The sequence below is a fragment of the Oncorhynchus masou genome, unplaced genomic scaffold (assembly GCF_036934945.1).
Source record: "Oncorhynchus masou masou isolate Uvic2021 unplaced genomic scaffold, UVic_Omas_1.1 unplaced_scaffold_952, whole genome shotgun sequence".
Taxonomy (NCBI): domain Eukaryota; kingdom Metazoa; phylum Chordata; class Actinopteri; order Salmoniformes; family Salmonidae; genus Oncorhynchus; species Oncorhynchus masou.
In genome coordinates this window covers 135,001-265,525 of record NW_027016018.1, presented here as the reverse complement: position 1 = coordinate 265,525, position 130,525 = coordinate 135,001, and the positions used below count along the sequence as shown (strand labels likewise).

At 44.3% G+C, this 130,525-nt stretch overlaps 4 protein-coding genes and 1 pseudogene across 7 annotated transcripts in view; 3 read left to right on the top strand and 2 right to left on the bottom strand.

Moving 5' to 3' along the window:
- Positions 1-1,985: 1,985 nt before the first annotated feature.
- LOC135538404 (myosin heavy chain, fast skeletal muscle-like) lies at positions 1,986-12,070 on the bottom strand (annotated as a pseudogene).
- A 21,599-nt stretch (positions 12,071-33,669) lies between these two features.
- LOC135538400 (myosin heavy chain, fast skeletal muscle-like) lies at positions 33,670-52,378 on the top strand. The gene is made up of 39 exons (XM_064964300.1): positions 33,670-33,885; positions 34,217-34,351; positions 34,540-34,696; positions 34,936-34,963; positions 35,220-35,328; positions 35,430-35,522; positions 35,698-35,758; positions 35,886-35,984; positions 36,255-36,358; positions 37,411-37,549; positions 37,967-38,085; positions 38,254-38,403; positions 38,501-38,671; positions 38,886-39,189; positions 39,735-39,799; positions 39,882-39,969; positions 40,086-40,203; positions 40,327-40,450; positions 40,608-40,744; positions 42,119-42,374; positions 42,588-42,830; positions 43,260-43,436; positions 43,535-43,680; positions 43,872-43,962; positions 44,415-44,804; positions 44,898-45,024; positions 45,196-45,314; positions 45,456-45,652; positions 45,802-45,985; positions 46,122-46,287; positions 46,615-46,739; positions 46,916-47,224; positions 48,483-48,686; positions 48,826-48,951; positions 49,091-49,261; positions 51,241-51,345; positions 51,434-51,529; positions 51,853-51,984; positions 52,290-52,378. Exons 1-39 carry the CDS (start codon positions 33,670-33,672, stop codon positions 52,305-52,307), a joined length of 5,799 nt encoding a protein of 1,932 aa, XP_064820372.1. The 3' UTR covers positions 52,308-52,378.
- A 4,769-nt stretch (positions 52,379-57,147) lies between these two features.
- LOC135538402 (cytochrome P450 4F3-like) lies at positions 57,148-105,581 on the top strand. 3 transcript variants are annotated; one of them, XM_064964304.1, is made up of 13 exons: positions 57,148-57,218; positions 58,958-59,195; positions 64,329-64,473; positions 67,687-67,740; positions 69,273-69,400; positions 70,409-70,530; positions 94,710-94,856; positions 95,020-95,231; positions 95,888-96,017; positions 97,659-97,792; positions 101,680-101,744; positions 101,860-101,942; positions 102,124-105,581. In XM_064964304.1, the coding sequence occupies exons 2-13, from the start codon at positions 58,959-58,961 to the stop codon at positions 102,299-102,301; spliced, it is 1,635 nt and encodes a 544-aa protein (XP_064820376.1). In that variant the 5' UTR covers positions 57,148-57,218; position 58,958; the 3' UTR covers positions 102,302-105,581. The 3 variants fall into 3 exon arrangements, with proteins under 3 accessions (XP_064820376.1, XP_064820374.1, XP_064820375.1); XM_064964302.1 differs by lacking the exon at positions 57,148-57,218 and adding an exon at positions 57,245-57,311; XM_064964303.1 differs by lacking the exon at positions 57,148-57,218 and adding an exon at positions 57,933-58,030.
- A 2,312-nt stretch (positions 105,582-107,893) lies between these two features.
- LOC135538399 (E3 ubiquitin-protein ligase TRIM39-like) lies at positions 107,894-115,441 on the top strand. The gene is made up of 7 exons (XM_064964298.1): positions 107,894-108,390; positions 109,445-109,540; positions 112,338-112,571; positions 112,673-112,695; positions 113,643-113,761; positions 114,123-114,383; positions 114,780-115,441. Exons 1-7 carry the CDS (start codon positions 107,977-107,979, stop codon positions 115,052-115,054), a joined length of 1,422 nt encoding a protein of 473 aa, XP_064820370.1. The 5' UTR covers positions 107,894-107,976; the 3' UTR covers positions 115,055-115,441.
- Positions 115,442-122,928: 7,487 nt separating this feature from the next.
- LOC135538403 (dihydropyrimidinase-related protein 2-like) overlaps positions 122,929-130,525 on the bottom strand; it is a 40,305-nt gene continuing 32,708 nt past the window's right edge. Inside the window, exons 13-14 of one of the 2 annotated variants that reach the window (XM_064964305.1) lie at positions 126,649-126,826; positions 122,929-126,072 (exon numbers count right to left, since the gene is read on the bottom strand). In XM_064964305.1, the coding sequence (XP_064820377.1) occupies positions 125,981-126,072; positions 126,649-126,826 (270 nt within the window). In that variant the 3' untranslated portion in view covers positions 122,929-125,980. The remainder of the gene's footprint in view (positions 126,073-126,648; positions 126,827-130,525) is intronic. The other variant, XM_064964306.1, reaches the window with a different exon arrangement.

Below are 130,525 nucleotides of genomic sequence, written 5' to 3'. Positions count from 1 at the left end.
GATAATAGACATTATAAACACGGTAATTCACATTATAAACAGGGTAACAGACATAAACAGGGTACCAGACATTAAAAACACGGTAATTCACATTATAAACACGGTACCAGACATTATAAACAGGGTAATTGACATTATAAACAGGGTGACAGACATTATAAACAGGGTGACAGACATTATAAACAGGGTGACAGACATTATAAACACGGTAATTCACATTATAAACACGGTAAGACATTATAAACAGGGTAACAGACATTATAAACAGGGTACCAGACATTATAAACACGGTAACAGACATTATAAACACGGTACCAGACATTATAAACAGGGTGACAGACATTATAAACAGGGTAACAGACATTATAAGTCAGACTGTTTTCTCTGCTACCGCCCGCCAAGCGGTACCAGAGTGCCAAGTTTCGGTCCAAAATGTACCTTTTATGGGGGCAATAATGCCCTTTATTTAATGTATAATTGGACACTATTGGAATTAAGCCACAGCAGTTTGTAAAAGAAAAAGCACTGACATATTTGATCCCATTTCTGTAGAGGTGTGGGCAGAATGTTTGGGCAGAATGTTTGGGCAGAAGGTTTTAATATTTTCCAGTGACTTGCATGCTGCCTATAGTGAGTGCCTGTCTGCGCATTCTGCAAGATTGATCGAATGTTGTCTACACAGTCCAGATTTACGAACTGGACTGTGGAGGTCTGGTGTGTAAAGCTGACACAACCCGTCCTGGCTGGATGTTTATTCTCGCCCTGCAAATGCGGGGCGGTGGCACAGGACTTACTGGGCTGTGTAGACTCACCGGAAACACAGTACGCAAAGCCGGCGCAGGATATCCTGGGCCAAGGCGGTACACTGGAGACCAGGAGCGCTGAGCCGGCACCCTCCTTCCTGGCTGGATGCCCATTCTAGCCCGGCCAATCCGAGGAGCTGGAATAGAGCGCACCGGGCTAGAATAGCGCACTGGAGCCGTGTACCTTCATATCGTCGCTGTTCCTCTATTCTCCGGTATTTTTCCTCGAAGTATCGCCGTTCCGCTTTCGCTGCCTCTAACTCCTCCTGAGGATGACGATACTCCCCGGCTGTGTCCATGGTCCTGCGCCATCTAATATCTCCTCCCAGGTCCATCTCCCCATTAAGCGCTGTTCCTCCTTTTCACGCTGCTTAGTCCTTGTAGTGTGGGTTGTTCTGTCACGGTCGTCATAATGAGGAGACCAAGGCGCAGCGTGATAAGCGTACATAACTATTTTAATGAACAGAACGACCACTGAACAAAACAACCCGTGAAGCTATATAACTACTGCAAACAGGCAACTAAACATAGAATAACAACCCACAAACTATCCATTGAATATGGCTACATAAATATGGTCCCCAATCAGAGACAACGATAAACAGCTGCCTCTGATTGAGAACCAATCTAGGCAACCATAGACATATAAACACCTCGACTAGCAAAAACCCCATGAACATACAAAAAACCCTAGACAGGACAAAACTACACAAACCACCCTCGTCACACCCTGACCTAACCAAATAATAAAGAAAACAAAGTTAACTGAGGTCAGGGCGTGACACTATCTCAGCTTACTCACTTATATCTCAGCTTACTCACTTACTTATGGAGCTGCCTACTCCTGATGATTCATTTCAAATCATATGAGCAAAAAATATTTAGATTTATCTGGGAGGCTGAACCAGACAAAATAAAGCGTGCCTATCTATATAATGAATATGAATTGGGTGGGTTGACATTATTAAATATAAAAGCACTAAACCTCACTAAATGCTTCACTTATACAACTGGTCTGCCTGTCCAAAACAAAAGATCTCCACTGGAGGAATAAAAATAGCATCAATAGGAAAGTATACCAGTTTTAAACATTGCACTACATATTGAAGTAACATTTTCTCAGATCCCGTACCAGCCTCACCATCCACACCGTTTATTTTAGTCTTTGCTATTGAGTGCAACTCACTTGGCCTCCTCCAGCTCCTCTGTGCGTTGGATGGCATCAGTTTCATACTTAGTCCTCCACTGAGCCACCTCACTGTTGGCCTTGGACATGCCGCGCTGCAGCTCTGCCTTGGCCTCCTGCTCCTCCTCAAACTGCTCTCTCAGGAGATCACAGTCATGGCGGGCAGACTGGACACCATGAGCCAGTGCATTTTTAGCCAGAGAGAGAAAGAAAGACAAAGAGAGATTAGAGAGAGAGAGTAAAACAGATGACAGTAGAAGTCTCTGAGGGAGGCGTAGAAACAGTCTATGTGTAGATAAAGCTCTAAACTGGAAGGTGGTTCCCATTTTGGGTGCCTTACCTTGACCTCCTCCTCAATCAGTCTCTTCAGCTCCTCCACCTGCTGGGTGAAGGCCTGTTTACCTCTGGTCAGCTGAGACACCAGGCCTTCCTTCTCCTCCAGCTGGCGGCCAAACTCACCTGCAGGGAAAGAGGGAAATCTTGTTAATGAGTCATTCTTTCTAGATTGACATTTAATTTTGAGGAATCATAGTGCAGAAACTGTGTGGACTGAATTTACAGCCCCGACACATGTTATTGTGTACTACTGAGGTGAACTATATTGGTTTGTTGTTCATTGTTGACGGTACCATTTTCTGTAAGGAGTCTGGCCCTCTGTCCGCTGATGTCGTTGACCTGGCGAGCATTCTCATCATTCTTCGTCTTGAGCTCGCTCAGCTGGTCCTCAAGAGTACGGCACATCTTCTCCAGATTGCCCTGTTAGTGAAACATGTGGGACTGTCAACTTCAGTTATTGAATAGTAATTTAGTTGACCCTCAACACTGCTTGACCAAAACATCACTACCCACCTTAGCCTTGGCGACGGCCTCCATGTTGCTGGAGAGATCATCAATCTCCATCTTGTACTCGCTCTTCTCCTTCTCCAGCTTCTGCTTGACGTGCTGCAGATTGTCGATCTGCTCCCGGAGCTCAGCCACACTGTCGGCCTGCTTCTTGCGCAGAGCGGCGGCTGTGGCCTCATGCTGCAGGGTGGACTCTTCAAGATCACGATGCAGCTTCTGGAACTCAGCCTCGCGCTTCTTGTTCATCTCAATCTGAGCAGCAGTGGCGCCTCCGGCCTCCTCAAGTCTCTCGCTGATCTCCTCAATTTCCCTGGAGAGATCGGCCCTCTGCTTCTCAACCTTGGCACTGGCAGCACGCTCAGCCTCAATAGCATGTACTGTATATTTAGCGTAAATGTGTTTATACATAGCCAGCTACACATATTTACTATATTCATTAGTCAGCGGCCCATGCAGGAACCAAACTAACAACGGTAAGAAACAACATCTTTACATAGATTAGAAGCACCATCTTCCATCTTACTGAGCCATCAGAATCCACCAGGAAGAATGTGTGCTACCAGAAGAAATGTGTCAGTTATTTTCCTGTACTGGAGCTTAGATCCTCTACTGTACCTGCAGTTCCTTGATCTTCTTCTGCAGCTGAGCTCCCAGAGACTGCTCATCCTCTATCTTGCTGAGGAGCTGGGTGGTCTCAAGCTCCTTCCTAACAAACACAAACACGTTGATTATAAAGTTTGTTTAGGTTAGACAGTGTAAAGTTAGCCTAAGCTAACATTCACTTTGCGTTTAAGAATCACATAAGTCTAATTCATAATTACAAGAATGAGCCAAGAAGAACCATTATGTTGATCAAGATAGCAGGAAAAACTGTAGTCATTTATTTGTGTTTACTTCTTGATTTTCTCATCAGACTGCTGCTTGTCATTCTCCAGGTCCATTATGGACTCCTGGGCCAGTTTCAGATCTCCCTCCAGCTTTCTCTTGGCTCTCTCAAGGTCCATACGGAGCTTCTTCTCTTGCTCCAGAGAACCCTCAAGCTACAAGATATAAACAGACATGTGTTGGTCAAATCTAAACAACTGTAGATAAAATCATCTTGCATAATATCATGGCCAGAATGTCAAACTCCACTCACGTCGTCCACTTGCTGTTCCAGCTTGGTCTTGGCCTTGGTCAGAGTGTTGACTTTGTCCTCCTCTGCCTGCAGGTCGTCCAGTGTCTGCTGGTGGGCCTCTTGGAGGGCTTTCTTCTCCTTGGTCAGCTTGGCAACACTCTCATCCATAGACGCTTATCTCCTCTGTCAGGTTTTTAACCTGAAAACGGCCACAACAAAATTCGTTTTTGGTCACTTCACCATAAGTGGCTAAATGGATAATAGAAATGTGTCAACAAGTACTGTACTATAGATTCAACACTAGATGGCACTGTACTCCATGCCAGTGGACTGAATGGAAATCAGAAACGAGGGGGGAGCAGAACATGTAATGAATGTGGGGAGGACACCACAACTGAATTTACACTATATTGTGTCTTAATTTTTACTGCACTCAAAAAAAGACTTGAATTACATTTCTGTTTTGAGTTGATTATTCTTTGGATTATTGTTTGGTTAGACTGTCTACAAGACCTTGTTTTCAGTGGCGTGCTTCTCCTTCTCCACTTTGGCCAAGGTGAGCTCCAGGTCATCAATGTCCTTCTTCAGCTCAGAGCACTCATCCTCCAGCTTCCTCTTCTTGGCAGTCAACTCAGCATTCATCTCCTCCTCGTCCTCCAGCCTCTCAGTCGTCTCTTTGAGTTTGGCCTCCAGCTGGATCTTGCTCTTGATGAGCCCCTCACACCTTTCCTCAGCATCGTTCAGATTCTCTGAATCCTGGTTTCAGAACAAGAGAAAAAAACTGTGTTTTCACTTGGTGTATCAAAATATATACTTCATTTAGTCAAATAAGTGAGAGCAAATCAATTTAAATGCATGACATATATATCACATGCCAAAAAAGATCATCAAGGACTTCAACCGCCTGTTCACCCCGCTATCATCCAGAAGGTGAGGTCAGTACAGGTGTGTCAAAGCAGGGACAGAGAGACTGAAAAACAGCTTCTATCTCAAGGCCATCAGACTGTTAAACAGCCATCACTAGCCGGTTACTACCCGGTTACTCAACCCTGCACCTTAGAGGCGGCTGCCCTATGTAGATAGACCCGGCATCACTGGCCACTTTAATAATCGAACATTGATCCATCCTTGAAGAGGAGTGCACGTCTTGGGGGGGGGGGGGGCATACTGCTTTACCCACTTCATATATACAGTATATACTGTATTCTAGTCACCTTAGTGGCTGCTGCACTACGTGCATAGACCTGTCATCACTGTCCTATGTACTTCATATGTATATGCTGTATTCTAGTCACCTTAGTGGCTGCTGCACTACGTGCATAGACCTGTCATCACTGTCCTATGTACTTCATATGTATATGCTGTATTCTAGTCACCTTAGTGGCTGCTGCACTACGTGCATAGACCTGTCATCACTGGCCACTTTAATAATCGAACATTGATCCATCCTTGAAGAGGAGTGCACGTCTTGGGGGGGGGGGGGGGGGACATACTGTTTTACCCACTTCATATATACAGTATATACTGTATTCTAGTCACCTTAGTGGCTGCTGCACTACGTGCATAGACCTGTCATCACTGTTCTATGTACTTCATATGTATATACTGTATTCTAGTCAAGGCCATCCTATTCAAGTATTGTTCATACGTATATACTGTATTCTAGACAATACTGTATTCTGCATCCTATTCAATTATTGTTGATACCTGTTGGTATGTGTGCGATTGTGTCTGTGTACTTGTGTGTCTAAATGTGCTCTGATGAGGGTTGTTGCTCACTCACAGATGCGACTTGAAGCGCCAGGTCATTCTTCTCCTGCACCATGGCCACCATCTTCTCCTCCAACTCCTTCTTCTTGGCCAGAGCCTTGGCCAGGTCCGACGTCATCTTCTCATAGTTCTCCTTCATGTTGGCCAGCTCCTTCTCAGTCTCAGCGCTCTGCAGCAGGGGCTTGATCTTGAAGTACAACTTCATCCATGGCCAGGTTTTCACATTCATGAATGAACGGATGTTGTACTGGATGGTGAAGACGGAATCTCTGGTCCACAGAAAGGATAGAGTGACATGGTGAGTGACGTGGTGAGTGACGTGGTGAGTGACGCGGTGAGTGACGCAGTGAGTGACGCGGTGAGTGACGCGGTGAGTGACGCGGTGAGTGACGCGGTGAGTGACATGCTTAAAGATCTCCTCCAGTGTTTTTGTTTTTTACTTTTCCTGTGGAAAACGATATCCCAAGTATAAATACAGTAAAGTACACACACTAAAGGGTAAAAATATATGTTTTGAAGAAAATAGTTTTTTTATACAACTGCAAACTTCAAGGAGTGGCATTCCCAGTATTCCTTAACTGGGAAAGTAAAAAATAAAATCACTGGATGACGTCTTTAAAGCTACATTCTGCGATTCGAAGAATAACAAAAAGGGGACTCCACCACTTTTTGCATACAGCTGAGGAATGAGGCGAGGGAAATGTAAACCCTCTTAAATGTATAGACGGCGCTCGAGATGAAAGAACTGACAGGTGATGTTAAGATCACGAGGCATTTCATATTATTCCAGAATTAATGGGTAAAAATCACTTATTTCAATAACAATTGAACAGCTTGCTAAATCCCAACCTGCTGCTTTAATAGAATATTATGTCACGCCCTGGTCTATATTTATTATGTTATCTTCAATTATTGAGTCAGGCCAGGGTGTGACATGGGCTTATTTGTAGTGTGTTTCGTCTTGGGGTTGTGTGGGGTGTATAGATTAGTCTATGGCTGCCTGAGGCGGTTCTCAATCAGAGTCAGGTGATTATCGTTGTCTCTGATTGGGAACCATATTTAGGTAGCCTGGGTTTCACTGTGTGTTTGTGTGTGATTGTTCCTGTCTCTGTGTTTGTTGTCACCAGACAGGCTGTATAGGTTTTTTCACGTTCTGTTTGTTGTTTTTTGTATTTATAAGTTATTTCATGTATTGTCATTTGTTTCATTAAAGACATGAGTAACCACCACGCTGCATTTTGGTCCGACTCTCTTTCGACAAACTAAGAACGCCGTTACATATTATTACATGTACCTTCTCATCCTGAACAACTCACAGCATATTCAGTACACAATCATTATGCATTACATACAGGAGGCTGACAGAATTGTTTGCCAAGATGTCTACTCTTCCTCACCTCCTCTCCATCATCTTGGTGAACTCTCTCCTCATGAGGAATCCACGGCTGAGAGCCTGGACCATGCCGACCAGAGAGGCCAGCTTCTCATCTCTCATCTCCTCCAGGACACCCAGCAGACCGGCTTTGAAGAACACCTGACACAGGTTGACATGGTCAATTATGGAACCAGTCAGGTGGAAACAGATGGAAAGTATTTTTGCAGTTTTTATTTCTTTACTTAACTTTTCTTCACCTCATACATTGTTTGTTTTACATAGAAATTAGTTTTTGCTGGGGGTTTTTTGACTGACCTTGGTGTGTCCAAACTTGTAGTCATCGTGATTCACATCAATGGACCCAAGCAACTTCTCAGAAGCCTTCTTGTTGTCCATGAACTGGCCCTCGGGGATGACGCTGGCATTCAGTACTTTGTACCTGAATCAGGAGAAATGTGAAGTTGGAATAGGCCGGTTATATTACATCAAATAATAAGGCTATTCTGATGTTGGGAAAACCCTTAGAGAAGATTAGTGTGTGTGCACGCGTGTGTGTGTTTACCTCTGCTTGAAGTCAGCATAGATGATTCTACTGGGGAAGCCCTTCCTGCAGATCCTGATCCCCTCCAGAACACCATTACACCTGAGCTGGTGGATAACCAGGAAGTTCTCCATCAGACCTGGAAACACAAACCAAGTCTCTTTAAATACTCATAAACAGGTTAAAGACTGGTTTGTTAGTGTTACTGATACTGTACTGACAAGATGTCATATTTAACTCAACATCTATTTGTACCTGGAGTCTTTGACTCGTTGGGGATCAGGCAGCGTACAAAGTGAGGATGAGTGCTCCTCAAGTTGGTCATCAGCTTATGTAAGTTCTCCTGTAGGAGGGTTACAAACCATGTTCTCAGAAATCATTTCTGATAATCACTACAGCTGAATATCCACATTTTAAAAGCTCACCCTGAACTGGGAGGACACAGTCTGCATGGAACCACCCTTCTTCTTGCCTCCTTTCTTGGTTGTATCTGTTATAATGGAGAAAAGTTCAATATAATTATAAATGAGAGGGATCTCAGGTTATCTTCACACGTATCTTAATGCAAATGCTGCCAATGAGATTGTGTAAAATAACACCTATTGTATGAGTAAATTAACCCAGTAAATCACCCTGACAAATTGTGATACATTTAAAGCAGCAATCAGCAGTTGAAACAATAACAAAGCATGCTCCCTGCCCCTGTTTTGATAAAAAAAACTGAGAAATGGTCTGGAGAAATATAACCACTCAAATTTATAGACAGATCTATGTATTCAAGGACTGACCATTCATGATATCAAAATGATAGTTTTAATAATGTTTTGAGGCTGTGAAGTGCATGTTTCCCTTTACTTTGCTTACAAGCATACGAGTAAAAGCTGATATTTCGGCTTCTGATGGGGTACAACGGCTGAACTAAGCTGATGTTCTTCAAGAACGAATGGGTACATGTCTTCAGTCCACAAATGGATGTAGCAACTGCAGACTGACCCTTTAAAGAGAATAGGACTGATTTGTAATTAGTTCTTCATGAAATATTTTGATGTTCTGCTCGTCTTACCCTCAGGTGGGGCAGCGACATACAGGGTCGCCATCAGTTTGACTGAGGACTTCCCGTACAGCTGAAGAACTGAGTCGTTCAGGGGGTCCTTGTTCTTCTCCAGCCAGCCAGTGATGTTGTAGTCCACAGTGCCGGCGTAGTGAACCAGGGAGAAGTGGGCCTCTGCCTTGCCTTTGGCTGGCTTGGGCTTCTCAAACGCCTTGGTTTTGCCAAGATGCTGGGAGTACAGCTTGTCCTTGAAGGTAGTGTCTGAAGACTTGGGGAACATGCACTCCTCTTCAAGGATGGAGAAGATGCCCAATGGCTTTACGAAAAGAGATATACATCAAATTAGTGATATTTACATTTAGGATCACATTTTTTCTTTTAGCAAATATGCTATTATCAGAGTATCTTCATTTAGGGGCACAATATGAAACATATTGAGTTCTCAACAGTCAGATGCGTTGTACCATGTGAAAATATCTCCATTTGAACTTTGCTGTTGAGGTCCATTATAATCCTGACAGACAGCTTACCTTCTCAATAAGCTCAATGCAGGCAGCCAAGTCCATGCCGAAGTCAATGAAGGCCCAGACAATTCCCTCCTTCTTGTACTCCTCTTGTTCCAGGACGAACATGGTGTGGTTGAAAAACTGTTGCAGTTTCTCATTGGTGAAGTTGATGCACAGCTGCTCTATGCTGTTGTACTGTTGATGGAATTTCAGAAGGGATCATTTCATCATCATACAAGGCTGTAATCCCTCTCAATCACAACTAATTGTCTTGTTCTGGTCTCAGACTCACGTCAAAGATCTCAAACCCGGCAATGTCGAGCACACCGATGTAGAACTGCCTTGGATTCTTGGTGTCCAACATCTCGTTGATACGGATGACCATCCACAAGAACATCCTCTCATAGATGGACTTGGCCAGAGCTGAGACTGAGTTATTAACCTGCAATAATAATACCTCAAATGAATACATGAGATATTGACCATGTCTAGTGACAAGGTGAAAAGAGCTTGGGGAAAACATCATCACTATTCAAAACAAGCAATTCACTCATCACCAAAAGATGTATGGTGCTCAGAAAATGGTAGAAGCTGTGTTTGGCCACCTTACCTGAGGCACAGTCTGTCCCTTGGTCACATACTCGTTGCCGACCTTCACTTTGGGGTAGCACAGAGCCTTCAGCATCTCAGCTGAGTTCAGGCCCAGCAGGTAGCCGATTTTATCAGCCACTGCAGAGAGAACCAACAACAACAGACTCAGAAACACAACATTACCTGATTCTGATGTCACACCGACAAAATGTCTAGGTTTTGACCGGTCCAGGACTACCTGACATGATGACTCCTTGCTGTCCCCAGTCCACCTGGCCGTGCTGCTGCTCCAGTTTCAACTGTTCTGCCTTATTATTATTCGACCATGCTGGTCATTTCTGAACATTTGAACATCTTGGCCATGTTCTGTTATAATCTCTACCCGGCACAGCCAGAAGAGGACTGGCCACCCCACATAGCCTGGTTCCTCTCTAGGTTTCTTCCTCGGTTTTGGCCTTTCTAGGGAGTTTTTCCTAACCACCGTGCTTCTACACCTGCATTGCTTGCTGTTTGGGGTTTTAGGCTGGGTTTCTGTACAGCACTTTGAGATATCAGCTGATGTACGAAGGGCTATATAAATAAATTTGATTTGATTTGGACCCACAACCATAATTTTAAATCATTTCTTGAGGTTGGAATTTGGTCTCTATAAATGATCTCCTGCCAGACTTTGATGAGGCTCTGTCTGTCTTACACGTTGTATATCTATGAGTGGGAATGGGACTAATGTTTACATATTGAATATCTATGAGTGGGACTGGGACTAATGTTTACATATTGTATATCTATGAGTGGGAATGGGACTAATGTTTACATATTGTATTTCTATGAGTGGGACTGGGACTAATGTTTACATATTGTATATCTATGAGTGGGAATGGGACTAATGTTTACATATTGTATTTCTATGAGTGGAACTGGGACTAATGTTTACATATTGTATATCTATGAGTGGGACTGGGACTAATGTTTACATATTGTATATCTATGAGTGGGACTCACCCTCTGTGCCGTCTGGCTCGGCCTGCTCCTCACGCTGCTTCTGCTTGAATTTCAAGTTGCCATGGTGCAGTACAGCTCCTGTCAGCTTGTAGATGCTATTTTTCTCATCATTAGTGAAGCCCAGGATTGTAATGGCATCCTGGCATTAGACAGGAAGTACAACAGTGATGAACTGAACGGTAGTTTTCTCACATACAGAACACTACAGTTATGTTCTCTCAGCAGAACAAATGGGATGGACATTTGACTGGCTTCTCAGATCCACGTGATGACACTTGACCAACACTGGTAGATGACAGCACAAAATACATTTGACACAGTTCCACAGGGACTTAGTGACACTCTCTTGTGGATGTCTTACATGTACAGTATGGGCCTCAAGATGAAGTGTGAAGGCATGAAGAGTTCCTTGAGACACACGCCTAACTAACAATAAGGCAGAATAAAACAAAATCCATGAAAATTCCCAGCTGCCACCAAGTTGGAATTGCACAGTGCATTCAGTGTGTATGGTGGTCCTACCCATTCCATATATAGAACATGATGAACCCTTTGTTTGACTCACGTCTGTGGCATCCAGCTCTTCCTTGTCGTTGATGCTGGCCACAGTGATCTGTCCCTGACTGCACATGGGGAAGTCGTAGGGGTTGGTGGTGATGAGCGACATTTCTATGGACAACAGAGGATCCTGCACCTCTATCCTGTACCTCTATCCTGTACCTCTATCCTGTACCTCTCTCATTAACAAATATCCCCTCTCATCGACTCATTCCTATGCGTAGCCTAATCCATTCATAATGTAATATATCACATCAAAGTGACACAACATATTGCTGTAGGAACATTTTCTCAAGTGAGATTTTAGTAAAAAACGTACGTAATCAGGACGGACTGGTTCTCCTGGTCTGCAACAAAACAACATATTGATTATCATACTCAAGCAACACTATGGGGACATTATTGAATTCATAGCATCATCATGGTTCCAGCTATATTAATGTTCAATAGGGTGACGTTCAGACAGAAATGTATTGTGTAGAACATATATGACTGTCTGTCAGGTAGAATAGAGAATCACGTCAGCTCTATTCAATACATTTCTATCAGCAATGTTCCGAACATTTCACCTGAATCCCCCCTGTTTGTTCTGTGTCCACCCAGCACATCAGTACAAGAAGCCCCATGGAGGGGAGCTGCTGGATGCACTAGTTGAGCAGATGCCACTGTTATTAGACACAAGATATTTACTTGGCGTGTTTGTGGGTGGAGAGAACATCAACACCATGCAGACTAAGAGTTTATGACATTCAAAGTTATTTTAATGTGCAAAGATCTGGCATGATATTCAACCTGTGTTTTGGTATCCGAGGGACATAGTGCTGGTGTGGAATAAGAATCTGCACAACCATGTGGATGGGGGCTGTCCAGAACAGGATTTGAAGGCTTCTGACACACTCGTTAACTGCCAGATGTCATTCAACCGTTGAGTAAACTGTCATAATAAAACTGTCATTATACATATTTAAAATATTTTGGCAGGACCTTGGGAGGATCAGACAGTACCTCTTGATCCAAGACATTTTAATGGTGCTTTCAACGACTTACACTGTTCTCTCCAAGCAGTTTAATCACCACAGACAGGAGTTTTCCTGAGACACGCAAGAGCTTTGGCACACGGCAGCACTTTATACATGATTCAATCCATTAAAATGTCACAGCCAGTCAAAATACATGACGTCACATGCCGTGGCATGGATCCCTAAAACAACCAAGCTGGACCCCTAAAACAACCAAGCTGGACCCCTAAAACAACCAAGCTGAGTCCCTAAAACAACCAAGCTGGACCCCTAAAACAACCAAGCTGAGTCCCTAAAACAACCAATCTGAGTCCCTAAAACAACCAAGCTGGGCCGCTAAAACAACCAAGCTGGACTTCATTCAGATCTTATTTTTCAGGTCACATATCAATTCAATTCAGTTCAATTCAAAGGGCTTTAATGGCATGGGGAAACATATGTTAACATTGCCAAAGCAGGTGAAATAGATAATAAACAAAAAAGTGAAATAAACAATTAAAACATCAACAGTTAATATTACCCTCATAAAAGTTCCAAAAGAATAAAGACATTACAAATGTCATATTATGTCTATATACAGTGTTGTAATTATGCGCAAATAGTTCAAGTCCAAAAGGGAAAAGAAATAAGCATAAATATGGGTTGTATTTACAATGGTGTTTGTTCTTCACTGGTTGCCCTTTTCTTGAGGTAACAGATCACACATCTTGCTGCTGTGATATCTACTGGGTAAAATTCCACAGTGTGACATGGGAGATAATCAAAACTGGATTTGTTTTCAAATTCATTGTGGGTCTGTGTAATCTCAGGGAGATATGTGCCTCTAATATATCATGACAAGTCTGTTACGGGGGCCAATGTCAGCAATGAGAGGACCTCGTGGTCGACCAATAAGGTCTAAATAATGTGCTGTCCTGAACCGGACCTCTCTGTGGTTCTCATTACAGGTTATGAGGTCTAAATAATGTGCTGTCCTGAACCGGACCTCTCTGTGTTCCACATTACAGGTTATGAGGTCTAAATAATGTGCTGTTCTGACCCGGATCTCTCTGTGGTCCACATTACAGGTTATGAGGTCTAAATAATGTGCTGTTCTGACCCGGATCTCTCTGTGATCCACATTACAGGTTATGAGGTCTAAATAATGTGCTGTTCTGACCCGGACCTCTCTGTGGTCCACATTACAGGTTATGAGGTCTTTTCAGCACACAGTGTGAAGTCAATGGAGGGCTGAATGTAATATTCAACTCGGACATTTACAAGGAGAAACACATGGATCAATTAGCCGTTGTGTTTTTCTATCAAGCTTTACAGATCTTTAGACAAACATACAACATGTTACATACAAGTAGTAGTCCACATGATGACCCCCCCCCCCTGTCAGTGAACTTCTCCAGCCAATGGCCACGTTCTGAAACTGGGTGTCATAATTACATGCAGACTAAAGTTGTTTTGGAATGTTGCCTGCTGACAGAAACGTCAAAGTATCAAACCCCAACTGCTGAGCTGTTGTTGATACTCCAATTTCATCCCATACAGTCGACAGCAGAGTCACAAGAAGTACAGTCTACCAAAGCAACAGATGAGTTACGAGCCCAATATGGCCATGTTCAGTGTCAGAAATACATCCAGCTTCCACAGCAATCTCTAAGGTAATTTAGCATTGCTTCGTTGCTTTGTTGGCAGATCTGCTGCTATTTGAGCCGTGTTCCAGAGGATACGGCCTCCTTCTTTATGGACTGCCTTATTTTTAGACTCACCAACTTGTTCATGGAATTAGGATCAGTCCACACCGTCCCCTCTCTCATCCTCCCAGAGCAGGCCGACCTGTACACAGACTCAGGGAAAATACTGCCCATTTAAAGGTAAAACCCTGTTCGACTCTAACATCTAGCACCCGGAAATAATGACAGTAGGTGACGCATGTCACACAGAGGACATAGATAAAACTGGGAATCCCACACACATACAGTAAGAGTCTGAGGGAGCAGGGGACTCGTCCTGGCCAAGCCTTTAGAAGAGTCTGGGGGAGCAGGGGACTCGTCATGGCCAAGCCTTTAGAAGATTCTGGGGGAGCAGGGGACTCGTCCTGGCCAAGCCTTTAGAAGAGTCTGGGGGAGCAGGGGACTCGTCCTGGCCAAGCCTTTAGAAGAGTCTGAGGGAGCAGGGGACTCGTCCTGGCCAAGCCTTTAGAAGATTCTGGGGGAGCAGGGGACTCGTCCTAGCCAAGCCTTTAGAAGATTCTGGGGGAGCAGGGGACTCGTCCTAGCCAAGCCTTTAGAAGAGTCTGGGGGAGCAGGGGACTCGTCCTGGCCAAGCCTTTAGAAGAGTCTGGGGGAGCAGGGGACTCGTCCTGGCCAAGCCTTTAGAAGAGTCTGGGGAGCAGGGGACTCGGCCCTAGCCAAGCCTTTAGAAGAGTCTGGGGGAGCAGGGGACTCGTCCTGGCCAAGCCTTTAGAAGAGTCTGAGGGAGCAGGGGACTCGTCCTGGCCAAGCCTTTAGAAGAGTCTGGGGGAGCAGGGGACTCGTCCTGGCCAAGCCTTTAGGAGAGTCTGGGGGAGCAGGGGACTCGTCCTGGCCAAGCCTTTAGAAGAGTCTGAGGGAGCAGGGGACTCGTCCTGGCCAAGCCTTTAGAAGATTCTGGGGGAGCAGGGGACTCGTCCTAGCCAAGCCTTTAGAAGAGTCTGGGGGAGTAGGGGACTCGTCCTAGCCAAGCCTTTAGAAGAGTCTGGGGGAGCAGGGGACTCGTCCTGGCCAAGCCTTTAGAAGAGTCTGGGGGAGCAGGGGACTCGTCCTGGCCAAGCCTTTAGAAGAGTCTGGGGGAGCAGGGGACTCGTCCTAGCCAAGCCTTTAGAAGAGTCTGGGGGAGCAGGGGACTCGTCCTGGCCAAGCCTTTAGAAGAGTCTGGGGGAGCAGGGGACTCGTCCTAGCCAAGCCTTTAGAAGAGTCTGGGGGAGCAGGGGACTCGTCCTGGCCAAGCCTTTAGAAGAGTCTGGGGGAGCAGGGGACTCGTCCTGGCCAAGCCTTTAGAAGAGTCTGGGGGAGCAGGGGACTCGTCCTGGCCAAGCCTTTAGAAGAGTCTGGGGGAGCAGGGGACTCGTCCTGGCCAAGCCTTTAGAAGAGTCTGGGGGAGCAGGGGACTCGTCCTGGCCAAGCCTTTAGAAGAGTCTGAGGGAGCAGGGGACTCGTCCTGGCCAAGCCTTTAGAAGAGTCTGAGGGAGCAGGGGACTCGTCCTGGCCAAGCCTTTAGAAGATTCTGGGGGAGCAGGGGACTCGTCCTGGCCAAGCCTTTAGAAGAGTCTGGGGAGCAGGGGACTCGTCCTGGCCAAGCCTTTAGAAGAGTCTGGGGGAGCAGGGGACTCGTCCTGGCCAAGCCTTTAGAAGAGTCTGGGGGAGCAGGGGACTCGTCCTGGCCAAGCCTTTAGAAGAGTCTGGGGGAGCAGGGGACTCGTCCTGGCCAAGCCTTTAGAAGAGTCTGCGGGAGCAGGGGACTCGTCCTGGCCAAGCCTTTAGAAGAGTCTGGGGGAGCAGGGGACTCGTCCTGGCCAAGCCTTTAGAAGAGTCTGAGGGAGCAGGGGACTCGTCCTGGCCAAGCCTTTAGAAGAGTCTGGGGGAGCAGGGGACTCGTCCTGGCCAAGCCTTTAGAAGAGTCTGGGGGAGCAGGGGACTCGTCCTGGCCAAGCCTTTAGAAGAGTCTGGGGGAGCAGGGGACTCGTCCTAGCCAAGCCTTTAGAAGAGTCTGGGGGAGCAGGGGACTCGTCCTGGCCAAGCCTTTAGAAGAGTCTGGGGGAGCAGGGGACTCGTCCTGGCCAAGCCTTTAGAAGAGTCTGGGGGAGCAGGGGACTCGTCCTAGCCAAGCCTTTAGAAGAGTCTGGACAAGTGACAGCACAATCCACTAGATGGCCCGAGGCCAATGATCAACGTTTACAAGTGAAAAAGGAGTTGAATAGAAGGAGTTGAATAGAAGGAGTTGAATAGAAGGAGTTGAACAGAAGGAGTTGAACAGAAGGAGTTGAACAGAAGGAGTTGAACAGAAGGAATTGAACAGAAGGAGTTGAACAGAAGGAGTTGAACAGAAGGAGTTGAACAGAAGGAGTTGAACAGAAGGAGTTGAACAGAAGGAGTTGAACAGAAGGAGTTGAATAGAAGGAGTTGAATAGAAGGAGTTGAATAGAAGGTGTTGAATAGAAAGTGTTGAATAGAAGGAGTTGAACAGAAGGAGTTGAACAGAAGGTGTTGAATAGAAGGAATTGAATAGAAGGAGTTGAATAGAAGGAGTTGAATAGAGGGAGTTGAATAGAGGGAGTTGAATAGAAGGAGTTGAATAGAAGGAGTTGAATAGAGGGAGTTGAATAGAGGGAGTTGAATAGAAGGAGTTGAATAGAAGGAGTTGAATAGAAGGAGTCGAATAGAAGGAGTTGAATAGAGGGAGTTGAATAGAGGGAGTTGAATAGAAGGAGTTGAATAGAAGGAGTTGAATAGAGGGAGTTGAATAGAAGGTTGTCCAGTTGAACTGCTGTTATGGTAATATCCCTGACCTCTATGACCTTTATGGCAGCTGTTATATCTGGGATGACTGATGATAGAAGCCTCTGCTTTATAGTCCAGCAACATATCCCATGGAAAGGGACACATGCTGAGGGATTTGTCAAACTGTCATAATAACAGTCAACTTTAATATCTCAATAATGATCGGAATCAGCGTTCTTGAGTAAGCATATTTTTTTGTAAGAGTTTATATATGTATGTACATACCAGTCAAAGGTTTGGATTGGACACACCTCCTCATTCAAGGGTTTTTCTTTTATTTGTACTATTTTCTACATTGTAGAATAATAGTGAAGACATCAAAACTATGAAATAACACATATGGAATAATGTAGTAACCAAAAAAGTGCGGTCCAACTCATCCCAAACCATCTCAATTGTGTTGAGGTCGGTGATTGTGGAAGTCAGGTCATCTGATGCAGCACTCCATCACTCTCCTTCTTGGTCATATAGCCCTTACACAGCCTGGAGGTGTGTTTTGGGTCATTGTCCTGTTGAAAAACAAATGATAGTCCCAATAAGCGCAAACCAGATGGGATGGCGTATCGCTGCTGAATGCTGTGGTAGCCAGGCTGGTTAAGTGTGCCTTGAATTCTAAATAAATCACAGACAGTGTCACCAGAAAAGCACCCCCACACCATCACACCTCCTCCTCCATGCTTCACGGTGGGAACCACACAAGCGAGATCCTCAGTTCACCTACTCTGCATCTCACAACGACACGCTGGTTGGAACAAAAAATAAAACATTTGGATTCATCAGACCGAAGTCTCTTCTCCTTCTTACAGGTGTCCTTTAGTAGCGGTTTCTTTGCAGCAATTCGATCATGATCATGCACACAATGTATATATCTCAGCCTCCAGTATTTATGCTGCAGTAGTTTATGTGTCGGGGGGCTGGGGTCAGTTTGTTATATCTGGAGTTCTTCTCCTGTCCTATTCGGTGTCCTGTGTGAATCTAAGTGTGCGTTCTCTAATTCTCTCCTTCCCTCTTTCTTTATCTCTCTCGGAGGACCTAAGCCTTAGGACCATGCCCCAGAACTACCTGACATGATGACTCCTTGCTGTCCCCAGTCCACCTGACCGTGCTGCTGCTCCAGTTTCAACTGTTCTGCCTTATTATTATTTGACCATGCTGGTCATTTATGAACATTTGAACATCTTGGCCATGTTCTGTTATAATCTCCACCCGGCACAGCCAGAAGAGGACTGGCCACCCCACATAGCCTGGTTCCTCTCTAGGTTTCTTCCTAGGTTTTGGCCTTTCTAGGGAGTTTTTCCTAGCCACCGTGCTTCTACACCTGCATTGCTTGCTGTTTGGGGTTTTAGGCTGGGTTTCTGTACAGCACTTTGAGATCTCAGCTGATGTATGAAGGGCTATATAAATACATTTGATTTGATTTGAATATAGATTTATATAGATTTGATAGATTTTTCTATTGTGTTATTGACTGTACTTTGTTTATTCCATGTGTAACTCCTTTGTTTGTGTCGTACTGCTTTGCTTTATCTTGGCCAGGTCGCAGTTGTAAATGAGAACCTGTTCTCAAATGGCCTACCTAGTTAATAAAGGTGAAATAAATTGTTTTAAATGAAGGCCTGATTCACACAGTCTCCTCTGAACAGTTGATGTTGAGATGTGTCCGTTACTTGAACTCTGTGAAGCATTTATTTGGGTTGCAATTTCTGAGGCTGGTAACTCTAACGAACGTATCCTCTGCAGCCGAGGTAACTCTGGTTCTTCCTGTGGAGGTCCTCATGAGAGACAGGTTCATCATAGTGATGGATGCTCTTGAAGAAACTTTTAAAGTTCTTGACATTTTCCCGGATTGACTGACCTTCATGTCTTATAGTAATAATGGACTGTCGTTTCTCCTATTGGAGCTGTTCGTGATAATAATATGTACTTAGGGCTATGTTCTGTATACCACCCATACCTTGTCACAACACAACTGATTGCCTCAAACGCACACCTGTTAATAATTGAAATTCATTCCAGGTGACTACCTCATGAATCTGGTTGAGAGAAATGCCAAGAGTATGCAAAGCTGTCATCAAGGCAAAGGATGGCTTTCATAGTTTTGATGCCTTCACTATTATTCTACAATGTTGTCCAAACTTTTGACTGGTACTGTATATCTTAAATGAGCACATTTTCATGAATAAGCCGATATGATCAACAAGCCCATTCAAAGGACCCGGAAGTATGATGCAGGACGACACCCCTTGCACATCGTATTAAGAGCAGCTGTAATGGGGCGTCATGGCGGTGCGGAAGGGACGTCATGAATAGGTCTCGCATCACCATCAGCACCCCCAAGGAAAAATGGGTTTTTCCACACACAAACTCCATGTACTGGAAACACCCCGACGCAACGACTAAGCCCTCAGTTACCCTGCTGCCGCCACTTCCTCACACACTCTCTGATCCTTTTAAAACACCAATGGGAATGTCTAAAAAAATGTTGTCTTACCAAATGTAAATATGCACCGCCTGGTAACCATCATCACGTGTTCCCAGAAGGCGTTGTTTCCATAGCGATCCAGTCTACTGGTGTGAAGACCTGACTGCAGGGTGTTAGCAAAGATATGTATGTTTCCCCTTTTCATCTGTGGTGAATGGTGGAGTCAAGAATCAATATCACGCTAGTTCATTTAACACTGATTCATTCATTTAAACACTGAGTAATGCTATGCATTTCATGAAATATAGAGTTTCTCGTGCTGGTACAAATGTGTACTTCTCATGCTATTTAAGATACAAACATTTTGAAATATTTTTAAATGTGTTTCCTTCTACACACACCTGGGTCTACTGTGGAGATTTCCCCTGTCAGTTTCCTATAGAGCGCGTGCACACACACACACACACACATACACACACACACCACAGTAGTCTAGCCAGCCCATGGAGAAGCCCTTGCTGAGTCCCGCATTGATCCCTGTTTCCTAAAACACTAACACACTTTGTCTACAAATAGACTGGCCAACCACCTGTCAGAGGAAGCATTCCCTACATGTTGACTCACAGAGGTCAGGGTGGAGAGGTTAACTGTGTTGAATAGTTATACTACATGTTGACTCACAGAGGTCAGGGTGGAAAGGTTAACTGTGGTTATTGAACTGTTTGTTTTGAACATTCTTCAGGCTCCTCCCATTTCCCTCCAGAATCTCTTTCAGGGATTCTACTAAACTAACATCTGGAATTGTTTAATAAGATGGTCATACCATGACTAATTTAGCTATTTCATTTTGAATTTTAGGAACCCTTTAGGTATACAAAATATATTTAAAAGTTGTCCTCTACTACAGTACTACAGCCCATAGATGCGAAAGTGCGACATAGTCGGATGTGGAGGATTGAGTCCAAGGCAAAGAACCGGATATTTCTAGATTAAATTGACAGATTTTTATGGGTAGTTTTTGAATTATGCTAATTTAATTTTTAATCGGGGGCAGGGACATCGACCTTAGGGTGTAAACAATCTAGTTTGCTAGCACATTCTCTTGTCAAACTGTCAACTGAGTAGATAGCGTCCCAACATGAAAGAGACAAAAAAATGTTGTTTTTAAAAAAAATCAAGTTTAACCATTCATGACCATGAATTTGATTTGTTTCTGATTTCAAACCACCTATGAATGTGGTTCAAATCTGATTTGAAAATGGTCTGTGATATCCAGCATCCTTGGGATCCCGTTGAAGTTTACATTTAAAATGGTTTAAGTTAAGGGTTAAGGTTAGGGCTAGGTTTAGGGTAAGGATAAGGGTTAGGGTTAGGGTTAGAGTTTAGGGTAAGGATACGGGTTAGGGTTAGGGGTTTGGGTTAGAGTTTAGGGTAAGGATAAGGGTAGGGGTTTGGGTTTGGGTTAGGGTTAGGGGTTTGGGGAAGGCGTTTGGGTTAGAGTAAGGATAAGGGTAGGGGTTAGGGTTAGGGTTAGGGGTTGGGGTTTGGGTTAGGGTTGTAGTTTAGGGTAAGGATAAGGGTAGGGGTTAGGGTTAGAGTGTAGGGTAAGGATAAGGGTAGGGGTTAGGTTTAGGGTAAGGATAAGGTCAGGGGTTTAGGGTAGGGACGTCCCAAGGACCCCAGGTAGCACTGACCATTGAACATGTCAGATTCCATCTGCTTTTGGGCTTTTCAGACTGCAAGAAAAATATCAGATTGGTGTCAGATATGTGAACCAATAGGATTATGGAGTGAGAGGGTTAGGGTTAGGGTTAGATCAGATTGGTGTCAGATATGTGAACCAATAGGATTATGGAGCGAGAGGGTTAGGGTTAGGGTTAGATCAGATTAGTGTCAGATATGTGAACCAATAGGATTATGGAGCGAGAGGGTTAGGGTTAGGGTTAGATCAGATTGGTGTCAGATATGTGAACCAATAGGATTATGGAGCGAGAGGGTTAGGGTTAGGGTTAGATCAGACTAGTGTCAGATATGTGAACCAATAGGATTATGGAGCGAGAGGGTTAGGGTTAGATCAGATTGGTGTCAGATATGTGAACCAATAGGATTATGGAGCGAGAGGGTTAGGGTTAGGGTTAGATCAGATTGGTGTCAGATATGTGAACCAATAGGATTATGGAGCGAGAGGGTTAGGGTTAGGGTTAGATCAGATTGGTGTCAGATATGTGAACCAATAGGATTATGGAGCGAGAGGGTTAGGGTTAGGGTTAGATCAGATTGGTGTCAGATATGTGAACCAATAGGATTATGGAGCGAGAGGGTTAGGGTTAGGGTTAGATCAGACTAGTGTCTGATATGTGAACCAATAGGATTATGGAGCGAGAGGGTTAGGGTTAGGGTTAGATCAGATTGGTGTCAGATATGTGAACCAATAGGATTATGGAGCGAGAGGGTTAGGGTTAGGGTTAGGGTTAGGGTTAGATCAGATTGGTGTCAGATATGTTAACCAATAGGATTATGGAGCGAGAGGGTTAGGGTTAGGGTTAGATCAGATTGGTGTCAGATATGTGAACCAATAGGATTATGGAGGGAGAGGGTTAGGGTTAGGGTTAGGGTTAGATCAGATTGGTGTCAGATATGTGAACCAATAGGATTATGGAGCGAGAGGGTTAGGGTTAGGGTTAGATCAGACTAGTGTCTGATATGTGAACCAATAGGATTATGGAGCGAGAGGGTTAGGGTTAGGGTTAGATCAGATTGGTGTCAGATATGTTAACCAATAGGATTATGGAGCGAGAGGGTTAGGGTTAGGGTTAGATCAGACTAGTGTCTGATATGTGAACCAATAGGATTATGGAGCGAGAGGGTTAGGGTTAGGGTTAGATCAGATTGGTGTCAGATATGTGAACCAATAGGATTATGGAGCGAGAGGGTTAGGGTTAGGGTTAGGGTTAGATCAGATTGGTGTCAGATATGTTAACCAATAGGATTATAGAGCAAGAGGGTTAGGGTTAGGGTTAGATCAGATTGGTGTCAGATATGTTAACCAATAGGATTATGGAGCGAGAGGGTTAGGGTTAGGGTTAGATCAGACTAGTGTCTGATATGTGAACCAATAGGATTATGGAGCGAGAGGGTTAGGGTTAGATCAGACTAGTGTCAGATATGTGAACCAATAGGATTATGGAGCGAGAGGGTTAGGGTTAGATCAGATTAGTGTCAGATATGTGAACAAATAGGATTATGGAGCGAGAGGGTTAGGGTTAGGGTTAGATCAGATTGGTGTCAGATATGTGAACCAATAGGATTATGGAGCGAGAGGGTTAGGGTTAGGGTTAGATCAGACTAGTGTCTGATATGTGAACCAATAGGATTATGGAGCGAGAGGGTTAGGGTTAGGGTTAGGGTTAGATCAGATTGGTGTCAGATATGTTAACCAATAGGATTATGGAGCGAGAGGGTTAGGGTTAGATCAGATTGGTGTCAGATATGTGAACCAATAGGATTATGGAGCGAGAGGGTTAGGGTTAGGGTTAGATCAGATTGGTGTCAGATATGTGAACCAATAGGATTATGGAGCGAGAGGGTTAGGGTTAGGGTTAGATCAGACTAGTGTCTGATATGTGAACCAATAGGATTATGGAGCGAGAGGGTTAGGGTTAGGGTTAGATCAGATTGGTGTCAGATATGTTAACCAATAGGATTATGGAGCGAGAGGGTTAGGGTTAGGGTTAGATCAGATTGGTGTCAGATATGTTAACCAATAGGATTATGGAGCGAGAGGGTTAGGGTTAGGGTTAGATCAGATTGGTGTCAGATATGTGAACCAATAGGATTATGGAGCGAGAGGGTTAGGGTTAGGGTTAGATCAGACTAGTGTCTGATATGTGAACCAATAGGATTATGGAGCGAGAGGGTTAGGGTTAGGGTTAGATCAGATTGGTGTCAGATATGTGAACCAATAGGATTATGGAGCGAGAGGGTTAGGGTTAGGGTTAGGGTTAGATCAGATTGGTGTCAGATATGTTAACCAATAGGATTATGGAGCGAGAGGGTTAGGGTTAGGGTTAGATCAGATTGGTGTCAGATATGTGAACCAATAGGATTATGGAGCGAGAGGGTTAGGGTTAGGGTTAGGGTTAGATCAGATTGGTGTCAGATATGTGAACCAATAGGATTATGGAGCGAGAGGGTTAGGGTTAGGGTTAGATCAGACTAGTGTCTGATATGTGAACCAATAGGATTATGGAGCGAGAGGGTTAGGGTTATGGTTAGATCAGATTGGTGTCAGATATGTGAACCAATAGGATTATGGAGCGAGAGGGTTAGGGTTAGATCAGATTGGTGTCAGATATGTTAACCAATAGGATTATGGAGCGAGAGGGTTAGGGTTAGGGTTAGATCAGATTGGTGTCAGATATGTTAACCAATAGGATTATGGTGCGAGAGGGTTAGGGTTAGGGTTAGATCAGATTGATGTCAGATATGTGAACCAATAGGATTATGGAGCGAGAGGGTTAGGGTTAGGGTTAGGGTTAGGGTTAGATCAGATTGGTGTCAGATATGTGAACCAATAGGATTATGGAGCGAGAGGGTTAGGGTTAGGGTTAGATCAGATTCGTGTCAGATATGTGAACCAATAGGATTATGGAGCGAGATGGTTAGGGTTAGTGTTAGGGATAGATCAGATTGATGTCAGATATGTGAATCAATAGGATTATGGAGCGAGATGGTTAGGGTTAGATCAGATTAGTGTCAGATATGTGAACCAATAGGATTATGGAGCGAGGGCAAGTTGAGCACACACATTGGACTCACATTTAAGCCATTTCCATGTTGTGATTCTTTGATAGTTTCAGATTTAGTGTTAGGATTATGGATTCTGTGGATTAAGTGGATTATGGATTCTGTGGATTCTGTGGATTAAGAAAAGGTTCTGAAAGAGGAAACAACTACCTGAGAGAGGAAGGTTAGCTAGAAAGCCACAGTCTGTATACCACAGTATTGTAGTTATTACAAAGCTCACACACACACACACACACACACACACACACACACACACACACACACACACACACACACACACACACACACACACACACACACACACACACACACACACACACACACACACACACACACACACACACACACACACATATTTTATCAGGTGGAAGAACACATTGGCAGAGATCTTTGACCAATTTTTCCACAACCGGCGTTCAACGCCGTCGGGGGTACGACAAATAAAAACGTCATTCACATTTTTTTTAAATTACAAAATTAATTTTCAATCAGTCCATTTATATTTTCCAACGGGGCTATACATTTGGGGGAGTTTTTTTTCTCTGCTGAGTAACCTCGTTTCACTGCCAAAAATACAATTGCAATCTAGTGTTCAGCAAATATGATGAGAACTCCATTGATTTGGGATTCACTTATATTGGGAGTAGTGCCTTTCCTCAGTCACAGTGTGTTATATGTTCAAAAGTACTATTTCACAACTCAATGAAACCTTCATTCTTGCGCAGACATTTAGAAACAAAATATGGCAATTTGAAAAATAAGCCACAGGAGTTTTTTGAGTGAGAATTAAGACAACTTCAAGTAGTAAGACATGAATAAAAGTAACAGATACCATTAATAAGAAGGGGCTAGAAGAGTCTTATATGGTGAGCTACCGAGTGGCACAGGACAGGCAAGTCCCATACTATTGTGGAGGAGTTCATTCTTCCTGCTGCTGCAGATATGGCTGGGACAATGCTGGGGGAAAAGGCCAGAGAAACTATACAGACAATGCCTTCATCAAACAACACCGTTTAACGATGTATCAGTGACATGGAAGGAGATGTTTTGAAACAATTACTGCTTCGCATCCAAGCCAGTGAATTCTATGCGTTACAGCTGGATGAGTCAACAGACATGGTGGGCCTGGCACAGCTCCTGGTATATGTCTGTTACAGCTGGATGTGTCAACAGACGTGGTGGGCCTGGCACAGCTCCTGGTATATGTCTGTTACAGCTGGATGAGTCAACAGACGTGGTGGGCCTGGCACAGCTCCTGGTATATGTCTGTTACAGCTGGATGAGTCAACAGACGTGGCGGGCCTGGCACAGCTCCTGGTATATGTCTGTTACAGCTGGATGAGTCAACAGACGTGGCTGGCCTGGCACAGCTCCTGGTATATGTCTGCTACAGCTGGATGAGTCAACAGACGTGGCGTGCCTGGCACAGCTCCTGGGATATGTCTGTTACAGCTGGATGAGTCAACAGACGTGGCGGGCCTGGCACAGCTCCTGGGATATGTCTGTTGCAGCTGGATGAGTCAACAGACGTGGCGGGTCTGGCACAGCTCCTGGTATATGTCTGTTACAGCTGGATGAGTCAACAAGCGTGGTGGGCCTGGCACAGCTCCTGGTATATGTCTGTTACAGCTGGATGAGTCAACAGACGTGGTGGGCCTGGCACAGCTCCTGGTATATGTCTGTTAAAGCTGGATGAGTCAACAGACGTGGCGGGCCTAGCACAGCTCCTGGGATATGTCCATTACGTTTACGGGGGGGTTCAATCAAGGAAGACATCCTCTTCTGCAAACCACTCGAAATGAGAACAATATGAGAGGATATTTTTTAAATACTGGGCAGCTTTGTGAAATCAAATGGACTTTGTAGGTCAAGATGTGTTGGTATTTGTACTGATGGAGCAAAATCTGCACCTTGGGTCCACTGCAGCATCTACCAAGAGGCTCTTGGGTCCACTGCAGCATCTACCAAGAGTCTCTTGGGTCCACTGCAGCATCTACCAAGAGGCTCTAGGGTCCACTGCAGCATCTACCAAGAGGCTCTTGGGTCCACTGCAGCATCTACCAAGAGGCTCTTGGGTCCACTGCAGCATCTACCAAGAGGCTCTTGGGTCCACTGCAGCATCTACCAAGAGGCTCTTGGGTCCACTGCAGCATCTACCAAGAGGCTCTTGGGTCCACTGCAGCATCTACCGAGAGGCTCTTGGGTCCACTGCAGCATCTACCAAGAGGCTCTTGCTGCCAAGGGAATGCCTGACAGCTTGAAAGATGTTTTGGACACTACAGTGAAAATAGTTAACTTTGTCAAAGCAAGGCCCCTGAACTCTTGTGTATTTTATGTACTATGCAATGATGTAGGCAGCAACCATGTAACGCTTCTACAACAGACAGAAGTGCTGGTTCTCAAGGGGCAACGTATTGACAGGTTTTATTTAATTGAGAGACGAGCTTAAAGTTTTCTTTACTGACCATAATGTTCACTTGTCTGACCGGTTGCATGATGACGAGTTTCTCACACAACTGGCCTATCTGGGTGATGTTTTTTCTCACCTGAATTATCTGAATCTAGGATTACAGGGACTCTCTGCACTTATATTCAATACGTGGGACAAAATTGAGGCTGTGATTAAGAAGTTGGAGCTCTTGTCTGCATTAACAAGAACAACACACAGCTCTTTCCATCATTGTATGAATTTGTCACACCCTGACCATAGTTTATTTGTATGTTTCTATGTTTTGGTTGGTCAGGGTGTGATCTTAGTGGGCTTTCTATGTTGGATGTCTTGTTTGTCTATTTCTATGTCTGGACTGATATGGTTCTCAATCAGGGGCAGGTGTTAGTATTGTCTCTGATTGGGAACCATATTTAAGTAGCCTGGGTTTCACTGTGTGTTTGTGGGTGATTCTTCCTGTCTCTGTGTTTTGCACCAGATAGGGCTGGTTTCGGTTTTCGTACGTTTGTTATTTTGTTATTTTCATTGTGTATAGTTTCCTTATTAAATACAAATTAATCACAACTGCGCTGCATTTTGGTCCGCTCCTCCTTCCCACAACGAAAGCCGTGACAGATTTTTTGTGTGCAAATGAGCTCAAGTTTACGGACAATGTCAAATGTGATATATAGCGAAGCACCTGAGTGAGTTGGGTGCGATATTACGCAGGTACTTTCCCGAAACGGACGACACAAATAACTGGATTCGTTATCCCTTTCATGCCCTGCCTCAAAATAGAGAATAAAAACCTCTCTATGGCCAGGGTGGGACACGACTGTAAAATATGGTGCTGGGTCTGTGATGTCATTTTGGTTCCACACAGTGTTTGGAGATATTATTTCATGTTATGGAACCAACTTAATATATTCATTAACAAGAAAGTGATTGAATTGCTTGTAACCCAGTTGAATACATGTGTATAGGTCTTTCCAAGGTGAAAAATGTACTTGGTGCAACATGAGAAAAAGTGTGTTGTATATATACACTGAGTATACCAGACATTGGGAACACCTTCCCAATATTGAGTTGTCATCTGGGCATGGACTCTACAAGGTGTTGAAAATGTTCCACAGGGATGCTGGCCCATGTTGACTCCAAAGCTTCCCACAGTTGTGTCAAGTTGGCTGGATGTCCTTTGGGTGGTGGACCATTCTTGTTACACATGGGAAAGCCAGCAGCCATGCAGTTCTTGACGCAAGATGGTGCGCCTGGTACTTACCATATCCTGTTCAAAGACACATGTTTTTTATCTTGTCCATTCACCCTCTGAATGGCACTCGTACACAATCAGTGTCTCAAGGCTTAATAATCCTTCTTTAACCTGTTTCCTCCCCTTCATCTATGCTGATTGTAGTGGATTTAACAGGTGACATCAATAAGGGATAATAGATTCACCTGGATTCACCTGGTCAGTCTGTGTCATAGAAAGAGCAGGTGTTCTTAATGTTTTTTATACTTTACTTTTACCAAAGGGGAAAAGTAATTTATTAGGGTTAACCAAAGGGTAACAGTTATTTATTAGGGTTAACCAAAGGGGAGAAGTTATTTATTAGGGTTAACCAAAGGGTAAAAGTTATTTATTAGGGTTAACCAAAGGGGAGAAGTTATTTATTAGGGTTAACCAAAGGGGAGAAGTTATTTATTAGGGTTAACCAAAGGGTAAAAGTTATTTATTAGGGTTAACCAAAGGGGAGAAGTTATTTATTAGGGTTAACCAAAGGGTAAAAGTTATTTATTAGGCTTAACTAAAGGGGATAAGTTATTTATTAGGGTTAACTAAAGGGGAGAAGTTATATATTAGGGTTAACCAAAGGGTAAAAGTTATTTATTAGGGTTAACCAAAGGGTAAAAGTTATTTATTAGGGTTAATCAAAGGGGAAAAGTTATTTATTAGGGTTAACCAAAGGGGAGAAGTTATTTATTAGGGTTAACCAAAGGGGAGAAGTTATTTATTAGGGTTAACCAAAGGGTAAAAGTTATTTATTAGGGTTAACCAAAGGGGAGAAGTTATTTATTAGGCTTAACTAAAGGGTAGAAGTTATTTACTAGGGTTAACCAAAGGGTAGAAGTTATTTATTAGGGTTAACTAAAGGGGAGAAGTTATTTATTAGGCTTAACTAAAGGGGAGAAGTTATTTATTAGGCTTAACTAAAGGGGAGAAGTTATTTATTAGGCGTAACCAAAGGGTAAAAGGAAGTTGAGTGTTGAAAACCTAATTAATTTACTTCTAACCAGTTGACACCACTTTGAGGTTGATTCAAAGAGTAATTTTTTACATATCCTATTATCCTATCATCAGGTCTTCAGTCTTTACAAATATAACAGCTGATATAGAGGTTCAGGACATTAAACTGGCAGTTAAACTGAACACCCTTCTATTCAACTCCTTCTATTCAACTCCCTCTATTCAACTCCTTCTCTTCAACTCCTTCTATTCAATACCTTCTATTCAACACCTTCTATTCAACTCCTTTTATTCAGCAACTTCTATTCAACTCCTTTTATTCAGCACCTTCTATTCAACTCCTTTTATTCAGCACCTTCTATTCAACTCCTTTTATTCAGCACCTTCTATTCAACTCCTTTTATTCAGCACCTTCTATTCAACTCCTTTTATTCAGCACCTTCTATTCAACTCCTTTTATTCAGCACCTTCTATTCAACTCCTTCTATTCAACTCCTTCTATTCAACACCTTCTAATCAATACCTTCTATTCAACTCATTCTATTCAATACCTTCTATTCAACTCATTCTATTCAACACCTTCTATTCAACTCCTTCGGTGTGGACTGATCCTAATTCCATGAACAAGTTGGTGAGTCTAAAAATATGCCAGTCCATAAAGAAGGAGGCCGTATCCTCTGGAACACGGCTCAAATAGCAGCAGATCTGCCAACAAAGCAACGAAGCAATGCTAAATTACCTTAGAGATTGCTGTGGAAGCTGGATGTATTTCTGACCACTGAACATGGCCATATTGGGCTCGTAACTCATCTGTTGCTTTGGTAGACTGTACTTCTTGTGACTCTGCTGTCGACTGTATGGGATGAAATTGGAGTATCAACAACAGCTCAGCAGTTGGGGTTTGATACTTTGACATTTCTGTCAGCAGGCAACATTCCAAAACAACTTTAGTCTGCATGTAATTATGACACCCAGTTTCAGAACGTGGCCATTGGCTGGAGAAGTTCACTGACAGGGGGGTCATCATGTGGACTACTACTTGTATGTAACATGTTGTATGTTTGTCTAAAGATCTGTAAAGCTTGATAGAAAAACACAACGGCTAATTGATCCATGTGTTTCTCCTTGTAAATGTCCGAGTTGAATATTACATTCAGCCCTCCATTGACTTCACACTGTGTGCTGAAAAGACCTCATAACCTGTAATGTGGACCACAGAGAGGTCCGGTTCAGGACAGCACATTATTTAGACCTCATAACCTGTAATGTGGACCACAGAGAGGTCCGGGTCAGGACAGCACATTATTTAGACCTCATAACCTGTAATGTGGACCACAGAGAGGTCCGGTTCAGGACAGCACATTATTTAGACCTCATAACCTGTAATGTGGACCACAGAGAGGTCTGGGTCAGAACAGCACATTATTTAGACCTCATAACCTGTAATGTGGATCACAGAGAGGTCCGGGTCAGGACAGCACATTATTTAGACCTCATAACCTGTAATGAGGACCACAGAGAGGTCCGGTTCAGGACAGCACATTATTTAGACCTCATAACCTGTAATGTGGACCACAGAGAGGTCTGGGTCAGAACAGCACATTATTTAGACCTCATAACCTGTAATGTGGACCACAGAGAGATCCGGGTCAGAACAGCACATTATTTAGACCTCATAACCTGTAATGTGGACCACAGAGAGATCCGGGTCAGAACAGCACATTATTTAGACCTCATAACCTGTAATGTGGACCACAGAGAGATCCGGGTCAGAACAGCACATTATTTAGACCTCATAACCTGTAATGTGGACCACAGAGAGATCCGGGTCAGAACAGCACATTATTTAGACCTCATAACCTGTAATGTGGACCACAGAGAGATCCGGGTCAGAACAGCACATTATTTAGACCTCATAACCTGTAATGTGGACCACAGAGAGATCCGGGTCAGAACAGCACATTATTTAGACCTTATTGGTCGACCACGAGGTCCTGACATTGCTGACGTTGGCCACCATAATAGATGGACAGTGAGATAATTGAGATCTGAATAAGAGCTGAAGGAATCCAGCTTGGTTGTTCTGTGGATCCATGCCACAGCATGTGACATGTCATATATTAGATAATTGAGATCTGAATAAGAGCTGAAGGAATCCAGCTTGGTTGTTCTGTGGATCCATGCCACAGCATGTGACATGTCATATCCAGATGTACATTTTAACTGTGACATTTTAATGGACTGAATCATGTTAAAAGTGCCAGAGCCTCTTGAGTGTCTCAGTTGTCTCAGGCAAACTCCTGTCTGTGGTGATTAAACTACTTTGCGAGTCTAAGTCATTGAAAGCACCATTAAAATGTCTTGGATCAAGAGTTACTGTCTGATCCTCCCAAGGTCCTGCCAAAATATGTTAACTATGTACAATGACAGTTTTATTATGACAGTTTACTCAACGGTTTAATGACATCTGGCAGTTAACGAGTGTGTCAGAAGCCTTCAACTCCTGTTCTGGACAGCCCCCATCCACATGGTTGTGCAGGTTCTTATTCCACACCAGCACTATGTCCCTCGGATACCAAAAGACAGGTTGAATATCATGCCAGATCTTTGCACATTAAAATAACTTTGAATGTCATAAACTCTTAGTCTGCATGGTGTTGATGTTCTCTCCACCCACAAACACGCCAAGTAAATATCTTGTGTCTAATAACAGTGGCATCTGCTCAACTATTGCATCCAGCAGCTCCCCTCTATGGGGCTTCTTGTACTGATGTGCTGGGTGGACACAGAACAAACAGGGGGGATTCAGGTGAAATGTTCTGAACATTGCTGATAGAAATGTATTGAATAGAGCTGATGTGATTCTCTATTCTACCTGACAGACAGTCATACGTGTTCTACACAATACATTTCTGTCTGAACGTCACCCTATTGAACAGTAATATAGCTGGAACTCTATAAGACACAAAGAACATTTAAACGACTATTAAATGCAGAGGTTTTGAAACACAAAAGAGTTGATAGAGTTCGTTGAATGTGAAATGCTTGTCCATAAAGAAGACCTTGAACACATACATGGACTGAACATGATTTAAAGCACTGCCTCTGCTGTTGGTGTCTCCTTCACAAGTTGCATTGAGGTATATGTTGTGAAATTGTTAGATATTACTTGTTAGATATTGTTGCACTGTCGGAACTAGAAGCACAAGCATTTCGCTACACCAGCAACAACACCATCTGCTAACCCCATCTGCTAACCACGTGTACAGTATATGACCAATACAATTTGATTTGCTAGAGCTGTCTGTTATAAAGATATTAAAAAGATATTAAAACTGTATTTGTAAAGGATTAATTAAAATGTCATGGAAATGGAAAGGAATCTGTTACTATATTGTAACTATATAGTCATTTTAAAGCAGTTTTATAGAAGCCAGCTGCTAAACGGTTTACCTCAGAGTGTAATAAAAGTTTGAGGCAGCTACATGGCTGTCAGAAACATGAGTGGATAAGATGATTTAAATACTGTACTGATGTTATGTTACGCCTTAAGAATCCTCCTGGACCGTTTTAGACAACTGAAATGTGAGACGAAAAAAAAGCTCCTGCAGCATCTTCAATAGATCACACTGAAGATAAATAACTACACAGTTGATTTAACACTTTTATAGCTTTTAAATATGTATTTAATATGATAGATCACAAGTATGGGGTGACTGAGGAGACAGTTCAGATTTGTTTACAAGCAAAATATAAAATAACACATTAAGTTATTGATAAAGATGAAAGTAACTCAAATTGAATGAAATAATGTCAGATTATTCTGAAATGTTTTTATTGGTATTGGGTTAGCAGAAACTCCATTACAGTATTTGAGGCGCTGTGGTAGAAACATTGGAGTCAATCTGATACCTCAAACTTTTGATACTGTCATAATTATTATTAATGACATCTCTTATTGATGTCAACTCAATTCAATTTAGAGACAAATATGACATTAAAAAGTAATTTAATGATAGTGTGGTTCTCCTGCAAGTTGGTGGCGCTAGTGAGACACAGAAATACAGAGGTCTCTCAGTCAATCCATTTCCTTTACCAGAGTGGTCCATAATTAACTTTTGCCTGGCTGTCAGTTTCAACCAGATATAAGCAGGCTGAGAGCCCAGCATCCATAAGTCAGACACCTCCCTTCTCTCTGGTAAGACTCTCCACCTCCTCAGATGTTTACGTGTGTCATCTTAGCACTCAGCATGTGAGGCAGTGGCTCAATGGCCTGTTTCAGGTTACTTCTGCATTTACTTATTTACATTATTTATGCATTGTCACATTTTACAATATGCAATCAACTGGAATTCATTTGAAATGTTTTTACATTAAATGTGTTTAACTTGAAACATGTAGCTTTTTATTTACTGCCAAACGTGGTTCTGCTGCTGTTTATAAATGGAGGGGTTGTTTTATAATGTAACTGGGTTTTTAGGGGGTATTTATTTGAATTCTTGACAGAATGTGTAGTTAAGGGAGTTGTCACCAGGACAATGAAAGTTACCAGTTACACCTGTAGTTGAATTTGGACAAGGCTGTAATGATTGTGTTGAATTATACAGTTCTAAAGGTTTTCTACCTCTTCGGGGGGCTAAATGACATGGCTTTAGACTTGTACGTATTCACAACAACCTAATGTTTCCCAGGGTTCTCCAAGAAGTACAAATTCATCTGTAGAAGGGGGAAAAGAAGGTGAGACATAGTTTGAGTCTTCATAAGAAAAGTGACAATGTTCTGTGAGAGAAACCACTCACAACTCTGTTGACTGTGGAGGAAGCACCACAGAGTCAGTCATGTTTCTTGTTTCGCCTCTTTCCCAGTGATCCGTCACCATGAGTACGGACGCGGAGATGCAAATCTACGGCAAGGCTGCCATATACCTCCGTAAGCCTGAGAAGGAGAGGATGGAGGCACAAACCGCACCCTTTGATTCAAAGAACGCCTGCTATGTCGCAGACACCAAGGAGCTTTACCTTAAGGGTTTGGTCACTGCCAGGGCTGAAGGAAAGTGTACTGTGACAGTCGCGCATCCGGACGGCACTAAGGAGGTAAGCCTGATTTGAAAAGTATTCAAATTACTCTGTCTTGAAATAACCATCAACATGATCAAAACATGCCAATAACAACAGCAGAATATAACCTTCAAACACATACTTTTTATCACTGCTATTTAAAAATAGCATTTTCTATACTGACTAGTTAAGAATCACCATGTGTGTCAGTGGCTGATGACAAAGTAGTTGGATTAGATTGAGGTTTGTAGTTAAACATTATTTTTTTAAAGATTGAACTTGTATTTAATGAGCAAACAGAATTCAGTCCTGCCCAGTTTGATCTGCGTATAATCTAGATTTCTGACTGTTTCAGGCAGGAAAAGAGTTCAAGGAAGCAGACGTCTACCAGATGAACCCCCCTAAGTACGACAAGATTGAGGACATGGCCATGATGACCTACCTGAATGAAGCCTCTGTGTTGTATAACCTCAAAGAGCGTTATGCAGCATGGATGATCTATGTAAGAAACCTGTATAAACATACACACACATACAGTACTACACATAAAGTCATGGTAGAAACCAAAACAGACCAATACAGTAGACCTACATTACTATACCATAGTCCACCCACATCCTCACATCAATCCAGGTAAACGTCAATCTGATTGTTCTCATCCCCTAATTTCATTTATTCTCGTTCATCCAGACCTACTCTGGGCTGTTCTGTGCCACGGTGAACCCCTACAAGTGGCTCCCTGTGTACGACATGGAGGTTGTTAACGCCTACAGAGGGAAGAAGAGGATGGAGGCTCCACCCCATATCTTCTCTGTCTCTGACAACGCCTTTCAGTTCATGCAGATTGGTATGAGCTCTAATGGATAGATGGATGGATGGATGGATGGAAGGAAGGAAGTTAAAATATGTTTTAGAGATGTATCTACTGTTTTCTAGTCTATGTTAGAATAGTTTGCTGGTAATATCTGATTTCACTGGCCTTGAATGGAAAAGGTTCCTAATTTAAACCCATGATGATGCTATGAATTCAATAATGTCCCCATAATGTTGCTTGAGTAAGATAATCAATATGTTGTTTTGTTGCAGACCAGGAGAACCAGTCCGTCCTGATTACGTAAGTTGTTTACTAAAATCTCACTTGAGAAAATGTTTCTACAGCAATATGTTGTGTCACTTTGATGTGATATATTACATTATGAATGGATTAGGCTACGCATAGGAATGAGTCGATGAGTGGGGATATTTGTTAATGATTTACTTATGAAACAAAACAGGTCAACAGTGTATTTTTCAATGTTATTTATTAGTGAAAGCCAATCTGACATTCAAACATGTGACTAAAACCCCTGTTTCTCTGTCATGTTAACCAGCGGAGAATCCGGTGCAGGAAAGACTGTCAACACCAAGCGTGTCATCCAGTACTTTGCCACCATTGCAGTGTCTGGTGCCAAGAAGGAAGCAGAACCAGGCAAAATGCAGGTATGTTGAACCTTTGTAACACATTTCAGTTTGCTGGGATCATGCAATTGAGAATAACTAACTTTACCAGTTTCTGAGCAACTTGTGTTTGTCTCAATCAGGGGTCTCTTGAGGATCAGATCATTGCTGCTAACCCTCTGCTGGAGGCTTACGGTAATGCCAAGACAGTGAGGAATGACAACTCGTCTCGCTTCGTAAGTATGAAGGGCACACTGGGAAAGTTATCTAATATTGGACAAATATATTTCAGTATTTCCCTTCTGTTGTATCAATAGATGTCCAACAAACTGTAACATTTAATGGGGTCTATCACAGTAAAATGTTAGATGTATTTAGTTAACCTCTTTCTAACCCCATGCTCTACTTTAGGGTAAATTCATCAGGATTCACTTCCAAGGTAGCAAACTGGCTAAAGCTGACATTGAGACCTGTGAGTTGATTTTCATTGTTTCTCAATTCTTTACTAAAGTCACACAGACTTTTTGGGGAGATAAGCTTTATCCAATGCTCTCTCTCCTCTCTCCTCTCTTCTCTCTCTCTGTCTCTCTCTCTCTCAGACCTGCTAGAGAAGTCCAGAGTGTCCTTCCAGCTTCCCGATGAGAGAGGTTACCATATCTTCTTCCAGATGATGACCAATCACAAACCTGACATTATTGGTGAGGCAAATTAGAGGTTCAGGGGGAATGTTTCCTACCTCCATTATAAATACTATTACAATGAGTACATCCACGGTAACAAGGCATCTAGATATGGGTCAGGTCTTTGGGAAATATCTATCAAGTAATGGACTGTGATGCACTAGTTGATGCTATTTATTTTATACTACATCCTTGAGTCCATCTACTGAGTAAAGGAGAGATACTGTAAAGGTAGGACAGTAGAATTCTAAGAGATTTAACTGACAAGACATCCTCTGTTGTCCATAGAAATGTCGCTCATCACCACCAACCCCTACGACTTCCCCATGTGCAGTCAGGGACAGATCACTGTGGCCAGCATCAACGACAAGGAAGAGCTGGATGCCACAGACGTGAGTCAAACAAAGGGTTCATCATGTTCTATATATGGAATGGGTAGGACCACCATACACACTGAATGCACTGTGCAATTCCAACTTGGTTGCAGCTGGGAATTTTCATGGATTTGTTTGCTTGATTCTAAATGCCTTGAGTTAGTGTTAGGAATTTTATGAATAATGACTAAACAATATCTACATATGAAATAGAACTGTAACTAATTAAACTCTACTCTGTTTTATTATATCTGATTGATAATGTTAATTCATAGGGAAGGGAAGTGTAGCATGAAACAGGGGGTAATTAAACATAATAAATCCAACCAGCTTGGGGAGGAAATGGATTGTGGGTTTTAAGTAAGCAGAAAGGATCGTTAACCTTTGAACCGACTCAACTTAGCTCTGGGATGTTCAGATAAGGCAGCAGTGTTTTCCTGGGTTTACCATTATCTGGAACTGTCTTCTAAATAGTGATGGATGAAGGTAAAGATTGCAGAAGTGAATCTTGATAAGTGTGTGTCTGGAGTGAGCGAGCAAGCTCGGGGGTTGGAATAAACTTTTGAACCTGTTTTTTCCTGGTCGATAGGAGGAAGGACATTTTATAACCTATGACGTCATATTTTGTACATAATCTGTTGTTCGTGGTTTCATGGCAGCGCACTCCGAGTATAAATACTATTATCTCATTTTGATAAGACTGGTCTCTGTCTATTTTATGCAAATAAGAATCTTACAAATTCTCATAAAATAGACTAAGTGAATTTAATTAATGAACACATATAGGAATTATGAACGTCCGATGACAGTTAGTTAGGCGTGTGTCTCAAGGAACTCTTCATGCCTTCACACTTCACCTTGAGGCCCATACTGTACATGTAAGACATCCACAAGAGAGTGTCACTAAGTCCCTGTGGAACTGTGTCAAATGTATTTTGTGCTGTCATCTACCTGTGTTGGTCAAGTGTATTCACGTGGATCTGAGAAGCCAGTCAAATGTCCATCCCATTTGTTCTGGTGAGCAAACTACCGTTCAGTTCATGACTGTTGTACTTCCTGTCTAATGCCAGGATGCCATTACAATACTGGGCTTCAGCAATGATGAGAAAAATAGCATCTACAAGCTGACAGGAGCTGTACTGCACCATGGCAACTTGAAATTCAAGCAGAAGCAGCGTGAGGAGCAGGCCGAGCCAGACGGCACAGAGGGTGAGTCCCACTCATAGATATACAATATGTAAACATTAGTCCCAGTCCCACTCATAGATATACAATATGTAAACATTAGTCCCATTCCCAGTCCCACTCATAGATATACAATATATAAACATTAGTCCCATTCCCACTCATAGATATACAATATTTAAACATTAGTCCCAGTCCCACTCATAGATATACAATATGTAAACATTAGTCCCAGTCCCACTGATAGATATACAACGTGTAAGACAGACAGAGCCTCAAAGTCTGGCAGGAGATCATTTATTGAGACCAATTTCCAACCTCCAGAAATGATTTAAAATTATGGTTGTGGGTCCAAACCAAAACCTAACCCTTTTGTCGGTGTTACATCAGAAACAAGTGATCTTGTGTTTCTGAGTCTGTTGTTGTTGGTTCTCTCTCCAGTGGCTGATAAAATCGGCTACCTGCTGGGCCTGAACTCAGCTGAGATGCTGAAGGCTCTGTGCTACCCCAAAGTGAAGGTCGGCAACGAGTATGTGACCAAGGGACAGACTGTGCCTCAGGTAAGGTGGCCAAACACAGCTTCTACCATTTTCTGAGCACCAGAAATATTTTGGTGATGAGTATATTGCTTGTTTTGAATAGTGATGATGTTTTCCCCAAGCTCTTTTCACCTTGTCCCTTGACATGGTCAATATCTCATGTATTCATTTGAGGTATTATTATTGCAGGTTAATAACTCAGTCTCGGCTCTGGCCAAGTCCATCTATGAGAGGATGTTCCTGTGGATGGTCGTCCGTATCAACGAGATGTTGGACACCAAGAATTCAAGGCAGTTCTACATCGGTGTGCTCGACATTGCCGGGTTTGAGATCTTTGATGTGAGTCTGAGACCAGAACAAGACAATTAGTTGTGATTGAGAGGGATTACAGCCTTGTATGATGATGAAATGATCCCTTCTGAAATTCCTTCAACAGTACAACAGCATGGAGCAGCTGTGCATCAACTTCACCAATGAGAAACTGCAACAGTTTTTCAACCACACCATGTTCGTCCTGGAACAAGAGGAGTACAAGAAGGAGGGAATCGTCTGGGCCTTCATTGACTTCGGCATGGACTTGGCTGCCTGCATTGAGCTTATTGAGAAGGTAAGCTGTCTGTCAGGATTATAATGGACCTCAACAGCAAAGTTCAAATGGAGATATTATCACATGGTACAACGCATCTGACTGTTGAGAACTCAATATGTTTCATATTGTGCCCCTAAATGAAGATACTCTGATAATAGCATATTTGCTAAAAGAAAAAATGTGATCCTAAATGTAAATATCACTAATTTTATGTACATCTCTTTTCGTAAAGCCATTGGGCATCTTCTCCATCCTTGAAGAGGAGTGCATGTTCCCCAAGGCTTCAGACACTTCCTTCAAGAACAAGCTGTATGACCAGCATCTTGGCAAAAACAAGGCATTTGAGAAGCCCAAGCCAGCCAAAGGCAAGGCAGAGGCCCACTTCTCCCTGGTTCACTACGCCGGCACTGTGGACTACAACATCACTGGCTGGCTGGACAAGAACAAGGACCCCCTGAACGACTCAGTTCTTCAGCTGTACGGGAAGTCTTCAGTCAAACTGATGGCGACCCTGTATGTCGCTGCCCCACCTGAGGGTAAGACGAGCAGAACATCAAAATATTTCATGAAGAACTAGTTTCAAATCAGTCCCATATTTTCTTTAAAGGGTCAGTCTGCAGTTGCTACATCCATTTGTGGACTTAAAAGATATGTACCCATTCATTCTTGACATTTTTGGCTTTGTTCACCTGTCGTACCCCATCAGAACCCAAAATATGAGCTTGTTTTAATGTTTGTAAGCAAAGTAAAGGGAAACATGCACTTCACAGCCTCAAAACATTATTAAAACTATCATTTTGATATCATGGATGGTCAGTCCTTGAATACATAGATCTGTCTATAAATTTGAGTGGTTACATTTCTCCAGACCATCTCTCAGTTTTTTATTGAAACAGGGGCAGCGAGGATATTTTGTTATTGTTTCAACTGCTGATTGCTGCTTTGAATGTATCACAATTTGTCAGGGTGATTTACTGGGTTAATTTACTCATACAATAGGTGTTATTTTACACAATCTCATTGGCAGCATTTGCATTAAGATATGTGTGAAATGAACATGAGATTCTCTCATTTATAACAGATACAACCAAGAAAGGAGGCAAGAAGAAGGGTGGTTCCATGCAGACTGTGTCCTCCCAGTTCAGGGTGAGCTTTTAAAATGTGGATATTCAGCTGTAGTGACTATCAGAAATGATTTCTGAGAACATGGTTTGTAACCCTCTTACAGGAGAACTTGGGCAAGCTGATGACCAACTTGAGGAGCACTCATCCTCACTTTGTACGCTGCCTGATCCCCAACGAGTCAAAGACTCCAGGTACAAATAGATGTTGAGTTAAATATGACATCTTGTCAGTACAGTATCAGTAACACTAACAAACCCATCTTTAACCTGTTTATGAGTATTTAAAGAGACTTGGTTTGTGTTTCCAGGTCTGATGGAGAACTTCCTGGTTATCCACCAGCTCAGGTGTAATGGTGTTCTGGAGGGGATCAGGATCTGCAGGAAGGGCTTCCCCAGTAGAATCATCTATGCTGACTTCAAGCAGAGGTAAACACACACACGCGTGCACACACACTAATCTTCTCTAAGGGTTTTCCCAACATCAGAATAGCCTTATTATTTGATGTAATATAACCGGCCTATTCCAACTTCACATTTCTCCTGATTCAGGTACAAAGTACTGAATGCCAGCGTCATCCCCGAGGGCCAGTTCATGGACAACAAGAAGGCTTCTGAGAAGCTGCTTGGGTCCATTGATGTGAATCACGAGGACTACAAGTTTGGACACACCAAGGTCAGTCAAATACCCTCAAGCAAAAACTAATTTCTATGTAAAACAAACAATGTATGAGGTGAAGAAAAGTTAAGTAAAGAAATAAAAACTGCAAAAATACTTTCCTATCTGTTACCACCTGACTGGTTCCATAATTGACCATGTCAACCTGTGTCAGGTGTTCTTCAAAGCCGGTCTGCTGGGTGTCCTGGAGGAGATGAGAGATGAGAAGCTGGCCTCTCTGGTCGGCATGGTCCAGGCTCTCAGCCGTGGATTCCTCATGAGGAGAGAGTTCACCAAGATGATGGAGAGGAGGTGAGGAAGAGTCGACATCTTGGCAAAGAATTCTGTCAAACACCTGCATGTAATGTATCATGATTACATAGTGAATATGCTGTGAGTTGTTCAGGATGAGAAGGTACATGTTATAATATACTATTAAAGCAGCAAGTTGGGATTTAGCAAGCTGTTCAATTGTTATTTAAATGAGTAATATTTACACATTAATTCTGGAATAATATGAAATGCCTCATGATCTTAGGGTTCCTTGTCAGTCATACCCTATGTAGCTATCTATACATTTAAGAGTGGTTTCATTTCCCGAGCCCCATTCCTCAGCTGTATACAAAACATGTTAGTGTCCCTGTTTTGTTATTCTTCAAATCCCAGAATGTAGTTTTAAAGTCCTCCTCTTTAAAACTGGAGGAGATCTTTGTTACTGTAATTTAATTATACCAATGTGTTTTCATTCATTGAATTCCCTTAATCTATTTTAATGAGAATTTTAAAGGTTCTTGTTTGCATAAAATAGACGGAGACCAGTCTATTCAATAATAGGCAACATAATATATTCTCGGAGCGCGCTGCCACGTTACCACGAGCAACAGTTTATATACAATAACATGACGTTTTTTCATTGCTTCTAAAATGAATCTCCTCTCAACCGAGACAAAGGGAACTTTAAAAGTACATTCAAAGTTCATTCTGACCCCCCAGCACATACACAGGACACACAACAAAACTGAATTAACTTTTGACTCCTCACCATTATCGATCACCACTTAGCTGACAGTTCTAACTAACAGAAAACCTAGGAATGCACTCACTGTCTTATCTAAAACACATCAGAGCTCATTTCTTCGGTTCAACCATAGGTTAACTACCTTATCTGTTTACTTAATCCACAACCCATTACTTTCTTCTTTCTAGTTGGATTGTTGTTCATTAACTTTAATTACTCCATGTCCGTGTCACACAATCCCCTTTTATGAACTCATATTGTTAATCAGATATAATAAAACAGAGTATAAGTTTACTTAGTTACAGTTCTATTTAAAATGAGAATATTATTCAGTCATTTAATCATAATTTTCCTAACAATCTTTAAACATGTCACTCACCACGTCACTCACCACGTCACTCACCACGTCACTCACCACGTCACTCACCACGTCACTCACCACGTCACTCACCATGTCACTCACCATGGTCAAGGAATACCTAGGATAGGATAAAGCAATCCTTCTCACCCCCCCCCCCCTTAAATGATTTAGATGCACTATTGTAAAGTGGCTGTTCCACTGATGTCAGAAGGTGAATTCACCAATTTGTAAGTCGCTCTGGATAAGAGCGTCTGCTAAATGACTTAAATGTAAATGTAAATGTCACTCTATCCTTTCTGTGGACCAGAGATTCCGTCTTCACCATCCAGTACAACATCCGTTCATTCATGAATGTGAAAACCTGGCCATGGATGAAGTTGTACTTCAAGATCAAGCCCCTGCTGCAGAGCGCTGAGACTGAGAAGGAGCTGGCCAACATGAAGGAGAACTATGAGAAGATGACGTCGGACCTGGCCAAGGCTCTGGCCAAGAAGAAGGAGTTGGAGGAGAAGATGGTGGCCATGGTGCAGGAGAAGAATGACCTGGCGCTTCAAGTCGCATCTGTGAGTGAGCAACAACCCTCATCAGAGCACATTTAGACACACAAGTACACAGACACTAACACAATCGCTATGTGGCTAACTCAAGAAAATGCCCATGGTATATATTTATATTTAAAACATTTAAATTGATTTGCACTGACTTATTTGACTAAATAAAGTCTATATTTTGATACACAAAGTGAAAACAGTTTTTTTCTCCTGTTCTGAAACCAGGATTCAGAGAATCTGAACGATGCTGAGGAAAGGTGTGAGGGGCTCATCAAGAGCAAGATCCAGCTGGAGGCCAAACTCAAAGAGACGACTGAGAGGCTGGAGGATGAGGAGGAGATGAATGCTGAGTTGACTGCCAAGAAGAGGAAGCTGGAGGATGAGTGCTCTGAGCTGAAGAAGGACATTGATGACCTGGAGCTCACCTTGGCCAAAGTGGAGAAGGAGAAGCACGCCACTGAAAACAAGGTCTTGTAGACAGTCACACCAAACAATAATCCAAAGAATAATCAACTCAAAACAGAAATGTAATTCAAGTCTTTTTGCGAGTGCAGTAAAAATTAAGACACAAAATAGTGGAATACGGTGTACTCCCCACATGGGAGTATACCTGGGGTGGCAGGTTGTTAAGTGGCTTAGAGTGTTGGACTAGTAATTGAAAGTTAGCAAGATTGAATCCCAGAGCTGACAAGGTAAAAAATCTGTCTTTCTTTCCCTGAACAAGGCAGTTAACCCTCTGTTCCTAGGCTATCATTGTAAATAAGAATTTGTTTTTGACTGACTTGCCGAGTTAAATAAAGGTAGAAAAAAAACATTTATTGCATGTTCTGCTACCCATGTAGCTAATTCATTTATGGTGAATTGACCAAAAACAACATCTGTTGTGGCCGTTTTCAGGTTAAAAACCTGACAGAGGAGATGGCGTCTATGGATGAGAGTGTTGCCAAGCTGACCAAGGAGAAGAAAGCCCTCCAAGAGGCCCACCAGCAGACACTGGATGACCTGCAGGCAGAGGAGGACAAAGTCAACACTCTGACCAAGGCCAAGACCAAGCTGGAACAGCAAGTGGACGACGTGAGTGGAGTTTGACATTTTGGCCGTGAAATTATGCAAGATGATTTTATCTTCAGTTGTTTAGATTTGACCAACACATGTCTGTTTATATCTTGTAGCTTGAGGGTTCTCTGGAGCAAGAGAAGAAGCTCCGTATGGACCTTGAGAGAGCCAAGAGAAAGCTGGAGGGAGATCTGAAACTGGCCCAGGAGTCCATAATGGACCTGGAGAATGACAAGCAGCAGTCTGATGAGAAAATCAAGAAGTAAACACAAACAAATGACTACAGTTTTTCCTGCTATCTTGATCAACATAATGGTTCTTCTTGGCTCATTCTTGTAATCATGAAATAGTCTTTATATGTGATTCTTAAAAGCAAAGTGAATGGTAGCTTAGGCTCCCTTTACACAGTCTAACCTAAACAAACTTTGCAATCAACGTGTTTGTGTTTGTTAGGAAGGAGTTTGAGACCACCCAGCTCCTCAGCAAGATAGAGGATGAGCAGTCTCTGGGAGCTCAGCTGCAGAAGAAGATCAAGGAACTGCAGGTACAGTAGAGGATCTAAGCTCCAGTACAGGAAAATAACCAACGCATTTCTTCTGGTAGTGTAACAGTATAACTTTAGACCGTACCCTCGCCCATACCCGGGCGCGAACCAGGGACCCTCTGCACACATCAACAACAGTCACCCACAAAGCATCGTTACCCATCGCTCCACAAAAGCCGCGGCCCTTGCAGAGCAAGGGGAACAACTACTTCAAGGTCTCAGAGCAAGTGACGTCACAGATTGAAACGCTATTTAGCGCGCACCACCGCTAACTAGCTAGCTGTTTCACATCCGTTACACAAGCACACATTCTTCCTAGTGGATTCTGATGGCTCAGTAAGATGGAAGATGGTGCTTCTTGCTGGTGCTTCTAATCTATGTAAAGATGTTGCTTCTTACCGTTGTTAGTTTGGTTCCTGGTTCATTCCCCCTGCTCTTACCACCTGTTTTAGGCCCGTATTGAGGAGCTGGAGGAGGAAATTGAGGCTGAGCGTGCTGCCAGGGCCAAGGTTGAGAAGCAGAGGGCCGATCTCTCCAGGGAACTTGAGGAGATCAGCGAGAGACTTGAGGAGGCCGGAGGCGCCACTGCTGCTCAGATTGAGATGAACAAGAAGCGCGAAGCTGAGTTCCAGAAGCTGCGTCGTGATCTTGAAGAGTCCACCCTGCAGCATGAGGCCACAGCCGCCGCTCTGCGCAAGAAGCAGGCCGACAGTGTGGCTGAGCTCGGGGAGCAGATCGACAACCTGCAGCGCGTCAAGCAGAAGCTGGAGAAGGAGAAGAGCGAATACAAGATGGAGATTGATGACCTCTCCAGCAACATGGAGGCTGTCGCCAAGGCTAAGGTGGGTAGTGATGGTTTGGTCAAGCAGTGTTGAGGGTCAACTAAATTACTATTCAATAACTGAAGTTGACAGTCCCACATGTTTCACTAACAGGGCAATCTGGAGAAGATGTGCCGTACTCTTGAGGACCAGCTGAGCGAGCTCAAGACTAAGAATGATGAGAATGCTCGCCAGGTCAACGACATCAGCGGACAGAGGGCCAGACTCCTTACAGAAAATGGTACCTTCAACAATGAAAAACAAACCAGTATAGTTCACCTCAGTAGTACACAATAACATGTGTCGGGGCTGTAAATTCAGTCCACACAGTTTCTGCACTACGATTCCTCAAAATAAAATGTAATCTTCGAGAACAGAGTCCCCATAACAAGATGTCCCTCTTTCCCGGCAGGTGAGTTTGGCCGCCAGCTGGAGGAGAAGGAAGGCCTGGTGTCTCAGCTGACCAGAGGCAAACAGGCCTTCACCCAGCAGGTGGAGGAGCTGAAGAGACTGATTGAGGAGGAGGTCAAGGTAAGGTACCCAAAATGGAAACTTTTTAGAGCTTTATCTACACATAGACTGTTTCTACGCCTCCCTCAGAGACTTCTACTGTCATCTGTTTTACTCTCTCTCTCTCTAATCTCTCTTTGTCTTTCTTTATTTCTCTCTCAGGCTAAAAACGCACTGGCCCATGGTGTCCAGTCTGCCCGCCATGACTGTGATCTCCTGAGAGAGCAGTTTGAGGAGGAGCAGGAGGCCAAGGCAGAGATGCAGCGCGGCATGTCCAAGGCCAACAGTGAGGTGGCTCAGTGGAGGACTAAGTATGAAACTGATGCCATCCAACGCACAGAGGAGCTGGAGGAGGCCAAGTGAGTTGCACTCAATAGCAAAGACTAAAATAAATAGTGTGGATGGTGAGGCTGGTACGGGATCTGAGAAAACGTTACTTCAATATCGAGTGCAATATTTGTTTCACAACAAGTTACTCACCATAACACCACCCGCTGTTGTCCAACAGGAAGAAGCTGGCCCAGCGTCTGCAGGAGGCTGAGGAGACCATTGAGGCAACCAACTCAAAGTGTGCCTCCCTGGAGAAGACCAAGCAGAGACTGCAGGGAGAGGTGGAGGACCTCATGATTGACGTTGAGAGAGCCAACGCCATGGCAGCCAACCTTGACAAGAAGCAGAGGAACTTTGACAAGGTGAACATTTATAAACCTCACTCTCGGTTGATATTTTCTGTCTGCTATTTGATCAGTTGCAGTATAATTGTAGCATATTTCCGATTGAAAACTCTCTATCAATGAGTTGTAATGAAAATCCCATGGATTTCCCCAGGTTCTGGCAGAGTGGAAGCAGAAGTATGAGGAGGGCCAGGCTGAGCTGGAAGGAGCTCAGAAGGAGGCTCGCTCAATGAGCACTGAACTCTTCAAGATGAAGAACTCCTACGAGGAGGCTCTGGATCATCTGGAGACTCTGAAGAGAGAGAACAAGAACCTGCAACGTGAGCATTTCACAGCAGTTATTTTTGCATGATGTTTGACCAGTGTTTGAAAATGGAATCGACTGGAATCATCAACATTATATCAAAACCGCTATTACACAATCTCAGAATTTTTATATACATTTTAAAATATATATATTTTTGGAACTTGTAATTGGTATTCCTTTGAACAACCCAATGATGTGGGGTGGCAATTAGATTTGCAAGATATGATGTAATACTGTTAATTAAATATCTGTTATTACGATTCATTATAAACTTCAGTGCATTGGTGATATCCACTGAAAATCTCCCAAGTCTAAACAGCTTCTGTGTTTGTGTGTGCAGAGGAGATCTCTGACCTGACTGAGCAGATCGGAGAGACTGGCAAGAGCATCCATGAGCTGGAGAAGGCCAAGAAGACCGTGGAGACAGAGAAGTCTGAGATCCAGACCGCTCTGGAGGAGGCTGAGGTACAAACTACAGCTGTTTGATTGGAATAGCAGTGTTACGCTTGCCTATACCAACTACAATCCAATGCTTCATGTATTGGTTTATATTGTCATCATATACACAGTATTTAATTCTATGTGGAATACACATCCTAATATATTGAGCACAATTCGCTTGACTGCTTCTCATTGTCCAGGGCACACTGGAGCACGAGGAATCCAAGATTCTGCGTGTGCAGCTGGAGCTGAACCAGATCAAGGGTGAGGTGGACAGGAAGATCGCTGAGAAGGACGAGGAGATGGAGCAGATCAAGAGGAACAGCCAGAGGGTGGTTGACTCCATGCAGAGCACCCTGGACTCTGAGGTCAGGAGCAGGAATGATGCCCTGAGGGTGAAGAAGAAGATGGAGGGAGACCTGAACGAGATGGAGATCCAGCTGAGCCACGCCAACAGGCAGGCCGCTGAGGCCCAGAAACAGCTGAGGAACGTCCAGGGACAGTTCAAGGTAAAGGGACTGGGACTTCAGGCTCAACAACCTGAACATGGGGAGGGATTTGTTTGTGAATCAGTAGAAAAGAATAGATCAGAGGAATGTAATAGACTGGACTAATATACTGTACACTTTTTGAAGTAAAGGGGCCTGGAAGAACCTTTAGGGTCGCCGCACCGGCAGAACCTTCCCAGTTGAAAAAGGTTCCAAGAGGAACCCCTCTGAAACGGACCTTTGAGAAACATCTGTGTAAAGTTTCAAACTGTTATCTTTTTAGGCGATGGGAGGGGTTAAATGTTGAACCTTTTCAATAATATATTATAGAGGTGTCATTCTATCAGATTGGAGACGTGGCTTATTGCCAGAGGTGGGACCAAGTCATTGTTTTACAAGTCACAAGTAAGTCTCAAGTCTTAGCACTCAAGTCCCAAGTCAAGACAGGCAAGTACGCGTCAAGTCTCAAGTCAAGACCAACAAGTCTCAAGTCTTGAGTTTCGAATTCTAAACAAGTCATAATGTGCTCTTCACCAAATGTAATACCATTTCATATTTTTAACAAGAGTAATAGTTAGTATATTACATTTATGAAAATCATGACTGCTTTTAAAAATATATATATTTCTTTCTTTCCAAATAAACTTTATATTTCCATGGAAATACATGGGTAGCCATGAGAAAGACCCCCGTCCCATAGCGATCGACTATCGAGGATTGCTATGGGGAGCAATCGGGCGATGTCGGCGTTGTATTTACATCTGAAAATAATAATTTGGGGAATCATCTTTCCAAGGGCTCCATCTGAATTCACCCGCCGACGTTCCTCTGCACTGACACGCGCAGCTTTTCCTCAGCTGGCGCAATTTGATTGGCTGCTGTCCGATTCAAACTGTAATCCATTAAATTAAAAGTTGATGCGCTGCACACTTTTTTTAATAGCATCATTTTAAATATTTGGGCTTGGGGAGGGTTGGGGAGGGTTGGGGAGGGTTGAGGAGGGTTGGGGAGGGTATCAAACCAGGTCGAGTCATAAGGCTCAAGTCCAAGTTAAGTCAAAAGTCATTGGTGTTAAAGTCAAAGTTGAGTTGCAAGTCATCATATTTGTGACTCGACTCGAGTTCACCTCTCTGATTCAGAGGGTTAATTGCAGAAGACACATTTCAGTTGAAGGCATTCAGTTGTACGACTGACTAGTTACACCCCATTCCCCCTTATTACCAATCCCATCGCCCCTACTTCCACAAGTCTAATGATACTATGTAATTGTGAACCCCAGGATGCCCAATTGCACCTTGATGATGCCGTCCGCGCCGCAGAGGATATGAAGGAGCAGGCAGCCATGGTGGAGCGCAGAAACGGTCTGATGGTGGCTGAAATCGAGGAGCTGAGAGTTGCTCTGGAGCAGACAGAGAGAGGCCGCAAAGTGGCTGAGACTGAGCTGGTGGACGCCAGCGAGCGCGTCGGACTGCTGCACTCCCAGGTATGGGTCAAAAGCCATTTCTAATGAACCTCAACCAAGCATACCGTTTACATTTTCACGATTTCAGCCTTGTGACTTTCTCTTTCTCACTTGTAAGTTGTCTTGAGAGTCAAACAAATCGCCTTGTTTCCTCCTTCAGAACACCAGCCTTGCGAACACCAAGAAGAAGCTGGAGACTGACCTGGTTCAGGTGCAGGGAGAGGTGGACGACATCGTCCAGGAGGCCAGGAATGCAGAGGAGAAGGCCAAGAAGGCCATCACTGACGTGAGTCCTTGAATTACGTCAACTTGATTTGTCCCCAAGGGCCAGCAGTCGCTGGGCTGGTTTAACCACACCAAAGATCCCAAAGGAGCTTTATGATTGGTGCCAGTTGGTGCATAAATTAAACTAACTACCATTCCAGGCGGCCATGATGGCTGAGGAGCTGAAGAAGGAGCAGGACACCAGCTCTCACCTGGAGAGGATGAAGAAGAACCTGGAGGTCACAGTCAAGGACCTGCAGCACCGTCTGGATGAGGCTGAGAATCTGGCCATGAAGGGGGGCAAGAAGCAGCTCCAGAAACTGGAGTCCAGGGTGAGTTAACAGCAGGGTGGATTGAAAAACAGTTTGCTGGGAATGTATTTGATCATATAAAAATAAGGTATGTTGGGGGAAAATGCCTCACTTTGAGGAACATTTATATTTTCTCACACAAAGAAATCTACTTTTGGTAAGATTTGAATATGGCATTCTGGGTATTTTGTAGGAAAATACGTGTTTAATAAGTGCCCTCTGAAGATTACTGTGTTTCAATACATTTTATTATTACAATTTTGAGTAATTAACTCTTAAAAGCTAAAGTCTAGGTAATTCAGCGGTAAGTTATGAGAATGTCAGGGGTTCACCTAGGGGTTATGATAGGGGCTGTACCAAATGTTTGATGTATTATAATAATTGATTATGCTTATGTTGTACTAATTAAAGAGGAGAGGTTTATAATACCCCCTCCCTCCTTATATTTATAGGGTCCTAGACTACAGATTAACAATATACATTATGAGGTTTAATATTGTTCCACAGGACATTTCTAGAAACTGTCTGAGATATGTGTGAATTCAGGCGATCTGTGAGAAGAGTCTAAAATATAAAAGAGATGCAGAGACACAGAACTCCCCAGGGAGTGTAAGAGTTAAGAGACTAGTCAAACATTCCAGTATAAATCAAATTGGGGACATTTACTGCTAAGCTTTTAGATAACACTGAAACTCTTTGTTTGTGTAGCTGTGGATGCATTGGCTTGGTCTCATGAGTAGAAGGTAATGACATAGGCAGTGACATCACAAAGGCTGGACTTCAGGTTTTATAAAATATATTGGACCCTTGAGTATTTTGCAGAACTTACTCGGAAACATGCATGCTATGTTCCTGTTGTCAACTTCTGTCTGCAATTGCATTAATAAAAGTTGTTGAATGATTTAACCTGTCTAGAGTATGTGGGAAGCTAGCGTCACATCTCGCCAACATCCAGTGAGATTGCAGAGTGCCAAATTCAAATACAGTAATAGTCATTGTAAAAATTCAGAAAACAAAACATATTTTACATAGGTTTAAAGATGAACTTCTTGTGAATCCAACCACGGTGTCAGATTTAAAAAATGCTTTACGGCGAAAGCATACCTTACAATTATTTGAGAACATAGCCCAGTTGACAAATTATTACAAACAGTAACCAGCCAAGCAGAAGCGTTACAAAACTCAGAAATAGAGATAAAATGAATCCCTTACCTTTGATGATCTTCATATGGTGGCACTCAGAAGACATTAATTTACTCAATAAATGTTCCTTTTGTTCAATAAAGTCTCTTTATATCCAAAAACATCCGTTTTGTTTGCGCGTTTTCATCAGTAATCCACAGGCTCAAACGCAGTCAAAACAGGCAGACCAAAAAAAATCCAAATTGTATCCGTAAAGTTCATAGAAACATGTCAAACGATGTTTATATTCAATCCTCAGGTTTTTAGCCGAAATGATCTATAATATTTCAACCGTACAATAACACCGTCAATATAAAAGGTAAACAAGAAATGCACTCTCTTGGGATTGCGCATGAAAAAGTTCTGTGACACGTCAGGGTCCACTCATTCAGACTGGTCTTACTACCTCATTCATAAGAATACAAGCCTGAAACCATTTCTAAAGACTGTTGACATCTAGTGGAAGGCATAAGAACTGCAAATAGAGTCCCAGGTCAATGGATACTGTAATGGCATTGAATAGAAAACTACAAAACCAACAAACAAAAAAATTTCCTGAATGGATTTTTCTCAGGTTTTCGCCAAATCAGTTCTGTTATCCACAGGGCTATTGTGTATTGATGAGTTATCTCAATAACCCACCTACATAATGATAATGAGTTGTTTTTTATTATAGACCCCTTTAATTAAAATCGTAAAAGTACATAGGAACACTTGTGCCTCCTCGACTTGTTGAAGAACATTCCTGTTTTACAAAGATTTGTTACATCGGACTTCACCACCTCACATAAATGCCGACCTTTATTTCTTCCACAAAGGTGCGTGAGCTCGAGACTGAGGTGGAGGCCGAGCAGAGAAGAGGTGTAGACGCAGTCAAGGGAGTCCGCAAGTATGAGCGCAGAGTCAAGGAGCTCACTTACCAGGTAAGAGAAAGTGCATTCTGCACACACTAAAGCACACTGGTTTGTGTGTTAAACTATGGACTATTGATTCCTGTAACTTGTCCCACAGACTGAGGAGGATAAGAAGAACGTCGCCAGACTTCAGGACCTGGTAGATAAGCTGCAGATGAAAGTGAAGGCCTACAAGAGGCAGGCTGAGGAAGCTGTGAGTCACAGACTTAGTCAAATACTCTGAGAGCTTACAGTCCCTAGAGACATTACAAAAGTTTAGTCAGTTTAGTTGAAGTGTTGTTACTGCACAACCGTCAACATCACTCAGTTGATAGTGCAAGTAATTTCTGAAGAAATGTATGTGACTCCTCTTCCTATGTGTAACATTTAAAGTAGAGAGGGTTGAATATTATTTAGCTTTGTGCCGGGGGCTGGTCTGGTGGTGGTGCTGATTTAAAAAAATATATACTAATTTGGTACCTGAAGCTTCAAACTTTCAATGCTGATGTTTTGCTCTCCTCTCTTTTCCTCACCCAGGAGGAAGCATCCAACCAGCACATGTCTAAGTTCCGGAAGGTTCAGAATGAGCTGGAAGAGGCTGAGGAGCGTGCTGACATTGCTGAGACTCAGGTCAACAAGCTCAGAGCCAAGACCCGTGACTCTGGAAAGGTATAGAAGTGCTGCTAAACCTACACCTGACTCATGTTCAAACATGACCACATCAACACCACCTATGATTCATCCTTCACAGATGTCAATACTGACCTTTTACAATCACTCAAATGTTGAGGATCTCTGAGATAACATTTTCAGGACAGGTTAAAATACATTTTTCTTTATAAAAGGTTAATCAAAAAATCAAGCTGAGCACAGAGTCTTAAATACTTGATGCATTCTGTTATTACCAAGTGTTGGTATATTTATCATGTTCATTATTAATACTGATCCATTCTGTTATTTCTTTCTTCTTACAGGGAAAAGAAGCTGAATAAACAAGACCAAAGTCTTGTCAATTTCCTGTGTTTCATAAAATATGATTTTCATGGTGAAATGTTGAGCATTGATTAAAAACATGTCGGCCTACATACACTTCCTTCGTGACTGTGGAATTATTTCTCAGAAAACAGCTTTTTTCATACCATTAAAAAAAGACCGTACTTTAACTAAAGGAGCAATCTGGGATTCAAACCACAACACTTGTTTTGGTTAAGAGCTGAGGATTGAGTCTGGAGAAATGTAACCACTTTCAAATTCCTGAACAGAGCTATGGATGCAAAGATTGATAATCCATTACATCAAAAAATTATAGTTATAATTATAACCTTTTACACTCTGGGGAATTGACCTATATGGACACGCCCAAATTGGAATGTGTTGAAAAGAAACAAATGGGAGGAATAGATGCGTAACCATGGTAACTAATTGAGCGAAAACATTTTGGGGAGATTGAGCGGAAATTCTTAGATCAAGTTCTCCAGAGACAACTGCATTCGAATTTTGTCACAGATTATGCATACAATAACCTGGTGTGGACAGACAATGTAAACATATATAAATGGTAATCCTGCATCTGACCCAATTACACGGGGGGCAGCAGTGTAACCTAGTGGTTAGAGCATTGGACTAGAAACCGAAAGGTTGCAAGTTCAAATCCCTGAGCTGACAAGGTACAAATCTGTTGTTCTGCCCCTGAACAAGGCAGTTAACCCCACTGTTCCTAGGCTGTCATTGAAAATAAGAATTTGTTCTTTACTGACTTGCCTAGTTAAATAAATAGAAAAACACAAGATTTTAGTTCTGGGTTAATTAAAACCCAGATGCACATAAATGGATAAACACTGACAATTGTGATACCGATTTATCATTAGAAAATTTGAAAATCCGATTTTTGTCAGAAATACAAAAGTTCAATAATGATTAGTGTTTCATTCCCTCCAGCCCTCTGGTGGTGAAATTACGGTAATACACATTATAAACACAGTAATACACAACAGGCTTTTGCACATTCAGATGGATTAATTGACCTTTCAGGAGGAAAATAAAATTGTCTGATTAGTGCCCACGAAATCATGAAAAACTACACAATTATCTAGATTCATATTTTTAAATCTTAATTGAAGATTCATTATTCAAAATGTATTTGATTGAAGAACTCATTACACACTAAAAACTAAACAATTAGGCTAGATTAATATTTAGAAATCTTAATTGAAGATTATAATGATTAAAAATGTATTTGATTGAAGAACACTGTACATCAGCGGTGGTCGTTAACATGAGGAAGGATGATGTATTATTTTAGAGAGGCCTTATTTCTCTTACAGCGTATTGGATGACTGTCATTCATATTCCATTCACCCAGCTCTATGTAACATCAGGTTTAGGTTACTGTCATTCACCCAGCTCTATGTAACATCCATAGGTTTAGGTTACTGTCATTCACCCATCTCTATGTAACATCAGGTTTAGGTTACTGTCATTCACCCAGCTCTATGTAACATCCATAGGTTTAGGTTACTGTCATTCACCCAGCTCTATGTAACATCCATAGGTTTAGGTTACTGTCATTCACCCAGCTCTATGTAACATCAGGTTTAGGTTACTGTCATTCACCCAGCTCTATGTAACATCCATAGGTTTAGGCTACTACATGATACTCAAATTTTCCCTATACATGAGGTTGCTACAAACTGGCCTATGAATGAATGTTTACAAAGTTGGTGCGCAGGTCAAGAGGGCTCCATGAGTGGCGCAGCATTGGCCTAAGGCACTGCATCTCAGTGCAAGAAGCATCACTACAGTCTCTGGTTCGAATCCAGGCTGTATCACATAAGGCCATGATTGGTTGTCCCATAGGGCGGCGCGCAATTGGTCCAGCGTCGTCTGGGTTTGCCGGGGTTGGGTGTCATTGTAAATAAAAATTTGCTATTAACTGACATGCCTGGTTAAATAAAAAAAAGATCATTTTGAGTAATCAAAGTGACAAATCAGTGACACATTCAATACTGCCTTGCAAACTCTTGCGTGCATTTAGCTGATCTCGGGTCACATCAAATGTGATTTGTCACATGCGAGTACAACAAGTGTAGACCTTATAGTGAAATGCTTACTTGTCATTTTAGGTGAAAAATTAAAAAAAATGGGCGGATCCTTAAGACAATGCAGTCTTAAGAAAAATAAGTGTTCATTAAAAAATGTAAAATAAAAAGTAACAAATAATTAAAGAGCAGCAGTAAAATAACTGTATAGCGAGGCTATACAAGGGGTACCGGTACAGAGTCAATATGTGTGGACACCGGTTAGTTGAGGTAATATGTACATGTAGGTAGAGTCATTAAAGTAACTATGCATAGATTATAAACAGAGAGTAGCATCAGCGTAAAGGGGGGGTGGGGCAATACAAATAGTCTGTGAAGCCATTTGATTAGCTGTTCAGGAGTCTTATGGCTTGGAGGTAGAAGCTGTTAACAAGCCTTTTGGACTGAGAGTTGGCACTCCAGTACTACTTGCCGTGCTGTAGAAGAGAGAACGGTCTATGACTAGGGTGGCTGGAGACTTTGACAACCCTCTGTCGTGCCTTGCGGTCGGAGGCTGAGCAGTTGCCATACCAGGCAGTGATGAGCTTAGTGATGAGCTTTGAGGGCACTATGGTGTTGAACAATGAGCTGTAATCAATGAATAGCATTCTCACATAGGTGTTCCTTTTGTCCAGGTGGGAAAGGGCAGTGTGGAGTGCAATAGAGATTGCATCATCTGGGGATTTGTCAGGGCGGTATGCAAATTGGAGTGGGTCTAGGATTCTGGGATAATGGTGTTGATGTGAGCCATGACCAGCCTTTCAAAGAACTTCATCGCTACAGATGTGAGTGCTATGGGTCGGTAGTCATTTAGGCAGGTTACCTTAGTGTTCTTGGGCACAGGCACTATGGTGGTCTGCTTGAAACATGTTGGTATTACAGACTCGGACAGGGAGGTGTTGAAAATGTCAGTGAAGACACTTGCTATTTGATCAGCCCATGCTCGCAGTACACGTCCTGGTAATCCGTCTGGCCCTGCGGTCTTGTGAATGCGGACCTGTCTAAAGGTCTTACTCACATCGGCTGCGGAGAGCGTGATCACAGTCTTCCGGTACAGCTAGTGCTCTCATGCATGTTTCAGTGTTATTTGTCTCGAAGCGAGCATAGAAGTAGTTTAGCTCATCCGGTAGGCTCATGTCACTGGGCAGCTCTCGGCTGTACTTCCCTTTGTAGTGTGTAATGGTTTGCAGGTCCTGCCACATCCGATGAGCTTCAGACCCGGTGTAGTATGACTCGATCTTAGTTCTGTATTGGCGCTTTGCCTGTTTGATGGTTGGTCGGGGGGCATAGCGGGATTTCTTAGAAGCTTCCGGGTTAGAGTCCCGCTCTTTGAAAGCGGAAGCTCTAGCCTTTAGCTCAGTGCGAATGCTGCCTGTAATCCATGGCTTCTGGTTGGGGTATGTAGGTCACTGTGGGGAGGACGTCATCGATGCACTTATTGATGAAGCCAATGACAGATGTGGTGTCCTCCTCAATGCCATCGGAGGACTCGTGGAACCTATTCCAGTGTGCCAGCAGAACAGTCCTGTAGCTCAGCATCTGCTTCATCTGACCACTTTTTTATTGATCTAGTCACTGGTGCTTCCCGCTTTAATTTTTGCTTGTAAGCTGGAATCAGGAGGATGGAATTATGGTCAGATTTGCCAAATAGAGGGTGAGGGAGAGCTTTGTGTGCATCTCTGTGTGTGTCATATAGGTGGTCCAGAGTTCTTTTCCCTCTGGTTGCGCATTTAACATGCTAATAGAAATTTGGTAAAACTGATTTAAGTTTCCCTGCATTAAAGTCCCCGGCTACTAGGAGCCTGTATTGACGCTTTGCCGGTTTGATGGTTCGTCGGGGGGGGGGGGGCATAGCGGGATTTCTTAGAAGCTTCTGGGTTAGAGTCCCGCTCTTTGAAAGCGGAAGCTCTGGGTGAGCGTTTTCTTGTTTGCTTATGGCGGAATACAGCTCATTCAATGCTGTCTTAGTGCCAGCCTCTAACTGTGGTGGTATGTAAACAGCTACAAAATAATATAGATGGCCTTATCAACCCCCCCCCCAATAATTAACTTAATTTTGTCACCAGAGTCATACTTTCTGTGGCACACAGTCAAATGCTTTCTATAGAACAAAATTCAGCAGGATAGGCAGCCGAAATTCATTAAAGTATGTGTTATATTAAACAGAGGGAGTAAAATGTAGGCAAGCAATAACCATTTCAGAACTACTAGTCAAATCAGACATGGGCGAGATGACGAATTCTGGCAAAGAGATTTATAGACTAATAAACTTAAAACAAAATAGCCAAACCCAAAACTGCAGACATTACTTGTGCCTCCCCCGCGATCAAACCGCCACAAAAAAAAAATGTATGAAACGCCGCCTAACGGGATCACTGACAGCTGCCTTGAAGGACACAAATAAAACCTACTTTCTACTACTAAGATCAGTGAAATGTGAACTGACAACGGAGTGAAGAGCAGAAATCTCAACTTGCAAGAAAGTTGCAACAATGAAGAATTGAGTGTGTGCGCGTCCACGTGAAGGGGCGAATTCTGGCGGGGGGGGGAGACTTTCGGTATAACACCGGTGGAGGCGTAGCGACGATCCCGAGGACTGACATGGGATGGGCGCCTTCGGAGCCAACCGTGGTAAGAAACCTCTCAAGCCAACTAGGGCGTGACAGCCCAGCGCGCTGGTTTATACACCCCCCCCCCCGACGTCACCACCAACCTGAAAGCAAGCACTTCCCGGTGCTTCGTTTGGTGGCTTCAACATTCTGTAAGGACCGACGCTGGAGATGAGAAGCAGATACGGGGAGTTGAACGTTTATTCGGAGCAGACAGGTAACAGGAACAGCACGGGTGTACAGAGACATACGAACACGAATGTTGAAGCGGAGAACAGACAGACGTGGGGGAGGGAATGACAGAGTCCAGGTGAGTCCAATAATCGTGATGCGCATAACGCGGGAAGGCAGGTGACAGTGATGATGGTGGCAGGTGTCCGTGATGATGGGGAGCCTGGAGGGAAGAGCGCGAGCAGGCAGGACATCCAGAGAAACCGAGATTGAAAGCAAGTTTATATTCATGAAATTACTATAGGTGGAATTAAGATGACCCCAAAGCGATTTTTTATTATTGATACAGAAACATTTAACAATTATTCAGATTTGTTAAGAACAAGTTGATTGGCAAAGATATGAAACATTGGAAGAATTGAAAAACCACCTTTGGGCTATGATAAAAAAATGATGCCTCTGGGTATCAGAATGTGGGAGAGCGGTGGAGAATCACAGAGTAGGCTATATGGGAGTTGTAGTTTTAAGGAGAATCCGTGGGAAGAAAATAGCCTACACGCCTACAGTATGCAATGTAACTGTATAATGTAACCGTACAGCGCAACACATTCTTTAAAATATCAACACCCACATGGTGACTGTCTCCCAAATGACTCCCTATTCCCTTTCTAGTGCACTACTTCTGACCAGGGCCCAGAGGGTTAGAGCATGTTGTATAGGTTCCTGTTGTAGGTTCCTGTTGTGTGTTGAGCCAGTGTGTGGTGGAAGAAGAGATTAAGATAAAGAGATGTTGAAAGGGTGAGACTGTCTCAGTGCACGAGAGGAACTAAAGCAAGCCAGTCAGATCTTCTAAGAAAGGCAAGTAATCTGTGTGAGCAGACGACCAGTTATAATTAGGACCACTGTGGGTGTCAGTGTTTATGTGTTGAAGCGAGAAAAGCCGTCACACCGAGCGTACTGAGTGGGTTTAGGATATGTTGTTATTCACCGATTCAAGTGATATAGAGTTGTATTCTCTTTGCACTGTGTAGGTCTACTTCACTGTCTATGAGCACAGTATTACATCAGTTGAGATGCATCGTGTTGAAGAGCTGCTGTTTCTGTTGACCAAGCGGGATGTTTTTCTATGTGTTCTCAACCCTTGTTGTGTCTCTACTCTCTATCATAGAGGATGGATTAGACTAGAGTAGAGTAGAATAGAGTAGAGTAGAAAACAGTAGAGTAGAATAGAGTAGAGTAGAAAACAGTAGAGTAGAGTAGAATAGAAAACAGTAGAGTAGAATAGAAAATAGTAGAATGGAGTAGAGTAGAAAACAGTAGAGTAGAAAACAGTAGAGTAGAAAACAGTAGAGTAGAAAACAGTATAGTAGAATAGAAAACAGTAGAGTAGAAAACAGTAGAGTAGAGTAGAATAGAAAACAGTAGAATAGAGTGGAATAGAGTAGAGTAGAAAACAGTAGAGTAGAATAGAAAACAGTAGAGTAGAATTGAAAACAGTAGAGTAGAATAGAAAACAGTAGAGTAGAGTAGAATAGAAAACAGTAGAGTCGAGTAGAATAGAAAACAGTAGAGTAGAATAGAAAACAGTAGAGTAGAATAGAAAACAGTAGAGTAGAAAACAGTAGAATAGAGTAGAATAGAAATCAGTAGAGTAGAATAGAAAACAGTAGAGTAGAGTAGAATAGAAAACAGTAGAATAGAGTAGAATAGAATAGAAAACCGTAGAATAGAGTAGAATAGAATAGCTTTATTAGACTTAAGGTTGATGGTATTGTTTCTCTGCAGGATGGCTGTTATTGATGCCGTGCTGGATCGTCTGCTAGATGAACTCCTGGGTCTGGGTCGTCTCCTGTCTCCTCTTTGCTCCCTCTCTGTTCTCCTCCAGCTCTCTGCTCTGGTTGTCCTCCTCCTCCTGTCCCTCCGTGTCGTCTGTCTGCTGTGGAGCCATGCTCAGTTCACCAGACGTCTCCGGTGCTTCAGTAAACCCCCCACACAAAACTGGCTGATGGGACACCTGGGAGAGGTGAGAAAACAGACTCTCTCTCTGTGTGTGTATGTATGTGTACAGACTGAATTAATGGATGGAATTGATAGGACATTAACCCCTACACTACAACCTGCATGTTGAGATGAAAAGAAATTGACTTTGGTTAATAAAGCTGATCCAATATTAATTTAAATGTATGTTGCTCCAGGGAAAGGAAATGTTTTTGTTGGTGTTGTGAATTCAGTGGATGTTTTAAGTCTCAGTGACCACCATTTTGTATTAGGCTAGTGAAGCTGACTGTTAGGCAACAGTGCTTTGTTTACAGGAAAAGGTTCTTCCGGTTTGTCAGAAGGGTAAGCTACTGTAAGTGTTGCACCACAAACACTGAAAACTAAAGTCTGTCTTTTACAACTCTAGTTGTCAACACTGAAAACTAAAGTCAGTCTTTTACAACTAGTTGTCAACACTGAAAACTAAAGTCTGTCTTTTACAACTCTAGTTGTCATTACTGAAAACGAGTCTGTTTTTACAGCTCCAGTCGTCAACACTGAAAACTAAAGTCTGTCTTTTACAACTCCAGTTGTCAACACTGAAAACTAAAGTCTGTCTTTTACAACTCTAGTTGTCAACACTGAAAACGAGTCTGTTTTTACAGCTCCAGTCGTCAACACTGAAAACGAGTCTGTTTTTACAGCTCCAGTCGTCAACACTGAAAACGAGTCTGTTTTTACAGCTCCAGTTGTCAACACTGAAAACGAGTCTGTTTTTACAGCTCCAGTCGTCAACACTGAAAACGAGTCTGTTTTTACAGCTCCAGTCGTCAACACTGAAAACGAGTCTGTTTTTACAGCTCCAGTCGTCAACACTGAAAACGAGTCTGTTTTTACAGCTCCAGTTGTCAACACTGAAAACGAGTCTGTTTTTACAGCTCCAGTTGTCAACACTGAAAATGAGTCTGTTTTTACAGCTCCAGTTGTCAACACTGAAAACGAGTCTGTTTTTACAGCTCCAGTTGTCAACACTGAAAACGAGTCTGTTTTTACAGCTCCAGTCGTCAACACTGAAAACGAGTCTGTTTTAACAGCTCCAGTTGTCAACACTGAAAACTAAAGTCTGTCTTTTACAACTCCAGTTGTCAACACTGAAAACTAAAGTCTGTCTTTTACAACTCTAGTTGTCAACAATGAAAACGAGTCTGTTTTTACAGCTCCAGTCGTCAACACTGAAAACGAGTCTGTTTTTACAACTACAGTTGTCAACACTGAAAACTAAAGTCTGTCTTTTACAACTCCAGTCGTCCTGCCCTTTACAGTACAAAACATCTCCTTGTGAAGTCTTCATTGGCCACTCGTTCCACACCACTATCCCCCAGCCTGCGGCTAGAAAGGAGTAGCTTTGTATCAGTCCTGCAGTTGTTTCAGCAGTGGGTTTTTGTGACACCCGTGACTGGATATTGCACATGGAAGTTTGGTTTCAGCAATAGTACAGCATGAAACATTACCTTCAAATGTCCCAATGCTGGAGGAACCTCCCCCCAGCCTCCCTAATGCTGGAGGAACCTCCCCCCCAGCCTCCCTAATGCTGGAGGAACCTCCCCCCCCAGCCTCCCTAATGCTGGAGGAACCTCCCCCCCCAGCCTCCCTAATGCTGGAGGAACCTCCCCCCCCCCAGCCTCCCTAATGCTGGAGGAACCCCCCCCCCAGCCTCCCTAAAGCTGGAGGAACCTTCCCCCCAGCCTCCCTAAAGCTGGAGGAACCCCCCAGCCTCTCTAATGCTGGAGGAACCCCCCCCAGCCTCTCTAATGCTGGAGGAACCTCCCCCAGCCTCCCTAATGCTGGAGGAACCTCCCCCAGCCTCCCTAATGCTGGAGGAACCTCCCCCCCAGCCTCCCTAATGCTGGAGGAACCTCCCCCCCAGCCTCCCTAATGCTGGAGGAACCCCCCCCAGCCTCTCTGCTGGAGGAACCTCCCCCCCCAGCCTCTCTAATGCTGGAGGAACCTCCCCCCCCCAGCCTCCCTAATGCTGGAGGAACCTCCCCCCCCCAGCCTCCCTAATGCTGGAGGAACCTCCCCCCCCGCCTCCCTAATGCTGGAGGAACCCCCCCCCCCGCCTCCCTACTGCTGGAGGAACCTCCCCCCCCCCAGCCTCCCTAATGCTGGAGGAACCCCCCCCCCAGCCTCTCTAATGCTGGAGGAACCTCCCCCTCCCAGCCTCCCTAATGCTGGAGGAACCTCCCCCTCCCAGCCTCCCTAATGCTGGAGGAACCCCCCCCAGCCTCTCTGCTGGAGGAACCTCCCCCCAGCCTCTCTAATGCTGGAGGAACCTCCCCCCCCCCAGCCTCCCTAATGCTGGAGGAACCCCCCCCCCAGCCTCCCTAATGCTGGAGGAACCTCCCCCCCAGCCTCCCTAATGCTGGAGGAACCTCCCCCCCAGCCTCCCTAATGCTGGAGGAACCTCCCCCCCAGCCTCCCTAATGCTGGAGGAACCTCCCCCCAGCCTCCCTAATGCTGGAGGAACCTCCCCCCAGCCTCCCTAATGCTGGAGGAACCTCCCCCCCAGCCTCCCTAATGCTGGAGGAACCTCCCCCCAGCCTCCCTAATGCTGGAGGAACCTCCCCCAGCCTCCCTAATGCTAGAGGAACCTCCCCCCAGCCTCCCTAATGCTGGAGGAACCTCCCCCCCAGCCTCCCTAATGCTGGAGGAACCTCCCCCCCCAGCCTCCCTAATGCTGGAGGAACCTCCCCCCCCCAGCCTCCCTAATGCTGGCAACACTGGAGGCCTTTCTTTGTTTTCCTAATGAAATATATACGTGTTTATCTTTATTCATATTATAAACAAAATGTGTTTCTACCTGTGTGTGTGTGTGTGTGTTGTGTGTTTCTACCTATGTGTGTGTGTGTTGTGTGTTTCTACCTATGTGTTTGTGTGTGTGTTGTGTGTTTCTACCTATGTGTTTGTGTGTGTGTTGTGTGTTTCTACCTGTGTGTGTGTGTGTTGTGTGTGTTTCTACCTATGTGTGTGTGTGTGTTGTGTGTTTCTACCTATGTGTGTGTGCTGTGTGTGTGTGTTTCTACCTACGTGTGTGTGTGTGTGTATGTTGTGTGTTTCTACCTATGTGTGTGTGTGTGTTGTGTGTTTCTACCTATGTGTGTGTGGTGTGTGTGTGTTTCTACCTACCTACGTGTGTGTGTGTGTGTGTTTCTACCTGTGTGTGTGTGTGTTTCTACCTATGTGTGTGTTGTGTGTTTCTACCTATGTGTGTGTTGTGTGTTTCTACCTATGTGTGTGTTGTGTGTTTCTACCTATGTGTGTGTGTGTATGTGTGTGTGTGTGTGTTGTGTGTTTCTACCTATGTGTGTGTGTGTGTGTGTTGTGTGTTTCTACCTATGTGTGTGTGTGTGTGTGTGTGTTGTGTGTTTCTACCTATGTGTGTGTGTGTGTTGTGTGTTTCTACCTATGTGTGTGTGTGTGTTGTGTGTTTCTACCTACGTGTGTGTGGTGTGTGTGTGTCTACCTATGTGTGTTGTGTGTTTCTACCTATGTGTGTGTTGTGTGTTTCTACCTATGTGTGTGTTGTGTGTTTCTACCTATGTGTGTGTTGTGTGTTTCTACCTATGCGTGTGTTGTGTGTTTCTACCTATGTGTGTGTTGTGTGCTTCTACCTATGTGTGTGTGTGTGTGTGTGTGTGTGTGTGTGTGTGTGTTGTGTGTTTCTACCTATGTGTGTGTGTGTGTGTGTGTTGTGTGTTTCTACCTGTGTGTGTGTGTGTTGTGTGTGTTTCTACCTATGTGTGTGTGTGTGTTGTGTGTTTCTACCTATGTGTGTGTGCTGTGTGTGTGTGTTTCTACCTACGTGTGTGTGTGTGTATGTTGTGTGTTTCTACCTATGTGTGTGTGTGTGTTGTGTGTTTCTACCTATGTGTGTGTGGTGTGTGTGTGTTTCTACCTACCTACGTGTGTGTGTGTGTGTTTCTACCTGTGTGTGTGTGTGTGTGTTTCTACCTATGTGTGTGTTGTGTGTTTCTACCTATGTTTGTGTTGTGTGTTTCTACCTATGTGTGTGTTGTGTGCTTCTACCTATGTGTGTGTGTGTATGTGTGTGTGTGTGTGTGTGTGTTGTGTTTCTACCTATGTGTGTGTGTGTTGTGTGTTTCTACCTATGTGTGTGTGTGTGTGTGTGTGTGTGTGTTGTGTGTTTCTACCTATGTGTGTGTGTGTGTTGTGTGTTTCTACCTATGTGTGTGTGTGTGTTGTGTGTTTCTACCTACGTGTGTGTGGTGTGTGTGTGTCTACCTATGTGTGTTGTGTGTTTCTACCTATGTGTGTGTTGTGTGTTTCTACCTATGTGTGTGTTGTGTGTTTCTACCTATGTGTGTGTTGTGTGTTTCTACCTATGTGTGTGTTGTGTGCTTCTACCTATGTGTGTGTGTGTGTGTGTGTGTGTGTGTGTGTGTGTGTGTGTGTGTGTGTGTGTGTGTGTGTGTGTGTGTTTCTACCTGTGTGTGTGTGTGTGTGTTTCTACCTATGTGTGTGTGTGTGTGTGTTGTGTGTTTCTACCTATGTGTGTGTGGTGTGTGTGTGTGTTTCTACCTACGTGTGTGTGTGTGTGTATGTTGTGTGTTTCTACCTATGTGTGTGTGTGTTGTGTGTTTCTACCTATGTGTGTGTGTGTTTCTACCTACGTGTGTGTGTGTGTGTTTCTACCTGTGTGTGTGTGTGTGTTTCTACCTGTGTGTGTGTGTGTGTGTTTCTACCTACGTGTGTGTGTGTGTTGTGTGTTTCTACCTATGTGTGTGTGTGTGTTGTGTGTTTCTACCTACGTGTGTGTGGTGTGTGTGTTTCTACCTATGTGTGTTGTGTGTTTCTACCTATGTGTGTGTTGTGTGTTTCTACCTATGTGTGTGTTGTGTGTTTCTACCTATGTGTGTGTTGTGTGTTTCTACCTATGTGTGTGTTGTGTGCTTCTACCTATGTGTGTGTGTGTGTGTGTGTGTGTATGTGTTGTGTGTTTCTACCTATGTGTGTGTGTGTTTCTACCTATGTGTGTGTGTGTGTGTTGTGTGTTTCTACCTATGTGTGTGTGTGTGTTGTGTGTTTCTACCTATGTGTGTGTGTGTGTGTTGTGTGTTTCTACCTATGTGTGTGTGGTGTGTGTGTGTGTGGTGTGTAGATGAGGAGCACGGAGGAAGGCCTGCAGGCAGTGGATCAGCTAGTAAGAACCTACAGCCACTCCTGCTCCTGGTTTCTGGGCCCCTTCTACTCCCTGGTACGACTCTTCCACCCTGACTACATCAAGCCTCTGCTGCTGGCACCAGGTACATACATCTTTCACTCCTGGGTCCTGTTCATTAGGGAACCAAACTGAAGAAAACCAACTGTAACCCGGGAGGGACTAACTGGAATTGTCCAATAAGAAGTGCTCATTTTCATTTCCCATTGTTAAATGTTTCAAAACGTTTTTTTTTTGACTTGTGTGCCCTAATGAACAGTGTGCCCTGTATACAGAAGACCACTTCATTTAGTCCATGGACCAGAGGGCCACATTTCACACATTTGTCTACTTTCGGCTGACAAAGTCTAACAACAATTTTCAGTAAGGACTGTGGGTAATATTTCGATATCAATAACACTTATCAGAGGAAGCTACATGTGGCTATCACTACATTATATGTTATGACTCCTTATGCAGTTAGTTAGGGGTCATAGACTGAGGGAATGAAATCTAGTGAAATCTAGTGTTGTCAGGGAACAATCTTCTCATACTAACTCAATTGATATATTATAAACTTGATGATACAACACTATTTAAGGTATGAAACAATTGGGATTGGTAATGACATGTCTATGGGGCCACCTTGAGGGGGGGGGGTTCATATACTGTACACGTATTCATATTGGGGTGCAAGGAGACAGAATGGGCAGTATAGGGATATGCTCTGTTACCACGTGACAAGGGTGTGAAGTACTTAATAAGTTAAAAAAATACTTTCAAGTACTACTTAAGTTGTTTGTTTGTGGTATTTTACAGATCACACCTTTCATGTCAGTATGCTGGGTGTTAATATACAGCAGAGTATTGTACTATAAAAACAACATGGTACCAGATATAGATATCTTCATTTCCTTGACCAACTTCCCTAAAAACAAATATGTTGTTCTGCTATTTGAAACACTCTGGTTTCAATGGTGAATCAGTCGAGGTAAATCATTAGATACAACAGCCCCCCCCCCAAAAATGGACCAATCTCGTGGTTTTTAACATAACATCCATCCAATAGGATGGATCCATTGCTGTTTGATACAGTCATTTTCAACCAGCATGTGAACATTCCAACTTCTCTTCAACATTCTTTAATCAGCCTTCAAACATTTTAGACTCACATTCAACAAGATATGTAAATGTGTGAAAACATAATTTTATTTAGAGAGGTTATATATTAATTTGATCAGGGGCTTGTGGAGAACAATTGAATTACCATCAAAGCTTTGCCACCCTAAAGTGGATACATTTTCCCACTGTCCCATACACTAATAGGCTGTCTGTCATAGCTACGGGGGGGTGGTACTGATCGCTCCCATACACACTCCCGTCCTGCTCACCCAAGCTCCCATACACACTCCCGTCCTGCTCACCCAATCTCCCATACACACTCCCGTCCTGCTCACCCAAGCTCCCATACACACTCCCGTCCTGCTCACCCAAGCTCACATACACACTCCCGTCCTGCTCACCCAAGCTCCCATACACACACCCGTCCTGCTCACCCAAGCTCCCATACACACTCCCGTCCTGCTCACCCAAGCTCCCATACACACTCCCGTCCTGCTCACCCAAGCTCCCATTAGGCCTACATACATGACTGCATACAAAAACACACTGATGGGATACACAAACAGGACAAGATACATTTCTTTACCAAGTCACGACAGCCTTATCACACATTCAAAATGTACTGATTGATTAAAGTGGGGAAATATGTGTTCCAATCATGCGCTAAAGTTTTGGAATAAAATATGCTTCTCGTCTAGTTTAGGCTTTTTTTATGAACTGATAGCGTGTCATTTAGAATAGGTTATAACCCCCCTAACTGCTAGCGTGTCATTTAGAATAGGTTATAACCACCCTAATGGCTACTGTGTCATTTAGAATAGGTTATAACCACCCTAATGGCTACTGTGTCATTTAGAATAGGTTCTAACCACCCTAATGGCTACTGTGTCATTTAGAATTGGTTATAACCCCCCTAACGGCTACTGTGTCATTTGGAATTTGTTATAACCCCCCTAACGGCTACTGTGTCATTTAGAATAGGTTATAACCACCCTAATGGCTACTGTGTCATTTAGAATAGGTTTTAACCCCCCAACTGCTAGTTTGTCATTTAGAATAGGTTATAACCCCCCTAACTGCTAGCGTGTCGTTTAGAATAGGTTATAACCACCCTAATGGCTACTGTGTCATTTAGAATAGGTTATAACCACCCTAATGGCTACTGTGTCATTTAGAATAGGTTATAACCACCCTAATGGCTACTGTGTCATTTAGAATAGGTTATAACCACCCCAATGGCTACTGTGTCATTTAGAATTGGTTATAACCCCCCTAACGGCTACTGTGTCATTTGGAATTTGTTATAACCCCCCTAACGGCTACTGTGTCATTTAGAATAGGTTATAACCACCCCAATGGCTACTGTGTCATTTAGAATTGGTTATAACCCCCCTAACGGCTACTGTGTCATTTGGAATTTGTTATAACCCCCCTAACGGCTACTGTGTCATTTAGAATAGGTTATAACCACCCTAATGGCTACTGTGTCATTTAGAATAGGTTTTAACCTCCCAACCGCTACTGTGTCATTTAGAATAGGTTATAACCACCCTAATGGCTACTGGGTCATTTAGAATAGGTTATAACCACCCTAATGGCCAATGTGTCATTTACAATAAGTTAGAATCCCCCTAACAGTACTGTGTCATTTAGAATAGGTTATAACCCCCCACCCCCCTAACTGCTAGTGTGTCATTTATAATAGGTTATAGCCCCCCTTAACTGCTCGTGTGTCATTTAGAATAGGTTATAACCCCCCCCCCTAACTGCTAGTGTGTCATTTAGAATAGGTTGCTAGTGTGAACAGTGATGTTGATGAGACAAACGCACTTGTTTCGGGAGCGCGAGTCGTGGTTCAATTGACTCTTGTAGGTCTTAATTTTGCAAATTAGATAGGCTACCTCACATCTCAATTAGGCTTAAATGTTTGTCGGTTTAGACAGAGAAGATAGGTCTAAACATGTGATTTGGTTGTCAATTGTGCTACTGGCTCCAGTGTGCGAGCAAGCCAGTGTGTTTAAAGTTGAGTTAATTTGTCATGAGAAAAAGGCTTGTGGAAAAAAGAACTCCCTCGCATGGTTTTACCATCTCACCACCAGGTGGTGCTGCCGCACCCTCTGCACCCCTTCTTCCTACTACCATGCTGTCTGCTTTTCTCCTTAGCAAGTAGACCAACACCATTTTTCCATCCTTGCAGCTTCCATCACAGTCAAAGATGAGCTTTTCTATGGGTTCCTGAGACCATGGCTGGGTAAGTACAAAACATGAACACCTTTCATTTACTTTATACATACAATACACTCTCAAATCAAATCCTCTCTCACAGTCACAGTAGTATTTCATATACTATATACAGTACTTTAGGATCCTCTGTCCTAGTGACAGTCAGTAATATTTCCTATACTATATACAGTACTTTAGGATCCTCTGTCCTAGTGACAGTCACAGTAGTATTTCCTATACTATATACAGTACTTTAGGATCCTCTGTCCTAGTGACAGTCAGTAATATTTCCTATACTATATACAGTACTTTAGGATCCTCTGTCCTAGTGACAGTCAGTAATATTTCCTATACTATATACAGTACTTTAGGATCCTCTGTCCTAGTGACAGTCAGTAATATTTCCTATACTATATACAGTACTTTAGGATCCTCTGTCCTAGTGACAGTCAGTAATATTTCCTATACTATATACAGTACTTTAGGATCCTCTGTCCTAGTGACAGTCACAGTAGTATTTCCTATACTATATACAGTACTTTAGGATCCTCTGTCCTAGTGACAGTCAGTAATATTTCCTATACTATATACAGTACTTTAGGATCCTCTGTCCTAGTGACAGTCACATTTCCTATACTATATACAGTACTTTAGGATCCTCTGTCCTAGTGACAGTCACAGTAGTATTTCCTATACTATATACAGTACTTTAGGATCCTCTGTCCTAGTGACAGTCAGTAGTATTTCCTATACTATATACAGTACTTTAGGATCCTCTGTCCTAGTGACAGTCACAGTAGTATTTCCTATACTATATACAGTACTTTAGGATCCTCTGTCCTAGTGACAGTCAGTAGTATTTCCTATACTATATACAGTACTTTAGGATCCTCTGTCCTAGTGACAGTCACAGTAGTATTTCCTATACTATATACAGTACTTTAGGATCCTCTGTCCTAGTGACAGTCAGTAATATTTCCTATACTATATACAGTACTTTAGGATCCTCTGTCCTAGTGACAGTCAGTAATATTTCCTATACTATATACAGTACTTTAGGATCCTCTGTCCTAGTGACAGTCACATTTCCTATACTATATACAGTACTTTAGGATCCTCTGTCCTAGTGACAGTCACAGTAGTATTTCCTATACTATATACAGTACTTTAGGATCCTCTGTCCTAGTGACAGTCAGTAGTATTTCCTATACTATATACAGTACTTTAGGATCCTCTGTCCTAGTGACAGTCACAGTAGTATTTCCTATACTATATACAGTACTTTAGGATCCTCTGTCCTAGTGACAGTCAGTAGTATTTCCTATACTATATACAGTACTTTAGGATCCTCTGTCCTAGTGACAGTCACAGTAGTATTTCCTATACTATATACAGTACTTTAGGATCCTCTGTCCTAGTGACAGTCAGTAATATTTCCTATACTATATACAGTACTTTAGGATCCTCTGTCCTAGTGACAGTCAGTAATATTTCCTATACTATATACAGTACTTTCAGATTCTCTATCCTGGTCACAGTTACAGTAATAATGTCATACAGGACAGAGTCTTCTCCTGAGTAACGGAGAGGACTGGTCTCGTCGTAGACGTCTACTCACTCCTGCATTCCACTTCGACATCCTCAAGAACTATGTGAAGATCTTCAACCACTCCTCCGACATCATGCATGTGAGTCTATGGAGCAACAGCAGCCATTACGTGGGTTCATTTAAGTAGCAATCAAGAAATCACCCCATTTGGCCCATTAAATATGTTAGAGAAACAAGTAGTATAGTTTACAAGTTTATTTTTTTTGCATCAGCTTCTCTGTTTTTAAACTTCCCTCTGTAGTTATTGGAACAGCAAAGTATTTTTTTAACTTATTTTAGCTCTATACTTGAAAACTTTGGATCCATATCGGGTGAAGCGTTTAGAAATTACAGCAGTTTTTGTACATAGACCTCCCATTTTAGGGGAGCGAAGTAGTAAAAAGTGAAGTACCTGGTCCCGTATTCATAGCACACAATGACGACATCAAATTAGTTTGATGCATTTGCTTTTTGTTTTGGTTGGGTTTCAGATTATTAGGTTTCAGATACAGTGTGTCAGACAGAGGTGGCTGGTGGGAGGAGCTATATTGGTTCAATTCCAGCCATTACAATGAGCCTGTCCTCCTATAGTTCCTCCCACCAGCCTCACCTGGTGTAAGAATGTAAGAGGTCGTGTGGCGATGTGGTGAGGTAGGCAACAAAAATGTCTCCCATAGAGTTAGTTGGAGGACTTGTTATGGACATAACCCACTTTAGCATGTATTGCCATTGAGTGATTCCACCATTTTAAAGAAGTCAACTTGGTGGGGATTCCTATGGGTTCTAAGTGATCAGCCAAATATCAGAGCATTGTCGCCTGGTTGCAGTGTTTGTAAATGGCTTTAAGCTATATCACTGCCATCTAGTGGCCACAATAAATAAATGACACAAGATATGATTCAGGACTCCAGCACTGCAGGTGGCTGTAAAATCACCAATATTAGCTTTAGGCTTTTTAAAAACACTAAGAAATAAGAAAATGGACTACTTCAAAATGGAAATAGAACGGGCAGCATTACCGAGGCTGTCACAGACACCTTTATAGGACAGATACAAAGATGACTCCTCTAATTAACTCTATGGTCTCTCCCCTGTTGGTTGGCATCAGTCTAAGTGGCGCCGCCTGGTGGCCGAGGGAGAGAGCTGCCAGGACATGTTCAGTCACATCAGCCTGATGACTCTGGACAGTCTGCTCAGATGTACCTTCAGCTACAACAGCAACTGCCAAGAGTGAGTAGTCTATGTTTAATATGACCAGAGTCCAGTAACCTTGTACCTCTGATACTGAGACCAGAGTCCAGTAACCTTGTACCTCTGATACTGAGACCAGAGTCCAGTAACCTTGTACCTCTGATACTGAGACCAGAGTCCAGTAACCTTGTACCTCTGATACTCAGACCAGAGTCCAGTAACCTTGTACCTCTGATACTGACTGAGACCAGAGTCCAGTAACCTTGTACCTCTGATACTGAGACCAGAGTCCAGTAACCTTGTACCTCTGATACTGAGACCAGAGTCCAGTAACCTTGTACCTCTGATACTGAGACCAGAGTCCAGTAACCTTGTACCTCTGATACTGAGACCAGAGTCCAGTAACCTTGTACCTCTGATACTGACTGAGACCAGAGTCCAGTAACCTTGTACCTCTGATACTGACTGATACCAGAGTCCAGTAACCTTGTACCTCTGATACTGACTGAGACCAGAGTCCAGTAACCTTGTACCTCTGATACTGAGACCAGAGTCCAGTAACCTTGTACCTCTGATACTGAGACCAGAGTCCAGTAACCTTGTACCTCTGATACTGAGACCAGAGTCCAGTAACCTTGTACCTCAGATACTGACTGAGACCAGAGTCCAGTAACCTTGTACCTCTGATACTGACTGAGACCAGAGTCCAGTAACCTTGTACCTCTGATACTGACTGAGACCAGAGTCCAGTAACCTTGTACCTCTGATACTGACTGAGACCAGAGTCCAGTAAATTTGTACCTCTGATACTGAGACCAGAGTCCAGTAACCTTGTACCTCTGATACTGAGACCAGAGTCCAGTAACCTTGTACCTCTGATACTGAGACCAGAGTCCAGTAACCTTGTACCTCTGATACTGAGACCAGAGTCCAGTAACCTTGTACCTCTGATACTGAGACCAGAGTCCAGTAACCTTGTACCTCTGATACTGACTGAGACCAGAGTCCAGTAACCTTGTACCTCCGATACTGAGACCAGAGTCCAGTAACCTTGTACCTCTGAAACTGAGACCAGAGTCCAGTAACCTTGTACCTCTGATACTGAGACCAGAGTCCAGTAACCTTGTACCTCTGATACTGACTGAGACCAGAGTCCAGTAACCTTGTACCTCTGATACTGAGACCAGAGTCCAGTAACCTTGTACCTCTGATACTGACTGAGACCAGAGTCCAGTAACCTTGTACCTCTGATACTGAGACCAGAGTCCAGTAACCTTGTACCTCTGATACTGACTGAGACCAGAGTCCAGTAACCTTGTACCTCTGATACTGAGACCAGAGTCCAGTAACCTTGTACCTCTGATACTGACTGAGACCAGAGTCCAGTAACCTTGTACCTCTGATACTGAGACCAGAGTCCAGTAACCTTGTACCTCTGATACTGAGACCAGAGTCCAGTAACCTTGTACCTCTGATACTGAGACCAGAGTCCAGTAACCTTGTACCTCTGATACTCAGACCAGAGTCCAGTAACCTTGTACCTCTGATACTGACTGAGACCAGAGTCCAGTAACCTTGTACCTCTGATACTCAGACCAGAGTCCAGTAACCTTGTACCTCTGATACTCAGACCAGAGTCCAGTAACCTTGTACCTCTGATACTGACTGAGACCAGAGTCCAGTAACCTTGTACCTCTGATACTCAGACCAGAGTCCAGTAACCTTGTACCTCTGATACTCAGACCAGAGTCCAGTAACCTTGTACCTCTGATACTGACTGAGACCAGAGTCCAGTAACCTTGTACCTCTGATACTGACTGAGACCAGAGTCCAGTAACCTTGTACCTCTGATACTGACTGAGACCAGAGTCCAGTAACCTTGTACCTCTGATACTGAGACCAGAGTCCAGTAACCTTGTACCTCTGATACTGAGACCAGAGTCCAGTAACCTTGTACCTCTGATACTGAGACCAGAGTCCAGTAACCTTGTACCTCTGATACTGACTGAGACCAGAGTCCAGTAACCTTATACCTCTGATACTGACTGAGACCAGAGTCCAGTAACCTTGTACCTCTGATACTGACTGAGACCAGAGTCCAGTAACCTTGTACCTCTGATACTGAGACCAGAGTCCAGTAACCTTGTACCTCTGATACTGAGACCAGAGTCCAGTAACCTTGTACCTCTGATACTGAGACCAGAGTCCAGTAACCTTGTACCTCTGATACTGAGACCAGAGTCCAGTAACCTTGTACCTCTGATACTGAGACCAGAGTCCAGTAACCTTGTACCTCTGATACTGAGACCAGAGTCCAGTAACCTTGTACCTCTGATACTGAGACCAGAGTCCAGTAACCTTGTACCTCTGATACTGAGACCAGAGTCCAGTAACCTTGTACCTCTGATACTGACTGAGACCAGAGTCCAGTAACCTTGTACCTCTGATACTGAGACCAGAGTCCAGTAACCTTGTACCTCTGATACTGACTGAGACCAGAGTCCAGTAACCTTGTACCTCTGATACTGACTGAGACCAGAGTCCAGTAACCTTGTACCTCTGATACTGAGACCAGAGTCCAGTAACCTTGTACCTCTGATACTGACTGAGACCAGAGTCCAGTAACCTTGTACCTCTGATACTGACTGAGACCAGAGTCCAGTAACCTTGTACCTCTGATACTGAGACCAGAGTCCAGTAACCTTGTACCTCTGATACTGAGACCAGAGTCCAGTAACCTTGTACCTCTGATACTGACTGAGACCAGAGTCCAGTAACCTTGTACCTCTGATACTGACTGAGACCAGAGTCCAGTAACCTTGTACCTCCGATACTGAGACCAGAGTCCAGTAACCTTGTACCTCTGATACTGAGACCAGAGTCCAGTAACCTTGTACCTCTGATACTGAGACCAGAGTCCAGTAACCTTGTACCTCTGATACTGACTGAGACCAGAGTCCAGTAACCTTGTACCTCTGATACTGACTGAGACCAGAGTCCAGTAACCTTGTACCTCTGATACTGAGACCAGAGTCCAGTAACCTTGTACCTCTGATACTGACTGAGACCAGAGTCCAGTAACCTTGTACCTCTGATACTGAGACCAGAGTCCAGTAACCTTGTACCTCTGATACTGACTGAGACCAGAGTCCAGTAACCTTGTACCTCTGATACTGAGACCAGAGTCCAGTAACCTTGTACCTCTGATACTGACTGAGACCAGAGTCCAGTAACCTTGTACCTCTGATACTGACTGAGACCAGAGTCCAGTAACCTTGTACCTCTGATACTGAGACCAGAGTCCAGTAACCTTGTACCTCTGATACTGAGACCAGAGTCCAGTAACCTTGTACCTCTGATACTGAGACCAGAGTCCAGTAACCTTGTACCTCTGATACTGAGACCAGAGTCCAGTAACCTTGTACCTCTGATACTGAGACCAGAGTCCAGTAACCTTGTACCTCTGATACTGAGACCAGAGTCCAGTAACCTTGTACCTCTGATACTGAGACCAGAGTCCAGTAACCTTGTACCTCTGATACTGAGACCAGAGTCCAGTAACCTTGTACCTCTGATACTGAGACCAGAGTCCAGTAACCTTGTACCTCTGATACTGAGACCAGAGTCCAGTAACCTTGTACCTCTGATACTGAGACCAGAGTCCAGTAACCTTGTACCTCTGATACTGAGACCAGAGTCCAGTAACTTTGTACCTCTGATACTGAGACCAGAGTCCAGTAACCTTGTACCTCTGATACTGAGACCAGAGTCCAGTAACCTTGTACCTCTGATACTGAGACCAGAGTCCAGTAACCTTGTACCTCTGATACTGAGACCAGAGTCCAGTAACCTTGTACCTCTGATACTGAGACCAGAGTCCAGTAACCTTGTACCTCTGATACTGAGACCAGAGTCCAGTAACCTTGTACCTCTGATACTGACTGAGACCAGAGTCCAGTAACCTTGTACCTCTGATACTGACTGAGACCAGAGTCCAGTAACCTTGTACCTCTGATACTGACTGAGACCAGAGTCCAGTAACCTTGTACCTCTGATACTGAGACCAGAGTCCAGTAACCTTGTACCTCTGATACTGACTGAGACCAGAGTCCAGTAACCTTGTACCTCCGATACTGAGACCAGAGTCCAGTAACCTTGTACCTCTGATACTGAGACCAGAGTCCAGTAACCTTGTACCTCTGATACTGAGACCAGAGTCCAGTAACCTTGTACCTCTGATACTGACTGAGACCAGAGTCCAGTAACCTTGTACCTCTGATACTGAGACCAGAGTCCAGTAACCTTGTACCTCTGATACTGACTGAGACCAGAGTCCAGTAACCTTGTACCTCTGATACTGAGACCAGAGTCCAGTAACCTTGTACCTCTGATACTGACTGAGACCAGAGTCCAGTAACCTTGTACCTCTGATACTGAGACCAGAGTCCAGTAACCTTGTACCTCTGATACTGACTGAGACCAGAGTCCAGTAACCTTGTACCTCTGATACTGAGACCAGAGTCCAGTAACCTTGTACCTCTGATACTGACTGAGACCAGAGTCCAGTAACCTTGTACCTCTGATACTGAGACCAGAGTCCAGTAACCTTGTACCTCTGATACTGACTGAGACCAGAGTCCAGTAACCTTGTACCTCTGATACTGAGACCAGAGTCCAGTAACCTTGTACCTCTGATACTGAGACCAGAGTCCAGTAACCTTGTACCTCTGATACTGACTGAGACCAGAGTCCAGTAACCTTGTACCTCTGATACTGAGACCAGAGTCCAGTAACCTTGTACCTCTGATACTGAGACCAGAGTCCAGTAACCTTGTACCTCTGATACTGAGACCAGAGTCCAGTAACCTTGTACCTCTGATACTGAGACCAGAGTCCAGTAACCTTGTACCTCTGATACTGAGACCAGAGTCCAGTAACCTTGTACCTCTGATACTGAGACCAGAGTCCAGTAACCTTGTACCTCTGATACTGAGACCAGAGTCCAGTAACCTTGTACCTCTGATACTGAGACCAGAGTCCAGTAACCTTGTACCTCTGATACTGAGACCAGAGTCCAGTAACCTTGTACCTCTGATACTGAGACCAGAGTCCAGTAACCTTGTACCTCTGATACTGAGACCAGAGTCCAGTAACCTTGTACCTCTGATACTGAGACCAGAGTCCAGTAACTTTGTACCTCTGATACTGAGACCAGAGTCCAGTAACCTTGTACCTCTGATACTGAGACCAGAGTCCAGTAACCTTGTACCTCTGATACTGAGACCAGAGTCCAGTAACCTTGTACCTCTGATACTGAGACCAGAGTCCAGTAACCTTGTACCTCTGATACTGAGACCAGAGTCCAGTAACCTTGTACCTCTGATACTGAGACCAGAGTCCAGTAACCTTGTACCTCTGATACTGACTGAGACCAGAGTCCAGTAACCTTGTACCTCTGATACTGACTGAGACCAGAGTCCAGTAACCTTGTACCTCTGATACTGACTGAGACCAGAGTCCAGTAACCTTGTACCTCTGATACTGAGACCAGAGTCCAGTAACCTTGTACCTCTGATACTGACTGAGACCAGAGTCCAGTAACCTTGTACCTCCGATACTGAGACCAGAGTCCAGTAACCTTGTACCTCTGATACTGAGACCAGAGTCCAGTAACCTTGTACCTCTGATACTGAGACCAGAGTCCAGTAACCTTGTACCTCTGATACTGACTGAGACCAGAGTCCAGTAACCTTGTACCTCTGATACTGAGACCAGAGTCCAGTAACCTTGTACCTCTGATACTGACTGAGACCAGAGTCCAGTAACCTTGTACCTCTGATACTGAGACCAGAGTCCAGTAACCTTGTACCTCTGATACTGACTGAGACCAGAGTCCAGTAACCTTGTACCTCTGATACTGAGACCAGAGTCCAGTAACCTTGTACCTCTGATACTGACTGAGACCAGAGTCCAGTAACCTTGTACCTCTGATACTGAGACCAGAGTCCAGTAACCTTGTACCTCTGATACTGACTGAGACCAGAGTCCAGTAACCTTGTACCTCTGATACTGAGACCAGAGTCCAGTAACCTTGTACCTCTGATACTGACTGAGACCAGAGTCCAGTAACCTTGTACCTCTGATACTGAGACCAGAGTCCAGTAACCTTGTACCTCTGATACTGAGACCAGAGTCCAGTAACCTTGTACCTCTGATACTGACTGAGACCAGAGTCCAGTAACCTTGTACCTCTGATACTGACTGAGACCAGAGTCCAGTAACCTTGTACCTCTGATACTGAGACCAGAGTCCAGTAACCTTCTACCTCTGATACTGAGACCAGAGTCCAGTAACCTTGTACCTCTGATACTGAGACCAGAGTCCAGTAACCTTGTACCTCTGATACTGACTGAGACCAGAGTCCAGTAACCTTGTACCTCTGATACTGAGACCAGAGTCCAGTAACCTTGTACCTCTGATACTGACTGAGACCAGAGTCCAGTAACCTTGTACCTCTGATACTGACTGAGACCAGAGTCCAGTAACCTTGTACCTCTGATACTGACTGAGACCAGAGTCCAGTAACCTTGTACCTCTGATACTGACTGAGACCAGAGTCCAGTAACCTTGTACCTCTGATACTGAGACCAGAGTCCAGTAACCTTGTACCTCTGATACTGAGACCAGAGTCCAGTAACCTTGTACCTCTGATACTGACTGAGACAAGAGTCCAGTAACCTTGTACCTCTGATACTGAGACCAGAGTCCAGTAACCTTGTACCTCTGATACTGACTGAGACCAGAGTCCAGTAACCTTGTACCTCTGATACTGAGACCAGAGTCCAGTAACCTTGTACCTCTGATACTGACTGAGACAAGAGCCCAGTAACCTTGTACCTCTGATACTGACTGAGACCAGAGTCCAGTAACCTTGTACCTCTGATACTGAGACCAGAGTCCAGTAACCTTGTACCTCTGATACTGAGACCAGAGTCCAGTAACCTTGTACCTCTGATACTGACTGAGACCAGAGTCCAGTAACCTTGTACCTCTGATACTGAGACCAGAGTCCAGTAACCTTGTACCTCTGATACTGAGACCAGAGTCCAGTAACCTTGTACCTCTGATACTGAGACCAGAGTCCAGTAACCTTGTACCTCTGATACTGAGACCAGAGTCCAGTAACCTTGTACCTCTGATACTGAGACCAGAGTCCAGTAACCTTGTACCTCTGATACTGAGACCAGAGTCCAGTAACCTTGTACCTCTGATACTGAGACCAGAGTCCAGTAACCTTGTACCTCTGATACTGAGACCAGAGTCTAGTAACCTTGTACCTCTGATACTGACTGAGACCAGAGTCCAGTAACCTTGTACCTCTGATACTGAGACCAGAGTCCAGTAACCTTGTACCTCTGATACTGAGACCAGAGTCCAGTAACCTTGTACCTCTGATACTGAGACCAGAGTCCAGTAACCTTGTACCTCTGATACTGAGACCAGAGTCCAGTAACCTTGTACCTCTGATACTGAGATCAGAGTCCAGTAACCTTGTACCTCTGATACTGAGACCAGAGTCCAGTAACCTTGTACCTCTGATACTGAGACCAGAGTCCAGTAACCTTGTACCTCTGATACTGACTGAGACCAGAGTCCAGTAACCTTGTACCTCTGATACTGAAACCAGAGTCCAGTAACCTTGTACCTCTGATACTGAGACCAGAGTCCAGTAACCTTGTACCTCTGATACTGAGACCAGAGTCCAGTAACCTTGTACCTCTGATACTGAGACCAGAGTCCAGTAACCTTGTACCTCTGATACTGACTGAGACCAGAGTCCAGTAACCTTGTACCTCTGATACTGAGACCAGAGTCCAGTAACTTTGTACCTCTGATACTGAGACCAGAGTCCAGTAACTTTGTACCTCTGATACTGAGACCAGAGTCCAGTAACCTTGTACCTCTGATACTGAGACCAGAGTCCAGTAACCTTGTACCTCTGATACTGAGACCAGAGTCCAGTAACCTTGTACCTCTGATACTGAGACCAGAGTCCAGTAACCTTGTACCTCTGATACTGAGACCAGAGTCCAGTAACCTTGTACCTCTGATACTGAGACCAGAGTCCAGTAACCTTGTACCTCTGATACTGAGACCAGAGTCCAGTAACCTTGTACCTCTGATACTGAGACCAGAGTCCAGTAACCTTGTACCTCTGATACTGACTGAGACCAGAGTCCAGTAACCTTGTACCTCTGATACTGACTGAGACCAGAGTCCAGTAACCTTGTACCTCTGATACTGACTGAGACCAGAGTCCAGTAACCTTGTACCTCTGATACTGACTGAGACCAGAGTCCAGTAACCTTGTACCTCTGATACTGACTGAGACCAGAGTCCAGTAACCTTGTACCTCTGATACTGACTGAGACCAGAGTCCAGTAACCTTGTACCTCTGATACTGACTGAGACCAGAGTCCAGTAACCTTGTACCTCTGATACTGACTGAGACCAGAGTCCAGTAACCTTGTACCTCTGATACTGAGACCAGAGTCCAGTAACCTTGTACCTCTGATACTGACTGAGACAAGAGTCCAGTAACCTTGTACCTCTGATACTGAGACCAGAGTCCAGTAACCTTGTACCTCTGATACTGACTGAGACCAGAGTCCAGTAACCTTGTACCTCTGATACTGAGACCAGAGTCCAGTAACCTTGTACCTCTGATACTGACTGAGACAAGAGCCCAGTAACCTTGTACCTCTGATACTGACTGAGACCAGAGTCCAGTAACCTTGTACCTCTGATACTGAGACCAGAGTCCAGTAACCTTGTACCTCTGATACTGAGACCAGAGTCCAGTAACCTTGTACCTCTGATACTGACTGAGACCAGAGTCCAGTAACCTTGTACCTCTGATACTGAGACCAGAGTCCAGTAACCTTGTACCTCTGATACTGAGACCAGAGTCCAGTAACCTTGTACCTCTGATACTGAGACCAGAGTCCAGTAACCTTGTACCTCTGATACTGAGACCAGAGTCCAGTAACCTTGTACCTCTGATACTGAGACCAGAGTCCAGTAACCTTGTACCTCTGATACTGAGACCAGAGTCCAGTAACCTTTACCTCTGATACTGAGACCAGAGTCCAGTAACCTTGTACCTCTGATACTGAGACCAGAGTCTAGTAACCTTGTACCTCTGATACTGACTGACCTCCTTCCAGTAACCTTGACCAGAGTCCAGTAACCTTGTACCTCTGATACTGAGACCAGAGTCCAGTAACCTTGTACCTCTGATACTGAGACCAGAGTCCAGTAACCTTGTACCTCTGATACTGAGACCAGAGTCCAGTAACCTTGTACCTCTGATACTGAGACCAGAGTCCAGTAACCTTGTACCTCTGATACTGAGACCAGAGTCCAGTAACCTTGTACCTCTGATACTGAGACCAGAGTCCAGTAACCTTGTACCTCTGATACTGAGACCAGAGTCCAGTAACCTTGTACCTCTGATACTGAGACCAGAGTCCAGTAACCTTGTACCTCTGATACTGAGACCAGAGTCCAGTAACCTTGTACCTCTGATACTGAGACCAGAGTCCAGTAACCTTGTACCTCTGATAGTGAGACCAGAGTCCAGTAACCTTGTACCTCTGATACTGAGACCAGAGTCCAGTAACCTTGTACCTCTGATACTGAGACCAGAGTCCAGTAACCTTGTACCTCTGATACTGAGACCAGAGTCCAGTAACCTTGTACCTCTGATACTGACTGAGACCAGAGTCCAGTAACCTTGTACCTCTGATACTGAGACCAGAGTCCAGTAACTTTGTACCTCTGATACTGAGACCAGAGTCCAGTAACCTTGTACCTCTGATACTGAGACCAGAGTCCAGTAACCTTGTACCTCTGATACTGAGACCAGAGTCCAGTAACCTTGTACCTCTGATTTTGAGACCAGAGTCCAGTAACCTTGTACCTCTGATACTGACTGAGACCAGAGTCCAGTAACCTTGTACCTCTGATACTGACTGAGACCAGAGTCCAGTAACCTTGTACCTCTGATACTGAGACCAGAGTCCAGTAACCTTGTACCTCTGATACTGAGACCAGAGTCCAGTAACCTTGTACCTCTGATACTGAGACCAGAGTCCAGTAACCTTGTACCTCTGATACTGACTGAGACCAGAGTCCAGTAACCTTGTACCTCTGATACTGAGACCAGAGTCCAGTAACCTTGTACCTCTGATACTGACTGAGACCAGAGTCCAGTAACCTTGTACCTCTGATACTGAGACCAGAGTCCAGTAACCTTGTACCTCTGATACTGAGACCAGAGTCCAGTAACCTTGTACCTCTGATACTGACTGAGACCAGAGTCCAGTAACCTTGTACCTCTGATACTGAGACCAGAGTCCAGTAACCTTGTACCTCTGATACTGAGACCAGAGTCCAGTAACCTTCTACCTCTGATACTGAGACCAGAGTCCAGTAACCTTGTACCTCTGATACTGAGACCAGAGTCCAGTAACCTTGTACCTCTGATACTGAGACCAGAGTCCAGTAACCTTGTACCTCTGATACTGAGACCAGAGTCCAGTAACCTTGTACCTCTGATACTGAGACCAGAGTCCAGTAACCTTGTACCTCTGATACTGAGACCAGAGTCCAGTAACCTTGTACCTCTGATACTGACTGAGACCAGAGTCCAGTAACCTTGTACCTCTGATACTGAGACCAGAGTCCAGTAACCTTGTACCTCTGATACTGAGACCAGAGTCCAGTAACCTTGTACCTCTGATACTGAGACCAGAGTCCAGTAACCTTGTACCTCTGATACTGAGACCAGAGTCCAGTAACCTTGTACCTCTGATACTGAGATCAGAGTCCAGTAACCTTGTACCTCTGATACTGAGACCAGAGTCCAGTAACCTTGTACCTCTGATACTGAGACCAGAGTCCAGTAACCTTGTACCTCTGATACTGACTGAGACCAGAGTCCAGTAACCTTGTACCTCTGATACTGAAACCAGAGTCCAGTAACCTTGTACCTCTGATACTGAGACCAGAGTCCAGTAACCTTGTACCTCTGATACTGAGACCAGAGTCCAGTAACCTTGTACCTCTGATACTGAGACCAGAGTCCAGTAACCTTGTACCTCTGATACTGACTGAGACCAGAGTCCAGTAACCTTGTACCTCTGATACTGAGACCAGAGTCCAGTAACTTTGTACCTCTGATACTGAGACCAGAGTCCAGTAACTTTGTACTGAGACCAGAGTCCAGTAACCTCTGATACTGAGACCAGAGTCCAGTAACCTTGTACCTCTGATACTGAGACCAGAGTCCAGTAACCTTGTACCTCTGATACTGAGACCAGAGTCCAGTAACCTTGTACCTCTGATACTGAGACCAGAGTCCAGTAACCTTGTACCTCTGATACTGAGACCAGAGTCCAGTAACCTTGTACCTCTGATACTGAGACCAGAGTCCAGTAACCTTGTACCTCTGATACTGAGACCAGAGTCCAGTAACCTTGTACCTCTGATACTGAGACCAGAGTCCAGTAACCTTGTACCTCTGATACTGACTGAGACCAGAGTCCAGTAACCTTGTACCTCTGATACTGACTGAGACCAGAGTCCAGTAACCTTGTACCTCTGATACTGACTGAGACCAGAGTCCAGTAACCTTGTACCTCTGATACTGACTGAGACCAGAGTCCAGTAACCTTGTACCTCTGATACTGACTGAGACCAGAGTCCAGTAACCTTGTACCTCTGATACTGACTGAGACCAGAGTCCAGTAACCTTGTACCTCTGATACTGACTGAGACCAGAGTCCAGTAACCTTGTACCTCTGATACTGAGACCAGAGTCCAGTAACCTTGTACCTCTGATACTGACTGAGACAAGAGTCCAGTAACCTTGTACCTCTGATACTGAGACCAGAGTCCAGTAACCTTGTACCTCTGATACTGACTGAGACCAGAGTCCAGTAACCTTGTACCTCTGATACTGAGACCAGAGTCCAGTAACCTTGTACCTCTGATACTGACTGAGACAAGAGCCCAGTAACCTTGTACCTCTGATACTGACTGAGACCAGAGTCCAGTAACCTTGTACCTCTGATACTGAGACCAGAGTCCAGTAACCTTGTACCTCTGATACTGAGACCAGAGTCCAGTAACCTTGTACCTCTGATACTGACTGAGACCAGAGTCCAGTAACCTTGTACCTCTGATACTGAGACCAGAGTCCAGTAACCTTGTACCTCTGATACTGAGACCAGAGTCCAGTAACCTTGTACCTCTGATACTGAGACCAGAGTCCAGTAACCTTGTACCTCTGATACTGAGACCAGAGTCCAGTAACCTTGTACCTCTGATACTGAGACCAGAGTCCAGTAACCTTGTACCTCTGATACTGAGACCAGAGTCCAGTAACCTTTACCTCTGATACTGAGACCAGAGTCCAGTAACCTTGTACCTCTGATACTGAGACCAGAGTCTAGTAACCTTGTACCTCTGATACTGACTGAGACCAGAGTCCAGTAACCTTGTACCTCTGATACTGAGACCAGAGTCCAGTAACCTTGTACCTCTGATACTGAGACCAGAGTCCAGTAACCTTGTACCTCTGATACTGAGACCAGAGTCCAGTAACCTTGTACCTCTGATACTGAGACCAGAGTCCAGTAACCTTGTACCTCTGATACTGAGACCAGAGTCCAGTAACCTTGTACCTCTGATACTGAGACCAGAGTCCAGTAACCTTGTACCTCTGATACTGAGACCAGAGTCCAGTAACCTTGTACCTCTGATACTGAGACCAGAGTCCAGTAACCTTGTACCTCTGATACTGAGACCAGAGTCCAGTAACCTTGTACCTCTGATACTGAGACCAGAGTCCAGTAACCTTGTACCTCTGATACTGACTGAGACCAGAGTCCAGTAACCTTGTACCTCTGATACTGAGACCAGAGTCCAGTAACCTTGTACCTCTGATACTGAGACCAGAGTCCAGTAACCTTGTACCTCTGATACTGAGACCAGAGTCCAGTAACCTTGTACCTCTGATACTGACTGAGACCAGAGTCCAGTAACCTTGTACCTCTGATACTGAGACCAGAGTCCAGTAACCTTGTACCTCTGATACTGAGACCAGAGTCCAGTAACCTTGTACCTCTGATACTGAGACCAGAGTCCAGTAACCTTGTACCTCTGATACTGAGACCAGAGTCCAGTAACCTTGTACCTCTGATTTTGAGACCAGAGTCCAGTAACCTTGTACCTCTGATACTGACTGAGACCAGAGTCCAGTAACCTTGTACCTCTGATACTGACTGAGACCAGAGTCCAGTAACCTTGTACCTCTGATACTGAGACCAGAGTCCAGTAACCTTGTACCTCTGATACTGAGACCAGAGTCCAGTAACCTTGTACCTCTGATACTGAGACCAGAGTCCAGTAACCTTGTACCTCTGATACTGACTGAGACCAGAGTCCAGTAACCTTGTACCTCTGATACTGAGACCAGAGTCCAGTAACCTTGTACCTCTGATACTGACTGAGACCAGAGTCCAGTAACCTTGTACCTCTGATACTGAGACCAGAGTCCAGTAACCTTGTACCTCTGATACTGAGACCAGAGTCCAGTAACCTTGTACCTCTGATACTGACTGAGACCAGAGTCCAGTAACCTTGTACCTCTGATACTGAGACCAGAGTCCAGTAACCTTGTACCTCTGATACTGAGACCAGAGTCCAGTAACCTTCTACCTCTGATACTGAGACCAGAGTCCAGTAACCTTGTACCTCTGATACTGAGACCAGAGTCCAGTAACCTTGTACCTCTGATACTGAGACCAGAGTCCAGTAACCTTGTACCTCTGATACTGAGACCAGAGTCCAGTAACCTTGTACCTCTGATACTGAGACCAGAGTCCAGTAACCTTGTACCTCTGATACTGACTGAGACCAGAGTCCAGTAACCTTGTACCTCTGATACTGAGACCAGAGTCCAGTAACCTTGTACCTCCTCTGAGACCAGAGATACTTGACTGAGACCAGAGTCCAGTAACCTTGTACCTCTGATACTGAGACCAGAGTCCAGTAACCTTGTACCTCTGATACTGAGACCAGAGTCCAGTAACCTTGTACCTCCTCTGATACTGACTGAGACCAGAGTCCAGTAACCTTGTACCTCTGATACTGAGACCAGAGTCCAGTAACAGAGTCTTGTACCTCTGATACTGACTGAGACCAGAGTCCAGTAACCTTGTACCTCTGATACTGAGACCAGAGTCCAGTAACCTTGTACCTCTGATACTGACTGAGACCAGAGTCCAGTAACCTTGTACCTTGTACCTCTGATACTGAGACCAGAGTCCAGTAACCTTGTACCTCTGATACTGAGACCAGAGTCCAGTAACCTTGTACCTCTGATACTGAGACCAGAGTCCAGTAACCTGAGACAAGAGTCCAGAGTCCAGTAACCTTGTACCTCTGATACTGAGACCAGAGTCCAGTAACCTTGTACCTCTGATACTGACTGAGACCAGAGTCCAGTAACCTTGTACCTCTGATACTGAGACCAGAGTCCAGTAACCTTGTACCTCTGATACTGACTGAGACAAGAGCCCAGTAACCTTGTACCTCTGATACTGACTGAGACCAGAGTCCAGTAACCTTGTACCTCTGATACTGAGACCAGAGTCCAGTAACCTTGTACCTCTGATACTGAGACCAGAGTCCAGTAACCTTGTACCTCTGATACTGACTGAGACCAGAGTCCAGTAACCTTGTACCTCTGATACTGAGACCAGAGTCCAGTAACCTTGTACCTCTGATACTGAGACCAGAGTCCAGTAACCTTGTACCTCTGATACTGAGACCAGAGTCCAGTAACCTTGTACCTCTGATACTGAGACCAGAGTCCAGTAACCTTGTACCTCTGATACTGAGACCAGAGTCCAGTAACCTTGTACCTCTGATACTGAGACCAGAGTCCAGTAACCTTGTACCTCTGATACTGAGACCAGAGTCCAGTAACCTTGTACCTCTGATACTGAGACCAGAGTCTAGTAACCTTGTACCTCTGATACTGACTGAGACCAGAGTCCAGTAACCTTGTACCTCTGATACTGAGACCAGAGTCCAGTAACCTTGTACCTCTGATACTGAGACCAGAGTCCAGTAACCTTGTACCTCTGATACTGAGACCAGAGTCCAGTAACCTTGTACCTCTGATACTGAGACCAGAGTCCAGTAACCTTGTACCTCTGATACTGAAACCAGAGTCCAGTAACCTTGTACCTCTGATACTGAGACCAGAGTCCAGTAACCTTGTACCTCTGATACTGACTGAGACCAGAGTCCAGTAACCTTGTACCTCTGATACTGAGACCAGAGTCCAGTAACCTTGTACCTCTGATACTGACTGAGACCAGAGTCCAGTAACCTTGTACCTCTGATACTGAGACCAGAGTCCAGTAACCTTGTACCTCTGATACTGAGACCAGAGTCCAGTAACCTTGTACCTCTGATACTGACTGAGACCAGAGTCCAGTAACCTTGTACCTCTGATACTGAGACCAGAGTCCAGTAACCTTGTACCTCTGATACTGAGACCAGAGTCCAGTAACCTTGTACCTCTGATACTGAGACCAGAGTCCAGTAACCTTGTACCTCTGATACTGAGACCAGAGTCCAGTAACCTTGTACCTCTGATACTGAGACCAGAGTCCAGTAACCTTGTACCTCTGATACTGACTGAGACCAGAGTCCAGTAACCTTGTACCTCTGATACTGACAGAGACCAGAGTCCAGTAACCTTGTACCTCTGATACTGAGACCAGAGTCCAGTAACCTTGTACCTCTGATACTGAGACCAGAGTCCAGTAACCTTGTACCTCTGATACTGAGACCAGAGTCCAGTAACCTTGTACCTCTGATACTGACTGAGACCAGAGTCCAGTAACCTTGTACCTCTGATACTGAGACCAGAGTCCAGTAACCTTGTACCTCTGATACTGAGACCAGAGTCCAGTAACCTTGTACCTCTGATACTGAGACCAGAGTCCAGTAACCTTGTACCTCTGATACTGAGACCAGAGTCCAGTAACCTTGTACCTCTGATACTGAGACCAGAGTCCAGTAAACCTTGTACCTCTGATACTGAGACCAGAGTCCAGTAACCTTGTACCTCTGATACTGACTGAGACCAGAGTCCAGTAACCTTGTACCTCTGATACTGACTGAGACCAGAGTCCAGTAACCTTGTACCTCTGATACTGACTGAGACCAGAGTCCAGTAACCTTGTACCTCTGATACTGACTGAGACCAGAGTCCAGTAACCTTGTACCTCTGATACTGACTGAGACCAGAGTCCAGTAACCTTGTACCTCTGATACTGACTGAGACCAGAGTCCAGTAACCTTGTACCTCTGATACTGACTGAGACCAGAGTCCAGTAACCTTGTACCTCTGATACTGAGACCAGAGTCCAGTAACCTTGTACCTCTGATACTGACTGAGACAAGAGTCCAGTAACCTTGTACCTCTGATACTGAGACCAGAGTCCAGTAACCTTGTACCTCTGATACTGACTGAGACCAGAGTCCAGTAACCTTGTACCTCTGATACTGAGACCAGAGTCCAGTAACCTTGTACCTCTGATACTGACTGAGACAAGAGCCCAGTAACCTTGTACCTCTGATACTGACTGAGACCAGAGTCCAGTAACCTTGTACCTCTGATACTGAGACCAGAGTCCAGTAACCTTGTACCTCTGATACTGAGACCAGAGTCCAGTAACCTTGTACCTCTGATACTGACTGAGACCAGAGTCCAGTAACCTTGTACCTCTGATACTGAGACCAGAGTCCAGTAACCTTGTACCTCTGATACTGAGACCAGAGTCCAGTAACCTTGTACCTCTGATACTGAGACCAGAGTCCAGTAACCTTGTACCTCTGATACTGAGACCAGAGTCCAGTAACCTTGTACCTCTGATACTGAGACCAGAGTCCAGTAACCTTGTACCTCTGATACTGAGACCAGAGTCCAGTAACCTTTACCTCTGATACTGAGACCAGAGTCCAGTAACCTTGTACCTCTGATACTGAGACCAGAGTCTAGTAACCTTGTACCTCTGATACTGACTGAGACCAGAGTCCAGTAACCTTGTACCTCTGATACTGAGACCAGAGTCCAGTAACCTTGTACCTCTGATACTGAGACCAGAGTCCAGTAACCTTGTACCTCTGATACTGAGACCAGAGTCCAGTAACCTTGTACCTCTGATACTGAGACCAGAGTCCAGTAACCTTGTAACCTTGTACCTCTGATACTGAGACCAGAGTCCAGTAACCTTGTACCTCTGATACTGAGACCAGAGTCCAGTAACCTTGTACCTCTGATACTGAGACCAGAGTCCAGTAACCTTGTACCTCTGATACTGAGACCAGAGTCCAGTAACCTTGTACCTCTGATACTGAGACCAGAGTCCAGTAACCTTGTACCTCTGATACTGACTGAGACCAGAGTCCAGTAACCTTGTACCTCTGATACTGAGACCAGAGTCCAGTAACCTTGTACCTCTGATACTGAGACCAGAGTCCAGTAACCTTGTACCTCTGATACTGAGACCAGAGTCCAGTAACCTTGTACCTCTGATACTGACTGAGACCAGAGTCCAGTAACCTTGTACCTCTGATACTGAGACCAGAGTCCAGTAACTTTGTACCTCTGATACTGAGACCAGAGTCCAGTAACCTTGTACCTCTGATACTGAGACCAGAGTCCAGTAACCTTGTACCTCTGATACTGAGACCAGAGTCCAGTAACCTTGTACCTCTGATTTTGAGACCAGAGTCCAGTAACCTTGTACCTCTGATACTGACTGAGACCAGAGTCCAGTAACCTTGTACCTCTGATACTGACTGAGACCAGAGTCCAGTAACCTTGTACCTCTGATACTGAGACCAGAGTCCAGTAACCTTGTACCTCTGATACTGAGACCAGAGTCCAGTAACCTTGTACCTCTGATACTGAGACCAGAGTCCAGTAACCTTGTACCTCTGATACTGAGACCAGAGTCCAGTAACCTTGTACCTCTGATACTGAGACCAGAGTCCAGTAACCTTGTACCTCTGATACTGACTGAGACCAGAGTCCAGTAACCTTGTACCTCTGATACTGAGACCAGAGTCCAGTAACCTTGTACCTCTGATACTGAGACCAGAGTCCAGTAACCTTGTACCTCTGATACTGACTGAGACCAGAGTCCAGTAACCTTGTACCTCTGATACTGAGACCAGAGTCCAGTAACCTTGTACCTCTGATACTGAGACCAGAGTCCAGTAACCTTCTACCTCTGATACTGAGACCAGAGTCCAGTAACCTTGTACCTCTGATACTGAGACCAGAGTCCAGTAACCTTGTACCTCTGATACTGAGACCAGAGTCCAGTAACCTTGTACCTCTGATACTGAGACCAGAGTCCAGTAACCTTGTACCTCTGATACTGAGACCAGAGTCCAGTAACCTTGTACCTCTGATACTGACTGAGACCAGAGTCCAGTAACCTTGTACCTCTGATACTGATACTGAGACCAGAGTCCAGTAACCTTGTACCTCTGATACTGACTGAGACCAGAGTCCAGTAACCTTGTACCTCTGATACTGAGACCAGAGTCCAGTAACCTTGTACCTCTGATACTGAGACCAGAGTCCAGTAACCTTGTACCTCTGATACTGACTGAGACAAGAGTCCAGTAACCTTGTACCTCTGATACTGAGACCAGAGTCCAGTAACCTTGTACCTCTGATACTGACTGAGACCAGAGTCCAGTAACCTTGTACCTCTGATACTGAGACCAGAGTCCAGTAACCTTGTACCTCTGATACTGACTGAGACCAGAGTCCAGTAACCTTGTACCTCTGATACTGAGACCAGAGTCCAGTAACCTTGTACCTCTGATACTGAGACCAGAGTCCAGTAACCTTGTACCTCTGATACTGACTGAGACAAGAGTCCAGTAACCTTGTACCTCTGATACTGAGACCAGAGTCCAGTAACCTTGTACCTCTGATACTGACTGAGACCAGAGTCCAGTAACCTTGTACCTCTGATACTGAGACCAGAGTCCAGTAACCTTGTACCTCTGATACTGACTGAGACAAGAGCCCAGTAACCTTGTACCTCTGATACTGACTGAGACCAGAGTCCAGTAACCTTGTACCTCTGATACTGAGACCAGAGTCCAGTAACCTTGTACCTCTGATACTGAGACCAGAGTCCAGTAACCTTGTACCTCTGATACTGACTGAGACCAGAGTCCAGTAACCTTGTACCTCTGATACTGAGACCAGAGTCCAGTAACCTTGTACCTCTGATACTGAGACCAGAGTCCAGTAACCTTGTACCTCTGATACTGAGACCAGAGTCCAGTAACCTTGTACCTCTGATACTGAGACCAGAGTCCAGTAACCTTGTACCTCTGATACTGAGACCAGAGTCCAGTAACCTTGTACCTCTGATACTGAGACCAGAGTCCAGTAACCTTGTACCTCTGATACTGAGACCAGAGTCCAGTAACCTTGTACCTCTGATACTGAGACCAGAGTCTAGTAACCTTGTACCTCTGATACTGACTGAGACCAGAGTCCAGTAACCTTGTACCTCTGATACTGAGACCAGAGTCCAGTAACCTTGTACCTCTGATACTGAGACCAGAGTCCAGTAACCTTGTACCTCTGATACTGAGACCAGAGTCCAGTAACCTTGTACCTCTGATACTGAGACCAGAGTCCAGTAACCTTGTACCTCTGATACTGAAACCAGAGTCCAGTAACCTTGTACCTCTGATACTGAGACCAGAGTCCAGTAACCTTGTACCTCTGATACTGACTGAGACCAGAGTCCAGTAACCTTGTACCTCTGATACTGAGACCAGAGTCCAGTAACCTTGTACCTCTGATACTGACTGAGACCAGAGTCCAGTAACCTTGTACCTCTGATACTGAGACCAGAGTCCAGTAACCTTGTACCTCTGATACTGAGACCAGAGTCCAGTAACCTTGTACCTCTGATACTGACTGAGACCAGAGTCCAGTAACCTTGTACCTCTGATACTGAGACCAGAGTCCAGTAACTTTGTACCTCTGATACTGAGACCAGAGTCCAGTAACCTTGTACCTCTGATACTGAGACCAGAGTCCAGTAACCTTGTACCTCTGATACTGAGACCAGAGTCCAGTAACCTTGTACCTCTGATACTGAGACCAGAGTCCAGTAACCTTGTACCTCTGATACTGACTGAGACCAGAGTCCAGTAACCTTGTACCTCTGATACTGACTGAGACCAGAGTCCAGTAACCTTGTACCTCTGATACTGAGACCAGAGTCCAGTAACCTTGTACCTCTGATACTGAGACCAGAGTCCAGTAACCTTGTACCTCTGATACTGAGACCAGAGTCCAGTAACCTTGTACCTCTGATACTGACTGAGACCAGAGTCCAGTAACCTTGTACCTCTGATACTGAGACCAGAGTCCAGTAACCTTGTACCTCTGATACTGAGACCAGAGTCCAGTAACCTTGTACCTCTGATACTGAGACCAGAGTCCAGTAACCTTGTACCTCTGATACTGAGACCAGAGTCCAGTAACCTTGTACCTCTGATACTGACTGAGACCAGAGTCCAGTAACCTTGTACCTCTGATACTGAGACCAGAGTCCAGTAACTTTGTACCTCTGATACTGAGACCAGAGTCCAGTAACCTTGTACCTCTGATACTGAGACCAGAGTCCAGTAACCTTGTACCTCTGATACTGAGACCAGAGTCCAGTAACCTTGTACCTCTGATTTTGAGACCAGAGTCCAGTAACCTTGTACCTCTGATACTGACTGAGACCAGAGTCCAGTAACCTTGTACCTCTGATACTGACTGAGACCAGAGTCCAGTAACCTTGTACCTCTGATACTGAGACCAGAGTCCAGTAACCTTGTACCTCTGATACTGAGACCAGAGTCCAGTAACCTTGTACCTCTGATACTGAGACCAGAGTCCAGTAACCTTGTACCTCTGATACTGACTGAGACCAGAGTCCAGTAACCTTGTACCTCTGATACTGAGACCAGAGTCCAGTAACCTTGTACCTCTGATACTGAGATCAGAGTCCAGTAACCTTGTACCTCTGATACTGAGACCAGAGTCCAGTAACCTTGTACCTCTGATACTGACTGAGACCAGAGTCCAGTAACCTTGTACCTCTGATACTGAGACCAGAGTCCAGTAACCTTGTACCTCTGATACTGACTGAGACCAGAGTCCAGTAACCTTGTACCTCTGATACTGACTGAGACCAGAGTCCAGTAACCTTGTACCTCTGATACTGAGACCAGAGTCCAGTAACCTTGTACCTCTGATACTGACTGAGACCAGAGTCCAGTAACCTTGTACCTCTGATACTGAGACCAGAGTCCAGTAACCTTGTACCTCTGATACTGACTGAGACCAGAGTCCAGTAACCTTGTACCTCTGATACTGAGACCAGAGTCCAGTAACCTTGTACCTCTGATACTGACTGAGACCAGAGTCCAGTAACCTTGTACCTCTGATACTGAGACCAGAGTCCAGTAACCTTGTACCTCTGATACTGACTGAGACAAGAGTCCAGTAACCTTGTACCTCTGATACTGAGACCAGAGTCCAGTAACCTTGTACCTCTGATACTGACTGAGACCAGAGTCCAGTAACCTTGTACCTCTGATACTGAGACCAGAGTCCAGTAACCTTGTACCTCTGATACTGACTGAGACAAGAGCCCAGTAACCTTGTACCTCTGATACTGACTGAGACCAGAGTCCAGTAACCTTGTACCTCTGATACTGAGACCAGAGTCCAGTAACCTTGTACCTCTGATACTGAGACCAGAGTCCAGTAACCTTGTACCTCTGATACTGAGACCAGAGTCCAGTAACCTTGTACCTCTGATACTGAGACCAGAGTCCAGTAACCTTGTACCTCTGATACTGAGACCAGAGTCCAGTAACCTTGTACCTCTTGATACTGAGACCAGAGTCCAGTAACCTTGTACCTCTGATACTGAGACCAGAGTCCAGTAACCTTGTACCTCTGATACTGAGACCAGAGTCCAGTAACCTTGTACCTCTGATACTGAGACCAGAGTCCAGTAACCTTGTACCTCTGATACTGAGACCAGAGTCCAGTAACCTTGTACCTCTGATAATGACTGAGACCAGAGTCCAGTAACCTTGTACCTCTGATACTGAGACCAGAGTCCAGTAACCTTGTACCTCTGATACTGAGACCAGAGTCCAGTAACCTTGTACCTCTGATACTGAGACCAGAGTCCAGTAACCTTGTACCTCTGATACTGACTGAGACCAGAGTCCAGTAACCGTGTACCTCTGATACTGACTGAGACCAGAGTCCAGTAACCTTGTACCTCTGATACTGACTGAGACCAGAGTCCAGTAACCTTGTACCTCTGATACTGACTGAGACCAGAGTCCAGTAACCTTGTACCTCTGATACTGAGACCAGAGTCCAGTAACCTTGTACCTCTGATACTGAGACCAGAGTCCAGTAACCTTGTACCTCTGATACTGAGACCAGAGTCCAGTAACCTTGTACCTCTGATACTGAGACCAGAGTCCAGTAACCTTGTACCTCTGATACTGAGACCAGAGCCCAGTAACCTTCTACCTCTGATACTGACTGAGACAAGAGCCCAGTAACCATAGTCCCCTCTACCCTCCTCTATCTAACCCTGTCTCCACCCTCTCTCCTCTATGTAACCCTGTCTCCACCCTCCCTCCTCTATCTAACCCTGTCTCCATCCTCCCTCCTCTATGTAACCCTGTCTCCATACTCCCTCATCTATCTAACCCTGTCTCCTTCCTCCTCTATCTTACGCTGTCTCCTCCCTCCTCTACCTAACCCTGTCTCCTCCCTCCTCTATCTAACCATGTCTCCATCCTCCCTCCTCTATCTAACTCTGTCTCCATCCTCCCTCCTCTATCTAACTCTGTCTCCATCCTCCCTCCTCTATCTAACTCTGTCTCCATCCTCCCTCCTCTATCTAACTCTGTCTCCATCCTCCCTCCTCTATCTAACTCTGTCTCCATCCTCTATCTAACTCTGTCTCCATCCTCCCTCCTCTATCTAACTCTGTCTCCATCCTCCCTCCTCTATCTAACTCTGTCTCCATCCTCCCTCCTCTATCTAACTCTGTCTCCATCCTCCCTCCTCTATCTAACCCTGTCTCCATCCTCCTCTATCTAACCCTGTCTCCTCCCTCCTCTATCTAACCCTGTCTCCTCCCTCCTCTATCTAACCCTGTCTCCTCCCTCCTCTATCTAACCCGGTCTCCATCCTCCCTCCTCTATCTAACCCGGTCTCCATCCTCCCTCCTCTATCTAACCCGGTCTCCATCCTCCCTCCTCTATCTAACCCGGTCTCCATTCTCCCTCCTCTATCTAACCCGGTCTCCATTCTCCCTCCTCTATCTAACCCGGTCTCCATCCTCCCTCCTCTATCTAACCCGGTCTCCTCCCTCCTCTATCTAACCCGGTCTCCATCCTCCCTCCTCTATCTAACTCTGTCTCCATCCTCCCTCCTCTATCTAACTCTGTCTCCATCCTCCCTCCTCTATCTAACCCTGTCTCCATCCTCCCTCCTCTATCTAACTCTGTCTCCATCCTCCCTCCTCTATCTAACTCTGTCTCCATCCTCCCTCCTCTAACTAACTCTGTCTCCATCCTCCCTCCTCTAACTAACTCTGTCTCCATCCTCCCTCCTCTAACTAACTCTGTCTCCATCCTCCCTCCTCTAACTAACTCTGTCTCCATCCTCCCTCCTCTAACTAACTCTGTCTCCATCCTCCCTCCTCTAACTAACTCTGTCTCCATCCTCCCTCCTCTATCTAACTCGGTCTCCATCCTCTATCTAACCCGGTCTCCATCCTCCCTCCTCTATCTAACCCTGTCTCCAACCTCCCTCCTCTATCTAACCCTGTCTCCAACCCCCCTCCTCTATCTAACCCTGTCTCCAACCTCCCTCCTCTATCTAACCCTGTCTCCAACCTCCCTCCTCTATCTAACCCTGTCTCCATCCTCCCTCCTCTGTCTCCATCCTCCCTCCTCTAACTCTGTCTGATGGCTCCTTTCCTTTCGTCCAGGAGTTCCAGTGAGTACATTGCAGCCATTTTTGAGCTGAGTACCCTGGTGATTGAGCGGAGAGGACGTATCCTGCACCACTGGGACTGTCTGTACTGGAGGTCCCCAGAGGGACAGCGCTTCAAACAGGCCTGTAGTGTAGTACACGGGTAAGAAGATTGGCTGAACATTTCCCTGAAATTCAAAGGTTTTCCTGAAATTCCCTTTGGAAGATACCTGGAAGCTGAAAATCCAAGATTCCTCCAAACAGGATTTCTGGAATACTTTGGAATTTTCAGAAAGTAACTCAAGTTCTTACAACCCTATACACAGGTTCACCAGGACTGTTGTCCAGGAGCGCAGAGCACAGCTTCTCCACCGGGGGGAGCCAGAGAGCCACACTGACACCACAGGAGGGGAGGAGGAGAAGAAGAAGAAAAGAGTAGCAGATTTCATTGATTTGTTACTGCTGTCAAAGGATGAGGATGGTCATGGTCTCACAGATGAGGAGATAAAAGCAGAGGCAGACACTTTCATGTTTGGAGGTGATTCTCGAGTGTTCAGATCCACCATATCCTTTACTGTATTTACCCTGGCAGTATATCCTATCATAAACTACTGTATTTATCCTGGCAGTATATCCTATCATAAACTACTGTATTTATCCTGGCAGTATATCCTATCATAAACTACTGTATTTACCCTGGCAGTATATCCTATCATAAACTACTGTATTTACCCTGGCAGTATATTCTATCATAAACTACTGTATTTACCCTGGCAGTATATCCTATCATAAACTACTGTATTTACCCTGGCAGTATATTCTATCATAAACTACTGTATTTACCCTGGCAGTATATCCTATCATAAACTACTGTATTTACCCTGGCAGTATATTCTATCATAAACTACTGTATTTATCCTGGCAGTATATCCTATCATAAACTACTGTATTTATCCTGGCAGTATATCCTATCATAAACTACTGTATTTACCCTGGCAGTATATTCTATCATAAACTACTGTATTTATCCTGGCAGTATATCCTATCATAAACTACTGTATTTACCCTGGCAGTATATCCTATCATAAACTACTGTATTTACCCTGGCAGTATATTCTATCATAAACTACTGTATTTACCCTGGCAGTATACTCTATCATAAACCACGTTATTTGAGATTTGATTCTCTCTCAGGTCATGACACCACGGCCAGCGGGATCAGCTGGGTTCTGTATAACCTGTCTCAGCATCAGGACTACCAGGACCGCTGTAGAGCCGAGGTCAACGACCTGCTACAAGACCGAAAGACAGAGGACTTAGACTGGTCAGCACCTATCTGTCCGTCCGTCAGTCTGTCTGCTTGCCAGTCTGTCTTTGTTTCTGTCAGGGGGACGGGTCATACCACAGGGTGAGGGGAAGGGGACAGGTCCTACCACAGGGTGAGGGGAGGGGGACGGGTCATACCACAGGGTGAGGGGGACGGGTCATACCACAGGGTGAGGGGTCGGGGACGAATCATACCACAGGGTGAGGGGACGGGTCATACCACAGGGTGAGGGGAGGGGGACGGGTCATACCACAGGGTGAGGGGAGGGGACGGGTCATACCACAGGGTGAGGGGGACGGGTCATACCACAGGGCGAGGGGAGGTGGACGGGTCATACCACAGGGTGAGGGGAGGGGGACGTGTCATACCACAGGGCGAGGGGAGGGGGACGTGTCATACCACAGGGCGAGGGGAGGGGGACGGTTCATACCACAGTCCTTTCTCAAATAGGTCACATTTGTAATAATGAAAAGTTCCATCCTCTCTTCATCTCAACATGGCAGGAATGAGTTCTCATCGGTCTATCATATCGGTTATATGATACAAGGAGAAGATACCTCGTTGATAAGAGGAGTCTGGGGATCTCTGTGGGCCAAGACTCTCAAAACCACAGAGGATACCACGTTAATAAGAGTAGTCTGGGCATCTCTGTGGGCCAAGACACTCAAAACCACAGAGGATACCACTTTAATAAGAGTAGTCTGGGCATCTCTGTGGGCCAAGACACTCAAAACCACAGAGGATACCACTTTAATAAGAGGAGTCTGGGCATCTCTGTGGGCCAAGACACTCAAAACCACAGAGAGGATACCACTTTAATAAGAGGAGTCTGGGGATCTCTGTGGGCCAAGACACTCAAAACCGCAGAGATGATACCACGTTAATAAGAGGAGTCTTGGATCTCTGTGGGCAAAGACACTCAAAACCACAGAGGATACCACGTTAATAAGAGGAGTCTGGGGATCTCTGTGGGCCAAGACACTCAAAACCACAGAGAGGATACCACGTTAATAAGAGGAGTGTTGGGATCTCTGTAGGCCAAGACACTCAAAACCACAGAGAGGATACCACGTTAATAAGAGGAGTGTTGGGATCTCTGTGGGCCAAGACACTCAAAACCACAGAGAGGATACCACGTTAATAAGAGGAGTTTGGGGATCTCTGTGGGCTAAGACACTCAAAACCACAGAGAGGATACCACGTTAATAAGAGGAGTCTTGGATCTCTGTAGGCCAAGACACTCAAAACCACAGAGAGGATACCACGTTAATAAGAGGAGTCTTGGATCTCTGTAGGCCAAGACACTCAAAACCACAGAGAGGATACCACGTTAATAAGAGGAGTTTGGGGATCTCTGTGGGCCAAGACACTCAAAACCACAGAGAGGATACCACGTTAATAAGAGGAGTTTGGGGATCTCTGTGGGCCAAGACACTCAAAACCACAGAGAGGATACCACGTTAATAAGAGGAGTGTTGGGATCTCTGTGGGCTAAGACACTCAAAACCACAGAGAGGATACCACGTTAATAAGAGGAGTCTGGGGATCTCTGTGGGCCAAGACTCTCAAAACAGACCAGTCCTTTCTGTATGAGTGAATGATACATAAAAGAGTGACTGGTGTGTTGTGTTTCTGCAGGGAGGACCTGAGCAGCCTCCCCTTCACCACCATGTGTATTAAAGAGTCTCTGAGACTGCACTCCCCCGTGTCTGCTGTCACCAGACAATACACGAAGGACATGGCGGTGCCAGGTGGACGGGTCATACCACAGGGTGAGGGGACGGGTCATACCACAGGGTGTATTTGGGTATATTTGCATATTTAAATACATTAACAGAAAGGGGAGGAACATAGATGCAACCACCAAACACTTTCTCAGTCTCCCCTACCTGCTCTGTCTAGACTACCTGCTCTGTCCAGACTACCTGCTCTGTCTAGACTACCTGCTCTGTCCAGACAACCTGCTCTGTCCAGACTACCTGCTCTGTCTAGACTACCAGCTCTGTCTAGACTACCTGCTCTGTCTAGACTACCTGCTCTGTCCAGACTACCTGCTCTGTCTAGACTACCTGCTCTGTCCAGACTACCTGCTCTGTCCAGACTACCTGCTCTGTCTAGACTACCTGCTCTGTCTAGACTACCTGCTCTGTCCAGACTACCTGCTCTGTCTAGACTACCTGCTCTGTCCAGACTACCTGCTCTGTCTAGACTACCTGCTCTGTCCAGACTACCTGCTCTGTCCAGTCTACCTGCTCTGTCCAGACTACCTGCTCTGTCCAGACTACCTGCTCTGTCCAGACTACCTGCTCTGTCCAGACAACCTGCTCTGTCCAGACTACCTGCTCTGTCTAGACTACCTGCTCTGTCCAGACTACCTGCTCTGTCTAGACTACCTGCTCTGTCCAGACTACCTGCTCTGTCCAGACTACCTGCTCTGTCTAGACTACCTGCTCTGTCCAGACTACCTGCTCTGTCTAGACTACCTGCTCTGTCCAGACTACCTGCTCTGTCTAGACTACCTGCTCTGTCCAGACTACCTGCTCTGTCTAGACTACCTGCTCTGTCCAGACTACCTGCTCTGTCCAGACGACCTGCTCTGTCCAGACGACCTGCTCTGTCTACCCTACCTGCTCTGTCTAGATTACCTGCTCTGTCCAGACTACCTGCTCTGTCTAGACTACCTGCTCTGTCCAGACTACCTGCTCTATCTAGACTACCTGCTCTGTCCAGACTACCTGCTCTGTCCAGACTACCTGCTCTGTCTAGACTACCTGCTCTGTCCAGACTACCTGCTCTGTCTACCCTACCTGCTCTGTCTAGACTACCTGCTCTGTCTAGACTACCTGCTCTGTCCAGACTACCTGCTCTGTCTAGACTACCTGCTCTGTCTAGACTACCTGCTCTGTCCAGACTACCTGCTCTGTCCAGACTACCTGCTCTGTCCAGACTACCTGCTCTGTCTACCCGCTCTGTCTAGACTACCTGCTCTGTCTAGACTACCTGCTCTGTCCAGACTACCTGCTCTGTCTAGACTACCTGCTCTGTCCAGACTAACTGCTCTGTCTAGACTACCTGCTCTGTCCAGACTACCTGCTCTGTCTACCCTACCTGCTCTGTCTAGACTACCTGCTCTATCTAGACTACCTGCTCTGTCCAGACTACCTGCTCTGTCTAGACTACCTGCTCTGTCAAGACTACCTGCTCTGTCCAGACTACCTGCTCTGTCTACCCTACCTGCTCTGTCCAGACTACCTGCTCTGTCCAGACTACCTGCTCTGTCCAGACTACCTGCTCTATCTAGACTACCTGCTCTGTCCAGACTACCTGCTCTGTCTAGCCTACCTGCTCTGTCTAGACTACCTGCTCTGTCCAGACTACCTGCTCTGTCCAGACTACCTGCTATGTCCAGACTACCTGCTCTGTCTACCCTACCTGCTCTGTCCAGACTACCTGCTCTGTCCAGACTACCTGCTCTGTCTACCCTACCTGCTCTGTCCAGACTACCTGCTCTGTCCAGACTACCTGCTCTGCCCAGACTACCTGCTCTGTCTAGACTACCTGCTCTGTCCAGACTACCTGCTCTGTCCAGACTACCTGCTCTGTCCAGACTACCTGCTCTGTCTAGACTACCTGCTCTGTCTAGACTACCTGCTCTGTTCAGACTACCTGCTCTGTCTACCCTACCTGCTCTGTCTAGACTACCTGCTCTGTCCAGACTACCTGCTCTGTCTACCCTACCTGCTCTGTCCACCCTACGTGCTCTGCCTACCTTACCTCCTCTGTCTACCCTGTCTGCTCTGTCTAGACTACCTGCTCTGTCTAGACTACCTACTCTGTCTAGACTACCTGCTCTGTCTAGACTACCTGCTCTGTCTAGACTACCTGCTCTGTTCAGACTACCCGCTCTGTCTACCCTACCTGCTCTGTCCAGACTACCTGCTCTGTCCAGACTACCTGCTCTGTCTAGACTACCTGCTCTGTCCAGACTACCTGCTCTGTCCAGACTACCTGCTCTGTCCAGACTACCTGCTCTGTCTACCCTACCTGCTCTGTCTAGACTACCTGCTCTGTCTAGACTACCTGCTCTGTCTAGACTACCTGCTCTGTCCAGACTACCTGCTCTGTCTAGACTACCTGCTCTGTCTAGACTACCTGCTCTGTCCAGACTACCTGCTCTGTCTAGACTACCTGCTCTGTCCAGACTACCTGCTCTGTCTACCCTACCTGCTCTGTCTAGACTACCTGCTCTATCTAGACTACCTGCTCTGTCCAGACTACCTGCTCTGTCTAGCCTACCTGCTCTGTCTACCCTACCTGCTCTGTCTAGACTACCTGCTCTGTCTAGACTACCTGCTCTATCTAGACTACCTGCTCTGTCTAGACTACCTGCTCTGTCTAGACTACCTGCTCTGTCTAGACTACCTGCTCTGTCCAGACTACCTGCTCTGTCTAGACTACCTGCTCTGTCTAGACTACCTGCTCTGTCCAGACTACCTGCTCTGTCCAGACTACCTGCTCTGTCCAGACTACCTACTCTGTCTACCCTACCTGCTCTGTCCAGACTACCTGCTCTGTCTACCCTACCTGCTCTGTCCAGACTACCTGCTTTGTCCAGACTACCTGCTCTGTCCAGACTACCTGCTTTGTCCAGACTACCTGCTCTGTCTACCCTACCTGCTCTGCCCAGACTACCTGCTCTGCCCAGACTACCTGCTCTGCCCAGACTACCAGCTCTGTCTACCCTACCTGCTCTGTCTAGACCTCCTCATGACTTACTGTTGTTGTCACGTTCTGTTGCATAATTCAACAAATGTGTCAATAGCAGGAAACACTCTGATTAGAAATCAACACTCTTGGGTCTAGATTACACCTATCTAAACATGCTTTACTTAAACAATCCAGGTGTTCATTTTCAGAAGTTGCTTTCATTTCAGCGGATCTAATTTGTGAACACTTTTTTAAATTCCACTAAAAAATGTATTCTCTTTCTTGTGACATACAATACCAGTCAAAGGTTTGGACACACCTACTCATTCAAGGGTTTTTCTTTATTTTTTACAATTTTCTACCTTGTAGAATAGAGTGAAGACATCAACACTATGAAATAACACATATGGAATCATGTAGTAACCAAAAAGTGTTAAACAAATCAAAATATATTTTATATTTTGAGTTTCTTCAAAGTTGCCACCCTTTGCCTTGATGACAGTTTTGCACACGCTTGGCATTCTCTCAACCAGCTTCATGAAGTAGTCACCTGGAATGCATTTAAATTAACAGGTGTTCCTTGTAAAAAATGAATTTGTGGAATTTCTTTCCTTCTTAATGCGTTTGAGCCAATCAGTTGTGCTGTGACAAGGTAGGGGTGGTATACAGAAGATAGCCCTATTTGGTAAAAGTCCAAGTCCATATTAAGGCGAGAACAGCTCAAATATGCAAAGAGAAAAACCCCGGAATGAGTAGGTGTGTCCAAACTTTTGACTGGTAGTGTACGTGTGGAGACGGTGCGTTAAATCCCTGGCGAAGCTCTAGCGTTCTTATAGACTAAACGGAAAGGCAACATAAACACAGGAAATAGATAGCTGAAGAAGACAGATCTTCAGGTGGGCGGAGCCTGTGTGTTTCTTATACTAATGTCTCATGTCTTTTCCCACATCAGGTAGCATCTGTCTGGTGAGCATCTATGGGACCCATCACAACCCTGAGATCTGGCCTGACCCAGACGTTAGTACAGTTTACTACATCGACACTCAGGGCTCTGACGAGCTCCTTAATATCCTCTCACAATGCCGCTGGCAGTCACTTTAGTCTGATGGCATTTCACTCTTCTTCTCTCCAGGTCTACAACCCCATGCGCTTCGACCCTGAGAACTCAAAGGGCCGTTCATCCCATGCCTTCATACCTTTCTCTTCGGGACCTAGGTGTGGATTCTAATTGACATTATCTTTATACACATTAGCATCACAGCCCAGGCATAACATAGCCTAATGTTTAGAACCTGTTCCCCGATCCGTTTGTGCATGGCATGACAGCACAAACAGATCCCGGAGACCAGGCTATGATGATACAGAATCTACCATCACCGATCATTCTGTGCTATAGGAACTGTATAGGTCAGAAGTTTGCCATGGCGGAGCTGCGTGTGGTGGTGGCACTGACCTTGAGGAGGTTCCGTTTGACCCCAGGGGGGGTGGAGGTGAGGAGGCTACCCCATCTGGTGCTCAGGGCCGAGGGGGGGCTGTGGCTGACGCTGGAGACCCTAGAAGCACCCCAGGACTAACCCCTGAACTCCTCTCTCCTCTATGGATCAGACAGAGAAAACTGATTTTATGACTTTACTGTATTAACATACGCTGAGTATACGAAACGTTAAGAACAGCTTAACACAGTAAAATACATAGGCCTAAAGCCGACAAATAAACAGTAAAATACATAGGCCTAAAGCCGACAAATAAACAATAGAATACATAGAGGCCTAAAGCCGACAAATAAACAGTAAAATACATAGGTCTAAAGCCAACAACATGAAAACAATAGAATACATAGAGGTCTAAAGCAGACAAAATGAACACAATAGAATACATGGGCCTAAAGCCGACAAAATGAAAACAATAGAATACATAGAGGCCTAAAGCCGACAAAATTAACACAATAGAATACATGGGCCTAAAGCCGACAAAATGAAAACAATAGAATACATAGAGGCCTAAAGCCGACAAAATGAAAACAATAGAATACATAGAGGCCTAAAGCCGACAAAATGAAAACAATAGAATACATAGGTCTAAAGCCGACAAAATGAAAACAATAGAATACATAGAGGCCTAAAGCCGACAAAATGAAAACAATAGAATACATAGAGGCCTAAAGCCGACAAAATGAAAACAATAGAATACATAGGCCTAAAGCCAACAAAATGAAATCAATAGAATACATAGAGGCCTAAAGCCGACAAAATGAAATCAATAGAATACATAGAGGCCTAAAGCCGACAAAATGAAAACAATAGAATATCCTGATGAAAATGCAGGTTCTCATGAATCGCTCTACTCAGCCTCCCTTTCCATCTGTCTTGACTTGAGCTATGACTCAACGTTATCAGGACAGAGAAACCACATACATGCTCATTGCTCTATCAGCTGGACATAAAATAAACCGGTACATGTTGTTTCTCACACGTGTATCAGGTTGTGAACTCTACAAACAAAAAAAAGGTGAATTCACCAATTTGTAAGTCGCTCTGGATAAGAGCGTCTGCTAAATGACTTAAATGTTAATGTTAATGTTACAAACAACGTTTTTCCACTCGTGGGAAGGAGAACGGTAAATGACTGTAAATGCATGCATTAACAGAAATGTAACCAAATGACGGGATGAACGGCACATCTACTATGCCTACTGGTTACATATATGATGGAGAATTGAACAAAACAAACAATCGAAGAGCAAACAATTCACAACAATGAATGTGCAGTAATTGTCAGGAGACCACAGGGGGAGCATTCTGGAGAGCTGAGAGCATGCATTCTGGAGAGCTGAGAGCATGCATTCTGGAGAGAGACGCCCATATCTTCGCGACACATCCCTCCCCTACTTCTTGTTGCAACATTTTTAAATTAGTCTCGAGACGCATTATCTTCACACATTTGAGATGTTTTTCACTGACAGCCACAACTCAATAATCAGCCAGGTCTATTAACATGCGCGCTGCCCAAATTGCTGGTTTCCCAAATAGGAATAGGCAAACAATCCATAGCTATTTTTATTTAACTAGTTAAGAACAAAATCTTATTTACAATGACGGCCAGTGGGTTAACTGCCTTGTTCAGGGGCAGAACAACAGATGTTTACCTTGTCAGCTCTGGGGATTCGGTCTAGCAACTTTTCGGTTACTGGCCCAATGCTCTATCCCCCAGGCTACCTGCCGCTTATGATGCTCTGTGGCTAAGTTTAGCTCTCTGGTAAAGTATTTAGAATTATTTTATTGGGACAGGAGTAATTGTTTAATGTTGATAAAAAACATCAATTACTTTAGAGGAAGCCAGCATCTGAACACTGTGTTCCCGCTAACTTCCCTTTCTAATTCGCAAGTGGCTGAAACCAGAGATAACTATATATAATGACGAGACGTTGACGTCTCCGTTCTAACAATGTGAGTCGTTCCAAAGGCGGGAATGCAGGCTACACGCGTAGGTCTTGCATATCATGCCCATAGAAACGCATTGGGTTATTTCAGGATTTATTCTGGCGAGAGTGAGTCCTCTCGCTTTGCCAAATTATCTATGTTGAAACTAGCGAGAGAAACAGCGCCCCTCTGTTTTCTTTCGTGTAGACCATGTATCTGATAAGATCTGGCAGGAAAAGGTACTACATGTCATACTCCTTTTGTCCAGACAGCATCACATACGGAGACAGAGGGATGCTTTTTCGCTCGCTCGAATGCTTTATCTGAGATTGATGCGTATTCCTGTCGGCGCGCGTCTTGGCCAAATAAATGTTCAGTATTTCAATATTTTATTTGGACGGGCAAGGAGGGAGGTAGGTAGGGCAGGCCAGCCCCCCTATGTCCCGCCCATAACACCTACCGCCCATAATGTTTCAGGCGCATCGGTTAGTGTCAAGAAGTGCAACGCTGCTGGATTTTTCATGCACAACAGTTTCCCGTGTATATCAACAATGGTCCACCACCTAAAGGACATCCAGCCAACTTGAGAACAACTGGGGGACGTATAGGGTGGTACTGTAGGTAGCCAAGCACTTAAGAACTTAGTAACTGAAAGGTTGCTGGTTTGAATCCCCTAGCAGAATAAGGGGGAAGAATCTGCCGATGTGCCCTTGAGCAAGGCACTTAACTCAAGTCGCTCTGGATAAGAGCGTCTGCTAAAGTGTGAAATGGGTCAGCATCCCTGTAGAGTCCATGCACAAACATCTGAAGCTGTTCTGAGGGCACAAGGGGGAGGTGCAACTCAATATCAGGAAGGTGTTCCTAATGTTTTGTCCGCTCAGTGTATGTCAGATGTATTAGAACATAAATACACATAGAAACATCTCAATGTACGGTGAATGTAGGTCGGCCTACTGAATGTATGTGAACATAGATACACATAGAAACATCTCAATGCACGGTGAATGTAGGTCGGCCTACTGAATGTATGTGAACATAGATACACATAGAAACATCTCAATGCACGGTGAATGTAGGTCGGCCTACTGAATGTATGTGAACATAAATACACATAGAAACATCTCAATGCACGGTGAATGTAGGTCGGCCTACTGAATGTATGTGAACATAGATACACATAGAAACATCTCAATGCACGGTGAATGTAGGTCGGCCTACTGAATGTATGTGAACATAGATACACATAGAAACATCTCAATGCACGGTGAATGTAGGTCGGCCTACTGAATGTATGTGAACATAGATACATTAAGTACTTTTCATTTGAATTGTTAATGCGAATTTTGTAAGCTATTTGTTTTTTTGCAGTGTGTGTGCATTGTTATTTTGAGATTCAATAAACATAGCCTTGATGAGTACGGTGCTAGCATGTGAACCAGAAGCCTCTGCTCTGATCTGTCTTTACTCTTTTTGAATAAGAGATTTCCCTCCTTGAATAAGTTGTCGAATATACCAGGTATTTGCCAGTGTTACATGATACAATTACAATGTCAATGGCAGTTTACCAGGGAGAACTCTGGGTAGAAATGGGTTGCAGAGCACATATCTTAACCCAAACTCTCTTATCAACACAGAGGTGGATACTGGGGCGGCAGGGAGCCTAGTGGTTAGAGAAGGTAGCCTAGTGGTTAGAGAAGGTAGCCTAGTGGTTAGAGCAGGTAGCCTAGTGGTTAGAGCAGGTAGCCTAGTGGTTAGAGCAGGTAGCCTAGTGGTTAGAGCAGGTAGCCTAGTGGTTAGAGCAGGTAGCCTAGTGGTTAGAGAAGGTAGCCTAGTGGTTAGAGCAGGTAGCCTAGTGGTTAGAGAAGGTAGCCTAGTGGTTAGAGAAGGTAGCCTAGTGGTTAGAGCAGGTAGCCTAGTGGTTAGAGAAGGTAGCCTAGTGGTTTGAGCAGGTAGCCTAGTGGTTAGAGAAGGTAGCCTAGTGGTTAGAGCAGGTAGCCTAGTGGTTAGCGCACACATCTCAACCCAAACTCTCTCTTCAACACAGAGGTGGATACTGGGGCGGCAGGTAGCCTAGTGGTTAGAGAAGGTAGCCTAGTGGTTAGACCAGGTAGCCTAGTGGTTAGGGCAGGTAGCCTAGTGGTTAGAGAAGGTAGCCTAGTGGTTAAAGCAGGTAGCCTAGTGGTTAGAGAAGGTAGCCTAGTGGTTAGAGCAGGTAGCTTAGTGGTTAGAGAAGGTAGCCTAGTGGTTAGAGCAGGTAGCCTAGTGGTTAGATAAGGTAGCCTTGTGGTTAGAGAAGGTAGCCTAGTGGTTAGAGAAGGTAGCCTAGTGGTTAGAGAAGGTAGCCTAGTGGTTAGAGAAGGTAGCCTAGTGGTTAGAGAAGGTAGCCTTGTGGTTCGAGCAGGTAGCCTAGTGGTTAGAGCAGGTAGCCTAGTGGTTAGAGCATGTAGCCTAGTGGTTAGAGAAGGTAGCCTAGTGGTCAGAGCAGGTAGCCTAGTGGTTAGAGCAGGTAGCCTAGTGGTTAGAACAGGTAGCCTAGTGGTTAGAGCAGGTAGCCTAGTGGTTAGAGCATGTAGCCTAGTGGTTAGAGAAGGTAGCCTAGTGGTCAGAGCAGGTAGCCTAGTGGTTAGAGCAGGTAGCCTAGTGGTTAGAACAGGTAGCCTAGTGGTTAGAGCAGGTAGCCTAGTGGTTAGAGAAGGTAGCCTAGTGGTTAGAGAAGGTAGCCTAGTGGTTAGAGAAGGTAGCCTAGGGTTAGAGCAGGTAGCCTAGTGGTTAGAGAAGGTAGCCTAGTGGTTAGAGCAGGTAGCCTAGTGTTTAGAGCAGGTAGCCTAGTGGTTAGAGCAGGAAGCCCATTGGTTAGAGCAGGTAGCTTAGTGGTTAGAGCAGGTAGCCTAGTGGTTAGAGCAGGTAGCCTAGTGGTTAGAGCAGGAAGCCCATTGGTTAGAGCAGGAAGCCCATTGGTTAGAGCAGGTAGCCTTGTGGTTAGAGCAGGAAGCCCATTGGTCAGAGCAGGTAGCCTTGTGGTTAGAGCAGGAAGCCCATTGGTTAGAGCAGGTAGCCTTGTGGTTAGAGCAGGAAGCCCATTGGTCAGAGCAGGTAGCCTAGTGGTTAGAGAAGGTAGCCTAGTGGTTAGAGAAGGTAGCCTAGGGTTAGAGCAGGTAGCCTAGTGGTTAGAGCAGGAAGCCCATTGGTTAGAGCAGGTAGGCCAGTTACTGAAATGTTGCTCAATGGAAACAGGATGCACTTGAGCTCAAATTCGATTCTCATAGCAAAGGGTCTGAATACTTATATAAATAAAAGGTATTTATGTTTTTAATACATTTCTAAAATAAATATTTTCACTTTGTCATTATGGGGGATATTGTGTGTAGATTTTATGAAGACATTTTGTTATTTAATCCATTTGGGAATAAAACTATAACATAACAAAATGTGGTAAAAAGTCTGAAAACTTTCCGAATGCGCTGAATCTTCCTCTGGTTTACTAGAAAACACAGAAACACACCGTTTACCCAGATGTTGATGTTGGGGTGGTGCTGGAAACGGATGAACACGGAGCTGAAACATTTTGAAACTCCTGTTTAAGGGTCGTGTTTCTGAGACGAGCCATTGAGAGCTGTCCGTCCGTCTGTTTAAAAACAGTAACACCTGACTATAAATAGACCAGGGGGGTTTCCTGTTGTGGCCAAACAGCACCAGTGATTGTGTAATCACTGCTACGCATTAAACATTAAGCAAGCGGCTACAGAGAGTAGCAGAGCAACAGACCATAATACTGTAGCAAGAGGCACCTGTCAAAAATCCAGTGATCAAGGAGAGATCAATCTGTTTCCATGGCGTCTGAGCAGCAAAGGGGTGATGAGCCCTCTCTCCCCAGGGAAGAGGCTGTGTGCCCAGGCTGTCAGGGAGCAGGGCCCCTGGTCCTGCCGTGTGGCCACAGCCTGTGTGAGGCCTGCCTGGGGCTGTGTGAGGGCGAGCTGGGCCAGGGGGGCTGTACCATCTGCTACGGCAGAGACCTGCTGGACTGCGTCCTGAAGAGACTGCTGGACTCTCTGTTCCAAGGGCAGCCGCGGCGGGCCAGGGATGGAGGGGTAGAGGACCTAGACAGGGAGCTGTGTCCTCTGCATGGGGAGAGGCTGACGTTGTATTGTGTGGAGGACAAGGAGATGGTGTGTGTGGCGTGTCAGAGCGAGGAGCACGACGACCACGAGTGTTGTCCCACGGAGGAGGCTGTGCACGACTGCAAGGTGAGAGTGTTGTGACTGACAGATACTCAGAGACGAAAGCGGAATTCAAACGCAGAGCTGCAATAGTTCAGTGGCCAATTGTGACATAACTTCAACTGCTCCTCGGGGGAAACACAGTCCAGCCGCACACCATCCCAACACTCCCAACCAACACGGCTCCATGAATATAATCAGAATTCATGTAAACATTACAGTTTTGAAAATATAGCTTGTGCAATAAAAAAGTTGCCTCTTGGCACACCTTATGAGGTAAGTTGAGCCCGGGACAGGGTAAGATAAGCCGCCTACAAATTTTTGATCTGAATTACATTTTACAACTACCTTGTTAAAAAAACATGTCCATTTTTATTTCCCAAATTTACACTTTAAAAAAAACAAACATTTTAAGCATCTTTGAACTCAGGCTTAACACCTAAGAAACACTTTGTACTTTTTAAAAACACTTTTAACATGGGCCAGGCCCTGTTGTTACCTCATATCCCAGAGATAATGCCAGAGATAATGCCTTGGATTATGCCTGGGAAGAAAACACCTCAATTTGCCCAAATTGTCATTGGCTCAACCATTGGCTCAATTTACCCCAAGGAAAACATGTTGACTATATTAGTCCACACAGCTACAAGGATGCACTTTCATGGCAGGTTTAAGACCTCATATTGAAGCTGATAGAGACCCCAACTGATGTATAAATCAATCTTAATATTATCTACTTTGGTTTAGATACAAACATCATGAAACCACGTTTTTTTTGGACCTCTTTCTTATCACTTTTTCCACGTGGTTTCTTCCTTCACAGACTCCATGAAATTATGACCTCTTCCTAAATATTTTGTAAAATTATACATTTTTGTATGATTTCCTAGAAACAAGGTTGGCTCATCTTACCCCTTTGGCTCTCCTTACCCCACTCTCTCCTACAGTACAACTGATCTGATGTGGTTGTTACAATCCCTAACCAGGTGTGATGGAGACAATCTTTGGTTGATCACTGTCACACATATGTGTATGTTGACTCACCCCTGACCTCTCTCTAACAACTGACCTCTGACCCCAGAGGGAGCTGACGTCTGCCCTGAGACCTCTACAAGAGAAGTTGGAGGCTCTGAACACTGTCAAACAGACCTGTGAGGAGTCAGCTGAACACATCAAGGTTAGGAGGGGTCAGCTGAACACATCAAGGTTAGGAGGGGTCAGCTGAACACACCAAGGTTAGGAGGGGTCAGCTGAACACACCAAGGTTAGGAGGGGTCAGCTGAACACATCAAGGTTAGGAGGGATCAGCTGAACACATCAAGGTTAGGAGGGGTCAGCTGAACACACCAAGGTTAGGAGGGGTCAGCTGAACACATCAAGGTTAGGAGGGGTCAGCTGAACACACCAAGGTTAGGAGGGGTCAGCTGAACACACCAAGGTTAGGAGGGGTCAGCTGAACACACCAAGGTTAGGAGGGGTCAGCTGAACACATCAAGGTTAGGAGGGGTCAGCTGAACACACCAAGGTTAGGAGGGGTCAGCTGAACACATCAAGGTTAGGAGGGGTCAGCTGAACACACCAAGGTTAGGAGGGGTCAGCTGAACACATCAAGGTTAGGAGGGGTCAGCTGAACACATCAAGGTCAGGAGGGGTCAGCTGAACACATCAAGGTTAGGAGGGGTCAGCTGAACACATCAAGGTTAGGAGGGGTCAGCTGAACACACCAAGGTTAGGAGGGGTCAGCTGAACACACCAAGGTTAGGAGGGGTCAGCTGAACACACCAAGGTTAGGAGGGGTCAGCTGAACACATCAAGGTTAGGAGGGGTCAGCTGAACACACCAAGGTTAGGAGGGGTCAGCTGAACACATCAAGGTTAGGAGGGGTCAGCTGAACACACCAAGGTTAGGAGGGGTCAGCTGAACACATCAAGGTTAGGAGGGGTCAGCTGAACACATCAAGGTCAGGAGGGGTCAGCTGAACACAGCAAGGTTAGGAGGGGTCAGCTGAACACATCAAGGTTAGGAGGGGTCAGCTGAACACAGCAAGGTTAGGAGGGGTCAGCTGAACACATCAAGGTTAGGAGGGGTCAGCTGAACACAGCAAGGTTAGGAGGGGTCAGCTGAACACATCAAGGTTAGGAGGGGTCAGCTGAACACACCAAGGTTAGGAGGGGTCAGCTGAACACACCAAGGTTAGGAGGGGTCAGCTGAACACATCAAGGTTAGGAGGGGTCAAGAGGGCTGAACACATCAAGGTTAGGAGGGGTCAGCTGAACACACCAAGGTTAGGAGGGGTCAGCTGAACACACCAAGGTTAGGAGGGGTCAGCTGAACACATCAAGGTTAGGAGGGGTCAGCTGAACACATCAAGGTTAGGAGGGGTCAGCTGAACACACCAAGGTTAGGAGGGGTCAGCTGAACACATCAAGGTTAGGAGGGGTCAGCTGAACACATCAAAGTTAGGAGGGGTCAGCTGAACACATCAAGGTTAGGAGGGGTCAGCTGAACACATCAAGGTTAGGAGGGGTCAGCTGAACACACCAAGGTTAGGAGGGGTCAAGAGGGCTGAACACATCAAGGTTAGGAGGGGTCAGCTGAACACATCAAGGTTAGGAGGGGTCAGCTGAACACACCAAGGTTAGGAGGGGTCAAGAGGGCTGAACACATCAAGGTTAGGAGGGGTCAGCTGAACACATCAAGGTTAGGAGGGGTCAGCTGAACACATCAAGGTTAGGAGGGGTCAGCTGAACACACCAAGGTTAGGAGGGGTCAAGAGGGCTGAACACATCAAGGTTAGTAGGGGTCAGCTGAACACATCAAGGTTAGGAGGGGTCAGCTGAACACATCAAGGTTAGGAGGGGTCAGCTGAACACACCAAGGTTAGGAGGGGTCAGCTGAACACACCAAGGTTAGGAGGGGTCAGCTGAACACACCAAGGTTAGGAGGATCCATCCATGACAGAACGATGGATCATTTCTGGGTTTGTATGTGACTAGTTCTGTGTCGTACCATTGGTCGAATATACTCCCATCAGGACTGTGAAATGGTAACAGCACAATAACTGGGATTGATGTTGAAACAGTAGATTCAGTCAAAGTACATTATCAATATCATACAGTAGAAGTACAATATCATTGATATCAGACAGGAGATCCAGTCGAAGTACATTATCATTGATATCAGACAATAGATCCAGTCGAAGTACATTATCATTGATATCAGACAGTAGATCCAGTCGAAGTACATTATCATACTATATATCAGAAAGTAGATCCATTCGAAGTACATTATCATTGATATCAGACAATAGATCCAGTCGAAGTACATTATCATTGATATCAGACAGTAGAGATCCAGTCGAGGAGATCCATTCGAAGTACATTATCATTGATATCAGACAATAGATCCAGTCGAAGTACATTATCATTGATATCAGACAATAGATCCATTCGAAGTACATTATCATTGATATCAGACAGTAGATCCAGTCGAAGTACATTATCATTGATATCAGACAATAGATCCAGTCAAAGCACATTATCGTTGATATCCGGCAGTAGATCCAGTCAAAGTACATTATCATTGATATCAGACAGTAGATCCAGTCGAAGTACATTATCATTGATATCAGACAATAGATCCAGTCAAAGTACATTATCGTTGATATCCGGCAGTAGATCCAGTCAAAGTACATTATCATTGATATCAGACAATAGATCCAGTCGAAGTACATTATCGTTGATATCCAGCAGGAGATCCAGTCGAAGTACATTATCATTGATATCAGACAATAGATCCAGTCGAAGTACATTATCATTGACATAATTTCCTGAGCTCCTAATTCCACTTGATAAACTGCTAAAGTATTGATATAGATGAGGTCATTGGGATTCTGCTATTCCCTCCATCTCCTGCATCTCCTCCTTTCATTCCTTCTTTTCCCCGTCGTCTCCTATCCCCGTTTACCCCTGCAGAGCCAGGCACAGCAGACCGAGCGCCTGGTCCAGCAGCAGTTTGAGAAGCTGCACCAGTTCCTCCGAGATGAGGAAGCTGCTGTGATCTCTGCTCTGAAGGAAGAGGAAGCGGAGAAGACCCAGGGGATGAGGGACAGGACAGACAGAACAACAGACCAGATCAACTCTCTAGCTGAGGCCATTGAGGTGACGGTGAAGGCCATGGACACTGGTGATGACATATCCTTCCTCAAGGTACGGACTCATCAGAGAACGAGATCACGGTATGAAAAGAGGTTGTAATTTCAGGATATTATCGTTTGCCTTTCAAGTAAAGACGTCATATTTTCCATTAGAACTTCAAGAGGACCTCTGAGAGGTGGGTGTGTTGCTCTATTCTTTTCCTTCATAGTTGTGCATCTTGTAATCTCAGCACCTATAACCTAATCTCACCTATAAACTAATCTCAGCACCTATAACCTAATCTCACCTCTAACCTAATCTCACCTCGAACCTAATCTCACCTCTAACCTAATCTCACCTCTAACCTAATCTCACCTCTAACCTAATCTCATCTATAACCTAATCTCACCTATAACCTAATCTCAGCACCTATAACCTAATCTCAGCACCTATAACCTAATCTCAGCACCTATAACCTAATCTCAGCACCTATAACCTCATCTCAGCACCTTTAACCTAATCTCACCTCTAACCTAATCTCACCTATAACTTAATCTCACCTCTAACCTAATCTCACCTCTAACCTAATCTCACCTCTAACCTAATCTCATCTATAACCTAATCTCACCTATAACCTAATCTCATCTATAACCTAATCTCACCTCTAACCTAATCTCATCTATAACCTAATCTCACCTCTAACCTAATCTCACCTCTAACCTAATCTCACCTCTAACCTAATCTCACATCTAATCTAATCGAACGTAATCTCATCTATAACCTAATTTTACCTATAACCTAATCTCACCTATAGCCTAATCTCACCTATAACCTAATCTCACCTATAACCTAATTTAGCACATACAACCTAATCTCACCTATAACCTAATCTCACCTACAACCTAATCTCACCTACAACCTAATCTCAACTATAACCTAATCTCACCTATAACCTAATCTCACCTACAACCTAATCTCACCTACAACCTAATCTCACCTACAACCTAATCTCACCTACAACCTAATCTCAGCTACAACCAAATCTCACCTATAACCAAATTCCGCATGGGCTCCCTCTGTCTGTCTGTCACAAGCGATTATACATTATGTAAACCTGCTGACACATGAACCTTCTTCTGACAGGACTCAGGTGACAGTACAGGAGCCAGAGGAGGTGACAGGAGCTCTGCTGGATGTGGCCAAACACCTGGGCTGTCTCAACTACAGAGTCTGGGAGAGGATGCAGGACGTCATTACATACAGTGAGTAGAGGGAGACCATAACACCACAATACATGTGCAGATAATGTGTTTTGAGTACTGTAGGAATGATAACTCAATGTACTCTCTGTCTCAATCAATCATTCTCCCTCCCTCCCTCCCTCCCTCCCTCCCTCCCTCCCTCTCTCCCTCTCTCCCTCCCTCCCTCCCTCCCTCCCTCCCTCCCTCCCTCCCTCCCTCCCTCCCTCCCTCCCTCCCTCCCTCCCTCCCTCCCTCCCTCCCTCTCTCCCTCTCTCCCTCCCTCTCTCTCTCTCTCTCCCCCTCCCTCCCTCCCTCCCTCCCTCCCTCCCTCCCTCCCCTCCCTCCCTCCCTCCCTCCCTCCCTCCCTCCCCTTCACATCCAGCTCCTGTGACTCTGGACCCCAACACGGCTGATGTCTGCCTGTCTCTGTCTGATGATCTGACCAGCCTGCGGTACACAGAGGAGGAGGAGCGACTCCCTGACAACCCAGAGAGGTTCTGTTACTATGAGTGTGTCCTGGGTTCCGAGGGCTTCAACTCCGGACGACACACCTGGGACGTGGAGGTGGGCGTGAACAGCGAGTGGGCCGTGGGCGTGGCACGGGAGACGGTCTCGAGGAAGGAGTGGTTCCCCCCGAGCCCAGGTACCGTCCCTTGCCATTGTGCCATTGAGCAAGGCACATAACTTCAACAACTCTCTGTCCAGAGGCGCTGCTCTGTGGCTGACCCTGTGCCAATCGTTGTGAATGTGTGCACTTGTGGTGGTTAAGTTCTGCAAAAAGAAACCTTTTCTCAAATGGACAATAAAGTCATTGTAAATAACAATTTGTTCTTAACTGACTTGCCTAGTTAAATAAAGGTTAAATAAATACAATATATGTATAATCTATTCTATTCTATTCCATTCTATTCTATCGCATTCTATTCTATTCTATTCCATTCTATTCTATTGCATTCTATTCTATTGCATTCTATTCTATTCCATTCTATTCTATTGCATGCTATTCTATTGCATTCTATTCTATTGCATTCTATTCTAGAGAGGGGCCTGTGGACCATCTGCTACTATGGAGGTGAATACCGCGCCCGCACGGCCACCGCCACCCCCCTGGTCCTGAAGAGAAGGCCCCAGGAAGTCAGAGTGCAGCTGGACTGGGACAGAGGCAGGGTGATCTTCTCCGACGCCTCAGATAACACGCTCATCTACAAGTTCCAACACAAGTTCACCCAGAGAGTGTTCCCTTACTTCTCCAACACCTGCAAGAGGCACCCTCTGAGGATCTCAGCCGGGAAGGTGACAGTTACAGCGGAGTAGCTTGGTTCATTCATTAAGAGCTGATTTGATAAACCTATAGTTAAGGGACATTAAAAAGCTGTTGCTGCAGAACAGGTAAAAACATTAGCTTTAAAGTGGATGCACCTTTACTGCAGCAAAGGCATTTTTTATGCAGCTTCGTGACTGCTTTCTGTCTCTCTGGGTTCTAATCTAAATAGATCATTACTGACTCGCTCTGGGTTCTAATCTAAATAGATCATTACTGACTCTCTCTGGGTTCTAATCTAAATAGATCATTATTGACTCTTTCTCTGGGTTCTAATCTAAATAGATCATTATTGACTCTTTCTCTGGGTTCCAATCTAAATAGATAATTACCGACTCTCTCTCTGTTCTAATTTAAATAGATAATTACTGACTCTCTCTCTCTCTCTCTGTGTTCTAATCTAAATAGATAATTACTGACTATCTCTGTGTTCTAATCTAAATAGATAATTACTGACTCTCTCTGTGTTCTAATCTAAATAGATAATTACTGACTCTCTGTGTTCTAATCTAAATAGATAATTACTGACTCTCTCTGTGTTCTAATCTAAATAGATAATTACTCTCTCTCTCTCTGTGTTCTAATCTAAATAGATAATTACTGACTCTCTCTCCCTGTGTTCTAATATAAATAGATAATTATTGACTCTGTGTTCTAATTTAAATAGATAATTACTGACTCTCTCTGGGTTCTAATTTAAATAGATAATTACTGACTCTCTCTGGGTTCTAAATTAAATAGATAATTACTGACTCTCTGGGTTCTAATCTCAATAGATAATTACTGTCTCTCTTTGTGTTCTAATCTAAATAGATAATTACTGACTCTCTCTGGGTTCTAATCTAAATAGATAATTACTGACTCTCTCTCTCTCTCTGTGTTCTAATCTAAATAGATAATTACTGACTCTCTCTCTCTGTGTGTTCTAATCTAACTAGATAATTACTGACTCTCTCTGTGTTCTAATCTAACTAGATAATGACTGACTCTCTCTCTGTGTTCTAATCTAACTAGATAATGACTGACTCTCTCTCTGTGTTCTAATCTAACTAGATAATGACTGACTCTCTCTCTGTGTTCTAATCTAACTAGATAATGACTGACTCTCTCTCTGTGTTCTAATCTAACTAGATAATTACTGACTCTCTCTGGGTTCTAATATAAATAGATAATTATTGACTCTGTGTTCTAATCTAAATAGATAATTACTGACTCTCTCTGTGTTCTAATCTAAATAGATAATTACTGACTCTCTCTGGGTTCTAATATAAATAGATAATTATTGACTCTGTGTTCTAATCTAAATAGATAATTACTGACTATCTCTGTGTTCTAATCTAAATAGATAATTACTGACTCTCTCTCTCTCTCTCTCTCTCTCTCTCTCTGTGTTCTAATCTAAATAGATAATTACTGACTCTCTCTGTGTTCTAATCTAAATAGATAATTACTGACTCTCTGTGTTCTAATCTAAATAGATAATTACTGACTCTCTCTGTGTTCTAATCTAAATAGATAATTACTCTCTCTCTCTCTGTGTTCTAATCTAAATAGATAATTACTGACTCTCTCTCCCTGTGTTCTAATATAAATAGATAATTATTGACTCTGTGTTCTAATTTAAATAGATAATTACTGACTCTCTCTGGGTTCTAATTTAAATAGATAATTACTGACTCTCTCTGGGTTCTAAATTAAATAGATAATTACTGACTCTCTGGGTTCTAATCTCAATAGATAATTACTGTCTCTCTTTGTGTTCTAATCTAAATAGATAATTACTGACTCTCTCTGGGTTCTAATCTAAATAGATAATTACTGACTCTCTCTCTCTCTCTGTGTTCTAATCTAAATAGATAATTACTGACTCTCTCTCTCTGTGTGTTCTAATCTAACTAGATAATTACTGACTCTCTCTGTGTTCTAATCTAACTAGATAATGACTGACTCTCTCTCTGTGTTCTAATCTAACTAGATAATGACTGACTCTCTCTCTGTGTTCTAATCTAACTAGATAATGACTGGCTCTCTCTCTGTGTTCTAATCTAACTAGATAATGACTGACTCTCTCTCTGTGTTCTAATCTAACTAGATAATGACTGACTCTCTCTCTGTGTTCTAATCTAACTAGATAATTACTGACTGTCTCTGGGTTCTAATCTAAATAGATAATTACTGACTCTCTCTCTCTGTGTTCTAATCTAAATAGATAATTACTGACTCTCTCTCTCTGTGTTCTAATCTAAATAGATAATTACTGACTCTCTCTCCCTGTGTTCTAATATAAATAGATAATTACTGACTCTCTCTCTCTCTCTGTTCTAATCTAAATAGATAATTACTGACTCTCTCTCTCTGTGTTCTAATCTAAATAGATAATTACTGACTGTCTCTGTGTTCTAATCTAAATAGATAATTACTGACTCTCTCTCTGTGTTCTAATCTAACTAGATAATTACTGACTCTCTCTCTCTGTGTTCTAATCTAACTAGATAATGACTGACTCTCTATCTGTGTGAATACAGGGCTTGTATGACCTCCATGCGATTTGCACTAATTTCCTTTAACAGTAGCAATGTGATGCATTATATGTTTTGTGTGACAGGGTACAGGGTACAGTATACAAGGCGTTTATAACGTTTGATAGACACTGTATAGTTTGCCTAAAAGGTTTTGCTTGTTTTCCTGTCCCATGCTTTCAGGAGAATCTTTGCACACAAAACATGATTGTAGTTAGGCAGGCCTAAAGTACTGTAACAATGTTAACATGAAACATACAACTGTTTTAAAACCTATCACCTGTCCACAGCTTGTCCATATGAACGAACATAAAGACATATAAAGCACTTGGATCTGTTGTGGTTTCATGTCAGTGGTTTTCAGAGCAGAGTGAGGAAGGGTGTGTAACCTTTCAGAGCAGAGTGAGGGAGGGTGTGTAACCTTTCAGAGCAGAGTGAGGGAGGGTGTGTAACCTTTTCAGAGCAGAGTGAGGGAGGGTGTGTAACCTTTCAGAGCAGAGTGAGGGAGGGTGTGTAACCTTTCAGAGCAGAGTGAGGGAGGGTGTGTAACCTTTCAGAGCAGAGCAGAGTGATGGAGGGTGTGTAACCTTTCAGAGCAAAGCAGAGTGATGGAGGGTGTGTAACCTTTTCAGAGCAGAGCAGAGTGATGGAGGGTGTGTAACCTTTCAGAGCAGAGCAGAGTGAGTGAGGGTGTGTAACCTTTCAGAGCAGAGCAGAGTGAGTGAGCGTGTAACCTTTCAGAGCAGAGTGAGGGAGGGTGTGTAACCTTTCAGAGCAGAGTGAGGGAGGGTGTGTAACCTTTCAGAGCAGAGTGAGGGAGGGTGTGTAACCTTGCAGAGCAGAGCAGAGTGATGGAGGGTGTGTAACCTTTTCAGAGCAGAGCAGAGTGAGGGTGTGTAACCTTTCAGAGCAGAGTGAGGGAGGGTGTGTAACCTTTCAGAGCAGAGTGAGGGAGGGTGCGTAACCTTTCAGAGCAGAGTGAGGGAGGGTGTGTAACCTTTCAGAGCAGAGTGATGAAGGGTGTGTAACCTTTCAGAGCAGAGTGAGGGAGGGTGTGTAACCTTTCAGAGCAGATTGCGGGAGGGTGTGTAACCTTTCAGAGCAGAGTGAGGGAGGATGTGTAACCTTTCAGAGCAGAGTGAGGGAGGGTGTGTAACCTTTCAGAGCAGAGTGAGGGAGGGTGTGTAACCTTTCAGAGCAGAGCAGAGTGATGAAGGGTGTGTAACCTTTCAGAGCAGAGTGAGGGAGGGTGTGTAACCTTGCAGAGCAGAGCAGAGTGATGGAGGGTGTGTAACCTTTCAGAGCAGAGCAGAGTGATGGAGGGTGTGTAACCTTTTCAGAGCAGAGCAGAGTGATGGAGGGTGTGTAACCTTTTCAGAGCAGAGCAGAGTGAGGGAGGGTGTGTAACCTTTCAGAGCAGAGTGAGGGAGGGTGTGTAACCTTTCAGAGCAGAGTGAGGGAGGGTGTGTAACCTTTCAGAGCAGAGTGAGGGAGGGTGTGTAACCTTGCAGAGCAGAGCAGAGTGATGGAGGGTGTGTAACCTTGCAGAGCAGAGCAGAGTGATGGAGGGTGTGTAACCTTTTCAGAGCAGAGCAGAGTGAGGGAGGGTGTGTAACCTTGCAGAGCAGAGCAGAGTGATGGAGGGTGTGTAACCTTTTCAGAGCAGAGCAGAGTGAGGGAGGGTGTGTAACCTTGCAGAGCAGAGTGATGGAGGGTGTGTAACCTTTTCAGAGCAGAGCAGAGTGAGGGAGGGTGTGTAACCTTTTCAGAGCAGAGTGAGGGAGGGAGGGTGTGTAACCTTGCAGAGCAGAGCAGAGTGATGGAGGGTGTGTAACCTTTTCAGAGCAGAGCAGAGTGAGGGAGGGTGTGTAACCTTTCAGAGCAGAGTGAGGGAGGGTGTGTAACCTTTCAGAGCAGAGTGAGGGATGGTGTGTAACCTTGCAGAGCAGAGCATAGTGATGGAGGGTGTGTAACCTTTCAGAGCAGAGCAGAGTGAGGGAGCGTGTAACCTTTCAGAGCAGAGTGAGGGAGCGTAAACCTTCAGAGCAGAGTGAGGGAGCGAAAACTTCAGAGCAGAGTGAGGGAGCGTAACCTTTCACAGCAGAGTGATGGAGCGTAAACCTTCAGAGCAGAGCGATGGAGCGTAAACCTTCAGAGCAGAGCGATGGAGCGTAAACCTTCAGAGCAGAGCGATGGAGCGTAAACCTTCAGAGCAGAGTGATGGAGCGTAAACCTTCAGAGCAGAGTGATGGAGCGTAAACCTTCAGAGCAGAGTGAGGGAGCGTAAACCTTCAGAGCAGAGCGATGGAGCGTAAACCTTCACAGCAGAGCGATGGAGCGTAAACCTTCAGAGCAGAGTGAGGGAGCGTAAACCTTCAGAGCAGAGTGAGGGAGCGTAAACCTTCACAGCAGAGCGATGGAGCGTAAACCTTCAGAGCAGAGCGATGGAGCGTAAACCTTCAGAGCAGAGTGAGGGAGCGTAAACCTTCACAGCAGAATTATGGAGCGTAAACTTTCACAGCAGAGTGAGGGAGCGTAAACCTTCAGAGCAGAGTGATGGAGCGTAAACCTTCACAGCAGAATTATGGAGCGTAAACCTTCAGAGCAGAGTGAGGGAGCGTAAACCTTCAGAGCAGAGTGAGGGAGCGTAAACCTTCAGAGCAGCATTATGGAGCGTAAACCTTCAGAGCAGAGTGAGGGAGCGTAAAGTTTCAGAGCAGAGTGAGGGAGCGTAAACCTTCAGAGCAGATTGAGGGAGCGTAAACCTTCAGAGCAGAGTGAGGGAGCGTAAACCTTCAGAGCAGCATTATGGAGCGTAAACCTTCAGAGCAGAGTGAGGGAGCGTAAACCTTCAGAGCAGAGTGAGGGAGCGTAAACCTTCAGAGCAGCATTATGGAGCGTAAACCTTCAGAGCAGAGTGAGGGAGCGTAAACCTTCAGAGCAGAGTGAGGGAGCGTAAACCTTCAGAGCAGAGTGAGGGAGCGTAAACCTTCAGAGCAGAGCGATGGAGCGTAAACCTTCAGAGCAGAGTGAGGGAGCGTAAAGTTTCAGATCACATGAACCATACCCCAGCTGTTACACAACACATTATAATCCTGGGATGACATGGCACCTGTTTCTGTCTGTCTGGTGTGTGTGTGCGCGTGTATGTGTGCGTGTGCATGTGTCAGACCAGAGCACCTACGTCACGTCACGTCACGTGACTCCTTACAGAGGGAACTGGATCCTCCAGCCCTCCAGAGTAGAGGCTCGTTGGCACGCAGCTATGTTCTAAACCTTTCATACACACACACACACACACACACACACACACACACACACACACACACACACACACACACACACACACACACACACACACACACACACACACAGAACACATACATTCACACGCACACAGACAGACACAAGTAATGCACACACACACACACACACACACACACACACACACACACACACACACACACACACACACACACACACACACACACACACACACACACACACACACACACACACACACACAGGAACACATATAGTCACACTCACACAGACACACACACAGACAGACACACACATGAGTTAACTATGTACCAATGGAGATGTCACAAACAACAGAGAGACATGTAAGAGACCGACTCGATTTGAGTCATATTGGATCTACAGTTGAAGTCGGAAGTTTATTTTCACCTTAGCCAAATACATTTAAACTCAGTTTTTTACAATTGCTGACATTTGATCCTAGTAAAGATTCCCTGTCTAAGGTCAGTTAGGATAACTACTTTATTTTAAGAATGTGAAATGTCAGAATAATAGTAGAGAGAATGATTTATTTCAGATTTTATTTCTTTCATCACATTCCCAGTGGGTCAGAAGTTTACATACACTTAATTAGTATTTGGTAGCATTACCTTTAGATTGTTGAACTTGGGTCAAATGTTTTGGGTAGCTTCCCACAATAAGTTGGGGGAATTTCGGCCCATTCCCCCTGACAGAGCTGGTGTAACTGAGTCAGGTTTATAGGCCTCCTTACTCGCACACACTTTTTCAGTTCTGCCCACAAATTGTCTATAGGCTTGAGGTCAGGGCTTTGTGATGTCCACTCCAATACCTTGACTTTGTTGTCCTTGGGCCATGTTGCCACAACTTTGGAAGTATGCTTGGGGACATTGTCCATTTGGAAGACCCATTTGCGACCAAGCTTTAACTTCCTGACTGATGTCTTGATGATGTTGCTTCAATATATCCACATAATTGTTCTTCCTCATGAAGCCATCTATTTTGTGAAGTACACCAGTCCCTCCTGCATCAAAGCACCCCCAAAACATGATTATGCCACCCCCATGCTTCACGGTTGGGATGGTGTTCTTCAGCTTGCAAGCCTCCCCCTTCTTCCAAACATAATGATGGACATTATGGCCAAACAGTTGTATTTTTGTTTCATCATTCTCCAAAAAGTAAAATTGTCCCCATGTGCAGTTGCAAACCATAGTCTGGCTTTTTTATGGCTGTTTTGGAGCAGTGGCTTCTTCCTTGCTGAGCAGCCTTTCAGGTTATGTAAGTATAGGACTTGTTTTACTGTGGATATAGATGCGTTTGTACCTGTTTCCTTCAGCATCTTCACAAGGTCCTTTGCTGCTGTTCTGGGATTGATTTGAATTTTTTGCACCAAAGTAAGTTCATCTCTAGGAGACAGAATGCGTCTTCTTCCTGATGGCAGTATGATGGCTGTGTGGTCCCATGGTGTTTATAATTGCGTACTGTTGTTTGTACAGATGAACGTGGTACCTTCAGGCATTTGGAAATTTCTCCAAAGGATGAACCAGACTTGTGGAGATCTACAAATTTTTTTCTGAGGTCTTGGCTGATTTCTTTTGATTTTCCCATGATGTCAAGCAAAGAGGCACTGAGTTTGAAGGTAGGCCTTGAAATACATCCACAGGTACACCTCCAATTGACGCAAATGATGTCAATTAGCTTATCAGAAGCTTCTAAAGGCAAGACATAATTTTCTGGAATTTTACAAGCTATTTAAAGGCACAGTCAACTTAGTGTATGTAAACTTCTGACCCACTGGAATTGTGACACAGTGAATTATAAGTGAAATAATCTGTCTGTAAACAAATGTTGGAAAAAATTACTTGTGTCATTCACAAAGTAGATGTCCTAACCGACTTGCCAAAACTATAGTTTGTTTACAAGAAATGCGTGGAGTGGTAGAAAAACGACTTTTAAATGACTCCAACCTAAGTGTATGTAAACCTCTGATGTCAACTGTATATAAGACATGTTATGACATTATAACAAATAACAATAACAAATATAAATAAATAACAAATATAAACCAATTATACTTTTCCCCCTCAAACTTTATTCAGGACATGCTTACATTAGCTTTCGGGACACAAATTCTATTTCCATTGGACACAGAAACAGTAGAAAAAGACTAAAAATTGACCACTTAACGAATGCAAACAACCTTTCCAAAGACTGACTGAGTCACAACACTGTTGAACAAGAGAGTTGAACAAGAACAACGTTAATGTTGTTGGTTTATTTAGGCAACAAACCACAACAAAAAAAGTTCACTTTCTCAACTGGACCATGAAAAAGTACAAACGTGAAGTCTACAAAGAGAGAAAGGAAATGGTAGAAAATGAAATAAAATCATTACAAATAAGAGTCGGGTTTAAAAAAAAACGAAAGACTTTTAAAACCACTGTTTTATTGTTCACAGCTCCACGTATCCCTGTGTATCTTGGCTACAACGTGGGTGTTCAATAGCCTGGAATCCTGACTGCTATGCTCTGTTTCACCAAGTCAGTGGAGCATTCAGTATGGCTGAACCAGGCTAGAGTTTCAAAGCACCAGGATGTTTGGTCTTTATATACAAAAATATAAAAGTCACACGATGACAGTGGAACATGGCTGTGCTATAAAGACAAAAACACAGATCCAGTATACAGATGATATGGGCTTCCCTGTACCTCCTATATAGACATGAAGGATTGGTGAAGTTCTTATTCTGACTGAATAGAAGGATTGGTGAAGTTCTAATTCTGACTGACTGAATAGAAGGATTGGTGAAGTTCTTATTCTGACTGACTGAATAGAAGGATTGGTGAAGTTCTAATTCTGACTGACTGAATAGAAGGATTGGTGAAGTTCTATTCTGACTGACTGAATAGAAGGATTGGTGAAGTTCTTATTCTGACTGACTGAATAGAAGGATTGGTGAAGTTCTTTTTCTGACTGACTGAATAGAAGGATTGGTGAAGTTCTTATTCTGACTGACTGAATAGAAGGATTGGTGAAGTTCTTATTCTGACTGAATAGAAGGATTGGTGAAGTTCTAATTCTGACTGACTGAATAGAAGGATTGGTGAAGTTCTTATTCTGACGGAATAGAAGGATTGGTGAAGTTCTAATTCTGACTGACTGAATAGAAGGATTGGTGAAGTTCTTTTTCTGACTGACTGAATAGAAGGATTGGTGAAGTTCTATTCTGACTGACTGAATAGAAGGATTGGTGAAGTTCTTATTCTGACGGAATAGAAGGATTGGTGAAGTTCTTATTCTGACTGAATAGAAGGATTGGTGAAGTTCTTATTCTGACTGAATAGAAGGATTGGTGAAGTTCTTATTCTGACTGACTGAATAGAAGGATTGGTGAAGTTCTAATTCTGACTGAATAGAAGGATTGGTGAAGTTCTTATTCTGACTGACTGAATAGAAGGATTGGTGAAGTTCTAATTCTGACTGAATAGAAGGATTGGTGAAGTTCTTATTCTGACTGAATAGAAGGATTGGTGAAGTTCCTATTCTGACTGACTGAATAGAAGGATTGGTGAAGTTCTTATTCTGACTGACTGAATAGAAGGATTGGTGAAGTTCTTATTCTGACTGAATAGAAGGATTGGTGAAGTTCTTATTCTGACTGAATAGAAGGATTGGTGAAGTTCCTATTCTGACTGAATAGAAGGATTGGTGAAGTTCTTATTCTGACTGAATAGAAGGATTGGTGAAGTTCCTATTCTGACTGAATAGAAGGATTGGTGAAGTTCCTATTCTGACTGACTGAATACATTTACATTTACATTTAAGTCATTTAGCAGACGCTCTTATCCAGAGCGACTTACAAATTGAAGGATTGGTGAAGTTCTAATTCTGACTGACTGAATAGAAGGATTGGTGAAGTTCTAATTCTGACTGACTGAATAGAAGGATTGGTGAAGTTCTATTCTGACTGAATAGAAGGATTGGTGAAGTTATTATTCTGACTGACTGAATAGAAGGATTGGTGAGTTCTAATTCTGACTGACTGAATAGAAGGATTGGTGAAGTTCTTATTCTGACTGAATAGAAGGATTGGTGAAGTTCTTATTCTGACTGAATAGAAGGATTGGTGAAGTTCTAATTCTGACTGACTGAATAGAAGGATTGGTGAAGTTTCTATTCTGACTGACTGAATATACCATGGAAGCAAAGTTAGCTCACCTGCATTGGGATAAAACACCATAATAATAGTAAGACAAGTGTGACTCGAGGACTGTCCCTACAGTCTGTTCACAGTAACAGTAATACGCACATCATTTCCTTGTTGTATTTGTAATGAGTAACGATGAAGAGGAAAAGTCATGCATAACGGTAAGAGATGGTAAGATGAAGCCTAAAGAGCCTACGGCCATGACTAAATAACAACAGAGAGAGACAACAAGTTCGCGCCAGTCTGAAATGGCCCTCTATTCCCTAGATAGCGCACTACTTTTGTCCTCTAGTGCACTATCTAGGGAATAGAGTTCCATGTTGGACTCAACTACAGAGTTTCTTAGAAGCACTGAAGCGAAAGCAGAAGCAGGCATCACTACGACGAGAGAGAGAGAGAGAGAGAGAGCTGAGAGGCATTCTGTGGTCTAAAGAGAACTACTTTCATCTAGGACTCATTTATCACCATGTTAGTAAAGCTATAGTGAAGCTGAGGAGACGATGAGAGAAGCGGTTGTCTGACTGAGGAGACAGAGACTGTTTAAGGTGCATGCTATGGAGATCTGACAGGGACAGTTGACTATTGATGGGTGATGAGATAAATTGATTGAGGAATTGATCACAATATTGATAAAGGATAACAGATCAAAGTACTAAAGTTGGTGGGTTTTTACCAGTTGGTGTGTCTACCATAGAAACAGAATGACTGGTAACTACTAGTGGTAATTGTAGCTCTAATCTGTATACTGTTTTACAGTTGTATCTGAGAAGAGGATTGCATGTTCAGGTTTCACTGTTGAGTTTAGTTCTGGAAGCCGGGTGAGATTTGTTTTGATTGATGTAGTTGGTTGTTGCTACAGTAGTTGATTTATTTTTCTCCCTACAGCAGACGTGAGGAGCAAGGAGCTCCCAGGTTCACGACAGGGAGGTGATATTGGAGCGGCCACCGGGTGGCGCCACGATCCTCTGTGCTGAGCGTCGTGGGATGTGGTCGTCAATCTGAGTTCCTGTATTGGAGAACAAGAGCGAAGATCCGTTACAAACAATTGAGTACATTTTGGGTTCTGATAGGAGTAAGACAGTATAACTATGATTGAAATAACCATTGTACATCTTCCCAAATCCCTGACCTTAGATGTAACTACAGCTATCCTGTAACTATAGCTATAATTGGTCCTGTGTGGTTCAACAGAGACAGTAAACAGAGCTAGTAGTTAGACTGTAATAAGGCTGACAGGATAGACAGGACTCCCAATTAGAAAGATGATTGGCTGAAACAAGGGAATGGGAGTGAGATGGTCAGAGTGAGAGAGAAGGAGGGACAGGGAGGAAGACGGAGAGCGTGGAAGAGAGGGAGATGGGGGAGAGAGAGAGTGAGAAGGGGGAGAGAGATTAGGATGCTTATAGACAGAGACACCGAGAGAAAGGGAAGGACAAATAAATAATTAAATAATACAACCCTGACATCAAGACAAAAGGAGATGTGCAGTTTCCTGTCTGGTACTTCCAGAGAGTGAAAGAAAGGTTCAATAAAAAACATGAGGAGAAACATCCACACCCAGTAAAGAGTAGATGAAGCTTACCCATACCGGATAGGGTGAAACCAGACTGGTGCAGGTTCCTGGTGGGGCCGAGGGGGCCCTTCCCTGGGCACTGGGGCCCCCTGCTGGAGGGAGTGGCCGGCACTGACTTAGTCATGCTGATGACATCATGGACCGGTCCATCATAGTTCCCTCGGGGGACGCCACGGGCATCAGCCATCTGGAGAGGGAGGAGAATGTCATGTAAAGGATAATGTAAATATTCAGCCATCTGGAGAGGGAGGAGAATGTCATGTTAGGATAATGTAGATCATCAACCATCTGGAGAGAATGTCATGTTAGGATAATGTAGGTCATCAACCATCTGGAGAGAATGTCATGTTTGGATAATGTAGATCATCAACCATTTGGAGAGAATGTCATATAAAGGATAATAGAAATTGTCAACCATCTGGAGAGAATGTCATGTTTGGATAATGTAGATCATCAACCATCTGGAGAGAATGTCATGTTTGAATAATGTAGATCATCAACCATCTGGAGAGAATGTCATGTTAGGATAATAGAAATCGTCAACCATCTGGAGAGAATGTCATGTTAGGATAATGTAGATCATCAACCATCTGGAGAGAATGTCATGTTAGGATAATAGAAATCGTCAACCATCTGGAGAGAATGTCATGTTAGGATAATGTAGATCATCAACCATCTGGAGAGAATGTCATGTTTGGATAATGTAGATCATCAACCATCTGGGGAGAATGTCATGTTTGGATAATGTAGTTCATCAACCATCTGGAGAGAATGTCATGTTTGGATAATGTAGATCATCAACCATCTGGAGAGAATGTCATGTTAGGATAATGTAGATCATCAACCATCTGGAGAGAATGTCATGTTAGGATAATGTAGATCATCAACCATCTGGAGAGAATGTCATGTTAGGATAATGTAGATCATCAACCATCTGGAGAGAATGTCATGTTAGGATAATGTAGATCATCAACCATCTGGAGAGAATGTCATGTTAGGATAATGTAGATCATCAACCATCTGGAGAGAATGTCATGTAAAGGATAATAGAAATCGTCAACCATCTGGAGTGAATGTCATGTTAGGATAATAGAAATCGTCAACCATCTGGAGAGAATGTCATGTTAGGATAATAGAAATCGTCAACCATCTGGAGAGAATGTCATGTTAGGATAATAGAAATCGTCAACCATCTGGAGAGAATGTCATGTTTGGATAATAGAAATCGTCAACCATCTGGAGAGAATGTCATGTTAGGATAATAGAAATCGTCAACCATCTGGAGAGAATGTCATGTTAGGATAATAGAAATCGTCAACCATCTGGAGAGAATGTCATGTTAGGATAATAGAAATCGTCAACCATCTGGAGAGAATGTCATGTTAGGATAATAGAAATCGTCAACCATCTGGAGAGAATGTCATGTAAAGGGTAATGTAGATTGTCAACCATCTGGAGAGAATGTCAGGTGAATGTCATGTAAAGGATAAAGTAATTAAAGAGGATACTGTAGCCTTAATGTAGCCTCACTAAAAAGTGATTTACTGAGTAATATACAGTAAGTAAAGGGTGGAAAGAGAGTTATGCCACATTTGTAAAAGCACAAGTTGCGATGGACCTTTATACTATCACACTCTTAACTCTGCATAGCCATTAGCCCTTAGCCATTAGCCATTAGCCATTAGACCTTAGCCATTAGCTGTTAGCCATTAGCCCTTAGCCGTTAGCCATTAGCTGTTAGCCATTAGCCCTTAGCCATTAGCCGTTAGCCATTAGCCCTTAGCCGTTATCCATTAGCTGTTAGCCATTAGACCTTAGCCATTAGCTGTTAGCCGTTAGTGTTTAAATTGCTGCAAGTGCACTTCAAAAGCACAGTTTTTTAAAAACCTAATGTGGTAGAGTTTCAGGCCTCTGTCTGTAAAGTTTACCTCTCGCTTTAGGTGACTTCTGCAACAGGATAATGACAGGGCCATTTGAGGATGGATTGTTCTTATTCCTCCTTTAGCTCTCAGCTCTTAGCTGTCACTGGTTCTCTGACTTTATCTCTGCTGCGGGCTTTGAGAAATTATACAACTGAATGGTGGCAACAGCTGTAAGACAATGAAATGTCCCTCTTGCTTCAAGTGAGATCTGCAACACGATAATGACAAGGACGTTTAACACCCCTACTGCTTCTCTTTCTGGACAGAACATCTTTGTCCTCATTAGTTGATTAAATTCCCAACCTGGCCCCATTCCATCATGGCCACCTAATCATCCCCTTCGTTCCTAATTGGGATATTTCACTCCTCACCTCTACACCATGTGAGCTGATGAGTGGTAAACCTTTTGGCTCAAAACGGTCAAGTGAATTACTCAAGTGGATGCCACACATTGATGGTGGATGAGGTGAGTTATCCCTTACTATGTAAAGCTCTTTGACTACCTCAGTAGGTAAAAAGGCGCTACGTTAATCCACTGTAATATTATTTGTATTAGCCGTTAGCTCTTAGCTCTTACCCTGCTTCTGTAATTTATCCCACCTGCTCCTCTTTTTTGTTGGTACTGTAGGTCAATTTTCTCATCAGCTCTTACCCTGCTAGCATTAGCCTCTAGCTATTACCCTGCTAGCATTAGCCTCTAGCTATTACCCTGCTAGCATTAGCCTCTAGCTATTACCCTGCCAGCATTAGCCTCTAGCTATTACCCTGCTAGCATGAGCCTCTAGCTCTTACCCTGCTAGCATTAGCCTTTAGCTATTACCCTGCAAGCATTAGACCCTAGCTATTACCCTACAAGCATTAGCCCCTAGCTATTACCCTACAAGCATTAGCCCCTAGCTATTACCCTACAAGCATTAGCCCCTAGCTATTACCCTACAAGCATTAGCCCCTAGCTTTTACCCTACAAGCATTAGCCCCTAGCTTTTACCCTACAAGCATTAGCCCCTAGCTATTACCCTGCTGTGCTTTTACCCTGCAAGCATTAGCCCCTAGCTATAACCCTGCTGTGCTTTTACCCTGCAAGCATTAGCCCCTAGCTATTACCCTGCAATCATTAGCCTCTAGCTATTACCCTACAAGCATTAGCTCCTAGCTATTACCCTGCTGTGCTTTTACCCTGCAAGCATTAGCCCCTAGCTATTACCCTGCAATAATTAGCCTCTAGCTATTACCCTATAAGCATTAGCCCCTAGCTATTACACTGCTGTGCTTTTACCCTACAAGCATTAGCCCCTAGCTATTACCCTGCTGTGCTTTTACCCTACAAGCATTAGCACCTAGCTATTACTCTGCAAGCATTAGCCACCTTCTCCTACCCTGCTGTGCTATTACCCTACAAGCATTACCCACCTTCTCCTACCCTGCTGTGCTTTTACCCTGCAAGCATTAGCCCCTAGCTATTACCCTGCAATCATTAGCCTCTAGCTATTACCCTACAAGCATTAGCCCCTAGCTATTACCCTGCTGTGCTTTTACCCTGCAAGCATTAGCCCCTAGCTATTACCCTGCAATCATTAGCCTCTAGCTATTACCCTACAAGCATTAGCCCCTAGCTATTACCCTACAAGCATTAGCCCCTAGCTATTACCCTACAAGCATTAGCCCCTAGCTATTACCCTGCTGTGCTTTTACCCTGCAAGCATTAGCCACCTTCTCCTACCCTGCTGTGCTATTACCCTACAAGCATTAGCCACCTTCTCCTACCCTGCTGTGCTCTTACCCTGCTAGCATTAGCCACTATATCCTACCCTGCTGTGCTTTTACCCTGCAAGCATTAGCCCCGAGCTTTTACCCTGGTTAGCCTTCATCTCTCTTCTCTTACCCTGCTGGTTCTTAGCCCCTAGCTCTTACCCTGGTTAGCCTACATCTCTCTTCTCTTACCCTGGTTAGCCTTCATCTCTCTT

Coding starts and splice junctions, on each gene's coding strand:
- LOC135538400 (XM_064964300.1), top strand. CDS start 33,670: ATGAGTACGGACGCGGAGATGCAAATCTACGGCAAGGCTGCCATATAC. Junction 34,352..34,539: donor ATGCAGCATGGATGATCTAT/GTAAGAAACCTG, acceptor TCGTTCATCCAG/ACCTACTCTGGGCTGTTCTG. Junction 36,359..37,410: donor AAGAGCTGGATGCCACAGAC/GTGAGTCAAACA, acceptor GTCTAATGCCAG/GATGCCATTACAATACTGGG.
- LOC135538402 (XM_064964302.1), top strand. Junction 64,474..67,686: donor GCCTCTGCTGCTGGCACCAG/GTACATACATCT, acceptor CCATCCTTGCAG/CTTCCATCACAGTCAAAGAT. Junction 70,531..94,709: donor TACAACAGCAACTGCCAAGA/GTGAGTAGTCTA, acceptor CCTTTCGTCCAG/GAGTTCCAGTGAGTACATTG.
- LOC135538399 (XM_064964298.1), top strand. CDS start 107,977: ATGGCGTCTGAGCAGCAAAGGGGTGATGAGCCCTCTCTCCCCAGGGAA. Junction 112,696..113,642: donor TTCAAGAGGACCTCTGAGAG/GTGGGTGTGTTG, acceptor TTCTTCTGACAG/GACTCAGGTGACAGTACAGG. Junction 113,762..114,122: donor GCAGGACGTCATTACATACA/GTGAGTAGAGGG, acceptor CTTCACATCCAG/CTCCTGTGACTCTGGACCCC.